Here is a 144,179-nt window from a genome sequence, read left to right as displayed (position 1 = left end):
ACTTTGAACGCTTCCAGGAAAAATCTTGTCTTTTATTCTGAATGCATAGCTTTTACCAGAAGCAACTGACATTATCGTGTTCCAGCATAGGCTGTAGTCAACTCTTGGATGTTTCACATTTCAAATGAGGGCATAAGACAGAGCCAGGTCCAGGACCCTGGACGCTGATGTGCTCTGAGCTCTGTCTGCAGCAACAGGCATTCTTCCACTCTTGACTTTGAGGGGGTGTTGCTACCAAGGAGGTAGTTGTCTGTTCTCCACAGGACTATCCCTTCTGTTCAGGTTAAGACAAAGAAGGGTGCCAGCCTCAATAACGGATGGTGAGCTGTGGACACCTGCTCTCTTGGAAGCAGACCAAAACCACTACTTTCTTCACACCAGCTACCAGACAGCCACCAAATGGCAATGCTATTCAGTCACCACCAACCTGAATTCACAACAATGTCCTAAAGTGAAAAGACTCTACACCTCCACATTAGTCCTCTAAGCCTGTTAGCTACCTCTCCCTCCAGCCAGCTTCTTTTGGATATTGGACTGGAATGATAGAAACAAATGTCCATCACAACCTAGATAAAGGTAGTGTAGATTGTAACAGTGACTATGGCAAATAATTTAATAAGCTATATGTTGGCAAGAGTGTATAGTAACAACACTTTTGGTTATTAAAAGTTGGATACTTCTAACCTCAAAATTTCTAAAGATTTCTTGTAGTTGTTTTCAAATGTTATGCAAAAAGAATTCTTTGCTATGTACTGCAGTCATGCAGACAAGAGTGGCATTTCATTTTTCAATATCACATTAATCTGTACATTACTACCACAGAAAGAGTTCAAAATTAATGTTTGTTGCACTCAGATGCTGCATACAAGACAAAAATATTTCAAAATATACATATAGATATTAAACATTATGAGAATTTCACCTAAGTCTCAGCAAATTGAGTCTGTAAACAAAAAGCAATATAGTTAATACTATATTTTCCTGCCTGTGTTTAATAATATAATGCAATTATAAAATTTTCTCATATTTCTCAGAGGAGTATATGATTGCAAAAGTATCAGCTGTTGCATTTTATTTTGGTTTTAGGACCAAACAAACAGAGATCTTCAAGTCAGTATAATTTTTCCCTAAGGGGTAAGAATGCACTTTAAAAAAATCGCTACGGGTGTAACTCACTGTGCCAAACACTTCATAGATGTCTTCATCCTGAAATCAACTGGAATAATTTTAACTAAATTATAACAAATAATACCAGCTTAAAAGGAAGCTTTTGTCAGATATACCAGAGTATTCTGTCACAGTGGTGAAAATGCAGGTCTAGCTTAGTCTTAGCTTCTGTGAAGAGGCAATGATGTCTCCCCAAAATCAAAATAAATAGAGGAACTCTGTTGGCAGCAATATCAGACTGGCACTGTAAAAGTAAACACAGAGACCCCACTGACAAAACTCACTGTTATTTCCATGCCACAGCAGAGAAGAGCAGGTTTGTCTCCAAAGGTTCTCCTGGCATTGTTTGAGAACTGATATTTATATGTTTGTACCAAGCATTAGGGTATAAACCGCCTGTTTTAATGAAATATATTACACCTCCTGATAAATAAAACACCCCATTATTTTTTTAAATTACCTGCTGTCCCATCCCTTTTTCAGTCTTGAGGAAAGTGTAAAAAAACCAATGAGAAACCAACAACAAAAAACAACAAACAAACAAACAACAAACAAACAAATAAAATTTAAAAAACTCAAACAAACAACAACAAAAAAACCCAAAACCAAACCAAAACAAAAAAAGCACAAACCAAAGGCCCCCAACCATACCTGTTCTCTTGGGCACACCGTATTCTGCAGCCTTCCTTAGGTATCACCAAGCCCAAATGCATCCTCAGCCGACAATTTGTGGGCCCTGTGTGGGGCCAGACATGAGTCCCGGGGTGCATGATAGAATACTTGATCTGCAAGAAGAGAAAGGCAGATTTTCAACACATTCCACTTCACAGTCATGCTGCTGGGAGTTCAGGATTTCGTTTTGTCTCATCCTCGATGATAGGTGAAAAGTGTAATGTAACCTTTTGTTAGAATCTCAGCAACAACTGCTCTTTCTCATGCCCTAAAGGCATTCAATACTACAAAAAACACGTCTTATGGGATGTGTGTGCATCCAGGAGCATGTTTGTATGTAATAGTACATAATTGTATTTTACTTAAAATAACCAGTAGTCATATTTCAAGTTGAAAATAATTATCTTCTATCTACAATCAGAAAGACTTACAGACACTTGTCTTTTAGAAGGACGGACAAAAGGAGACACAAGGCTTGTGTTTATCAAACTGGCCAGCCCCTCTCAGATGATGTCAGTGAAGGTCACTGTCAGCCTAAACTGGAGCAACTGTGAGATGGTGGAGTTCAAGATCACGAGATGATGGAGAAACATACAAAGCGGAATTATTATTTGGAGCTTCATGAAAACAGGGATTACTCAGGGATCTCCTGGGAAAAACCCCATGAGAGAAGAGGGGTCTAGGACAGCTGATAAATAGTACCTTGTCCAAACTCAAGAATCCCCATTTGCAGGGAGCATGGCAACCCAGATAAAATTGAAACACAAAAAGGAGTCATACAAGAGATGGAAGCAGGGTCAGGTCACCCAGGAAGACTGTAGAGACACTCTCTGCACGTGCAGGGATGAGGTTAGGAAAGTCAAAGGTCTCCTGCTGCTGAATCTGGAGATGGAATTGAAGGGTAACAAGAAAGATTTCTACAAATACATCAGCAGTAAAAGGAAGTCTAGAGAAAACACGGGCCAGGTACTAAATGTGGTAGAATAATGACAAAAGACATGGAAAAGGCTGAGGCACTACATGCCTTCTTTGCCTCAATCTTTACTCATCTGGCTGAGTTTCAGGAATACAGGTACCTGAGACCAGTGAAATAGTCTGCAGCACACGACTTATCTTCTGTGGAGAAGGATCAGGTTAAGGAACATTTAAACAAACTCAGCAACTGGTCCATGAGTCCTGATGGGATCCACCCATGAGACCTGAGGGAGATGGACAATTTTGTGAATCCATACGCAATCCACACAATCTTTGAAAGACCATTGCTGCCAGTAGAAGTCCCTGAGGACTAGTAGAAAGCAAACATTGTTCTTATCTTCAAGAAGGGCAAGTAGAATGATCTAAAGAACTACCATCTAGTTAGCCTCACCTCGATCCTTGGAATGTGATGGAGCAAATAATCCTGGAAACAATTTTCAAACACATGAAGGAAAAGAATATGCCTGGGAATAGTCAGCATAGGTTTATGAAGGAGATATTGTACTATACCAGCTTTCTATGGTGAGGTGTCTAGCTTGGTGCATATAGTTTATCTCAACTTCAGTAAGACTTTGAACACTGTCTGCCATAAACATCCTCACTGAAAAACTGATGAAATAGGATCTAGGTAAGTTGTCAGTGAAGTGGATTGAAACCTGGCATTTAAGCCAGGCTCAAATAATTGTGATCAGGGGCACAAAGTCCAGCAGGAGGCCATTCATCAGAGGTGTTCCCCAGGGCTCAATACTGGGTCAAGCACTATTTAATAGCTTCACAACGACTCAGAAGATGGGACAGAGTGCATTCCCCTCAGCAAGTTTGCAGATGATAGAAAATTGGATAGGAATGGCTGATACACTACTTTTATTTTTTTTTTGCTGCCCTTCATAGGGACTTTGGCAGGATGGAGAAAGAAGAAACAGGAATCTTGCAACATTCGACAAAACAAAGTGCAAAGTTCTTCACTGGGGAGGCATAACTCCATGCACCAATACAGGCTGGTGGACAACTGTCTGGAAAGCAACTTTCTAGAAAAAGACTGTGGGGTCCTCATAGCAGGGCCCTCATGGTGTCCAGTCTGAACATGAGCCATAAATGTGCCCTTGCACCAAAGATTCCCAACAGATTCCAGGGGAGCATTATGGAGAGCTCTGGCAGCAGGTTGAGGGAGGTTATCCTTCCCCTCAGAGTTGGTGAGACCTTTGAGTGCTGGATCCAGTTCTGTGCTGTCTAATATGAGAGAGACATGGACACACTGGAGCAAGTCTAGTGAAGGGGTATAAAGGTGATTTAGGAATTGGAGAATCTAACATTCAAGGGGAAGCTGAGGCAGTTGGGACTCCTTGGCCTGGAGAACATAAGATTCAAAGAGGGATCTTATCAATGTATATAAATACCTGATGAGAGGAGTGAAGAAGGCAACGGTATCCAGTGAAAAGCAAAGAGGCAATGGACAGAGATTGAAATACAGGATATGCCATTTAAGCATAAGAAAACACTTTTTTATTGTACACAGGAACAGGTTGTCCAGAGAGGCTGTAGAGTCTCTATCCTCAAAGGCATTCAAAACATGACTCGACACAGTCCTCAGCAATCTGCTCTAGCTCATCATGTTTTGAGCAAGGGGTTGGACTAAATAATCTCCAGATGTCCCTTTTCTCCTCATCTTTTTTGGTACATTCTACAATTCAACGAACAGGAAGTGTGACTAATGCATGGCAGTGGTGAGAAGCATCTTTTCACCTGAGAAATCTGCACATTTAGTTGGGACAGATGAACTTTGATAAATCTTACAGATTAATGTGTTGCTTGCTCTCCAACTGAAACACAGCCATTATTGGTGTGTGTTTAATGCCACAGTTATTCTTGGTGTCTGAGGTTTCATCTTACCAGCAGTTTCTTCTAACAGAAGTGACAAGCTCCAGTGGCCATGGTGAACACAGATCCTTCAATCCAACCTCTGTTACACTGTGATGTGTTAATTGCCCTGTCAGACCCTAATGCAATGTAAAACACTGGCTATGCAGGATAGTTACTAACATCCAAGATAAACAATTTTTAAATGCTAACATACCAGCACTGCAGATTGATTACTGTCACGTACATTATCTGCCCAAGCAAATCAGTCTGAATGTGTCAGTGAATTATATCTGTGTGCTGTACTCAAGTACTATAGATGAACAGTTCTAAACTACCATGGTTGTAATGTAAAACTCTGAAGAGTTAAGAAACACCCAGAATTAAACCTACCTCTGATACTTTTAGTGTACTGCTATTTTTAAGAAGAATTACATAATTTTAAATAATATGATCACTTGCTATTGTTCCACACAGTCTCTCAGCAGCACTGAGTAAGTAGTTGATTATTTTACATTTCTTTTAGCTTTGTCACTACATGAGGTGTCCAGAGCATCCAAATGATCTACCTACGACAGAATTCCTTATTTCCTCATTGTGTCTGTTCCCATTGCTTCCCAGTGTTTCAGTATGTGAATAGAGATCAGCTGATATTTAAAATTTAACTTGCCAGTAAAATCTGAGTCATGGCTAGTATAAGACTAAAATTGGCCTCGTCATTCCCTAATTTTGGATGTAAACCTTCAGATTTATAGAGCATCACTTTTCAGATTATTTTACATTTATATGTTCAAAACACATGACTACAGAAATAGCTGCAAATGCACACTGTTTCTGCAAACCATATCCTAGTGATAACATGTAGGGCACCAAAAATGATTAACAAAATAGTAAGCTCTCAAAGAGAATTTGCTCTCTGGGACAGATCCATTTTGGCTACAGATGCCACAGAGAGAAGTTTTCTTGTTGTTAGCCACACTGACCATGATGACTTCATTCATCAGTTATATTCACTGCAATCAGCCTTTGCTGATAAATCAGTGAAACAATAACCTTGTTCATTCCCACAACAGTGGCCATCCAGTGTAGTTCAGCACATTAAAAGCAGGAGTCTGGTGAAAAAGATGAACATACTCTCAAGGCTCTGAATTAGGATTATGCCAGCACTGTGTTTTCCAACTTTTGCATCCTTAATTTTGGCATGTGAAGGTTATTCTCATAGTCATTATGGGTAAAATATAATAACTTGGTTGTAACAAATGTGGATAGAGCCTTTCCCAAATCTTCGTTCACGAAGCCTAGCCATGATGATAATAACTTGGAAAAAAAATGAAAAATTCTGTCCTATAGAATCTCGTGATAGCTGTGTTGGGCCATTCATTCAGCTGCATGTGTATTGATCCATGCCATACAAATCTACTGCATGATTTAATGAGGTTAACTTATAGCCGAATAGTCAGTGTTGGCACTTAAAACAAACTTTGCTGGCACCCACAGCCACAGCTCATGGATGTAAAATTTCTTTCCTTTACCTTTAGGAAAGATGCATGTGACAGTAGTACTGCTATTTGACTTCCACAAGGTGACTCTCTTTCTGTCTAATGCAGCCAGGCTTGGGTAAACAGGTGAAGTTTGTCACAGTTAGAATCTGGATCACTGAATTAGTCATGTAAAGTTAGGTTCAGATCAGAAAAAAAAATTCAGGTTAGAAAGGACGTAATGCAATCTCCTGCTCAAAGCAGAGTTAAGCTATGAGTCGGATCATGTCACTTCAGGTTGAGGGTTAGTAAGTCATTACTTATTGGTTGACCCATGGAAAATAACTACTTACCTACCAGGAGCTCCCAGGAAACACAAGGTAAAATGGCTCAACTTAAGAGTCTGTAGAAATACTTCAGCTAACATATTTTACCTGGTATTTACTGACAGCTAAAATTTGGCATATTTTTACTGTTAAATTTATCATGTGCTTGAATCGTCATATACCAAAGCTGTGCATCCCTCTATATGTATATCCCTGTACTCCTCAAAATCCCCAGCTCCCAGCATTAAGAATTATCAAATATGAAGAAGTTTGCCAGGTACCTGCCCTCTTCTGCAGCCAGTAGCTTCCGGGAATCTTTCCAATAAAGCACATGTTTTCGGAACACTTTTACAAGCATTCTCATTTTTTCTTCCTAGTTAAAATAATGGATAGAGCATTGGTAAGAGCAATGAATGAACACTTCCCTGTTTTCTGCTTTACAGAAGAACAACAAAGATGTCAAAGAGCTGACGCTGAAAGACAAGTAAATATTATTATTCCCATTTTACAGATTGTGCAACTGAAGTAGCTGCATGTTGTAATACCACAGTAGCATGCACATTTGCTTTTAAATTATTTGTGAACACCAGGCTATCACTTTAAAAATATTATTCTAAAAGTATAAACATTAATGAGGCTGCATAGAAAAAAAAAGATTAAAAATGCCACCAATATCATACCATTTCAATACCAGATTACATTTTAAGTTGCTATTAATATTTTATTTTACAGTACTCTTTCATCTGCAGAGTTTTAGAAGAATTTAAGGTCATTCTCATAGTTGGACCTCCCACTGCACAGCTCAGGGGCAGGGCAGCAGGCTTATCAAAGTCATATTCTTTTGCTCATGCAATTTCTGCATGACAGACCTCACATAGCTGGCAAGACAGTATTAAGGATGTGCTTTCTCCCAAGTCCTCATCTTTCCTCAGGCTGATCTGCACTATGCATTACCATGCAAAATGTTGGCAGCCTTGCCAGGACAAGAATACTCTCATGTAACACTTACAATACTCGAGGGACTCCTAGAAGTGCATGGGGACAACACAAATTAGAATAAAGAACTCCTGTTTATCGTCACAGGGGTCTAGACACTATTTTATTAGTTCCCTTCTTCTGTACATAGCAATGACAAAAACAGTTCTGGAAAAAACTGTGTTGCTACTCCTCATTACACTATGTTAGTTTGAGAAAGTGAAATTGGGGTAAGAGAAGAAATAGAACATGTTTTACCTTGTTGCCATAAGGTAAACTGGCTCCAGTCTCCTTTTTCTCGTAGATTCTCATCTTCAGGTAGGAAGAGGCTGCTTTTTTTATCCATCACAGCAAGACCCTCATCCCGAATGAGCTTCCAGTTTTTCTCTAAGGACTGTTGTGAGAGCCATGTTACTGCACTGAGAATTTACTGCATTTGGCTTTAGTAACATTTTTATTTTCCCTGCCATTATTAACCTTTTTTTAAAAAAAATTTAAACCCACTAAAACTAAATGTTCATCATTATTATCAAGTTGCTTTATATTCTATTCCCTTCTGACATGCAAAGGCAGGAAAATCAACTTTCACAGCATTCTTTGGAGTCAATTACATTGGCATTGTAAAATTTCAACAATCCCCAGCTTCTTTGCAACCTAGGCCTCACTTTGACTTGCTTTTCGATGAGCCTAAGGGTTCTTTCCCTGATTGTTTTGTATTGCAAGCTAAATGTATTGATCTTCCTAAATGCTGCACATGTGACCTGGAATCATTCCTGCAACTGGAAAACCACTCACATAACCTGGAACTCCAGGAGTTGGCAGAATATTACAGTTCAAAGAGGACAAATGTAAACACACCACTTAAGTGGAAATTTATGATTTAAACCTTCAAAAAGGCTCACAGAGATTCACTTGCACATGCTGATACTACTGAAAAAATCATATATTACTTGAAATGCCAGGTGATGATTTATGGACACAACCGTTAAGAACATGTAAGCTGCCTTACACTTCATACGTATCAAACACACAAAATAGCAGAATTTCTGTTCTCTGCTGCCTTAGGACATCATACATGTAGAAAATATTTTATTCTACCAATAATGAGTCGTTTTAATATTATAGCTATATAAATGGAAACCCCACAGTACAACAACGGATCTGGATAAAAGTAACTTCAATTTCCCAGCAGCTTACTTTTCTCACTAAACCTTATTTTGGGTGAACAGTTTTCATTTTTCCTTTGTGGTTTTGAACAAAGCGTTTCTGTAAGACATTTTCAATCCATTTCACACTAAAACAAGCTATGGTATGTTCCCACACTACCTCTTTATATGATGTGTAAAACTGAGTAAAACTCAAAAGTCTGTATAACACAGAGCAGACTAGGTGATATAACTGCCCCCTTTTACTCTTAAAACTCCATACAGTTGTTAGCCTTCCCCATTTAAATTAAACAGTTGCATTTTCCACTTGAGTTTTTTTTACTTAAAAGACAAGTTGACCTGACAAAATAGGTCATACACTGATCGCTCATAAAAGGCTCAACAAAGTAAGCCACGCCGAGAACATGCTGTCTAATATACCTACTTTCTCCCACTAGAACAATTTTAGGTAGGCTAAGACCTATGAAAGTATGGATGTAATTTCTGTTATTACAGTAATCTTTTCTTAGTAACAAATTGTTTTCTCTCCCACCCCTCAGAAGAGGGAGAGCAGCCCTTATTTTTCCCAGTGCATTCACCTTATTTGCCCTTATTGATGGTTCCTATAAGATTCATTTAACAGTTAACATTAAATAAAAATGCAGGTGTCAGGATTTTTTTTGAATATCTTTGGAAAACTGACTTTTTCAAAATGCAGGGCACAAAACAGACTGAAAATTTCCACCTAATCAGAGATGAATATGGCAATCAGAGACGAATATTGCTGCTACTGATTCAGTGTTATGGTATACACAAAAGGAAATACCAGCTTGAGTACCTGGTTTTGCATTGGCTGAAGAAGAGAAAGAAAAAACTAACTTACATCCACACCAGCCTGAATTTAAAGTCATATGGATAACAAAACTGGAAAACTTTTCAAGATATTATGAGAGCTTCTGTGTTTCCTCAACCTCCTCCTACTCACTCAGTAAAGGAAAAAAGGTAAGAAGGAGCATTCACCCAATGCAGACAAGATGATGCATGAAGAGCACTGGTGGTCCAAGGACTTGCATTGTCACTTCCATTCTCTCACAAGTACCACAGGCTGAATGTTAACCTGTAAAGGTGTTTGTCCTTGCATTTAAAGGCTCCTTCCCTAGCATTTTGGATATAAAGTTATTTGGATGTATATCACTGATTTTGAACTAACTCCTCAATGGTTTTAGACAGAAATTGCTCTGAAAGCAATAGGGTTTCTGTACTCCTGAAAACCCGGACCCCATCTGTAAAACACACTGATAGTGCTTTATAATGAACAACAGGCAGCTCCTAGGTAGAAATGAAGTAGGGAGTTCAAACACAGCTCAGCCCTGATCCCCCTGATTTTACAAACTCTTAGGTATACCTTGAATGGTAAGAACACAAAACACGATTAAAGCATAATGACTAAGTCCAGGACTTGGACTTACAGCTCTTGATCCAATAGTTGGTACCTACAGAAAAAAGTTAAACATGCTCACGCATTCATATGTATGAATTCAAGCTCCAGATTAGAGCAAAGAATTCATATTATCTTTGATGCAATATCCTGATTCCAAGTGAAGAATCAGGAGGCAACCAGCATTGGGAGCATATGTACTCAATTGCTAGCAGCTGATTCCCATAAACCTCCATATGGCTTTTTAAATACATCTCCTAACAATAGAAGTTTACGGTTGCTGTACATCTGGCAATAGTGTAGATTTTATTTAAATAGGGATTTCTCAATATTGGTTTATTTTTATGTGAGACTATTTTATTGAAAGAATCCTTAACTCTGTGCTGTCAAACCCTTTCAATGCATGATCATAAATGAAACAGGGAGAGATTAAGAGGTTGCTACCCCTCACATGAGGTGTAACTACTGACTACACATCCATTTTAATCCACTGAACTATAAAATAAAATCATGGTGAAGAGCTTAATGTACTTCACTTTGTTACTAAAAGAGAATAGGAAAGCATTCACAAACAGTTATCACACGTCCACTGGGTAACACTGATGACCTCCAAGCAAGGGGCAGTGTTTTAAATCTTTCAAAGTAGATTCCTTGCACCCATTCACTCACAGTGCTTAAACATCAGCATGAATGCATCATCTTTGCCCTTTTCAACACAAGGCTTCCCTTAAAGAATCCAACCACACTCTGAATGCACATTTCAATTTAATTTCTCCCTTAACTATGGATCTTTAGCTATTATTAGCTAAACCATTAAGGCCTACCTGTCAATCTATGGAAAATGATACAGATATGTGCTGTTGCCAGTACTTTCATTCTCTTTTTGTATATTTTCTGCTGTACTTTAATTAATAAAATCTAAGACATCAGAAAAAAACAACAATACAAGATCTACTTTAATCAATCAGCTATCTACTGCAGTAAATTACTGTCAAGGCATCCTTTGGGTCCTTTCCAAAAGTCAAAGGACACAACATGCAGAAAGGACAAAGTTACTTTAAGTCATTACCTATGTATTAATGTCAGACCAGTGAAAAGTCTCTAGGAACTAACAACAAGGTATCTCCTTTATTATTTTTTAAACAAGCACCAGCATAGAATAATGCTATAACTGAGGTTCTACAAAAGGCACTAGAGAAAGATGGAATGACTCAGTAAGACTGGCAGAGAAAAACTAATTGTCCCAAGGGAAAATGACAGGTTTTCAAAGGTAAAAGTAAGGTTTACTTTTAGCTGAGACTAAAAGAGAAAGTTACTTTCTTGAATCTCCAGATCCAAATGCCTGAAATACTACAGATGAGAAATATTAGCAGAACATTTCTACGTAAATCACTTGCCACACACTTCCTAATATAAAGGCTTACATTTTCTGCTCCCTGAGAAATCAGGTGCCTCTTCCTATTCTTTAGAGGAAATTACAAAAACATTAGGCCTCAATGAACTGCGGCTAGAGAGATGCAAAGATCCACTTCCCTTCAGCACAGTTCCACTAATCAAGATTTAGCACATCCTGATAAGTGTTACTGAGATATTCTCAGTCTTCCTTCCTCTTCCCCCCCAAAAAAAACCCAACCCAAAACTCTCTGGAGCCACCCAGGCAAGTAGGTCATAGTAAACTAAACAGAGCATGAGACTGACTTCTTTGAGTCCCAAGAAACTGTATGACCCTTTATAACAAAATCAAGCCAGGTCTGTGCTAGGAGATGCTACTGACCACAGCTGAGCCGGTTAATGGAAGGAACCAAATTGCTGCCAGAGAGTTCAACTTTAGCACTATCTCAGCCATGAATAAATCCTCAGTTAGCATTATTAAGCTACCAAGATATTGAAAATAGTTCATCACATTTAACATCAAGCAGTGAAACACATGGAAAGAGGCTCAGGACCTCCAGTGCTTTGTACAGCAGCTTTCCATACTGAATTCTATGATTAGGGTTTGGAAGCATTTCCCACATTTCCCACATAGACCTAAGAGGAATGTAATGAGATGAAGCAGTAGGAAATAACTGTTGATTGGTTTTTGCTCTGTGAAAAGGGGAAATAATGTGTTGGGGGTTTTTTAACTAGATTGTGTACATAATTTGGACTCTTTCAGAAATCAATATACCCAACATTATCAACAATTTTTTGCCACTTTCTGGAGAATACTACTTCTATTTTTCCTTGCAGCATTTTATGTTATTAGAATCAAACCTGATTTCTTTCAAAACTTCAAGTACTTTCTGAGTTATGGGAGAAATACAATACAAATATTTGTCCTGATGCATTTAACTTACATTACACGTTCATACTTTAAACTGTGAATGTTATCTTGAAGAATATAAATCTTACTACTCCCAGATTATGATATCTATGTAAGTAAATTCAAAGAAACAATTTAATCCAGATTCAGTGACATATTGTTAATAAAACATATACCACTAAAGGTGGCTAAAACATATACCATTAAATGATTGGATTGAAGATATATTACTGGATTCCAGAGAGGTAGCTGTGCTGTGGAGGTCAGGGGTGAATTTATGTCCTTGTTGGTCTTCCAAGCAGCTCTTCTAGGAGCCATGCAAGATGTTGAACCAAACCAAGACCTTCATATATGTCCTGATTCAACTGAAAAAAAATCCCTTCAAGGTGGAGCTCTGGCCATTTCACAACAGCAACTGAATTCTTTCACCCTTCAAAGCTGACTCATGCCAAGGGTGAAGGGATCACTGTGTTCTGTGGTAATTTGAACAGTTTATATGGAAGAGACTGTTCAACAACACTGCAGGTATCTTTAAAACATCAATCTACTAATATGTATTATTTTCTATTTGTTTGACAGAAGTATGATAAGCCTTTGCCAGTTTCTCTGTATCTTCTATGGCAGGAAGTTTCTATTCCTACATATTCCTCAAAAATTAGTTAAATATGGACACATTTCAGATCTTCCCAAAAGCTAGTCCATAAACCTAATTGCTCTTTTGTGTTGCTGAGATTACATTGGAGAATCATATTTTAATCTAAATTTCCCGGCCTTATTTATGCTGCCATCAAAACCACAACAAAGAGCAATCTTCCTCTTTTGTTTTTTTAAAATAAAGTCACCCTTCCATAGTAGGTTTTTTAACATTCTATGTAACAAAGTATAAAGAAACTACCATTCTGAATGAACTTGTTTTTTGCAAATAAACATTTATAGTTTTAAATAATTTGTGCAGAATAATTTTTCTAAACCACATGCCAATAATTAAAACATATAGGCGAAAAAAAGTTATCTTCTAATTTTTTGGGAATTATTATTAACATTATAATAAATAATAAAAACAGCAATTTTGGGAACACAAACTATTATTAAATAAATAAAAAACCCTTTAAAGAATTTAAATTCTATGTTATTATCTTTTGTAAAATCCATCACTAGAATCTACATTTGTTTCTTTTACACAATTAAAAGCTTCCAAAGTCACTAAATATGACACAAGGGCTGAAAGACATGGCCTTTTCTGACTAATTAAAAATTCACAGTGGGTGTCCCAGGCATTACCAAAGTTGGCTGTCATTTTCCACTTGAGATGTTACAGTTGTCTACCATGCAAATTTTGTATTTATTAATCATTTCAGCCATCCTGTCACCGTTCTCAAATTTGAAAACGCCTGAGTTCATTTTATAGTATCTCAGTTGTACTCAGTCTGACAGTGGTGTCTGAAACTCATAAGCAGTAGTTCAGACCTTACAGATCAGCATTTACTCTGCTTAATAACTTATAGTTTTAATTTTAATAAAAATGAAAGTATAAAGAAGCTTTACCTTCACCAGCTCTGTATAACCAGTTTCCCTTGCTGTCCACCAAGGCTGAGCTTTCAGTCCCTTGACATTGTAGAGAGAGCGCTGCCAAACTGAAGCAAAGTGACCTCTTTGGTATCCAAGTTCATACCACTTGTATGCCTAAAAGATTGTAGTTGTTAACAACCAAATTCACATCAGCCAAGCTCTTACAGGAAGAATATAACACTTTTTGGCAAGGTAACAGACCGTCTCTTTGGATGTAGGGGTTATTCTTTTAATAAAACGTACTAATGAATACTTTAAGGAAAAAACCACAAACAAACAAAACCCCCCACCAAATAACAAAATAGATCAGTTGGCCAAGGCTGTCCAATCCAACATTAACAAAACAGGATAATCTCACAACCATTCACATAAAATATAGGTCAGTAATTCAGGTCCTGTCCTTGGACTTGGGAGATCCAATTGTTTCTCATCTTGGTCAACCCCTTTTTCTCTGTTTCAACTCTCTACCTGTGAATTAAAGATAACTGTCTCCTGCTGCCAATGGAAATGCTGTGATGATGAAAACACTGCTGACTTTACGGATCTAAACTGTTTCTTAATTATCTAATACCTAAATACATGAGTTTCTTCAAATATTTGTTGCCACACCCAAACCAGTCACATGGTAGAAACCTATGGAGGCTAATACTAGACTTTTGCTTGTCTTACTCTCCCTTGACATAACTTGTTTTACCCCTGTATGCAGCAAAACAAGGCCCTGCAAAAAAAGCAAATGGAATGCTTGGAAAGAAAAGATCTAGCATGAGTAGTACTGTGACAAACCATATACAGCGAAGGTTATATATGGCTGCCTCTCCTGCCCAGCAGTACTGCTACAGTTGCAATATTTTAGACAACACAAAAAGCCCCAAACAGACCAGAAAACAGAACAGCTAAATAGGGAGATATGAGGATAAGAAGTCCAGAGCAGAGGGACTGAAGCAGACAGGAATCCCCACCTTGAACAGAAACTGGCCAAAATTCTCTTTGAGAATCTGTAAATTTTCTTCAAGCTTTTAAAAAATGTGGTACTCAGATCTTTATAACTCTCTTGAAGTGTGGAGGAAAGTCTGCAACAATGTTGCCTTATAGTATTTATCAGAAGTACAGAAAAGCATTATGGATTAACAGAATAACAGCAGATCATATGTAAGGTGTCATCTTTTTTCCCTAGGGAAGCTCAGTAAAATTGTGCATGGGTCAAAAAAATATTGTTACCTGTGGGTAACACACAGTGTATCTTTAAATTTTGATGCAATCTTGGTTAAATCTCTGAAATGGAAGCATTAAGATTTATAACATCTGTTCCCCAAGATGTAAATTGTAATAGTGGTGGGATATCAATAAATTGTTCACACTGACTGCCTGCATCCATTTGCAATGTCTGGAGTTAGCCCAAATAATAAGGGGAATGAATTACTTGTTGCGTATGAAAATTGCTGTTCTTCAAGATATATCAGCTATAATCACAATGTATAATACTGTTAATATTTATCTATTAGAAGAATTTTCTATGGAGGCTGCCTTTGGCAGAATGGAGTTGGGTTAGGCTGCCTTGCTCATCTTTTCATTCCTGAGATGCTGTGAGGAACCTTTCTTTTCTCATGCAGGTTTTCACAGTGGAAAGACTAAATAATGACTGCAGTATTATTCAAGAGAGCTACAACAGTGTATCTTCTTCTCCAGGACAGAAATTGTTTGAGATGCACTCGCTTTATATATTCGGTATGAACAGCACTTTGTTCTATAATAACTTCCAGAGTTTTAATTTTTTTTTAAGTCAATTTGGCATTTTAACAAATTTTAGTTGGAAAGGACATACTCAACACTGTTTCCCTAACACTTATCAAGATCATATTCATAATTCCTAATTTAGCTCCAGTAGATGAATATCTACCTTCAACAAACCTTCAGTGATAGCAGTTTCACATGTTCCTTAAATATTGATCTGTTTCCTGGATTAAATCTTGATATCCATCAAGTCTAGCAAGGTCAGTAAGAAAAATTTATCTTAACAATGGACTTTCCACTGATAAACTTAGAAGTCTCCTCTATCCCAAGAAATTCATTTGCCATTAATTAAACTTTCTCTACAGCAGACTTGACCATTAACTCCATAAACATTAACACATTAACACATCTGGGGGTTAGGGATGATGTACATTAATTACATCTGTGTGGTATCTTTAGTCAAACACTACAATGGGATATTCTAGGCTCAACCATTCAACTCAGAGTATCCCAAGGAAAAATACAGGGATTTGAGAAGAGACAGAGTCAGACAGAGAAAGTGTGAAAGCAGACTGTGTGCATGTGTCTCTAGGTGATCATATGCATCTGTTTCTAAGTAAAATGAGGAAAACTAATTCTCACTTGTAAATAAACATTTAGATCAAAAAAACCCAACTCATTGAAAGAGTATTTCAGAGAAGGCAATCTAGCTTAAAATTCAGATATTGTTACATTTCAATGTTTTAGATCAACTACATGCATTAGGTATTGTAAAAAAAGTTCCATGAATTATTAAAAAAACCCCTAACTTGATGAACTGGGCTTGAGAAGGATCACATACATAGGCTTCATCATAGCTCACTTGTCTATAGTTCATACTGGAGAACCACCTATTGACTGGGCCACAATAATCAAGAGGTCAGCATTTTTCACAGTATTTTAGAGATATTAATATTTCAGACATTACTAGACAAGTAATTAAAAAGCAGTGATTTTCATAGCTATTTCTGCTATTCTTTTTAATGCCTATTTAATGCTATTCTTTTTAATGTTTCCCACTTAGGAACCTGAACAGTGGTTTTTTGTTGTTTTTCAATTCATTCCCATAGTAATGTTCATTACTAATAACAGTCTTGAAAAAAGGCCCTTTGCTCCCCTACTATGATGGTAGTGCTAATTCATACATTTAAATTTGGTTTTTAAACAAAATTTGGTTTTCAATAAACAAACTAGAAACTCCTACAGCTTCCAGTGGCATATGTTTGTTTTTCTTGGGCACATAACAGATATGCTGTACAAATTGATGCTTTTCTGATCTATTTGCTAATTTAATTATTGATCAATTCCATAACTCAGTCCACACATTCAGTCCTCTCAATGTCTTCTTTTATCACATACTCATTGGTCCTCAAGGTCATTTTGGAAAAGAAGAGTTTATAAAATACACTTATACCAGAGTATGAGAGTACTTCTATACAGGGTTTTTTTCAACTTTTGTTAAAATCTTTGTTGTAAGTGGCAGGAGGAGAAAACAGACTCTAAAAATGCATTAATTAAAATTTTAAACAAATGTTTAGTCCCTCAGTTCAGGTTGCCCCATGCAAGCTTCAAATCTTCAGGTTAGTTCTAAAGAAAGGGATGATAAGAGATTGTATGTATTGTTATGCCAATGACAGATTTTTTTCTGCTGATCATCTTGACCTCTGCATATTGGACTGTTGTTGCAATAGGACAATAATGTTTTCAACATTAATCCCATCATTAAAGGTTTTTCTGGATACTGCAGACCTGAGAGATTTAGATTTTAAAGCAAGAACGTGCTAAATATGTACCTCTTTGTCTCCCATTCTCTGTAAGGCATCACCCAGATGAAAATAAAAACGTCCATCATCTGTGCCAGGGTCACCCGACTCTAGTCCTTCCTAATAAATAAGTAAAAAAAAAAATTAATAAAAATGAAAGGTATAAGTGAAACTTCAATGGGACTTCTAAAAGAGTTCATTTGATTGCTGTAAACAGGCTGTCAATTCTATGCAAGAGATTGGCTATGAAATTAGTTAGAAAATATACTCACCACGGTAACCTAAGCTAAGCTAAATGAATACAATAAGTCAGTAAGAAGTCATTGGGAAATGTTATCAGTTTTCCAAGTCTCATGGCCTGTCCCCTCAGTCCCTCCAAGACAGAGGTGTATTCAGAGATGGACATTAGCCCCTGACCCTATAAACATATACACAGGCATTTTAGAAAGCTGAATTAAGGTTTTATTTTGTAGTATATATTTTCAAACACTCAGAAGCATATGCAGCAAGCCTTCTCTGGATCTTTCAAGAACCTTAGGTTTGCAACATACTGCCAACCTCAAAACAATTTGAGGTTCAGAGCCACGTACTTTGGGTAAACCATTAATAAAACAAATACTCGATGTTTAAGGATTGAGGAGTCTCAATGTCCAACCTTGTTCCAGTTCACAGGCAGGGATACAGCAATATAACTCCAATAAGTAGCTTAAACTGTGATTCATAATTAGCATGCTTCTACTTTCACACATCTCATACATCCCAATTCTACTTTTTTCTGGTAAAACATTTACTGTGGGTGATAAAGTACCTGTAGATAGGGTATGCTCTCTGCTATCTTGTTTTCTGCCTTCAGGATGAAGCCATAATGTACTTTGGCAAAGCCATCATTTGGAGCCAGACTTAGAACCTGTTTGAGAACAAATGAATAAAATATACCTGTATGGATCTATGCAAATTAACAAACCTGTGCAAGCACTATTATTTAGTGATGCAGTGACATCTGCTTCCATTACTGACTCAGGTTATCTCTTGGCTTGTCTGTGCTTTCTTTCCCCCGTTCACTTTTGTGCTTCTCCAGACAAATCTACTACAATTGAAACTTTGAAGTCTCAGAAGTAAAATTACTCCAACAGGAATAATTAATTTTCAGTTGTCCATTCTTTCCCATCAAGAGAGACTTGAGATACAGCATGATACATTACAGCATTAAACCCATTCATTAACACTTAAGTTACTTATCCCAGGTTTGACTAACCTGAAGGAAAGCAGCTTCTCTTGAAAATATCTGCAGCACAGTTACAGAAAGCGTAGTATAGAAATATACTTGAAATAGTTTAAAATTAGATGGGTTTCTACTGGTGGCAAAGTAGTTTTTGCAAGAGAAAACATACTGTGCTGTGAAGCATAGTGATTACAATTTAGAAAGAAGCTGTAACAAAAAAGGTGTAAAGTAACACCTGCATCACGTGATGGGGACATACAAACCCTGGAACACCAAGGACATTCTCAGCACAATGGCAAACTGAAGCACTCTGGAACAATGTGCACTTCCCTGGCCAAGAGAAAGAAGGTGAGTAGTGACTCAATGTGCTTTCACACTTGGTGTTCATGGATAAATTATTCTTGTAGAGTTGTGTGCTGCGCTCTTTGACCAAGACCAAACATGCTAAATTAAGCTAAAAGACTTTGTACCCTCAACAAGATTCAGATAATATCAGAGTTACAAAACGGCTTAATTTTGCAGAAAAGGAAAACTCATGGGCAAATGTCCAGAGATGGATATTTCATGGGGACTGTGCAAGGGAAAGGTTTGTAAGTACAGGGACAGCTGTTGAAAAGGATCAGTGTATGGGGCAATGTTTCAGGGGAAGGAGGTGTGAAGCTGTCCAGCCTGAGTTCTCAAACATGCACCCCCAACACCAGACCGATGATTTAAGTGCATTTGGTCTGCCTCAGCCAGAGGGGAAAATTAGAGAACGTCTTGATCTACTTTCTAGCTCTGCATTTCTATGATATACACATTCAATATAATTTGTAGCTCTATACGATTATCAATTACACAGTCAAGTTAATCTGTTTTTACACTTCTTCTCTCCTTAAAATAAGGGTGGACAGTTTTATTCGGACAGACCCTCAGTGCAAGGATCATCACAAGAACCCAACAGCCAGTGGAATTACAGAGGCTGATACCCGCTGAATGTCTAGACAGCTGCTAAATACACAACAACGGACAGATGAGCAATTTCTCTTGCCTAAATCCATTTCTTATGTCATGGATAAAATGCCTTCATACATTATAGTTATTTCTCTCTGCCTTTTCCAGTCACTGTCTAACCTCATTTTTCAATCAAAATAATTACAAGCAAAACCGTAACAAGTTCTCTGGACCAACTTCTCTCTTTTCTCAAACCTTATTACATACGAAATACATCCAAGCAAAAAAACCAAAATCACAGCAATGTGGGCATAAAATGTTATGAGTTAAAAATAGCATGATTTCAGTTCTTTTGGCAGAAAAGAGTTACTTACTATGAGGGAACAAACAATCTATCTGAAGTCCATAATATGAGACAATATTAGCAAAAAGTGCCGTAGCAAGGATGAACTTGATCCCTAATATAAGAATACACTACCACCCTACGCATCTTATGCTTTTGTCTTTCAGCATTCTGTGTATAATTATTTTGATTCAAGAATCTGTACCTGCAGGGTGAAATGAAATGACTGACAGAAATATTTATTAGCCATATAATTTTGTTACAGTTTCTTTAACTATAGGATAAAGCTATCTGATTAATTAAGACAGAATAGAATTTTCTGTATTATGGTTCATTTAAACTCTGCCGAGTTGCATTAAGGAATGATCTACATTCAGAGCCCCTAAAGAGAAGCAAAGAGATACAATCAGCAGAAATTACACTGGAAGTATTTAATGTAAATTGTATTACTCTGTTGCTGTTGCTCCATGCAATATTAATTATGTTTAGAAATAAGTTTTACTAAACTGCTCACAGTCCATTAAATATTAATCACGAATATAGATATTAACCTCTGGGGCTATCAGTGGCTAATTAGCCAGGGCAGAGTACTGTGTTAATGTGGATATTCTGGTTTTGGTACCTGAAATAGCTCAGAGCTGGCTTATGCATGTCTGTATAATGCTGCTCTGAGCCATGCACATGTGCCTCAGCATGGCAGGCAGAATAAGTGCTATTAGCAGAGTAACTGGTCCTAAAAAGTTCTTTTCTGCTGTATTTTTTTATAATCTGTATATCTTTGAAAACAAAAATAGCTCTAAATTCTACCAGGACTACTTTTAATGTTGTTTTCTTTGAAAATCAAAATAGCTCTGAATTCTACTAGGCCTACCTTTAACATTATGTTTCCATGTCCCTGAGTGTAATGTTCAAAAGAAAATGCTTTAATATTAGAGGCAAAACTGAAATCCCCTCCAGTTGGACACCATTTTCTATCTGTGGTTCAGCAAAAACTCTGGCAAACATATTCTAGAAAAGCATATTTTGGGTAAGTTACATTACACCACACTACAGCTGGAAGAAAAAAAATCTCTTGATCGTAAGCTCAGTGTTTATCTGCATTGTTTCTGTAGCTAAAAGAAGGAGCATGTATTAAAGACATTTAAAATAAGCTGCTAAGATGTAGCAAATTTGGAAAGAAAAATAAGAATTGCATGGAAAAACGAGTAAACTGGCTATTAAAGGTAAAGCAAAAGCAGAAAACTTTCATCCACTAGGATTCCTTTGGCTTCTATTCAATTCCTTGGAGATGATGCAAGCTAGGGTCTGAAATGTTATGTGCTGTGATCCCACGTAGGGAATGGCGCCTCTGAAGGGTCCAGCTGGTTGCACGTGCTCAGTCCATGCTTAACACAGACAGGTAACATTGAATTAAGATGGAAACGTTACAGCAAGAAGCAAAGGTACCTTTTCCCAACTAGCAGATTCCCAGGAAACTTGGAGTTTAAGTTCTCCTGCAAAGAAGAGTGTTTAACCACTTGGGAATTTCCCTGAGCATCAGAAACAAGTACCACATACACAAGAAGTTAGACAATCATGAAGAAAAGAACAAGACCAGAGGGGAACCAGCAAAGAGCTGAGACTTCAGTTGAAAAAGAGGTTCTCTGGAGGATGTGTCCTTAACTCTGCTCTGTCTTCTTAAGTGCTCATGCTTTCTGCCTTAAAGAACACTTGAATAAAATGTATGAACATTCTTACAGTGGGAAACAGAACTCAGAATTCATAAATATTGGAGGCATCCACTGTGCAGCACTGAGTTCATGCTCTTATCTGTGCTCTTTTACGTTTTTCTATCAAAAGATTAATTTGTCCTACTCTAGTAAGAAGGATTTAGTCACACTACAGAAGTTTCCCACGTTTTTCAAAAAATCATGGGAAGAGCAAGATGTCTCATGGAGGCCCCCAGAACCACTACTCACAGTTTGCCTGTCTCTCTACTGACTGAGCAGAGAATCTGAGCACCTAAGGTAGGAAAGCCATATCCCCATCACCTTCTAAATATGCATTGCAACAGCTGAGTGAAGTACTGCAGAGCAGACCAGGTAGCTCCTAACAAATCTGCCCAAAATCATGTAATAAGCCTTCAGTAGAACCAAGAATGAAAGCAGGTACACAAGCTTCTACCTGTTTTTTGGTTCTGTATTATTTCTTAAAATCCTTAGTATCCTGAGTTACAAGAACAAATTTATATTAATGTGTTGGAATTCAGCCTAAGGAATACACAGAATATGGACAAAACCATATGATTTAAAAAAAAAAAATATTTGCTGTTCTTTTACAAGAGCAGAACACCACCATGAGCTATTCTATTTCAGTGGTTAGTGAACTGCAAAACAGAGTAGTTACACTGGATAAGGTCCATAGAAGAATTGAAAACAATATATTAAAAGCACACCACTTCTTATTTTGCATATCTGTTCTTAATCAGAGCACTATACATCTCTTCTGAAATATATAAAACTCAATATTAAAGTAATTACATAGCAAACTCATTACCTTCTTCCATGTATAAAAATTCCTGTGATTACTGATATCGAGAAATTCTAACAGTTGTTTGCAGCAAAACACTGAATAACTGCAAAGGAAAATCTTGGCCAAAAGGAACATGTCTTTATTTTCTCAAGTTCCTTGCAGCTTGAGTAGCAGGTTTGGTTAATAAATTCTATCTTTAAATGCTGATATTTCCAGTCCTCTGAGAAACTTTGACAGCAAGACAAAAATTATCGAACAGCCATGCTTTATGGAGGGACCTACAAAATAGCGAAAGTAGCAAAGCAAACATTATTCTGGCAACATCTGAGACTACCAGAGGAGCTCGAGGAAAAAAAAATGGTATTACTAGCTTTTGACTCCTGCTTCCAACCACGTGGCTGAACATCATCCTTCTCTCTGAGAAACTACCAGAGACAAGAATCCCCTCAGACTCCCAGATGTGGGGGATGGACAACTGGGCCTTTATTCTCAGGAGGTGATACTAACTATGCTGACTCCTCTCCAGCCTACATAACCAGCCAATTACCATATCAGGCCTGTGCTAAACAAGCCCCGCAATAAGTGTGCCAACACCAACAAGACTCTCTGGTCAGGCACAGACAGCATGTGCTCTACCAGTGATGGCAGACTCCACATCTGTCAGAGAGTTTCCAGATGTTAACAGGGCTTCTAGATCACAGGAGTAGAGTGGCCCTTCCTGGCAGTGAAGTTTCCCCAGCCAAATAACCATAAGTGTAAGGCAAGAATATAAATCCACTGAATCATCCACACTACAAACATTGTGAAAGAAAAACAGAATTTAAGCAGCCTACAAAAATATGACAAAGCAAAGGTTAAAGATGCTGTTCCTGTAAAGAGACTGGCTTCTGCTTTCCTTGTCTTGCAGAATGGATTTTTTTTTGTACTATGCATTACATATTACACATTACATACAACACACCTACATGTGTTGTCAATATATTCCAAACCTGGCTACCAGAATGTGTAAGATTTCAAATATTATTAAGCACATGAAACAAATCTGCATTTCTCTGTCAATGAGGAAAAGCTTAGCATAAGAGTACCAGGAAATCTGAATTAAAATTAGAAGATAATTGCACTAGAAAAAAAAATTGTATCTATGTTAACCCTTCAAAACTTCACATGTGAAATGTTTAACAACTAAAAAAGTTAAAATCAATCAATCTTTAGAAAGAATATATGAATGCAAATATTTATACTTTACTGGAATGGAAACTCACCTCCTCATATACTTTCTTAGCATTGCTGTTATCTCCTATCAAGAGGTAACCAACACCAAGGTCATTCTTGAATGAAGTATCACTGGGAAACAGCTGAACTAATTTCTGTAGAGTAACCAGGGAACCCCTCATGCGACCTGATTTGATTGAACAAGACTTAATACTGCAGATATGAGTAACAGTAGCATGATATTTACACAACATCTAAGAAAACACAAATCAGAGCCAAGTGCTCCACTTTCACTAACGATCAAGAAGGAGAAGTTGAAAAAGCTTGTGCAGGTAGAAGCTCATTCAGCTGCCTGGTTGTCACTGAGGTGTAGCAATAGCAGGAATATTTCAGGGAATCATTGCAAGTACATATGATGCAGTGTTATGGTAGCCTCTTGTGGAGAAGCCTTTACAGTGCAGCAGTAACATTATTTAAGCTTTGGTTGCTTTATTGTAAACAGATATCAAAGCACTCAACAAAATTAAGTAAATATATAATAATAAACTTAATCTTAATTAAGAAATTAAATGCACTTCTAGCATTAAGTAATAGTTCTACTCTATTTCCATTATTTATCACGGAAATTTATCATGCTTTATGTGCTTAAAATTAAGTATGTTCCTCAGCTTCCTAGATGAGGTCTTGCAAAGGAACAGGAAGAACAAAATAAGTTGATATTAAAAATCCAACCCATGAGAACAGAACTCTTTTCTGCAAAGTTGATTGTGCCTCATATTCTAATCAGCACTCCTCATACATCACAGAATTGAGATCTAAACCTACAGTCTAAACCGATTTTATCCCCAAGTTCAATTTCATTCTTCTCTGTTTACTGAAAGTTTATTCTCAATATGTTTACTCTGCTTATGCCATTAATTTCCTCTTGATTTTCTTCAGCTTCAGTAGAAAAAGAAGACTTTCTTCTTTTTTTGTTAATAAAAATTTTTGACCACCTCTCATCATATCTTCTCGTAGCATCTACTGCAGCTTTCTACAGGCACTGTTATCATACAGGCAAATTATAGACACTAGTTCCCTAGAAAAATTTTAAATAATTTTTTTCATTAGCATTTAAGACATTAGAGGGATAAGTCCTACCAAAAATTCAATAGAATTGGCATTTTAAGTCCTTAGTAACCTCTTGAAAGTCTTGTTAACATAACTTCCATAATTTTTACACCACCCTCAAAACTTACCAAGGAACTGCTGCCTGTCTGCTTCTCGTTTCAAGCTCAGCTTTATCAGATCTGAAGGGACATTTGGCAGACTAACCACCTCATCATAGGTGTTGATAGCTTGTTGCAGCATCTCATTGCTTCTCATTTTCTCAGCTAAGTCATCTTCAGACTAGAAAGAATCACAAAACCATAATTAGAACACATAATAATCCGTTAGTCTTAAAAATAACCAGGAAGACATGTTAGAATTACCATTAGTTCTTGTTACCTAAAACCTGTTTGAAAGCAGAATTACGAGAAAACTTGCACCTAAAACATACATTAACACAGATTTTTGATTAATATTTGTGGAATTCATAATTTCCGCTTTCAAAAATAAATGAGGCAATCTGTTTAATATGGAAGAAATGCTAAGTTTTGCCTATGGAGTATCTGTATAAGAAGCCTCACTCTGGCAGCAAACCACAGATCAAAACACACCAACAAACATTTTTTTCATGTATTCTGACAAATTTATTTACACTCTGTCTTAGAAAATGAATTAGGACTTGCCTTTCCTCTAGCATATATTGATAGAATATCTACCCTACAACTCTTTCAAAACTTAAACAGGCTCATCAAATTCAGAAGCAGATCAAAGGATATATGAGCTCTCTACAGTGAAATTACAGCTTCAGTGAACCCAACAGAATCTATGACTGATTTCACCTGTGGTAAGGCATTTTCATAATCTGCTTCAACAGCTGAAAAAGTAAGATTATGTCTCAAATGCAGAATTTTTAAAGGCTTACTTTAAATTGTTTATATAAATGCATGTATTTTCATGTGTTTAATGCATTCTTCCCAAATACATCTATATTTATTGGCTTATGTCCTTTCTTAAGTCAAATTGTAGAGCATGGCAAGCACTACAGGTGCAGAAGATGTTGTTAGTCTATTTAAATTCACATATGTAGCAAAAGAAACTGCTTCAACTGTGTTTTCTGCATATGCTGTAGCAAGTACATGAAATCTCTTTGCACTTCCGTCTTTTAATTTTTTTCCTTGAGTTGCTTTGAAATTGAGTATGTGAAACACCAAACAGTATGGTTACTCAGCCAAACAGTTCATCAGGCAGCTTTCAGACACCTTCAGAAATCAGTTTTAAACAATAATTATTTTTTCTGACGTACATTCACTAGGAAATTTGACTTTCCTTTTTTCAAAGACAAAGATTTGCTTTGCTGTGCATCAAGTGCTTGTGTGACAGTATTTTGGATATTTAGCATGACTATTATTAACCAACTGAAAACCAATTCAAGTGCCTCATTAATTGTCTAACAGCACAATTCCTTCCTACAGCAAGGGCTTCACTTTGTTCATCTTGATTAACATGAGTTCAAGGAGTCATTTTTTACTCCTAGTAGGAGTAAAAAATAGGATTATCCTACTACTTATGAAGATTCAAAGTTTATTCTCTTCTGAGACATCCCAACACAGTTCAAAAGTACTATGAATGCAGAGTTTATTTTATGATGCATTCTGGTTGGTTTTTTTTTAAGGGGAACACCTGAAACACAACTCTCTTCACGAAGAAAAAAGCTAATTAAGCCTCCTTGCCTAAGAATTTGTGTCCTTTATCCTTTAACACTCTCTACATAAAAACTCCAAATCCTCTTCCCTATTCCCATTAAGCAAAAAGCAGCATTTATCCCAGAGCTGACTGACGTGTTGATTTAACAGTTACAGCAAACAGCATGTAACAGCTAAGTTCTGCCTGTTGCTCCTGCACTGGGCCATTAGTTGGGATTTATCTCTTACCATTCACCTGACAGTTCTTATGAGATCTACAGGGCACATCTTATTTTTGTGTTATTTACAATACTTTCCACTAGACTAAAGTTACACAAAAGCTGCCAACGTAATTGGGGAAGGATAATGAACTGAAAGAGATACAATATGACAGATTGCATAGAAAACCTCCATAAATTTACAAATTAATTCTGACTGGGGTTTATAACTCTATTGGTAAAAAAAATGTTTATTTTAGCTTTTTTAACATTTATTGTTTTTTGTTTGCTTTTTATTTTTAAGTACCTGTGCTTTCCCATATCTTGCTCGAGGACTTTGTGGATATCGATTCACTAGTGCTTCAAAGGCCCTTAGAGCTTCTTCAACTTTTCCCTGGAAAGTAGACACATTTATCAGCAATTCTATCTAATAAAAATGCTGGAGAATGAAGGACCTAATAAGACATTAGTTACCACAGTTAAACATAAAATAAGCAATGCACTCTGAATCACAGTCTTCACTCATACTTTCATTAGGATTGCCTTCTTATTTTAGAGAAATGTATTGTCATTATTTATGAAACAATATTACCTAATTTCCAGGGTTGAAATTAAAAGTTTTTTTATTTTACTCACTTTTCCTTTGTTGACTGGACAAAATGCTGAGATGACAATAACCTGTCTATATAAAAAAGTAAAGATTCTACTGCTAATAATGAAGTCCAAAATGAATATAACAGAGAATAGGAAGAAAGCTCTAGGCATACGTGGAAATTTTCTCTCCACACACCTGTCTTGATGAACAATATTGTAACTACAGATCTTCCAGGGGAAACATTGTAGACTCATCCATAGTATATGCCTGTTTCCTCCAAATCTTTTGCTTAACAGTGTCTCCCAGGAGACCTCACACGTGCTCTGTGTCCCTTCCCTGTCTCACATAAAGTCCAAACGTAACTATGGTATTCTCACGATGGATGTTGACCAGCAAGTATGGATGGAAGTCAAGAAGAACCAGCCACACTGCTAAACAGGTGCTAAGCACTGCTTGGCAATATTTGGCAACAGACCTTGCTGCAGCTTCCAGCTCTTACAGCTTTACATATATGAGTGGGCTATTACACACAACTGCCTTGTTATCTTCAAATATTACACGTCTGATTTATTACTAAATTTATCCTGATTCCTACATGACACACATTTCTATCTGTAACTTACCAAGAGACACAGGCATGAAAAGAGAGTCAGCAACCTGACCCTATAGGCTCAGCAAAAATTTCTGCTACGCCTTTTTCTGATTAACCAATTGCTTAAGTAACAAGAAGCATGAAAATTCCTTTTGGTTTTATATTCTAACATGTAAAGAAGGCTTCTAGTGATGAACAGCAGTGGCAGTATGAGGTCAGTACTCTCTAATAGCCCTCCAGTCCAATCATAGACCTACCAGAACTCTAGGGCTGCATAGATGGCAGTATAAAGTCAAAATGGCATAGTATACTGAAAATCAAGAATAATCCTTCATCTGCAGTGACTAAAATGATCTTTATTGTACTGTACTGAAAATAGCATATCTCTTTGCTCATCCATCTCAAAGCCAGGGTACAACAGGGTACAACAAAAACCTGCACTAGGACTGTCAGTGAGGCATATCAGAGTTTTTACAAGATTTACATCCTAAAGACTTAAGGCATCTCATCTCTAACAGCCACAGTCTTGCTTCGCTATCTCATCTCGCTTCTGGAAAAGGGATCTCGCATCTTTGCGAAGGTATTACTTTCTGAAATACTCAAATAAAAGAACAAAATTGGAACCTATAAAAGGTTCTGAAGAGCTTGCTTTCTGTTGGTTTTTTTTTGTTTGTTTGCTTTCCACAGTCACGTTATTAAATTCAGAACTACCTGAACTGACTGACTGATGTTAGAAGTCTTGCTGCCACTGGTGAGAAGCAGGAACATCTACTTTGTCCTCTAAGCAACTGTACGGCAGCAGAGACACACAGAGGACACACGCAGAATCCTAACAGAAACAACACCTACTTCAAAGATCTGCACCTAACACTCCCAGGGCATATGAACACTTACTGAGAGATCCATATTAATATGCACATATTAAGTTCTCTGTTAAGAGTTGACTTCAGAATTCGAATGGGCAACAGTGATAGGACAGAACTAACCCTGTTCCATGTGATCAATTTAAGCAGAAATTTAATAGTTAAGCTAAATATTTTCAAGGTCAACAGTGAGCAAATATACATGAACAGACATACCCTTATGACTTTAAAATTCAAATGAAATATCCAGCAGAAGTTAAATTTGAAGGACAAATACACACTGAATATTTAATTTTAAAAAGTTAATTTCACAATAAATAATCTAAAAGACATTCTCCCTTTTTCTAAGTTTTTATCATTTTGTCCATTGCCTACAGTCCTGAGTAAAACATTCAAACTTACTTTTTTACGTAGTTTTTCTGCAGCATCTAGTTCAGCTTTAATGGTCTTATCAAACTTGTTTAAGAGCTTTGGTTTCTTCTTTTTAGCTAGAAGATTTAAAAAACACACAGTTCATTACTTCTTTTGCATTTTACAGCAATTGTCTGGAGTAACACTTAACTAGGGAATGTGCTGGTAAAGTGCAAGATTTCCAAGTAAGGCAGTTTCAAATTACACTGAAAAGAAACTGATTTCTTACTTATTACAATCAAAAATTCCTATATGGAAAAGTAAACTTCAGTCATTCAAATTGAATGACTTGGCAGCCAAGTTTTAGATAAAGAATTTTTCATCACATAACAGTCAAAGATTTTTTTTTTTCCAAATGGTTCAGTTGATGTGGAAGAACAAAGAGAACTGTTATTTTCCCACATTTATATGGTATTATGAAAAACATGATTACCAGGACATATTGTGACTATATAGGCCTACTTCTTTGCCTAGAGCAATTAGTGAGGCTGCATCTGAAATGCTGTGTCCAGTTCTGGGCTCCTTAGTACAAGAGAGATGTGGAGCTCCCGGAGCAGGCCCAGCGGAGGGCAACAAAGATGATTAAGGGACTGGAGCATCTCTCTTACAAGGAAAGGCTGAGGGAGCTGAGTCTGTTCAGCCTTCAGAAGAGACAACTGAGAGGGGATCTCATCAAACAACGTCTATAAGTATCTGAAGGGAGGGTGCAAAGAAGGATGGAGTCAGGCTCTTCTCAGAGGTGCCTAACAACAGGATAAGAGGTAAATGGCAGAAAGTGGTGCACAGGAAGTTCCACCTCAACATGAGGAAGAACTTCTTTACTGTGTGAGTGACCATGCACTGGAACAGGCTGCCCAGAGAGGCTGTAGAGTGTCCCTCACTGGAGATATTCAAGAACCATCTGGATACAAATCTGTGCAAAGCGCTCTAGGATGACCCTGCTTGAGCAGGGAGGTTGGACCAGATGATCCAGTGTGGTCTCTTCCAACCTCACCCATTCTGTCATTCTGTGATTAGAAGAGTTCACAGAAATCATAGTTACTCAGTAGAGGGGAGTTCTTGTTGAACTCAAGTTCAACACTGAAATGTCAGACCAAGACCTCTAAGTGATCAAGTTTCTACAGCTTAATAAGCTATCACACAGAAGCAGAGCAGCAGCAGCATGTAGCAAACCAGCCTTGAAGTAAATTGTGTAAACTGCATTTAAAGTAAATGGAAGTAAATGGTGTCAATTCAAACAGCTATTTACTTCATAGCACTTCACTCTTAAACAATGTCTATTTGGTTGCATTAAGTATACTTAATGCAATACTTAAACTACTCTTAACTAGTTGTTAAAAAATGCAAATATGTTACTGAAAGGATACAGCAGCAGGTAACTGCTTTTCTCCACATTTGCTACAACTCAACTTTGATTTTGCATTTCATTAGGAAAAAAGGACTCCAACTTTTCTGACACAGGCAGGGGAAATATGTATTGGCTGATACCAGTAACTACTAGTTATACATATATGTAATCAGTAGCACATGTTTTTGCTTTAATGAGGGATTACTGTTTTTCCCCCTCTATGGAGAATAAGTCATTAATAGCATGAAATTATTTCTTTCTTTGTTTAAACAGGGAATGTTGTAACTGGTACACATAAAGCTAAACCCAAACATTCTACAGTTTAACATCACAAGACTGCTGCAATGCTACAGTAAGTATTTTGGATAACAAGTCATTGTAACTAGCTATGTTTTATTCTGCTTCCCAAGTCCTCAGATGCATTGTTCAGGAATTACAAGAGCCATCACATACTACTGGAAGCTGTGCTCGTGATTCCTTAAACGATACTGTCTCTGAGACCCTGATCCTACATACAGTCTTAGGCAGACAAATCATGTCATCTATGTTAAACCTCAGAAAAGACCAATGCCTTAGTTCATGCTAAACCAATACTAAATCCATCCAATCATGAGAGGATCTCCTAAGTCTGAGCTGCTTCTTTATGGGATGAAAAATAAAACATTCTTGACTACTTTTGGGCTTTTTGGTGTGAAACTTTCACTGTCATATTCAATGTCAAACTCGGACAGCTCTGTGCAGAGAGAGTTTTTCTTATACTACCTTTTTAAACCCTTCTGCAGCATTGGTGTGTATGCACAGTTGAATAGATGCTATTGTTTTTCAGAGGCAGGAGGGAAACAGAATTCAAGTTATCCTACCAAATTCCATTTACTTATTCACAAAGGTCGTATGAACCTTTAAATCTAAAAATGTATTAATATTTACAAAGGAAAGGTACTAAAGCAGCAGTGTATTAGGATTATTATATCCCTGTTGATCCTTCTTATAATAGAAGGCACCATAATCTTTAATTGCATTATATACCAAGAAGTTAAGAAGAAAAAAACATCAAAACTATCCGACATATAGGAGTTTACAATTTTTTCAGGATGAACCACCACATAACATACTTTAATATATTGGTTTTGCTCCCCTAAACACTTCAGGTTTCATTGTAACCCATGACTTGAAATCAAGCATTTATACTGAAGCACACAACAATGCATTTAGGGAATGTAGTTATCATGGAACTAAACTGACCAAAGAGGAGCTTTGTTTTGTGTTTTTTCATTATACACACGTTTTTAATGTCGGTTGTTCCTTCCCCAAGGAAGGAAGGAAGTCGGAAAGCAATACTTTCCTATCTGTGGCCTATTCCAGTCTTGCTCTGTCTTACTTTAATATTATGCATTAAATAGGAAAGGAATGTCTTTACCGCATTTTCATGCAGTTAATGATGATAAGGATTAAGGAGCACAGCACTGGCTCTCCTCCAAGTGTTCACATCCTTTGAATCCAGTAAAACTCACAGAACCAGCTCCTATCACAAAAGCAAGGATCTCTCCACCCCAAACCTTCAGTGCACAGTGACTAACAGGTATGGTCAGAAGTTTCTTACACAACATCACTGGGCCTGAGAAGAATAATTCGTAACATGCAAAAGGCTTGTTGGGTTTTGTCTCTGTTTTGTTTTCTTTTTTCTTTTCTAAAAATATGCCAACTCAGTTTTCCAAGCAACCATTGCTATTTCTAAAGCCTAGCTTTCTCAACAGCAGGTGTGGATGAACCCAGAAACATCAGCCCAAGGAACCAATGAAAGCAAATGACGCTAAGGACTTTTTAGGTTCATTGAGCTCTTAGCTGCCATGTGAAACTGTCCATTGTTGTGAGCAAACTGAGGCATGTCAGTTCCTCTGAGTACATGACCTGAGAACCTTCCAGCTGGACATCACCACCAAACACCTGGTTTCATTTCTGTTCTCTAAATAGGAGGCTGTACATAGACACGAGAAATAATGTAACCCCCAACTAAAATGTCAATTCGCAGTTCTTATGGCATGAATGAAAATCTTTATCTAAGGCTGGTGAGTCATATATGAACTGTGTATTCAGTAAGACAGGACAGCTATTTGTCAGCTTTTTAGCTTTCAGCATTCATGGAAAGACAGAGTCACTTGGCCCTTCCCAAACTCAGTACGCATAACAACAGCAAGGTTCCTTTGAGGCAAAGGAAAGCAGCTTTCCCACGCACAGAGAAACTGTTACTGCCTGTGGGACACTGTTTCTGCTGTTCATTTGAATTTACAAGGAGATGAGAAATAGTTCATGAAGAAAGAGTAAATTAAAATCTTAAAAGTCTGTGGCACAAAGATGCAATATCTTTCCCTTCATATCCAACTTGGGTGATGTGTTGGAAGAACCTTTTTGTCACCCTCCATTACAAAGAAGTATTATCTGACTATTTTCAGTACAATTATATACCATCTCTAGACCAGCGGGAGATCAATATAAAAAGCTGGAAAGGAGCTGTTAACATAAATATTATTCATCTGCTAGGCACCAATATAACACAGTAAACATTATATAACGAGCAATCATTTTCATCTCCCGTTCTACTCCTTCCTGTGTTAAAGGATTCACTAGGGAGCTTTCAGTGTAACCATCAAGCATTCCTCTATATTAACCAGATAGCCTGCTATCTCCCTGCAGGGGTATTTTAATAAATTATCCATTTCCTCCTTCTAGTGCAATAATCTTTTAGCAGATGTGACCCAACATATTAAATTCAACATTACAAAGTTAACTCATCTGTTTTCAGAGGAAAAAACATGTAATTTTTCTTCAATGGCAGATTGCACCACGTCACTGAGGTTGTGCATAATCACACAACTCCTAGGATGGTTTGTTGTCCAAATCAGGTTGAGTGTTAAAACGGTAATAATTTTTTAATGTATCATATTATGGTATTTCAAGAAGAATACTGAGGACTTTCAGTAATAGCCTTGGATGTAAGGATAGGCTTTGTATCTAGGACTGCTGTCTTAGTATTCCTTAAGACTCCTTCAGAGAAAAGGGCTTCCACTGTCAAAGCAGCAAGCTAGGAAATATTCCTATAAGAAGCTCTATGCTAGTTCTTGTGTTGGAGAAGAAACAATTACCACTGATGACAGGCAATCTCATATCTCCCTTATTAAGATATAGAAGAAAATAAAAAGAAACAAAAAAAAATAGAAGGAAAATCTTTTGGAGGTGATAATGTATTACATTAAATGTGCAATAAACTTAATAGCCTGCCATGTCATCCAATACGAGATGATGAAATAGCTACTTTATATACCTGTTCTGGCATATGAAAACTAAAATACCAGGCATATTTTGGTTTTATGTTGAAAAACACTTTGACATCACCAAAAGCAGTGACAATCTTTTTTTTCTACAAAAGACAGAGAACTTCCTTTTGAGTAATATTGAATGCACTGCTAGATACTCCTCAGACCACAAGAGCACTGCATAAAAATTAAGGAAAAGTAACCAAATGATTAAACATGATTGAATTACTTACTTTTGATGAACGGTTTAGAAATATTTTGTCTTTCATTGCTGGGGTGGGGAAGAGAGCAACATTTACATCTGAATAAGCAAGAACAAAGAAGACTAAAAAGGCAGTAGTAAAGAGTTTGCCAGTGGAAGAGAGGTACATACTGCTCTGTAAAAAGTAGCTATAGAGATGAAAAGAATAAATTATTTTCTGTATCATCATAGTCAGGATAAGGAATAGAAGGCTTAAAATTGCAACAGCAGGAAATTTGGCTTGAACATCTGGAACTACTATCTCTGAGCAAGCACAGTGGAACAGGTTGCTAAGGGCAGTTGTGGAATCCTAATTACTGAAAAATTGTAAGAACAAGCTGTATAAGCATCTGCCAGGAACAATGCACACAGCTGATAAGGCCTTCAGTCAACCAAATAGGCAAAGTAAGCTTTAGGGTCCCACCTAGTCTTATGTTCTACAATTTCTGTAATTACTTCTATATGTCAATGCACTGTAGTGACAATACTATATTTACACAGGTAACTTCCATTCTCTCATTCAATAATCAGAGAAATCCCCACAGAAGCTTGCTGTGCCAGTCATCACAGTGACCAAAATTTCTCCTAGTCCTACAATCGCAAACTGAAGTCCAAAAACTTTTCCCAATGCAAAACTTCATCTCAGTACTACAATAACAGAGAAGCCATAAGTGATTAAAAACAGTGTTGTGACAGAAAGCAATCTCAATTACCACTGCTGTTATTAGCTTTTTCTGTAAAAAACTCAAGCTAATAACATTTAAAAAATCAAGTTCTGTGTATCTTCATTTGAAGCAGATCTATCTTTTTATCTTAAGGAACAGTCCAGACAAACAGTATTAAAAAAAAAACAAACAAACTTGCAAACTCTATGTTGATTTATTCACAGAATTATATTTCCTGCTACTTGACAGCTTTTAATGTGAGAAGTTGCCTGAAGAAATAATAATAAAGGAATTAAAACTCTTTTAGGATTGCTAGACAAATGCCCTCAAATAATCAAATGTCTGTATAGTTCTGTATAACTGAGCAGAACACGAGCTTTGAAATTGGTACAAAATGCCAAGTAGCCAATTATGTTAATGCAGAAAGTGCATCCGAACCAATTACATGAAGCAACAAGAAAAAAAATGATAACTTGCACATAGCAAAAAAATTGATTACATATCACCCTAAGTCCAAAGCAATACAGAAAAAACTCAAAGAAATAACACAAATAACTACTAATAATACTTCTATAATGGAGTAAATGAATTTTCTCTAGCCTTCAGAGAAGGGGGAAAGGGTGTATGTGTGAAATCTCTCCATTTCACATTTTCATCTGAAATATAACACAATCATCCAGGCTAAGGAAAACCTCATTCTCCTAAAAGAGAAAACACTGATGACCTGCCTGATTAGACACCAGCCTGATTTCTCAAAAGAGTAAATATCATTGGCCAGAAATAGACAAAAACATTGAATACTATCATAATTCTTTCACGATTTTTTTATCCTAAAGAGACATCATGCACTTGGCATTTTAACAGATAGCAAGTTACTTTTAAGTGGGTCAAGATATTTTCTAAACTATTCTTTTTCCTGAAAGGATCACTTAAAAGATGGGGTAGGTTTAGCACAACACATAGCATGAACTGCTCTGTCCTTGCTGATATACTCTGAGCCTCTGATCAAAGAATACATGTACGGTTTTGTTCCTGAGCAAAGTAAGCGGGAGATAATATCATGCTGCTATTAAAAATCCCAGAACAATTAGTGATTATCTCTAAAAACTACTATGCACTTTCATACAGGTAACATAAATCTTCTCTCACTCCTGTGCCTTGTAAAAGTTGGGAGCAGATATTCTACAGTTCTCTGATTTTATTCTGACACAACAGCCATGCTGTGTTGAGAAGAAGGACACTGCAAACAGTGAGCTTGTTAGCTGCTGTCCAGAAAGACATCTCAACTGGAACTAGCTCAGGCATTTTTTCACTCATTTTTGCTGCCCTTTTCTCCTCCTCTCTCTTTTGCTCTGAGTACTAATTATTCCTTTTCCTAAGCCCTCTGCTCCCTTTCTTATGTTCAGAGCCTAGTAAAAGTGGTGAGGTGGGAGGGCAGGCTTACCTCCTGCACTGGAGCTGACACTTTGAACCTGTTCTGTTCACTGATAGCAATGACTGACAGCCTGGACGGTCTAACTTGGAGTTTTGGGAGGAAGATTGCCTTCCACATAGCATAAACAGTCTTGTTTTAATGTTTGGAAAGTAATGTTGCAGGATTTATAGTTAATTGAGAGGGGTAGTAGCCTGCTCTGTGATTATGAGAGTACATCTTAGATATTAGTATAAGTATTTCTTGTTAAAAATGTCTTCTAATGACATTTCTAGTTCCTTGGAAATGGCAAGGTAATATCGTTACAAACTGTCTGTGGACTTGGGGAGAAAATATGAGGATAGAAAGATACTACTCCCTATCCAACAAACCACCTCACGAGAGTGCTTTGGTTCTTGTAATTAGACTTTTTTATTTACTCATTAATTTGTTCATATTGTCATTATCATATTAAGGGAGCATTCCTAGTGGCTTCCTCAATCTTACATCTGCTACTACTGGCATGTAAAACAGGCAGGAGTTAGGACTCTGGCTTTTAGTTAACTCCTTCATAAGGCATAAAGATTCAAAATAAAGCCTGGTCTTTACAGTCACCTTGAGGACACAAGGTACCCCAGGTTTTTAAATTGAAAAGTACTCTGGAACAATCCTACTGCATTGACTATATGTTGTGTTTGCTGCTGCCGGGTAGGTTGCAGGTGTCCCTGCTCATTGCAGGGGTTGGTCTAGATGGCCTTTAAAAGTCCCTTTCAATTCAAACTATTCTATAATTCTATGACTTAAGTCTTAAATACAGTTTTAATAAGAGATATAACTATTTACCTGTAGAGGTTATAACTCTATAGTTATGTCTTCTCATATTATGCCATCTCTAAAAGCTAATCTGAACTAAAAACCTCCTCGTGTGATGCAATCTCAGTCACTCCCAGCAAAGGCTCCTCCTGTCAGTTCTCCATCTTAAACTGTCAAAAACTAAGGAAGAAATTTCCAGGGGGGCCACAGGCTTTGTTTCCTAAACACCCTCCTATTCCTGCTGCGATACAAATTCAGTAATAATGCTCTTGGCAACTTGTGGATGGCAACTTCTGAGTGTGGAACAATGACAAGTAGATACCAATGATCATGGTCTGTAGCTGTTTTCCAAGTAATTTCGTGACCTTCTCTTTTACTAATTCCCCTCACCACTTCACCCCCAACACTCCAACCTCCCCGATCCAAGTTTCAAAGTTTTAGTTATAGGTTGAAAAACATACACAGATATATATATTAGCAGACCAATTACTTTTACCTGGAATTCAAAATTTGCTCAAGTAATTGTCCTCCTTCCTCATACTAGTCCCATATCATTACCCAAATTGGTTTTGGAAATTGTGCTGCCTCTCAGTGGGCGCTTGAATGAGAATTTGATGATGATGAAAAACTCCTGTCATTGTCCTGTTGTTTGGGAAGCTCATTATGTGAGATACAGAGTGTAAGTGATCCACTTGTTTTATGGGTTTCCATAAAGATAACTTAGAAGGTATAAAACCAAGTAACTGCATCTCAACAATTTAAAGCCAGGAGCACTACAATAATTAAAGGACCTTTCTAAACTGTACTGGTAGAACAAGCAAAACACTATAATCAACTTATCTGGGGAAGTAATCAGACAATAAAAACTGAGGTATTTTAGGGACTAATAAAGCTTGAATCTAATGACTATAATAAATCTTTAGCTGCAGCTATTCCAGAACAATTTTCCTCGCAGTAAAAAGTATTCTACAGGGCTTTCTGTATGAAATTATTACTGGTTGGTTGGTTAGATGTTGATCGTAAGAAACAACTGAAGAACCATAATTTTATTTTGGCATGTATTTCCATCATCTACCTCTCTCTTTCACCATTAAGTCCTTGGGCTTCTCAAAGGCTAGACTCAAGCTAGCCTTTACACAAGCTACTATTTTTACGTATAGTGGATGGTTATTGTAAGTCATTTCATTATATTGTTCTAATAGTTCCATAAAACTAGTACATAATGGTAGGGTTTTCTACTATCAAGTATGTACACCTAGTACAGTAAAGTATTTCCTGCTAAATCTATCCTGTTAAAAACAGAAATGTTGATGTAATTGCCTTGCTTTCCAAGTTTTTTTTACTTTTTATATGTAATGCTACCATGTGACATATATAATACTTAAATAAAATGTTTAAAGTTTGCCAGTCCTAGAAACTTACATTTAAAATACTAATATACAAAACCAAGACACCTTACCAGAAGATCATAAAATTATTATTCCTAAGTACTCATATATAAAATAACTGTCACAAAGAAAATGAAAATAGGAATGAAAAAGGAGCAGTAAAGAAAAAGAAAAAAATAGGAAAGACAAAGAGCCAACGAATCCCTTGGCACAGGCCCTGAGGTTTCTGTGCATTGTCAGCTACAAACCAGGATCCTAGTGAAGGAGGCTGTGCAAGCTTCATGCAGTGACAGGGAATGCATAAGGCCAGAACAAATGTCATTGTAGGGAGAACAGATTCACAGTGCTCTCTAGCAAAAACCTGACTTCCTTTTCCATTAATTCTGCCTCTGCATCTTCCTACCCAAACTAAGCTAGACAGAAACCCTTATTTGGTAAACATGGAGTTGACAAGGACTGATTTTAATGTCACCTGTCTCTCCAGCCTTAGCACAGTTGGCAGTGCTGAAGCCAGCTCCTGGGGTCAGGCAGCCCAGGTTGACTCTTGCCCACAGATGCAGGAGGAGCTTGGTGAAACTATGATCTACAGAATCCTAAACTGGGACAACACACATTTTACTCTTGAAACAGTAGGAGTTGTCACAACCACCCCATGACCCAGTGCAACACTATAGGTTTGGAGAAGAGTGGTTGGAAAGCTGCCCACTGGAAAAGCACCTGGGGGTACTAGCCAACGGCCAGGTGAACATGAGCCAGCAGTGTGTCCAGGTAGACAAGAAGGCCTATGGCATCCTGGCTTGGGTCAGAACTGGTGTGTCCAGCAGGATTAGAGCAGTGATTTCCCCCTGTTCTCAGCACTGATGGGGCTGCATCTGAATCCTGTGCTCAGCTTTGGGTCACTACAAGAAAGATATTGAGGTCTGGAGTATGTCCAGAGAAGAGCAACAAAGATGGGTCAGGAGTGCAAGTCTTATAAAGAAGCAGCTGAGGGAGTTGGGATTCCTTAGCCTGAAAAAAAAGGAGGCTCTGGGGAGACCATAAAGATCTCTACAACTACCTGAAAGGAGGTTATAGTGAGATAGGGATCGGTCTCTTTTCCCCAGGTAACAAGCGACAGGACAAGAGGCAATAGCCTCAAGTTGCTCCAGGGGAGGTTTAGATTGGATAGCAGGAAAAATTCCTTCACTGAAAGGTTTGTCAGGCTGCCCTGGTGGTATTTAAAAGATATGTTACTTGGGAACATGGTTCAGTGTTAAGTTAACAGTTGGACTCAATGATCTTAAAGGTCTTTTCCAACCTAAACAATTCTATTGTTCTATTCTGTGATCACGTAAGAGCGGAATACATTGATGCCAGCCTTGGAAACAACTGTGTGTTTACTTTGAAAAGCACATGCTCTCTGGATGTTTATCCAATTTTAGTTTATCTACATCAGATGTACAGCAGCTAAGCACCATTACTATTTAACGTGGCTTAAATCAATCTTCCCAGAAAGCATGGTTTTAAATTTCAGAACAGACTGTTACTTTCAGACTTACCTTTTTCTGTTTTGTCTTGTTCGGTTTCTTTTTCACTTTTCCCTGGAATATTAAAAATATAATTTCATTGGAATAAATTTATGTTTATGATAAAAAAAGAGATACAAGAAAATTAAAACTTATACTCAAAACATAATTGAGCCAACAGGACTTCTTTGTTTCATTTTTATTTTTTAAAGAAACCATAGATAACTTTCTGAACTATATAGTTACCTTTAAGGTCTTGCCCTGCAGATTCTTCAAATATTACATTATCGCTTTGATCACAAAATATTTCCTAGAACTTCCTCTCTAGCTACTTAGTAGATTTTGGTGATACACATTCACAGTATGCAAGAAAGAAAATCTGTTAACTAATTAAAAACTACTGGGAACACTAGCTTAATACATACATTTGATCAAGATATGAAAAACAAAATCGATTGGGAACCAAACTCTCATTTTCAATTGAGCACTTGAAAGCTTTTGTTTTATTAAACTTTTAAAATAATTTAACAGCTGTTCTGTAAACATTTGACTGCACAGGTAAATGTTAAGACAGTCTGTAGCGAAGACAGACTACATCCTGTACCCAAATCACGTATGTGTGTATCATGAAGGTAATAGATACATAAACATCTTTTTCCCTCCTCTAAACACTATTTGATCCTGCCTTACTCTATAACATATAGAGTATCTTGCTTCACAATTACAACACTCTTATTCTGTTTCCAATTTTGTCCCAGTAAGCTTCCAATATTTCATCCTAATAAACTTAGAGAACACTAAACAGGGAGGTCAGTTAGCTTTTTAGTTAGTTATTTTCCTCTCTAATATATACTGTTTAATTTTGAGGTATATATATACATACATATATAAAAAAAAATAATTTTCTTAAATTTCCAAGTCATTTAGAGACACCTTGTCAGAATATTCAGTCTTCACTGTTTTTCAGACTGATTGCTCAGAAGCATTACAGTGTGAATAAAATACACCATTTAAAATGCTGGAAAACATTTCAGTTTTTCATGGAGAAACTGGATTATGCACATACTTGAAATCAAATTATTTAACATTCTAATTTCACCCTTTACTACAGATTGACAACTTCTGCTACTGAGAGTATGGACACTACAACCACTACAACTCTGATTTACATTCAGCACAAGACAGAATGACCATGAACTTGATTATGATATGGTAAATTAAATAAATATCATCACGCTGAAAGTCATTCACCCCTTAAATTACATCATGAAATCTAGATTGTCAATTAAATAGAAAGAAATTACAAAGATGTATAGAGTCAATTACATACTAAGGGATAATTATTACTATAAGAGTATATTAATGGAAGTGTTATGCAGTACTTCCTAAAACACCGACTTTTCTATTTTTTTGTGCATAACACATGATAAAGAAAATGGTCGTGTATATCTGTACATCATCTGAAACACTGCATTTTAAAAAGAGCAGTAATGCAGGTCCAGATGAGATAACAGTTTATATTTATAGTTTTTACACAGAACAGTTTATATACTCATATTTCTATTGTTTTAATCAGCTCACATTACCATGATACAGCATGCTACTTAGCCATCCATTTTCCCTGTATCTTCTCCCTTATCAGCAACACCGATATTCTCACCTCACCTCTTCCCTCTACTTCATTCTCGGTCACTCAGTAACCTGCTTCCACACATCCTGGACATTCATGTTATTTCTGCAACTTCTTTGTCATCGCAGGAAGAATAAGGTATAACCTCATCACTCTAAAGCCTGCTTCTACCTCCTGTTTCTTGTCTGGCTTCACATTTCTTTACTACTGAGACTCATGCAACATACAACCTACAGTTCTCTATACCTATTTATGCACTAGAATCAGTTCTCCAAACTCTCTCTCGGACTTTTTTTCAGTCTGGATTCTGCTAAATTAGCTGCCATTGATTTTACCAAAGCCTCTCCAATGATCTCCAGCTTCTCCTTCTAGGTAGCTGCTTCTGAAATTCATCACAACTTGATCATGTTAGCTCTGAAGATCTTGTTTCTCTCAGCTCTCACCACACTTAACTAAGAATTCACTTCAGCAACATATTCAGCACATATTACTTTTTTCCCTCCACACTGATCCCTAGGATACTTCGATGGTGCAAAAGGTTTTAATTATGCTATTCTGATAAAGGCTTAAAAATGTGCCGTCTCAAAGACAGGGATATGATAATAAATTTTAAGACTATTTTGTCATCAACTAAAATCAATTGTAGCTCAAACAAACAAACAAACAAAATCTTAGCTCTTCAAACCCCTTTCATCTTTCACTCAATTTCTCCATTTCCAGCAAAACAAACCTAGATCAAAATCACAGACAAAACAGCTTTAGCTAAGCTGTACAGGTTAGGACTGCTATCACTGTGTAACAAATGCACCAGGTATTCCCAAGAAGGTTTCTACAATGAAGAATAAATTTATTTTTCATATTACAATACATCTAAATGTTTGTGGCTGCATGTGACAATGACCCAAGTCACGATTAAAAGTGTATTTCAGATGTTGTAGATTTTACATGAATCTCAATCAACACTATAAGTGTACAATACAATTTATTTACATACACACAACTTCTGAAACATGTAAAATTACAAATGATATTCAGTAAAAACATTAAATTTTTCAGTATCTTTCCTATATCAAATCTTAGCTATTTTCTTTATGCCTTAGACAGAAGTGCCATGATATGATATCTTTTCAATTACAGAGAATGTTAAAAAGTCACTTAAATTGTAGTAAATTGTTGGCATTAAAATACAACTTTAGGATCCTACTCTTTGCTAATTGGTATTTCTTCCTTTGATTTCCAAAAAAAGCAACTGAATCCAAGATTTCATAGATTCACTGAAATATAATAAGAGGCAATGTAGTAATGTGAAAATATAAGAAAAATGTAATCTCTTGACATTTTCTTAGACTAACATTCGGAAACATTGGATTATTAAAGCTATGGAGGTCTTTGAAAACTGAAAAGGTTGAAGGAATACTTTTGTTTTCAAACAGAGAACTGTGCAGACCTTACTAGGTTTCTAATCTAACCATGGACCATAACCATAACATTCTGTATGAAAGGTAGATATCACACTTTCCCCGGACGTTTGTGTTTGTTAAAGAATGCTATCGCATCCATTTTAAGTTACAAACAGAAATTATGTTCATGGAAAAAATTCAGGCCAAACTGGTCACGGAATGTTAATGCTCCTAAAGGGCAAACAGAATGCAATTATAGAAGATACAGACCTTAGAGTACTGTCTGTTTCCTTCACATAACAGCAGTTAGAAATAAAATTAATTTTACTTGCTATATTTCCTCCTCCTTGTAAATAATGTTTTCAAATATATTTTTAAATATTCAAATTTATAATTTAAAAAATAATATTAATTAGTGGATGAGTCAATTATCCCTATAGTTAATATCTACCACATTTAGGAATAAATAATGACACTAGAAAGACAAAGATATTCTTCTGTGTTTTATTGCAGTCAAACAATAAAATGGATTAAATATACATTTTTCAATAGTCCACTTGACCTTGCTCAGCTTGGCATATTTTTGTAAACATGAAGCACGTAAAATCACATACCCAGTTACAAAATACTTAAATTTGATCACAGCATAATATACTCTCACAGTCCCATAATTCTACAAATACACTGTCACTGGTATATAAAAAGTCCTCCATTCACCATTCTAAAATTATTACCAAGATTCCTCACAAAATATGGCTTTGTAAAAATTATTGCTCTGCAATTCACAATCACAGGTAATTTTACTACAACATCCCATCCCAAAACACATCACAGTCTAAGAGTATTATTGCTTTCCTGAAAAGTCTAAAGAAATCACTTTGGGACATCTGTATTTGTTGATCAGATGCAACACTCACGTGGAGTCTCACCGAAATCCCAATACCAAAAAAAAGGCAAGCATATATGATGCCCCTTTCACTATGAAGTTAAGCATCTAGAAACCTGACTTCAAAACAGTGTTACAGAACTTGAAAATCTCCCTGTAAACCCAAAGGCAACCACTATTAGGGTTACCAAATTGACTTTTCTTTTTATAAATTTATCTTACTTTATTTCTCCTAAGCTCCTGTATCAGGCTTGGCAACTTCCTAAAATCACAGCAATTATTCCTGAGCCAAAAAGGAACACATGCAAAATACCAAAGAATAAAATATGTCTCCAAAATTGTGGAACAGCAGCACAGAACAGGTAAAAACCACACCTGTTATATTAAAATCCTAAATCACTCACAGTCTAAATTTCAGATGTACCATTTATAAGAGCATTTATAACTGTAGGTCTTAAATTTTGACATCAAACTTTTCCAAAGGTTGAATTTCAGAAGTTTTTTTCCTTTTTTTTAATAAAATTTGCAAATCAAGTATTTATACTCAAGTTTTTAAATAATTTACTGAATGTAAAGCTAACTAAATCTAGCTTTGAGATCATTATATTGGGAGGCAAACTAGAAAAATTTTACTAAATTCAACCTGATTCCAGCAACTCAGTTTTGTTGCAATCTCTACTAACATCCTGACAGACTATCATGTAGTCTCCAGACAGTTTTGCTTTATAAATCAAATGGGCACAAATAAAAAGTTCTAATTCACGCATCAATGGTTTTTGAAAAGTGTAATTTAGTAATCTGTCCTTTTATTGGTATAAATTAAACACACACATTTTGCATCTTGTTAGGCTATTTTAAAAATAACCTGAAATTCATGTAGTGTAACTGTCGACATAACATCAGTGCAAAGAGAGATAAGTCAAACTTCACAGCATAGTGTGTGCCTGATTAGTGTTTTTAATAAAATGCAATTAGTCTGTATGCTATATCAGCAGTTATAAAACATTTAAAAATTCATAATATGTTTCATTTGACCAAACTGCTCTGTACATACTGTACGAATCCACAACAAAAGATATATATTAAAATCTGAAAAAATGTACTTGCTGCTACGTTATAAATAGAATATTAACAATTGCTTAAACAGTACATGAAATGCAGCTCAAAGTTGCAACTCTGTCACAAACACAGAAGAAAAAAATAATGAATTCACTAAACTTGACCAAGGGAAAAAAAATATCAGACAGGAATGTAAACTAAACATCCAAATGTTAAAAATGCTTACTAAAATGACAGTTGGCTAAAACCCAGTTACAACATCTTAGTGTTCATTCCCCAAACCCTGAACTGCTTGGTAATTACATCATAAGATCTATTACAACCATCTGCTCCCCTTTTGTAGCGTATGGTTAGGGCTGGTCCTCCTGATGTAGGGACTTTTCTTTTGAAGCTTTAAGTATCTGAAAAAATAAGGGGAAATCTATATTAAAGGACCAACCAAAACACAACTCACTCTAAAACAACAACAAAAAAAATCTTAAATGGTAAAAAATGCAACTTTGTATCAGACTAGTCAGTTTGAGAAAGCTATAATTTCTAGGAGCTACCTTAAGGAATATACACAAAGTTGCCATATAAGGTGGGAAATATTTATCTACACAGTAAATTTTTTTATTACCATATGGCACTTCATTTACCTTGTAAAGGAAATCTAGGCCATGTCCCAAACACATTAAACCAATTTTTTTTGTTTTGGTGGGTTTTGTTTGGGTTTTTTGTTTATTTGTTTGTTTGGTTTGGTTTTGGGTTTTATTTGTTAAGGTCAAAGACAATTGGAAAAGAGGAGCCAGGGAATAAGGAAGGGTCAAAGTTCTAAAGTGGAAACTTCTCTACACATAAGGGATTTCAGCAGTTGGTAAAATAAATGTAGGGTTATAAAAATGTCAAGGATACAAGGTGAAGGGGAGGAGTGGGACAACCCATAGATATTTTATATCTGAAATCATATAAGATGGATCAAAATCCAAATACAGAGAGCAATGGTATCCCAAAACCTGTGATATGTCTCCCCTAAAATATGCATCCAACAAGAATCACTCTATCACAACCACTGCAATTTATGTGCCAGTGTAAAACAGGATTAGTAAAAAAAAATCTGAAGCTGGTCTATCACATCATTCAAGTGCATTAGTTAGAAAAATGTGGATTATAACTGAAGCTAAAGTAGCCTGGAAAAGAATACCAGTAATAATTTTAGAAATAAACTCAGAGAATTGGAAAACAGTATCTACAGATACCCAAACATGTATTTTAGTAGTATTACTTCTTTTTTCTGATATACCCTGAAGTCAGAAAAAAAACTTTTTACTTGCACTCCAGCATATTCCAATCCCACACCCAATCTCTTCACTGGTGATGTGAGAATGTTCCTCACAGCTAAATTCAGCCTCTGAACTATCTCCTGTTTTCTTTCTAAAAAAACTAAATTCCTATGTTTTACCTTATGATAAAACAGCTGCTCCCAACCTGACAGAAACTGTTGAAATGCAGTTGCATCAATTTATAAAACTGAAGAATAAGGACTCTATAATGATATTCTGAATTTCTTTTACACTGTCTGAAGTTATGTATATTACATAAATAGATGTAAATATACGTAAAGAGTGCATATGTGTATAAAGGGATTCTTCATTCAGAAGAGAGTTCTTGGTTGTCTGTAGTACAATGAACTTCAGTGCTGAGAGAACAGGAAATATTAGACTTTGAATACCTAAACACAAAGACTTCTGACAATAAAATCTCTGTACTGAATCTTCCCTCACAAATAACATATTAAAAAATCCATGGTAAACATGAATGTCATACTCTAAGAGGAATATTTGAGAGTAATGTTGCTTTCTAACTGAAAGATTCATATACAAAAAAGGCAGATAAACATACTGAATAGCAGAAATAAATAATAATTTAATACTTATTTTTATTCATGGTCAACAGTCATTTACATCCTCTGTTTCTTTTCTCAGTTTTCTGAGATGCTACTTGAATTCTACTTTTTGTGCAGAAACAATAAGAGGTAAGGGTAACCTTGTGATTTAAGAAGTGTTGTACTAGTTTTGGAAACAAATACAGGTAAAAAAAAATAGATCTAAAAGATCTTTTGAAAGCATCAGGAATGCATAGTATTTCAAACTAGAACATGCTATTATTCTAACAGTGTTTGAAAACAGTAAAGATTCTTTTAGTATCACAGTACAACAAAAGGAGAGTGGACAACTATGTTCACAACTATGTTCATTTCCACCATCATATTTGAAAATACGTCTGCAATTAAAGGAATGATCGTCCCTCTGTACTCAGCACTGGTGAGGTCACACCTCAAATCCTGTGTTAATTTTGGGCCCCTCACTACAAGAAGGACATTGAGGTACTGAAGCATGTCCAGAGAAGGGCAACAAAGCTGATGAAGGGTCTTGGAGCATAAATCCTATAAGGAGTGGCTCAGGGAGATGGGGTTGTTTAGCCTGGAGAAAAGGAGGGTCAGGGAAGACCTTATCTCTCTCTGCAACTACCTGAAAGAAGGCCATAGCCAGGTGGGGGTCGGTCTCTTCTGCCAAGTAACAAGTGATAGTTAAGAGGAAACAGCATTGAGTTGTGCCAGGGGAAGATTAGATCAGGTATGAGGAAAAATATCTTCCCCAAAAGGGTGTTTAAGCACTGGAAGAGGCTGCTCACAGGGAAGTGGTGCAGTCACTGCCCACGGCAGTGTTTAAAAGACATGTAGATGTGGCACTCAGAGACATTGCTTAGCGGTGCACTTGGCAATGTTAGGCTTACAGCTGGACTTGACCTTAAGGATCTTTTTCAACCTAACTGATTCTATGATTCTATATATTTTGGAAATCATCACTACTGTACAAAACACCTAAGATTATTTTTATTAATTTATTGCTGCAAGACTGAGCCATAAATTACAGCATAGAAGTGACAGAAATGTGGTCCAAAACTTAAAGATTTCAAGTTGGCACTTGCATTCTGACTTTAATTTTAAAATAGTATATGTAAGCCAACAGATCATCCTCAATATCTTCATATCAACACAACTGGCACTGTGCAGTGGAAACTTTCTAACAGTCCAGTAAGGGCCTTTTTGTTATTTTAACTTTAAGCAGAAATATTTTCTGAGAGAAAACATGTTTTCCTCTTCTACCGTTACAACTTAAAGCACAACAAACCAAACCAAGAATACCTTTGCTGAACTTCTTGCCATGCTGTCAAAGCAGCTACTGTTTGTTCTTATACTGATTATAAGCTTTGGTTAAGAATACTCCCTATTCATTATGAAACAAAACATTTTAGATAAGGCGTCTATTAATTGATATCTATGGCTTCAAACATTTCAACACACCATATGGCTGTTATAAACAGATTAGAAAGACCTCACAGACAACACAGTTACATATTGATATGAGCATTTCAAATCACCTCAGTTAAGGTTCAGCAAATAAATTAAAATATTACCTAAACCATGCCTTCAATCTGTACTTGGCAACCACAAAGGTCTCCTATATTTTTTCACTTCTCTGGTTACTTTTGGCACAACCAAGAGCCAAACAGAAGTTTCCTTTACTGCATGGAAAAAAAAAAACCACCCCAGAACCCTCTGGGCACCACACCTCCTAAGAGCTTCTGCACAGTGCAAAGATTAACTAACCCAGAAAGGTGCTCAGGCTAACAAGAACAAAGCAGAAATATAGCCCTCAGTGCTCTTGGATTGCAGCTCAGCTGATCTACTGCCCCGAGATACAACTCTCACTCAACACAATTACTTTGTTACAACTAACAAATTAGTACCTTATAACAATTAACTCCAAAAAGCAGTGAAATGTAACAATATATAGTCTCCAAATTCCGAAGCCACTTAGCTACTCTAAAAATGGTTTTGGTCAACTCTATGTTTACTATTGTCAGGCAATAGATGGAAGAACTGGAAGTGCTCTTGTTCTTGATATCAGTTATGTCAAGAAAAATGCAATGGCACAACAAAAAAAGTCCTGTTTCCAGAGCATTGCTCAAAGAATGTACCACAGCCAAACTCCAATAGCTCTGACTGACACTCAGAGAATTAACAGTATCACTGTCCATGATCAGTTACTCTGGAGAGGAAGTATGCACATATTCTGAGACCTGAAATTGTTCTATTTCCCTTTACAGTAAAACTGTCCAGCTCTATCTGAAATCATTACAAATTAAGTTGTAAATTAAAACCACTAATAGTTTATTTGGAATAATAATTACCGAGTAATTACTGCTACCACTGATCAAGTACACAAAAAAATTATCGCTTCAAAACCAAAAAGCAACTTCGACATTACTGATATCCCTTCATGCCTCTCCACAAAGTAATTTGTTTATAAATTTCCATGTAGCTAGAGCTTCATTTTTTATTTTCTAAAAAATCCCAAGCATTTAAAATTGACTTACCCACTCGAACATCATTTGAATAATCCTCAGCTTGAACAGGTATTTCTGTAAATCAAAAATGTAAAAATAACTCAAGTTGGATTTCTCCCTTAATATTTTTAAAAGCCACTTTTTTCTCTTATGTTCAAAACAGTGACCTATCAAGACCGCTCTGTAATACTGCTTTTGCAGAAGCGGAATGCAAATTTCTTCCTCAGATGAATTTTTCCAAGGGGAAGATTAATATTTAAGGAGGTCAATGAGTAAATTGCAGAATTGCACAGTTTCAAAAATGATACTTCAAAATTCTGAAACTATACTACCCAAAGCACAAATCTCCCAGTTTCACATGCTACTGCATACAGGCTTAGAAAAATTCATATACTTCCCAGCTGCAATTGTGAAATACTTGACCTCAAAATTCAATTATTTTTAATTCCATATGTACGTTTAAATTAGACATGTCACACATCACCAAGTGTTATTACTGCTAACAGACTGAAGGCTGCACACAGTCCCTATTAATGCAGTCAGGCTCACCAGAAAAAACTTCACAATAGCCAGGATGCTGGTTGCAGACAATAAGAGGAATCAAAGAGAGGGAAATACATTCTCTGACTTGGGAAGCCCACAAATAAAGCTCAAAGTTGGGGAAACTTGATTTCTCACATATACTCTCTTTCCCAAGTATGCACTACTGACTGGTTGGTGGAAAACAGAGCAAAGAAAAGAAATCTTCAGTTTTATCATATGGCCTAATATGGTCATTTTTATCAATGTAAGTTTTTCTGAGTTGGTAGCACTCTCAACTTCTAAAACTGAAGAGTGCTTTGAAAGCCATTAAAATATTGTCATTAAAAAACCCAAGGTGACAGATTCCAACAACACAGATATGTTTGTCCTCAAAAGAAAACAGCTGCAGGAAAAGTTATGAATGTATTTTTATTGCAGCATAAAATTCTATTTCACAATATTTATAATTCTCAATTTTCTTTTAAGTGGCAAACCCATGTAAAACATAACATACAAACCTGATTCCTCTGGTTCAACAGCCACATCGTCTTCTGATTGCTTACTTTCTACTGTTACAAAGAAAATAAGTGTTAAAATTCATAAATAGTACATTTACAATTTTGTTCTTATCCCCTAGCACCCACACAATCAAATCAGTATCAAATGAGAAGGAAGAGAAACTGCTGTTTCCCCATTTAATTAGAATGCATTTTTCAAACAGAAAATCTAAATAAATATAGCATCAAATGCTACACACTGTGCTCAAACTAAACTACTTAGATCACTTAGCTCTAGCTGACATGTTTGAAAAAAACTTGCTTAATGACATTTTTAACTTCTAAGAACAAATCTTTAAATCACACAGTAGTAGTAGTTTAAAATTTCCCAATACCAATACAGCAAACAAAAATTTACAACTTAATCTTTTTGAGTGGCAACGTTGAAAATTAACACAGAGCTCCAATTTGAGGAATGGAGTAAGTACTTCATATGAACATCATGAAGTTCAACAAGGCCAAGTGCAAGTTCCTGCACTGGGGTCAGGTGCTGGAGCATCTCTCCTAAGAAGACGGGCTGAGAGAGTTGGATTGTTTAGTCTGGAGAAGAGAAGGCTGCAGAGAGACCTTATCGCAGCCTTTCAACAAGGGATCTCGTGAGAAAGACAGAGACACTTTTTACCAATGCCTGCAGCAACAGGACAAGAAGCAATGGTTTTAAAGTGAAAGAGGGTAAATTGAGATTAGACATACGAATGAAATTTTTTATTCTGAGTGTGGTGAGACACTGGAACAGGTTGTCCAGAGCACTAGAGATGCTCCATCATTGGAAGTGTTCCAAGTCAGACTGGACAGACCTTCGAGCAATCTGACTTAGTGAAAGATGTCACTGGCCATGGTAGAGTTTGAACCACGTGATGTTTAAATGTCTCTTCCAACCCAAACTGTTTGATGATTCTACATACACATTTATCTGCTTTGTTTTTCATCTGCTTGTTTTTTAATTAAATTAATATAATTTTTTTCTTTCACAAACTATAAAAACTCATACCTGAAACATCTTTAGCAACATCAAAATCTTCAGTAACTTTATCTATAATAAAAAGGGAAAAGTATATAATGAACTTGCTTTTTTTTAACATCAGATTTTCAAATGCATATATTTTATCAAAAGACTTTAAGATCACAGTTACAAAATATATACCTGGCTCTGTGGCTTCATTCACCTCCTCTGGAAGGTCATGAATAGCTAAAAAAAACCCATTTGATTCAGAGCAATAATGAAGTCAAGCCCTCAATTTATGGAATTTACACACAGCACAAAATAACACAACTAGCGCACAGACATGTTTACCTGTGAACAGTAAACTGCTATTGACAAACAGGAACTTTGATGAATTTAAGGGGAAAAAAACCACTAGAGAATTCCTTTACTTCATTCTAAACTAAAGAACTGTAGTTTTTTTTCAATCAGCTGTCTGAGATGATTCCAAAGAGCTGCTATTTCAAGACAACAAAGTATACAGGACGCAGAGAGGGTACTGCAGACAATTTTTAATTGCTTCTGCTAATTAGATAAATGTACCCACAAAAGTCTGCATCAAAGTAGAGTTAGTATTTGCAGCCTGTACATTTTGAATGATCTTACACACTGGTTGCAAGGTTCTGAGCAAAGATCACAGCAGGCAGCAGGTTGATTATCTGTGCTGAATTACTGTGTTCCTACTGTCCACTAAAAGCCTCAGATACCCCACTTTGTGTCACTTGAGACCTTAAAGATGAATCCTCAAGGACAGCATCTTAAAAGGTGTCTCAGCTCATAGTCAAAAACGTAACAAACCTTTGCTGTAACTGGCAACTGTCATAACTGAAGGTGACACAGATTATATATCTCAATATATACAAACAGCAAGATTAAGTTGATAATTGTTATGCTAACTTGCTTAAAATATTTCTCTGATTTTGAAAACAATATGTATTCTAATAACACTTATTTAGAGGTATTTCTACTTGACATATGAAACAAAGCTTTTCTAATATGTTTCATAAAGAGAAATATATACAGATGGTGGGATGTGTGTGGGAGTTACACACACCCCACTCACACATATACATACATACATATGCATTAATATATATATGTATATACCTGTATCTTGAGTCTCAGTCTGCTTTTCATGTTTGGGTTCTGAAAGAAAAAATAAAGTTGCTGGGTGGTTTATAGGAAAAAATATCCTAAAAATTTGGTTGTTAAGCATCCAGGTAACTTCTTTAATGATAAAGTCCTTAAAAAACTTTCCCTACTTTGGGGTCTGAATAGATACATGAACCCTCTTGGGAGCTTGTAGTAGAAATTTTACACACACACACAAAAAATATACTTAATGTGAACATATTGCTGAAATTTCAAGCCTTTCTATCTACATAGGTGAAATGCTGAAAACAATGACAACATTAAATCCATACTTCTGTACAGTTGCTATAATTTTTCTATGTTCTTAATATTTGAGTAAAGAGTCAGTCTAATTTTTGTAATTTTGAAGAAATAGATTAAGAATACGAAATATTTAATTTTAGATAATGTCTGAAAATAGAGGAAAATGCTATCCATTGTCTGAATTTTCAATATACACTCACCGTAAATTTTAGAACTAAAGAAGTTCAAAGTTCATTCAGTGTTTTGAATGATTTCATTATCTTAACAGGTACTAACTCTCATCTGAAAAAGGTCAATCGGCCAATTACGTAAGATTTAAAAAAACAACCAACCAACCAAAAACCCCTCACATCTTTATAGCAGTGATTCATCTTATAAGGTACTAATGGTCATATGGTTCTCCCTACATTCCTTAGAAAAAAGTTCTTACAGAATATCCTTAAAAAACCATCCAAAACTCTTTAATTCTAATGAAAATCTCAAACTTGCTTTCCTTCTCCAGTTTCATTGCTACAAGCTGTAGCAAACTCTTCGTAAAACTACTGAAAGTTGTGTACAATAACTGAGTTCTTCTATTCCAAATTATATGATCAATCTATTTACACACTCCACTGTAGGCTATCATACACTTATTTCAACTACAGAATTTTTAGCATTAGCAATAACCTCAGTGATGTGATTACAGGAACCACGATCCTATTAGAGCTGGTCCCTGACTGAATTAAGAACCAAGTCATACAAAGCAAGAGTCACAAAAGAAACTGAACTGCTCTAGCCAACAATCCTCTTGGCACTGCCCTCAGCTTTCTGACAATTCCAGAAAGCACCAGAATTTAAGAAAACATTTCATCAGAGGGTCTTGCCAGAGGAGGGGAAGCATCTGATAGAGATGGGGAAGATACACTGACTCCAGAATAGAGAAGCTTACACTTCTGTTGACTTCACAGACAATTTCATCTCAAGCTTTAAACTGAATCTTCTTGAGGAAGTGAACTGCAGTTTTGGAGCCCATGCCAAAACCACAAGCTTTACATTTGAGAGAAAGAACTTCAGATCTCCACAATGGTCTCCATCCCTTCTTTGACTTTAAAAAAACAGGTGCTAAAACTGCTTTTCTCCAGAAACAGAGCAAATCTGTTTCACTTTCAATCCAACCAAACTAGTGGAAAAAGGTACAAGAAAGATGGGTCCATAGACAAAAGGGATGGAAAAGGGGTGCAACAATGGTGTCTAGCACATGAACGTGAACATGCCCTGAAACTTGACTGACTGAACTCCTAAGGAAAAACTGGTGTGTCACAGGAAGGCAGATCAGTTGACCCGTCTTTTTCTTCCACACTGCTCCAGGCTGGAGCTCTGAAATTCCTCCAAGAAGAACAAACGCATGGTGCTTTCTCTTACAACCAGAACGTCTTCAAGGGAGAACTTGAAAGCAAGGTAAAATTATGCCATGAAAAAGCGAACTTTTATCAAGAGAAAAGCAGTTTGCCACAGATTATGTTGAACTGTGGGAATAATTTATTCCATAAAGAAGCCTGGTAAGCAAAGAACAATAAATTTTTTGACAGTCACCTGCTACCTTAGAATTTCCTTTGGAGAAATATTCCTATTCTTGTTATCATCCTAATCAGAGGATTGGATGCTATTTAGAACTCTCACTGTAGCACACAGAGGCAACTCACATGAAACCACTGCTTGCTGAAGCACATGAATTACTCACAAAATAGAGTGATTCACTGTTATGGTGCCAGGGTGCCAGAAGAGACTGCAGAATATGAAATAGTTTTGCAACTGATTTTATGAAAAGCTGACGTAAATTACTTCAGTTACCTCCCTGATCAAAAAGCTGAGCTTACTCAAAAAGTCGATATAAATAATAGTTCTCGAGGGCATGGAAGCATTTTCTGTCCATGTCACCACTACATATGAAGAAGTATGAAAGTAAAGATTAAGAGTTCCACTTCTTCATATCTAGGTGCGAGAAGCAAGAGGAAGTGATTCCTGTCTGGGAATCGATCGTAAAATAAATATCTCCTGGAAAGGTGGGTAAAAAATAAGCCCCAGGAAAAAATCTAGAGGTCTCTTGGTTTTCCATCCTATTAATGCCAAGACATTTTGTCAGGGGCACCATCACTGAGGCAAATAAGTATTTTCTGCAGACTGCGAAAGACACAGACTATGTGCTAAATACACTTTTGGGCCACTAAAAGTCTTCTGGCATCGAAAGACAGACTTAAAAATGATAAAGCATTATCAGTAGGCTTTCTTATACAGGTCATGAAGCCATCTAAAAACTACCTATAATTCAGAATCAAAATATTCTTAAATCATTTCTATATACAGCTAACTTCTACAGTGCAATTTTGGATCTTGTTATGGTTTGCTTGCTTTTAAAAAAAATTTTAAAGACATTACTTTCTTCTTGACATCACATTAACTTCAACATCTCTGACATATATAAATTCTTTTTTTATCCACAAACACTTCTATATGATTTAAAATACCAATATCCATTCTCCTGAAAATTCAACCCTCAAAATATTATTCAGCCCATTTGGGTGATATTAAAGAGAAGTAGTACTCATATAGCTCTTAGTATTTTTTCAGAATATAAACAAAAACATGTAATAACTGATGTAATAACTCATTAAAGAATGGAAGTTATCTAAGAGCTCCAATGTTTTCAGTGTTGGGTGGTTTTTTTGCATGATTGTTTGGTTTGGGGACAAAATTCAATGAAACTTCAATAAAAAGAAATAAGACTTTGGACTATACCTGTGTAATGTTCCATAGCATCTTCTAGTACTACCTCAGAGTCACCTTAAATAAAAATATTTTACATTTCCATCAATTTTCATGCAACAGCTAAATATCACGAGAACTTAAATAGTCACATATTTAGCACAAGAATAACAGAACTAAACATACTGAGTTAATACTACAATATTTTATTTGAAAGTAACAGCTGAATTGTAAAACACATCCAGGAGATGCACCATAAGACAAAGAGTATAATAAGTTCATGCACATTTGTATTTAGGTTTAAAATTAAGAACATAAGTGGGTCTTGGACAACCAATCCATTGATTAGACTGCAAGACTCCTGACAGAACAAGATTGTAAGTATTTGTGGATTGGATTCATGAAATGTTATGCTCACAAATGGAATGGTAACACAGTGGTAAAAAAATCAGGCTTACTTGAAACAACCTAAAAACTGTTTGAAAATAAAACTGTGATGAAACAGTCAATATGACATATTACTTTGTAGCAGATTTTAAAAATGTGAGATTATATCATCATCTGAAGTAACGAAAATTTACAAACCTGGAGTTTCTGGATCACTTACTCTTCCCTCCATAGATACAACATAATCATCTGAAGCTGTAAATTAAATATGAATAAATATTTTGACATAAAAAATAGGATTTTTTAAAAAATATTTGATTGTTTTAACTTGCACCCATAATGCATCTGTCAATAGCTAAATGTAGCTCCTTAGTTGAAAACTGACAAATTAAAACTTTACAAAGTGATACAACTTGACACATGGCAATCTAATGGAAGGTCTTGGGTCACTCTCTCTTGTAGTCCTCTGTTATACAATCTGTATGAAAAGTAGATCCACGTGAGCCATTACTCTCCAGCATATTTTTTAATATTTTTTTTAATATAAATGAAAAATGTAAACTTCCTCTATCTTCAAATTCTACAGTATCTTCTTAACTGACATGCAGGAGTCTGACTTCATGATGATCCACAGAAGACAAGATATGAGCCAGAAATCAGACCTTGCAAAATATGTACTTCACTTCTGGCATCACAGATTTACAGCAATTTACTTCTTTTCACTACCTAGCTAAATATTTGTATTATTCTCCCCTATGACTACAATTCTTTGCAATGTTGTTGATATACCTGGTATGACACATCTGAAAAAACACGATACTGAAGGTAAGAAACTAATCATCACAGCTTGGATTCTAAACCAGTAACTGGAAAGCAGTAATCTCCTACATAGTTTGGAATAAACAGTGTTAGTTGAGTAAACAATTTTTTTTCTACTTTTCTGTCACATTTGGCATCAAACAGGACTGCAAAGTCCAGAACTAACATTGAGTCAAAAAGAAGAAGCCTAGTCCAAACATAAATGCATATCTAATGTAAATGGAAAAGGCTGTCTGTACTATAAATAAACACTGTTAGAATTCTGAAGAAAATATTTATCAGACAGCAGGTAAACTGTAATATCGACCTAATGCTTCTACATAATGGGAAAGATGAGCTAATGCCATTGTACATGATATCAAGCACAATCGGAAGATGACTATAAGCTAATTGGATTAGTCCAGGCAAAATTTTAAAAAGCTTTCAAGATGTATTAAGGTGAGCAGAAAGATAGCACAAGGATAGTTCAGAATCATGTCCTTGGCGCTGACTCACTCTCTGATAGTAGAGTCAGACACAAAGAAACAAACAATCCTGAAGAAAAAGTTAAAAACTGGATGCTTCTGATGCCAAGAATAACAGTCTAGAAGAACTTTAGTGTTGCAAACTGTAAGAAGGCAGTAATATAAGCAATAAATCTCATTCTCACTTTCTTAGACTGTACAAACCACAGATCTCTTGCCTAGCCAGATCCCAATCATGCACAACAGCCAGAAACACACAGTAAATATAAAGTTTGTGCAGCAATGAAAGCAAAGCTCCCATTCCAGTCATCCACTAATAAAGACTTTCAACAGCAAGTATGATACAGTCATCTCAATGTAAAAATATCCATGACAATACAAGAAGTTATTTAGAGAAAAAAAATTCAAAATTACATATTTCTAAACCAGTCTAACAGTTTCTATTTTTCTTTCTCATATAATTTGTTACACTTAGGCAGAAAACCAGTATTACTTAGTTTAGAAAAATAAAATGATACCTGGAACTTCATAGGGCTCAGACTCCACTGCTTCAAGACCATCTGCCAAAAGATCAGCATCTGAAAAACAAATATGTTTATACAAATTGTAACATTTTTATATTAATACACAATACCACAAACCCTATAACAGACATTATGTAAGAATGGAGTCAAATTTCTAAATAGAAATTCTAAGCAAATTTCTTTTAATGGCAGCAAGACATATACAGACTGAAAAAATAATACAATTTTGTTCTTCTATATAATATTGAGAATGTGTATATATGAATAAACTCTATACACACTTGCCCAAAAAAGATGACTATCCACAGAAAGTTTTGTGTAAATGTGAAGGAATAAGAATATATTTACTTTGCCTTCTTAATTGCAATGATATAAAGTAAGTGGAATTTGAGTATCTCCTCTAGCGTCCTACTTTAAGTTGAATTGTGAATGAATAAAAGAGATACAGAAACAAAGAGGTATAATAGACCCAGATTGAAAAGAATTACTTCTGTTGTGAAGAAAGAATCTCAGTGTACTTCCAGTAATTAAAACTTTCAGATGACATCTGTTACATGAGTTTTTCAAAGAGATGTATTAAGAGACGTGTAAGATTTCCAGTAGGGCAGATAAAAAGCATTCAGAAATCATTTGCCCCAGGTTGGATTAGATCATATGATTCTGCTTAAATATTTTTACTATAATTTTTATCATCCTGTCAAAGCCACAAGGCAGTAAGATATGAGCATCTTTTTTTATATGTCTTCATCTCTGCAGGACTTACAACATAATTGATGCATAACAATCTCTTAGGGAGATACATTTGAATGGAAGAAGAATAAGTCTGTCTAGAAAAGGTTCTTTTAATAAACTCTTAAAATTTAGTTAAATAAACCAGGAATTCCAGAGGTAGACTCTATACAGGTATTACAGTTGGGGAATGGACAGACTGAGAGTAGCCCCGCCAAGGGTTGAGTTGAGGGTGCTGGTAGGTGAGAGGCTGGACATGGAACACCTCTTGTCTGAGAAAAGGCTGAGGGAATTGGGGTTCAGCCTGAAGAACAGAAAGCTCTAGGGTGACCTTATGGGAGCCTTTCAGCCCCATAAGGACAAGAAAGCTGAAGAACTTCTTACAAGGGCACATAGTGATAGGACAAAGGTTGGGCTTTAAACTGAAAGAAGGTAGGTTTAGATTTGATATAAAGAAATTCCTTACTGTAAGGGTGGTGAGGCACCTGGAACATGTTACCCAGAGAAGTTGTGGATGCCCCATTCCTCTAAGTATTCAAGGCCAGGCTGCAAAGGGCTTTTGAGAAACCTGATGTAGTGGAAGGTGTCCCTGCCCATGGTAGGGGGGTTAGAACTAGCTGATCTTTAAGGTCCCTTCCAACCATTCTATATGATTATAGTCATCCCTCTATTGTGGAGAGATATGCATATCTGGAGCACAGACTAATTTGGTTGAAAACCAATACAGCATTAATTAAATAATAATATATAGTTACCTGAATTCCAAAACACAGAGCATTAAAATATACCATTTTGATTTAAAGATATTTATTTGCTAAATAATACTATCTGTGTTTGATACTTGCTACGTCTCTAGTCTAAGCAGAAATTACAAGTCAAGCTTTTCATGAGACGTTTACATTTGTCTGGGTTGTTTGGGGTTTTTTTTGTAAATTTAATTTTAAATGTATTTAATCATTCAGATACCTTTCTGAATTGAGTCTGGTGTCTCATATGCTTCTGGTATTTCGTTCTCTAATTCTCTGTGCATGTCATCTGTTGTAGGAGCTTCAAAAGTTTCTCCATGTATTTCTTCCTTCACTTGCCACTGGTCACTTATACTTTCATCTACATCTTCGTGCCTCTCTCCTAGTCAATAATGCAGATTGTTAGTGAATACATACTCTTTGGTATATTCAATTACCAGCAAATATTCAGTCTTCAGTACACTCTTTGGGTTTTCCAACAATTCTCTAAAGGGTATGAGGAGGGGGACAGATGATTTGTCTGTACCTGCCAGCACGATAAACCCAAACTATCTACACTGACTTGACAGGGTCTTCTCTGCCCACAGTAAAGGCCATCTCTGTTCTATGCATTCTTGTACTCTATGCAGTATATTGAGCAAGTTTTTGTCAACTGACTGATTTGAACTATTGCTGCCAAACACCTCTGGGTAAGAGGCCACAGCATTAGGATTTGGTGACTGAACTTTCCAAATTTTCTTGAAAATGACATATGAGCTTAGAATGTTTTATGCAGGCAAAACTACTTTAAGTGCATACCAAAACCAGACTGAGATACATCTAGCCTATGGCAGTATTTATAAACTCTTCAGTGATTCCTAAGTGTTAATGCATTACCAGGCTGGGAATGGAGAGTTTCATGCAGAACAGACTGACTTTCGTCTTCCAATTCTACGTCAGCAGTCTTGTACTCTAAAAGGATTATAAATTGCAGTGAAAGTAAGTGTAAAAGGTAATGTCTGAACATCAATCACATCAGATTTGTTCTGAATATGAATTCAAAGAATTTATCTACACTGCATTTTCTGCACATATATTTTTCTCAAGGGCAGTAACAACTTCAGATAACTGTTCAAACCAAGAACTCACATTGAAGTAATTATTTTACTAACACTTTAATCCTCTACCTTCTTACAATTTAGGCAGCAGCACTAGCATGTCATATTTGACAACAAAATGTCACTTGTAAAAAATAGGGTCTTGTTGACTTTATAAACAGGGAAAATAGATACTAACATTACAATATCAAGGTCTTATTCTACTAGGAATTGCCAGGAGAAATCACAAACTGGTTTCAGGGACAAGTGACTGGCATCTAATACACCAGACCAGAACATAACAGGAATTTGCATGAAGTGTTGCCTTCATATAAATGTCCTGAAATTAACACTCAGAAATGTTACAGCACAAAAAAACCAGATCACAGCTGCATTTTCAAATAAAGACCTAAAATGGTACCAGTTACAGAAAAAAAAAGTAACACAAGTATCTTATAACAAAATTTATATTCCATTTTACTGGCCACATACTCCATACTTGTGCATTTATGTGTTAGGCTGATATAAATATCGAGTAGGATAAGCCACTCCAAGTAGCAGAAAAAACATGTACTCTCTGAATAACACTAAAATGCAAATTGCGCACATGAAATGTGACATGTAAACACTTTTCCTGAATCCCTCTTTAACCTAACACATTTTACTAATACTATGGGGCTTTTAAAATGTTTGGCTTTTTTTTCAACAGTAAAAGCCCTACTTATGGTACTTATGATATACTATTGGTTTTAGTGGAAAAGGGAATATTTGATTGTGTTATGAAGTTGGTTCTTCAGGGTTTTTTTTTGTTTAAGGTGGAGAATCCGCTGTTATTCTGACTGGATATACAGTTGCAAATGTATCTAAACCACAACTGTACATCACCAGAAAGTTATTCTGATGCAATACAGATACAATGGTAACCATGAGGGCTGACTAGAGCAACTTCTAGACAGTAAAATTTTACACTTCTCATGGTCTGTAATTTACACAAAGTTATCAACAGTGATTCCTGTTAAATAAACTTTAATAGATAAGCAACACAAAATCTATGAAAGTTTGTATGCTAAAGAAAGAGAATTATAATTCAAATGAAGCACCTATGATTTATTAAAGGCCTTACCTGATTCGACATAGGATTTCTCAGCAGCCTGGACAGTCTCCTCAGATTCTGGTGGTGTTGGCTGTGCTGGGACAGATCTTTCTTTAAGGCCTGCATTTTTCAGTTATAAAGTTAACTTCATGCTCCTTTTGATCTGATTCAGTTATAAACTAAGAAAGTTGTTTCAATTAAATTAACTGATGTTACACTCTCCAAAAATGCATTCAAACAATCATAATTGCAGGGCTGTCTGATATACAGTGATATAGACAGAAACTAAAGTGTATTCAGACAGTAAACAAATATGTTTGGAAGACATACAGCGAGGGAGGGGAAAAAGACACAAATTTAAGCACTTTATTTCAAATTAACTAAACAAATGACTACGGTATTCTCAACATCTATTCAGTATCCAGCAGAAAAATAGGAAGCAGATTTTTTTCACTGTTTTCAATTTGGGCAAAAAGCGTTTCATATGATCAATTTTATAGCTTCTATGAACATTTAATTTGAACTTTACAAAAAGCTTCACAGAAAGAGAAGAGGTATTTTAAATTCATGTGTTACATCTTAGATCTTATGAAGAGAACTGTAGTTTCTTCAAAATAAGGTAATCTGAATCTCCAGCTTCTTTTGACAATTAAATGACTACAGAAAAAGTATGACTGATGGAATTTCACCAGTTAAATGCTTACTATTGATACCACAGAGTCTTTCTACATCAAAACACAATGAAAAGAAAGCAATCAATAACTGCAATGATCAACACCTTGGTGAGAGATAAAGGTAACTCTTAGACGTGAAAGATTATGCCACATCTTAAGACAACATAAGCTCAAGAATCTACTGGTATTAGGCTAATTCTCCTCTCCAATCTCCTTTAGCAAGGTTCAAGGAAGACTTATACAAGAGGTTCAGACAGGGCATAAGAAAAAAGTTACACACATGTGCATCCAGCCTGCACCTCCCTCAGACACAAAGGAAGTGAAACCATTGGAAAAGGCTGCACAGAGAGGTTGTGCATTCCCATCCTTGGAAGTTTTAAAGACCACACTGGATAATGGCCAGAGTAACCTGGTCATTCCTCTGAAGTGACCCTGTTTTGAACAGGATGTTGGAATAAGGATCTCCTGAAGCCCCTTCCAAATGGCATTCTTCTATAATCCCACATCCATGGTCAATTATGATAAGACTACCTTAAAGAAACACACACACACACACACACTGCCCAAAGTAAACTAGTTTTTCAAGAGCTGTATACACAGAAATCAATAGAAAAATATTATTTAATAAAGCAGTGGCTACAATATAATGAACACTCCTGTACTGCTAACCATCTTGTAAAAGTAACTTTTAAGTGGAATAACATAAATAATAATAATTACCATGTTTCTAAAGGAGTCAAAAATATCTCAATACAAAAAGGACTAGTATGTCTAAACCCAAATTTGTGTAAAACAGAGATATTATTCTATGCATCATGAGAAAAACACGTATTTATTTCAAGTAGTGGAAACAGAATACCAGAATCAATTCTATCTTGATCTATTATTAAAATTCAAACAACCTGAAGATAAGTTAAGCTGTATCCAAAAGTACTGTAACAGATTAACTCCACTATCGTGAAGTCAAAATCAGAAGCTAGGAAAAAAGCACCAAATTTACCTTTAATTTTTTGCCAATTTTCTTCTGTGTTATTAAAAAAAAACCCATAAAACATTAAAAAATATTATTAAGACATTAATCTCTTGCTGCAGGAATATTAATTGCTACAAAGGTAAGAACTTACTTCCTTCTACAATCACCTTTAGATGAAGACAAAAACAGTTACTTAATATTTGCCACCATCTCACACTTCAGAATCTGCAAACACAGACAAGGCCACACAGACCCTACACATACACCCCTCCATGTAAGTCTTCGCATTCTCCAATAACCCACATCTCCAGTAGCAGACAACCACCTGCTCTGCTTCATGAACAATAAATGGAATCAAAGTATTTCAAAAGATAGTCAGTATTTCACAGCCAACAAGAACTATGGTTACTTAACAGGAAAGAAGGGACTAGCAAGAGTACTTCTTGGTTTTGCTTGTGCATTTCTCAACTTGACTTTCAAGCTTTTTATACACATCTTTCATGTTTATCACTGATTCCTATACAATCCTGTTGAGTACGGAATTCATTAAGCCATCTACTTTTTGCAAGATACTATTTTCTCATTTTTATTAAGTTGCATTCAGTTTTCGCTTGTGTGGTCCATTTTTTTAGCTTATGTGATAAACTGCCACATTAATTTTAATTACAATAACATGTCATAGAGATGTACAACAACACAACAGATCTCTGGGGCAAAAATATCATTTTATTGTGTGGCTACCTGTATAGCCTGGAGTGCTGCTCAAATAAAATGTTCCTTGAAAAGAAAAAACCCCACCCAACTTTTTTAGAACCAGATAAACTTTGGGTCATAGATACAACAATACGTTAATCAGAAAAGCAACTCATTCCAAATTTTACTCCCACACGGTTACAAGTTCTATCACATTATGGGAGAAAATAAAAAGTGATGTGCACTATACCACTGTGCCACCATCCTTGAGAAGTGTGATTTGAATGATCCTCTGGTCAAATATTTATCTTAACACTTATCAGAGCAAAGCTGAATAAATACATCTATCATCACCAAAACCTAAAAGAGAATGCTCATTATGCAAGTGCATTTATTAGATCTTCATTCTGTCATATTTTTTGCTAAACACTATAATGTTCACAACACACATCTCTTCCCTCCCTCTTCATGCATTTATAAATATTTAGAAAACACCTTGGTATATCATCTCTGTTAATTATCACAGCTAGAACCTTAAGCTCCTATACTATTTTCTATAGCTTTAACTCAAACTGTTTTTCATAACTATTTGAACAATGTTTCATCTCCTTTAAAACAAAATAAAATCAGATCATTTTATACCTCTAGGGATCAAGGCATGTTACAGACACATGGCTAAGTGTATTGCCAACTGTTATACACAAAATTTTAGCAAAACCACAAACAGAATTAACCTTCAGGACTTCTTCAATCTGATATTACCATCCATATGCATATACTCATTCTCAATTTTTCTCCTTAGTTTTGTTTCTTTAAACTAATACTGCAGTATTAATAATTATTAATTAATATGTTATTAATTAATAACATGAATAAATCTTAAAATTTCATTACAAATTTTGTTCTGAATCCTATGTAATTATATTGTGCAATTGCTTGCAATATACTTGCTTTCGAGTTTATTTAGAAAATATTAATTTCCAAATAAACTTGAAAGCACCTATAGATTCAATAACATACTGAAATATCTCTAATATCTCTGCAGAATGTTTTGTAACTTTATTTATTCTAATGAGACTGCTGGATAAATCCTTCCTTGATGCTACAAATACAGAACCTGTAAGAGCAAACTAACACAGAACCTTGCTCATAGAAGTACCATGCACTTGAAAAGTGTTGAAGGAAATAATAGTTGCCAATATATATAAGCTGTTCTCTAAACAAGTTCAACCAGAACAGAGTAGTAGTAGCATATCACTTCTTAAGTGTAAATGGAATCCAACAATGCTTATTAATAGTGAAATAGGTGGCCTAATTTTAAGTAGTGTTCATTACCCAAGAACTTGGAAAACTTAGAAAAATCAGGACACAGTTAACTGAAAAGTGACTATGAATCAAGCTTTCCAACCTTTACTGATAGAGCTAAGTAAATAATTAAATAAATAAATAGAGGATTGTAGAAAAGTAAAACATATTTTCAATATGGATCAATAGATAAAAATGTTGCAATGTATTGCTTGAGTATACACTGGAGTCTCATAAACAAGTGCAACACTGAAGTGGATTTGACTGTGTATAAAATAGTTTTCTCAGGGAAAAAACATTTTACCTAGGGAAAAAACATTTAGGAGGGAATAATTTACATTTATTTGATAAGTTCCTATGACAATACAGTCCATTAATGCTCCTCTTCATTGCTTCTGTGAAACAGAAATATTTTGTCTGTGAGTTTCCTCTACATGTGTCCAGATAATTCTCTTAATATTGCTTTTAAACTTGCATTTCAAACACAATATTAAACTTTCATCTCCACATCAAGAAAATAGTACCTAAATACATGGAAACAAGGAAGGCTAAAAAAAAAAATAAAAATCAACCATAAAGCCCCAAACCCATATTTAGTGTAGGCTTGAAGTAACTGACGTGAATTTGACATTCCAATGTTTTCAATACACACTGGGAGCCAGGTACATTAACGTACATACATACTTGAGTTTCACAGCAGGTCTTTCTGCTTTGTGTTTACCATACTAGTACACACTGAACAGTTTTCAAAAAATTATTATATATAGCCTTTTTTCACATTTATTTCCAGAAAACATTATTTTCTTACTGCAATTTTTACCACATTCATATAACTATGCTGAATTTCTCATTCCTGAAGTCTGTTCCTCTTTAGCAGAATGGGAACTGTTTATTTCTTTTCTTTTTTGTCTTCCTTGGATTGGTTTTTGACTATCTTTTTTGTTTCTTTGTCTTTTCCCACATGAGTAGCACCATCCTTTTCACTGGCTGATTTTTTTGTAGTCTCCTTGGATTTTACATTTTTGTCTAGGCCTTTTTCCTTTCCTCTGTCTCTTTTAGCCTTGTCAGAATCTTTCTTTAATTTATTCATATCAACAGCTTTCTTGTCCTTTCGATCAGTAGCATCTTTTCCTTTCCTGGCTTTCTTTTTTTCTTCTTCATCTTTGATTTCCTGCTTCTTGGATTCCTGCTTCTCCCTTAATTTCTTGAGTGATTCTTTAACAGCTTCTTTTACTTTTTAGTTTTTCATTTAAAAAAGAGGAAATGTTCAATAAGAGAACCATTCTTAGGTCATAAAATATCTTATGAACAACTATCTAAAAGTTTTGATCAAATTCTTATTTAATGTTTGTTAGATGCCAATTTAAACTTGTAAAATTAACTTTTAGGCTTTAAGCAATTTAAACAAATTAGTTTTGACTTCTAGCAATATCTCACACCATGCAGCCAGCAAGCAACCTTAGCTTATATTGCAACTGCATCTGAAAGAAGCATTAATTTAGTGAAAACCATGCCTCTATTATCTTACTGCTAACTAACTTCTGCAGAATGCTAAAACCACTTTTGTCTGTGAGCATGAAAATCACAGTAAATTTTGAATCTTTGACAACAGTAAGAAAGTTGCAAGTGTTATAAATAAAGTGTTATAATACAAATATATAATGCAACATTTTACCAATAATACTACCTCATATTAAGCAAAGACTTAAAAAATATATCTGATGTACATATTTTGCAAGAATAAGACATAAGTACACAAAAATTAAGAAGAAATAGCAATGTCCTGGTGAATTAAATCAAATTCAAAAAAGTTAACTGGGTTTGACCATATTCAGTGAAATCAAAGTAATAATTGTAAATTAATTCTTACAACTTTGTTTTTTAGTTATCAGTAACACTTTTTTGTTTGTTTTACTTTTGGACTTGTCTCTCGTGCTTATTTTCTCTATTTTAATTCACATTTGGCCATGACACAGTATCTAGATAATACATCATAAGAAAAGTCAGAACAGAAACCCTGAAATTTAAGTTCAATATGTTTAATATTTAATTTTCAATACTTCCATTTTGCCCACAGTTTTGAAAAAAATTGCAGTACCAGCAGCATTCTCCAAAATAAGGAATTTTTAACTCAATAAAATTTAAGGGTTTTTCCATTAAATCTCCGTATGCAATATTTGCATTTAATTTTAAAATTAATACTCCCACATTATTGAAAAGCAATAATGATTTTTAAATATAAACAGCTCTATTTTTATTCAGGCTTTTGAGAGAAACTGCAGTCTGTTGTGGCAAACAAGCAGGTAAGTGAGATTTCTGTAACCTGCCTCTAACCTCTGTGTATCATTTCTGTGGAGTGAACAATTCAATCACACAGCTTAGTCTAAAAGGAATGACATCGTATTTCCTTCCAAATGTTTTCTGACATAAAACATTTAAAATATGTCACTTCATCATTCTTATATCAAACATTGAAAAATAACCCAAAACCCAGGAATGAATTGAAAAATGACATTTATTACCATTCTAGGAAACACACAATTTGCAACCAACTTATACCAAGCAAATGTGGAACAAATGCTAAAAATTTCAACTTTGCACAAGATGCTAAGAAAAGTCACATTTATATGAGCAGAGAGTTTCCTTCAGTAAATACACTTTCTTTCTCACATTTGTATGATGAGCAAGCATGCATTTTTCACATACTGCTAGAAAAAACAACTTAAAGTCTAAGCGATTTAACAAAGAAACTGCATTGTTTACACAGTCCCATGCTATGATAGAGCATAACTGAGCAGATCTAAAGAGTGAAGCACCTGAAGTACATCTGGTACCTTCGTGTTTTGCTGAGGCTAATTAGCTTTTTTTGTCTCTCAACACATCTAAGACCATTATGGCCTGTTCATACAGCAGTGTAATTATAAATAAATATATGGCATAAATTGGTTGCAAGCTATCCTACTTTAAGTTTTTAGAAAATGTATAAGTATCATTACTGCAATCAATTCTGCAATTAATATTAAAGTTGAAGTTATTGAACTTTGCCTAAATTTCTCCTACCTCTAAGAAAGAAACAGATGAAACTATTTAAGTACAGACTTAAGCAGAATTAAGGCGCTCTAGTCCAACTGCAATATAGTAATAGTATCATGAATTCATGAAAGACAACTAAAAGAGGATTTCACACAGAGCAAAATCTTACTTAAAAACATGCAGAATATGAAATTATCATAAACTACTTACACTCCAAACAAGACAACTGTTGTAAAAAAATATGCACAAACAAAATATAATCTCTAGTTAGGAAAGCACTCGCATTGCCATTAAATTACAATCAGTAATAAAAAAAACTTACTGAAAAACTGCAAGGATAATAGTTTGCTGCACCATTAGACAACACTTAGACACCATAGCTGGTATTAGTAACCATTATTATAACCTGTAATTGGTATTTGCAATGCACATGCATTTCATACATCATTATCTGCAAAAAGAACATTAAAAATACCTTTGAGTTTAGTTTTTTTCTTGGCTACCCCTCCTGGTTCCTCACCTAATTTGTTGCAAAATGGAAATAGGTTATGAACATATCCATGATGTTCAAAAAACTTGACATAAAATTTCCCAACTTGCCATGCTATGTAAAAAGCTAACTTTACGTAGCACCCTGCAATGCTATGGAGAGAGACCAAATGTTAACTCATAAGGAATAAAGCACCTTCAGTTGTAAGACCACCACAAGTACAGATATGAAAGACTAATTAATCAAAGAAAAGTACCACATTACTAGATGCATGCTACTTATGATGCTTCTTAACTCCTTGGAGCTCAGTTCTCTCCAGACAGCTGCCACGTCATTATGACCAACATGCCAGCTGATTTCTCTCTGAGGTATTTGTCAGTTCTCTCTCAAACCCATTAACTTGTTTCTATAAAATTTTATAAACATATTAACTCTAAAGATCTTCAAGCACATAGGTATTCTAGATTACATAAATTGACTATTTTCTTACAATGAATTACAACCTATGTTTCTTTATCCAACTAAAAATAAGTGTTTTAGCAAAGGTATTGCTCAGATTCCAAAAAGCAGTTGCCATTTCATTACAGTTAAAATATTTATTGCATTACTTCAGACTTTTTAAGACTGTTAAGACTTTTATTAAAAAAATAAATCCTATTCTCCAAAGTCAGGTGCTGCCCTCTTTCCCCATTGTAGCTAACAGAAACTGAGGGCATTCAGCATCTTGATTGTGCCTTATACCTAGTTCCACAAGAAGCATGAAGGCAAAAGCCTTTCCACAAATATAAAAACATCATTAGTTTAATCTTTTTAATACCATAAAAAGAGACTGGATTATCATTATCATGACGCTGTGGATTAAGACCTAAATCCCACAAATGCAACAATTTTAACCACAAAAATCATGCACATTGCTACCCAAAAGCCAACTAGAAAGTAAAGTTGGAAAGTCAGTGTAAATGTGTATTTTTAAACACATACATAATCTTATTAAACTAGAAGAGATATTCCCATGTCTCAACATTAGGTTTCTTTTTCAGACATATAAAGCCCCTACACTGGATACAGTTTGCACCTTGAAGTTCAGTTTCTAGAAAACAATAAATACCCAAACTGTGTCACTATATGTCAACATTTATTCTGAAAAAAAATCAAAACAAACACCACCCCCTAAAGACTCCCCAAAAAAACAAAAACAAAACTCTGATATCCTACACTAAAAACAAAACAAACAAAAACACAAAAAAAACCAGACAAAAAACCCACATAAATTTTAAAAAAGTAGTAAATAAAGTCATTGTAGTCAATTTGCATATAATTTCTCTATTAAATGTTTTCAAAATATCAGGCATTGACATTATGGTCAAAATTGCTTTAAAAATGGGTTAGACAAGTAAAAATACAATTTTTTTAATTATTTCCTTACAAACTCACACCAGGAAATGAAAATCTTTTTAAGCTTTTTCCTCACAGATTACCACATTGCTGGTGCACAGAGCTCTAAAATCATTATTCAATCTTACTACTTCTAAGCACTGCATGGAAGAAGAAGTTCATATAAAAGGAAGAATAGACTTCAACTGTTATACTACAGCATCAATGAAAATATAAACAATAAAAGCTACTCAACAAAGTTGCACAGAGTCATATTTAAATTTCCAGCTCCTCCTTTCTTTTCATACTAAAATTAAACATTCCTGGATAATTTAAGATACACTTTTAAAAGCATGTATTGACAAGGAAAACTGTAAAATTTTACAAAGATCAGAATAGACAAAAAATATCATAAAGATATTTCAAATTCTTTGAAAATAAAAGTACATGCACTACGTTGAAAGATTACAAAACACCTTGTTCACTGAGTACTGATATTTCACTTGTTAAATATTCAGACAAGTAGTAATTTCCTTCAATCTGCTTTTATACAAGGAATAGCAGTAAGGTTCTCATCAAATTATCAATTCATAATTACATAAATCATGTATAGGTGAACATCTTATTAATAGACCTATTTACAGGAAAAGTACATAAAATAATATATTTCAAAATCTTACTACGTAATAATCACAAGAAAGAAATCCTGATGCATCTTGATTTCCACCTGGACTGGGTCCCTACAAGGCACTACAGAACACAAAAGTCAGCCCCAATTAGCCTGAAGCACGGGTGCAAAAGCTTTTCAAGATAGGAATGTCCTGGACCTATGACAAAATCTGGCACCTAAGTAAACTTGTGGCAAAGACTTAGGCTCTTACAGCCTTGGGGCACACCAAGCAATGTTCAGTATTTTATAAATCATGTAGTTGAACCTGTAGACCCTTATTCTAAGGTCCAATTCAAGTGTCTTTACACTTGTTTTGCACTAGTTTTAAAGTTCCTTCTTTTTTCCACTCAATGCCACATTATAAATGTCCAGTGCTGGCAATACAAGATAAAAATATAGAATTTACAACTACAAATGTGTTTATAATGGAATGTCAGAAATTGCTACTATTGGAGTCAGTGAATTAAAAAGTAGACTTCAGAGTTAACATAGCTGGATAGTTTTCCAATATTTTCCAAATAACTACTTAAACAGTCATTCTAAAAAATCAAATACTCTGGTGAGAGTGGTTATTTTCACATAATGCTTAACAGTAGACAACTTGGTATCTTAACTGATTCTTTGAAGCTTAGGAATATTAAAAAGCATTCTTATGCTTTTTAATTAAAAAGTTTAATTAAAAAGCATTCTTATTCTGCAACAAACCCAGTAATTTCCTCTATTTTTCCCCATAAAAATCTTCGAGGACATTCTCCACAAATCAGCATCAAAAGACAAATATAAAAGTACTATTTTTATTCAGAAAGATACGGATTGCAAAACAAAAATAGATAGAAGCACTTTCTTTTTGAGCAGTTTCACAGATGTTAACAGATAACATTCTCACATTTAACAGTATATTGAGAAGCCTAACACATGCAAATTCTATTTTATTCATTTAATAATCCTGAAAACTTTAATAGTCTTGCTAGGCAAAAGGCTTTGCCATATAAAAAAAAATCCTATAAATGAATTTCACCACATCTACCTGCATAAACCCTTTTAACCTGCAGCACCATGCAAAAAAAATCTAAGCTAATTAAGGTGGTTTATCCACTTACACGTGAAAAGGAAGAGGCTACTTTGCAAATACCATAGAAAGCATACGGTCCAGGTTAGCACTAAGCAGCTGACAGACAGAACTTGCTACCCTTCCACAATTTGTGCAATGCCTGGATAACAGGGTATAAAGTGTCAAGCTCTAAACATTAGGGCTTGTGTTCAGACTCTTGCCTTAATTCATGATGTCCCATCAAAACCTCCTTAATCACACAAAAAATTAGCAAAAGATATTAAAATTGTAGCATTAAAAAAAAGGAAATACAAATCTGTAAACCAAAACTATTATTAACATTTTTTTCCTCTCCTTTTTATTTTCCTTCTCCAAGAACTGCAAGTCAGAAAAAGCAATCCTTGTTTGCATATGCACCTGCACAAAATTATTACTATGATTCTGCATTTACAATGTGCTACATTGGAAATACAAGGTCATCTACTAAATAAAATAGCTTACTGACAGAAAGCTAGCAGCCACTTACCTTAAACTGAACTCATTCCCTGTTTGCAGAGTGCTGGGCTTAGCAAAGCCTGTACCTCTCACAAATGCAAGAGAGCTTTTTTAATTCATACAACTAGCACAAAAAAAATCCCCAACACCAAACTTCAATACATTCTCAGTACATTGCTTCAATACCTCTTGTTTATTTAACTGCCTAATTTTAGAAGAAAAATCCAGATCAGACACACGTGGCAGAAAGCATTTTTCTCTTCTGTAGTCACAGATGCTTGTATCGCATCCTATGTGAGAGATGTAAGAAACCAACGAGCAAGTTTTGCCTTTATTAGCCTCATCTTGGGAAATCCATCCTAAATGACCATTAGAAAGACACTTTTTAATGTATTTCATGTTGCTGTGCCATCATTATGATAGTTGCTTATCTTGTGAAAATCTAACAGACAATATAGTACACTTCTGTCCAAAATGACTGATCTGTACACAACAGCTTTTCCCACCTCTCAAATACTAATTAAATCACATTTACAATACAGTTGGGGGTTTCTCTCTCCCATCTGACCATGAAATGGTCTTCTACATCTCCATCCAACTGTAACCTACACAAAAACTGTTATAAAAATTTGATTTCTTCTGTAGCCAGTCAATTCAGACTAATAATGCAAATTTTTGAAAGGCAGTGGTGGGGGGGAAGTATTGGCAAAAAAAGTTGTTGCAATAAGAATTTCAACAGATACGCAAACAATTTACTGTTCACTTTCTTCAATTCTAAGTTATTCTACAGTAATTCTATAGTAATTCAGTTACTCTCTTCAATAAGTCATTCTATACATTATGAGTGCTGTGATGTGATATAAAGCACTCTTTTACTTTCAAATCAAATACTGTTGAAGGTGGTCACAGAAATCTGGGGTTCGAAACTTCCACAAGTTCTCAGCCATTTTAGAACTATGGGTATGTTTTTTTCCCCCATAAAGTTCTTTACATTAGTATCACAAGAAAGCAAGTAAAAGCTTATGCTACAAAGGTTAATGCAGTATTATGTTTGAAGACTGGCAGTTAAAATAGCAAACATTTACCAACACAAGAAAACGGCACAACAAATCAAACTAAAAATTTAGGTTTCAACTTCCTCAACTGATTAGAAACAATTTGTGTGGACTTACAAGCAAGAGTTGAGATACAGTTCTATTTTCCTCACTTATTTGCACATCATACTCAGATTAACCTTCTTGCTCTTAAAATCCTTCTTTAAAAAAAAAAAATTAAAAAAAAACCAAAAAACAAACACCAACACCCAAACAAAAAACTGCCATGCTGATATAACTGAAGGCTCATCCTAATCTTATTACCACCATTACTAGCCAAGTTCTGCTTGCAATGACAACAGTTAATACATGCAAAGCAAACTCTTCTATCCCAAACTTGCAGAGAGCTTTGACAGCTCCATTCACCGCTGGTAAGGGTTCAGTTGTTAACTCAAGAGGAACAGCACCAGGCAAGAATGAATGCTTCTGGAAAAAAACCCTATATTTACCCTATTTTTCACCCTAGGTTTTTCACCCACCCCCATCCCTTCTTCTTCTCATACAAATTCTCTATTTTCCCACTATAATTGTTTTTGAGCAGACTTCTACAGACTTAATAAAATCAAAAGGAACATGCACAACATGAAATCATGGCCTGCATTTCATCTCCGTATCCCTAGTTAAATTAATTTACTGTTTACTGATCACCTATCTCAGTGCCTGAAGTTTTCTCATGGTTCAAGCAATTTATCTCTATTTCACTTGAAGCTTTACCAGTTTAGCAATATTTATTTTAACTATTTGGTATAAACTTCATTATATAGAGTTCTTACAGTAAATGTTTCCTTCCTCTTTTTGGTTATCTAGTTCCATTACTGAAGCATCTACAATAGAATTCAATGTTCCATCACAATGTTTTTAATTCACAATGAAAGGTATCAGTGATGAAATTCTTATTTCTAATTCAAATCTGCTTCTAAAGTTAAGAGCTCAAAAAAAACCCCAAACCAAACAAAACGACCCAAGTTTACTTATTTCCTACATCTCAGATACTTTGCAAGTTTGTTCCACTTGCTAAGAAACTTTCACAGAACTACTAGCATTCATTTTTATAATGTATGGGAGATTTTAATTTTCTTTGCCTTAAACTTCATATATCTCATTCTAAAAACCGTTAAATTTACATGTTGTTAACTTTTTTACATCCTAATCCTCAAATATTTTGGAAGAAAATGGGATTAATAATCTTGTGTCTCTATTTAATAAACCTTGAGCAGCAGTATTAACAAATCACAATGCTTTGCTTGCTTAACACTAGAACTTTTTTATTACTTTTAAAAGATTCAACAGAACTCTGAGTTAGATGATTTAATGGAAGTTTTTTGAAACGGGCATGTCAAATTGTTTTAAAACTGTCATGCCAAAGTAAGTGAAAATTCATTTATTTTAAGAACAGATTAAAATTTTAGCCTGCAATCACTAGTGTTAAAACTTGAGTATCAACTTCCTATAGGAAACCAATAAAAACTTAAGCAAAGCAGGCATAATAATAGACAATTTCATATAATTTTAATAGTAATCTGTTTGAGTACATAATTAATATACTAAAAGGACAGCTCAATTTCAGCTTTTGATATCTGATACAAACTGCAGAACACAATTATAAACTGCCCTTTCTACATCTGTAACTTCATGAGAGCAGACAGAATTCACATACATGGAAAATATTTTTGGAACAACTGTCATAAAACAGTTTCACAAGAAAAAGATTCACATTTGTAAAACTGCATTAAATACTTCAATTTAGCAAGGAATGGAAGACATTAAGTTCTAATTTCCAATTAGTCTTTAATATATTCCATATTACATTAGAAATACATAATCACAGCTTCCCACCTCCATAAAAGGCCCACCTTAAAAACTAAAACAGATTTAGAACAGCCCTTGTGATTGACTATTATATTAAAGAAATTACTGAAGACTTAGTTTGAAAACAGACAAATCAATGGGAATAAACCACATGACAGAATATCTTCTGAATACAACAGATGTTAGCTGACTTAGAAATAAATGTTTCTGTAGAATTTTCAAGCACTTTTACATTAAGTGCTTTTCTTCGAACAAGTAAAAAGAACCTATCTGAGAAATCAGTGAATCACAAAAAAAGTATTTATTAAAATTATATTTCACAAGAGAATTATCATTGTCATGTCTATATTAAAGGATTAACATAAATATGTATTTACAGAATGCAGTCATGCTAGCATACTTTACAATCAAAGCTGTTACAAAATGCTTCAGTTAACGTTTGCTAGAAAGACAAATGTTACAGTGTTAACAGTAGAGGTTATTACACTTAAGCTTTGTAAGTTTTGTGCATAAAATGCACAAATTGAAGCACATACAGAAACCAACTACACAGCCACAGATACATGTTTTATTCTAAATATTTACACAACCACATAATATGTGTCATCCTGTCACAAAAATGGAAAAATCATTGAAAGGCTTTCAACTATTGAAACTGCATAGCATGGATGACTTTAGTTCAATCTTTATAGCATCCATTTGGGAGGTTCCCCTCAATGTCATAAATTCTTGTTATATTAAGACTGATGATTTCATGGACATTTTCAAAAGCCAATCAAATTAGTCTCTCAGTCTCACTGGTTCTGTAAATCCAAAATAACACAAGTCTTTTTTCCCTGAACCCCTTCATTCTGTGACGTACCATCAACATCATCTGCAGCTTCGCTTTCTTCTTCTTCTAGTATTTCAAAAGGAGTCAATACATCATAGAGAAATGAGAGAAAGCCATAAAACCAATCAGAGCTTTCCTCTGCTAAAATATTAAGGACTTCCTCAAGGGAATCAATATTTTCATTACTGCCATCTTTGGTCAGGCCTACACAAGAATAGAGGAAAGAGAGAGAGAGGGAAGGGGAAAAAAGAGACAGCAGTTAGGTGGAAAGAGGAAACTGTAAAAGGAGGATCTGTGAAAGATATCTGATGTCACAGACATCAGTCTTTACAGGAATGCTAATTAGGAAACAGAAAGATGTTAAGAAAGTTGAATCTTTCCAAGTACAGACTACAATTTGGGCAATAAACATGCAAAACATTATGCCAGAATCTTATTTAAAAAAAAAAGTGGAAGCTTTGCTTTGCCTTCTTCCTAGTCCTAAAACCAAACCCATTTATATTCAGTTTTCTTGCCACAGCATTTACTTTTAGCCAATTTCTGTAACAGTAATCTTCCACTACTTTAAAATCATCCAATTTGTCTTTTTTTATTTTTTAAACCATCATGTTCAAATTTGAGAGCTTGCAACTCATAGCTGAGGTAACATTTTAAAGCAAAGAGTATATAACCAAACTTGTCACAAACGTGCTGTTAAGGATAACAATCTACCATGCAGAATTTTTCATTTTGCATAGAAGTGAGGATTCTAATTGCTGGGGTGGAGGAGGAGTTGTTTTGCAGTTTGTTTGCTTGTTTGGGTTCTTTGACACGTTTCTCAATCATTTTTGTCAGCGACACATACTCTACATGATACACTTGGTCCTCAGGAATTATTTCCAAATCTGAGGATATAGAGAACACCAGATAGAAATGAAAAGGTAGCCAGTAGAAAGGGCATATGTTTTGTTATACAGAAAATCTAAAGCAGGGTAAAGAGTTTAAGTAGAGATGGTCAGAACAGCAAAGAAAGAGCTTGTCACTGCTAAACTCCTTAATACTAGAAGTTGCTATTTTAGGTTAGAAGACCCACTGATCTAACTGGCATTTGTAAAATACAAATAAGCCATGAATAATGCTTTTTTCCACTCCCTTTTTTTGGTTGTTGAGTTTTTGTTTTTTGTTTTAGGGGTTTTTTTGGTAGGTTGGGTTTTGGCTTTTTTTTTTCCTTGCTGGGGTTTTTTTGGGTTTTGGGTTTTTTGTGGGGGGTGGTGTTTGTTTCTTTTTTATTATAATCCACTGGTTTATAGTTATTATTAAATAACATTTCAACTTTTCCATTCTGGGAAAAGCACAACAGAACGACCAGGCAATGACAAACAGTCAATTACTGGTATGCTTTAAAGCTGAAGAGGGAGGAATTTCCCACACTTCTAACCAGCACAACCCTTCTCTTGTGTTAAAAGGACAAGAAGAAAAGTGAGCTAAGGGTGAAGACAGATTGTTGAAACAAAGTTAAGTGACCATGTTGCACATGCAGACTACAAAGCAATATTAGATGCAGGTTAATGACACACTCAAGATAGAGAAGTTCACGGCAGAGACATTAAACACTTTTTAAAACATTTTTCTTACAGCACATAGTGAAAGTATCAATGATAATTCTGAGGAAACTTCCAAGTCCATGATATTCCACATCCTTGTAACTGGATGCCCAGAACCTCTGCTTGAGTGACCAGCCATTCTCTTTAACTTTTCACTGGATAGCCCAAAGGTTTAAAAATGACTGAATCCAGGAAGCAATCAAGGTATTATAAATATCCCTCTCCAACTTCTTCCATGGTTTAGTTCTATAAAAGTTAAATTTTATAAACAACTTTATGCACAGTAGTCAGTCATCATTCTAACTTGTTTTCAAAATTTGGATCAAGCAGGACATAAAGACATAAACAAAAGTAAGAATATTTACTGAAGAATGAAATCTCAATTTAAGAATGGAAACCTGAACCAAAAAACAAAATTAAGAAAAAATAAAATCTAAGTTACAAACACAGAATTATAAATATTTGTGTTATTCTATTCTGTCAGAATCTGGCATAAAAACCAAAAACACAAAAAACTCCATATTACTCCCAAAAGATCTCATGCTAAAGATATCATTTCTGTAAGCACATACAGAATTACAGAGATGCCCCTGTTCTTGCACTAAGTCAAGAATAAGACTCTTGGGCAGTTACCTTACTGTAGCATATTTTCTTTGACAAGATTAGGACACCAAAGGGGACCACAGAAACTGGGAGAATGTGTCTTAACAGCCTTTGTAATTAATAATCAAACTATTTTTCATCTTCGCTTGCACCCATAATCAAGAACTGCTTTTCAAAGTAAAAACTCACATACTAATAAGCTCACATAAGCATCCTAACAAGTGTCTGGAAATGGTGACAAAACCAGAACCGTTCAACTAAGTAGCCCCACTATGAGTCACTAGCAGTGACTCACAGGGAATAAATACTTTATTTCAAGAGAAGTTTTCACATCACAATTTCAATTAAAGTGATCAAAGGTGTCAAAATCTTTCTCACTTCAATAGTGTTACCACGAGCAATGGGGCAGAGGGCTTGCCTACATGCATTTAACGAGACAAAGCCTTCCTTCTCCTTCAAACATCTTTTATGAGAATGAGCACAAGCAAGCCTTTAATATTTGAAGGTGCTACAGTAGAACATGAGAAAAGTGGAGAAAAGAATGAAACTTATCCTAAATAGCTGAACTGCACAAAAATAATTCTTTTTAACTCCAATCACCTTATCACAGATTTTTTGAATGTGCCATCTAGGTGCGACTGCCTGCAAACGTACTTTTCTATTAGAGATGAACCAGGGGAAAAGAAGTTAGTTTACCTCGATTATACTGCTTACTACCTACTCTCTGTTTGCTGATACACTAAGGTAGGGTTTTTCCATTTTCTGCGTAGTTGGACTACTCTGAACTAAATGTGCAGGAACAATATAGCGATGGCTTTCTGTAGCTGCAGTTCCAAAACTGTGCTAACCGCTGGACCCATTTAAGCAGAATTTCTCAGGGTATTTATTGTTGCTTGTTAAAAGGGGCTGAAGTATAAAAAAAAAAGTAGTCTTGGCTCCAAAAATACTAATACAACAGAGTTTGGTACTCCCCATACATGCCGGTTTTTGGTAATATTACTAAAGACATTGTTTCTCTGTACTGAGTTAAAGCAAGTACATAAGTATAACACTCCTCTGAAGACTAATACCCTTCAAAGAACAATCAGAGTGAAAAGACAAATTGGGAAGAGAAGTACTGAAAACAGCAGCCTTCAAAGAAGCAGAGTATGAAGCCTCTCTTCCCATTACCAAAGGAATTCAGTAAAAAGAACCTCACAAATACCTATGAAAAAGACAGAATCTGCAAGACATTGTCAGAATAGCTTCAATACATTTGAATTTTCACCGTGGATATTTTTTTATAAATGCTACAATACTAACTACACAAATACCTGGGGTTGGTTGACTGCTAGGGTTTTAGGTGGTTTGTTTTTTGGAGTTTTTTTCACTTCTCTTACCTGGGGGAGTGGGGGAAGTGGGGAGGAACACACTTCTTGCACACTCTTTTTAAAATTACACAAATACCTGAAGAGAACTTAATCATCAAACCTCCTTTGATTACAACAAATAAAAAGTAAAGACCCTATCATATCTTATACAAACAAACAAAATAATGAATTTTAATTCTTCTATTTAGGTATGCTCAAGTAGTACAGAAAACTATTAAGTTATCAGCTACTAAACCATCTTTTAAAATATAAAATAAACTCATGCTAGGAGAAGCATTTCTCAAAATTAAATTAACTTAAAAGGTATTTACCATTAACGTGAAATTAAATCTTGAAATTTGTAGTGAAAACTGAACAGTTATGGAAGCAGACAACATTAAACCATTGTGCATGCCACAATTTCCATATACACCACTAGTGCCGTAATGGTAAAAGAACAAAAAAGAAAAAAGCATATGAATTCCTATCATTAAACATCAAACTGCAGTAACTCCTGTTTTAGCAGAGAAACCATTTGCTGTTACGGCAAGTCTGACTCAGAGAAAAATCCCAGAAAGTAATAAGCCTTCAAACACAGCACATGTACTAATAAAATCCCCACAAACAGAAGGAGCTATGCATTTAATACTTAGATAATTACCCTAATATAGCATATAGTTTACTATATGGTTTTCTTTACTACAAAGACTTAAGTCTATAAAGCAAATTCCTTAAGAGGGAATCCAGTTTTCTAGTTTCTGCATCAATGAAATAATTTCAGTCTGCATAGTGGTGTTCATTTTTTAGTTCATATTAAATTTTAAATACAAACAGGCACAGTAACTTATAGAAAACTTACATACTAGTTATTAGGAAAAATATCTTTTACATTTATAACTTTATTAGTGTCACAAAACTTCAAAGTTTATAATTTCTTTTGTACTGTAGAAATCATCATCCAATTTAAGTGAGATTAAATAATATTTCTAAGCAATTATTCAAAAGTAATAAAAATAAATTTTATCTGTGACCTTTTAATGTCACGTTTGAAGTATAAGGTTTAAACGCATGATAAGACAAGCTTATAATAGAAACACTTCCACGTACTGGCAGAATTCCCAGCTATATCAAGCTGCATAAAACAGAGATGTAACAAAGCTGCAGAATGTTCCTGGCTACCACCCTGGCAATCTGAATCCAACCAATAGGACCCACAAGAAATGGACACCTCCCTTCTATACACTACATAACAGATAAAGACTAGGATGATAACTGTATGAAATGTTACCTTATTCACCCCTAATAATTAACACTTAATCTGTGGCTCTGAAGCCATTCAGGGCACTGGAGATTCTTTGGAGTGCCTCTCACATTCACACCACTGCAAAGTGGTTTCGAAATTTTGATTACATGGGTTTTATTTAAACCATGACGGAATTAAACAAATGAACACACACCCTCCAAAGACTTGCTTATTCCTCCAGATATAAGTAGGAAAAAATAATCTGATGATAAACTGATTTTTATGGAGTACAAATTTCAAATACCAAACCATAACATCCTAATATACTACTAATAACTTCTATTAGTTTGATACATTCCACTTTGTTCTCTACTCTAGCTATTATTTACTCTGATGGGTTTTTTGTTGTTTTATTTATTTGTTTAATTTGTCAGGTTTGCGTGCTCAGAATAGGTGTACATTTGAACAAACCAGTGAAAGAAAACTACACTTTCTAACTTCAGGTATCCAAGAACTATCTATCCAATGCTTCATTGTGAAGCAGAAGATGGCAGTGTTTTAAAAGATGTAGGTAGAAGAGTAGCATCATGAAGTATGTCTAGTGACTGAAATTTCCCTTTGAAGATACACAGTGAGCAGAAAGACATTCTCACAAATTAAAAGGAACAGAAGCTTAAACTCAGTGTTGCAATGTCAAAGAAGAAAAATTCATGTCATGTACTATTTCCGAAGGGCAAAGAAAACGAACAGACTTCTGCAGAATTCAGAATAGAGGAAAGACAGTACAAAAATACACTACACAAACAGTCATCTAAGAAGTACAAAGGCATGTTCAAAGTCATTGTAAAGTGGGCCTGGCTTAAAATGTTAACATAAACAATGTTTTAACTCTTGAAACATCCTAGGTCCTATATCTGATAAATTTATTAATAATCACCACCATCTTTCAACAGCCAATACAGCAGCAAACACCTAATTTCAAAATCATCCTGTAAGTAATTAAATGCTTTCCACTTACATTGACATATTAGGAGAAAAAGAACAAAAATTGCTATAAGTTGCACACCCAATCCTACAACTTGCATTAAGAAAAAACCTATCACAATTAAATCAATTTAAGTTCTCCAATTAGAAAAACAAAAACCAGAAATACTGTTTTTATATCAAAAAAAAGCCAAACTTGAACATGCCAACTGAATTATATAGATTATTCCATCTGTATTAGTACTTGCCTAGCAATACTTTAGCATCTTCCACATCAAAATCTCCATCTCCATCAGCATCATAAATCCCAAGCTTGCCTAGGAGTGCAAAGAGAGGAGAAAAAGACAATTCAGCCATTTGTTTCCAACACAGTGTTTTCAATGTGCAGTGACTAACTGTCAATGCTAGATTGTTACCATATATTTTTTAACAATTTATGTGAACTCATAACCACATTTTAAATTTCCTGGAAAATACTACAGATATTTCAAGTTCCATTCTGTATCTCCTATATTTGAGACTGAACATGAGTTTGTTTTTTTTCTGCATGTTCTGTAATTACGTACTTGACATGAACATGCTTTGCTTAGAATAAAATTTAGGCTCACAAGGAATGTTCAACATGTTTGAGGAAAAATAAATAATAAACCAAAAATCAATCAAATAATCTGAATTTGTTTTCTGATTACATGCTTCCTGAAATTCTAAATTCTTAGAAAACAGATACATATACCTATATATAAGTACAAAATTTTTAGTGCCAAGTTAATAGAAAGTAAGCAGTCCACCTTCCAGACAAGGGAAAACATTCACAAACTTTATCAACACTTGTCTAACCTTCCATGCAGACAAAAAAAGTTGTTTGTTTTTCAGACATGACTAATAAATCAGATTTCTCACTTTTATTTTTGAAACTGCAGCTCTACCAGCCCTAGGTATGTGCAATAGGAGAACTCAGTTTCTACTAAAAGAGAATTTTCAGCACAGAATTGTGGTATCCAGGATCTGAAGCGTCCTGGGATCATCAAGTGAGTAGAGATGTATCTAATTATAGGTTTGATAAAATTCAGACATAACTTTTAACAGGATTAAAACTCTGCACAGTTTTCAGAAGAACTCTGTGTCCTAGTAGGTTGACAATATATTACACTTGTCATTCTCTAAATGGAGACAGAATTTTATTGCTAACAAAATAAATGAAATATGGTTAATATGGTACTTAGAAAACAGTTTTGTGGAATCAAAAATTCAGACTTGGGTCTAGAATAGTCAAAAATACATCCATCGGCATTGTATGGAAGCAATCCACTAGAAAGTATCTTTATCAGTTTATGGTTAAACACAGTAGACTGGTACAAAAATGTAATTCTCTAGAAATAAGAATAATACCATCTTCAAAATCATGAAGAATGAGACAGATGAGAAATGATTGAGTTTCATGTGACAACAGAAGAATAGTAATTCTCAAAAAAATTAAAACCATAACAAAATAAATCAAAACTTTCAGCCAAGGGACTGTAAAGCAAGCTTATTTCTCCAATATCCTACCTTGTAGGACCTCTGACAAGTTATAACGGAAATCCTTTGCTTTGGCTGCATGCGTAGTAAAAATATGAAAACCATTATTTGCATCACTAGACCCAATTATGTTGCAAACCAGAAGCTTCTCTTAAAAAATTGGTCCAGATCAAAAAAACTATGTTCTTTCAGATTTCTTAATTTTGTAAAACTACCAGTTGCAAAAGTGCATGTTAAATCCTACAACATCAAATATAACAGCCGTACCTGTGGACATACATCTTGAAATTGGAGACACTAATTTGCACCCTTAAATATTATATTAACAGTATTGTCTTAAAATTGTCATACTGAGATACCATTATCACCATTATAAGCTTAAAACTGAGGTCATTGAACAGCTCACTCATGAGAGGATAACTGATTCATTATTCTGACCCTACAGGCATCACAGTCCATCAGAGGAGGAATATCATTAGCTGCCCACTTTCAACCACTGCTGCAAGTTTCTGAGAGCTTATATTCAAACAATGCATATTTAGGTCACCTCTCAAGTGAACTACAGTATACATGTTACAAAGAGATCCTGAAGGATGATGCCTTTTCAGTTTTATGAGAATCCCGTTTTAACATCATAACAGCGTTCGGCATTAAAACATAGTTTTTGAAATACTTTGCTTATTCTTATCATGTAGATCATTTGCAAGCACTGCAGTAGTCAAATCATCTATCTAATCATTTAAAATGGCCTTCATTAAATGAATATCGTAATCTTATTAGAAGAATCTTAAGATTTAAAATTCTTACCTAGAACTTCTTCATAATCTACAAGTTCAAACCAGACAACTGCTACTGATGTCCAAACTCCCAGCAAAGCAATTACCATAAACCAGGTGAAAAATGAGCTTCCAGAGAGGCCTTCTTTCTTTCCATTCTTGCTTCCTCCATGCTTAGTCTCTGTTAAAATAAGACAAACAAGTAGGAAAAATGGATTTGTGTAAGAGTTAAAAAATTATTATTGAGGATATAATTATAAAACTTGTTTCTTATGACTATACAGAATACAAGACATTTGAGTAACAGTTTTTTAGTGGTTTTTGTTGTTGTGGTGGGGTTTGTTTGAGTTTTGTTCAGTTTTTATTTTTAAATTTTACCACTATTACTTGCTTTTCATATCACTGGGAATTACCGTGGGAAGCTTGATAATTATCTAACCAAAAGCCTCATAAGCAACCGAACACCAAATGCCCCCATCTAATTTGTCTTACAACTTAGCCAGAAATCCCGCCTAACTCTCCCTCCCCCCTTCCTTGTGTATTTACACAGAGCTTAACATTTTTGAGATGCTTTGCATTTGTACCCGCAGTTCCCAGGCTGCCACCAGAGGACACTATGGCCAGCAGAAAAGCTTCACAAGAGAACTGTTTCTCCTGAATCAAGTTTCAATAGTACTTGAAATAGCTCAAAGACCAACGTGACAATTCAAACAGCCTAAGAAAGCTCTAAAATCTGAACCATATTAAGGGTAAGACTCCAAGTTCAGACAGACACTTAAGCAACTAAAAACATCTTCCCTATAGCTTAGAATCAAACTGAGATTCACTCCATGCTAAATAACTTTAGACTTCCAGTCCTATGGAATATACAAGTAAAAGGATGACACAGAGATATAACGCAAATCACCATTTCATTAATAACTGCGAATATGGAAAGTAAATGTATATAAAAACCCCCAAAACAAACCACTAGAAAAAGACAGACCTTGACCTAGATGTGTGTAGCAGGTTTCAAATGGGCTTTGCCACTAGCAATGATATAAATTGCTTGATCTGTGTTTTTAGGATCATTTTGGCAAAAGAGGGATACATATAGTAAATAAATACGTAACCAAAAAGATGCCTGTGGCCTTTCTCCAAAGCTCAAGGTCTGCTCTGCTGCCTCCTGATATTACTGCTACAAAGCTGGCACTTCGCTGCAGTTTCATGTCCATCAGTCTATTCCACTTCATTCTGTTCTAAGAACCAACTTTTGCCAGTTCAGCCACACGCACTTCCAGTCATTCAAGCAAAATTATTTCTTATATATTTTGAAGGACTCGAGGAACTTTGTCATGAATATTGTGATAATACAATAAGGTAAGGAGTTAACTTTATCATACTAAATGCAAGTAATGTTTGATGCATTTATCAGCACTGATCATAGAAAAAGACAAAAAATACTCTCAATAGCTAAATATCAATGTAATTGTTTTTTACAATAAAATGGAGTAACTCTGAAAGATAAGTAATGAGAGATTGGTAACAGACTTATTTCTATAACAGATACTATATATAAGTACTTTCAGACCCTGCTTGCCATCAGGTCTACAGCTGTAATAAACTGCCCTTTTATTATATTCATTGCGCTATATATCAGGTTCAGACCAATAAAATCTCCACTGATCCACGTCAACTCTTACTTAGCTCAACATTTTATTGAAGAAAAAAAAAGTCTTTTATTGAGACTACTCCCTTCAAAGATCAAATTTCGTTTCTTTTCTACATTAAACACAAATGTCCAATAATATTTAGAGAGAAATTGAGATAACTCAGGCATGTATCGCTTGCTACTGCAGAGTCCCCTAATTAAATATATGCAATGTCCATATACTCAGCTCATTTTAACATCTCTCTTGTGGGAAATGCACAGGTAGCCTGGAAATAGAGGGAAAGACAAGCACTGTGCACCAGTACATTCAGAAATATGCTCAACTGTATATGAATTTACTTGAAGTATTCTTGAGCTGGAAATGTTAATATTCAGAAATAAACAGTTATAGTATGTAACGGCAGGGCTTCACTACACCTGTGTTCCAAGGCAGTCAATGAAAGTTTCGTATGTACTTAAAATTAAACCCCAAGGCTAAAAGCATTTTAAAGGATTCCATGTTACAACTTTGTTCTATAGCAAATAGGAAAGAGGATCTTACTGCATTTCACACTCATTTATCTCACTGTTTTCTACTGTTTACTGCTAGTTGCCTCTGAGGGAAGAAGCTTTACTTGTTAGAAGAACGGGAAAATGAAAGAAAAGACAGCTTATTTAAGTAACTGAGCATAGCTGTTCATATTTTTTTCAGTATAAAAGACTATTTCATGTTAAATCCTCAAATCAGATTCTGCTATAAAAATATAATTCACAACAGTCACAAAGGTACATTTTCATGCTGTGGCTTCCTACCTTATAGCAAAATTATTTTCAAAACTCTTGAAAAAAAACAACTCAACCATGGCAGCATGATCACGCAACACTTTTATATAAATGGAAGTTACATAACATAGAATGCACCTATGGCCTGCACAAATAACGCTACATACAGGGTCAGAACAAAACACTGCATGCACTGAAGCTGGCTCAGAGCTCATTCCAAACAGTTAATTCTCAACTCAAGCCCTTTCCCTGCACATGCTGCCAGCTATGTCAAAAGTAGGTCACTTGCCATATCTGGTAAGCCTGTGCTTACACCACCAGATGTCTTTATGCAGACATCAGAAAGTCTTAAAGCACGCTCCATCCCTCAACGGCAAATCTATACAATCCTGTACCTCACCCACTCCCTCATCAAGTCACTCCTAGACAAAAATGTATGAAACCCCTTTTTCTTTAGCTTACCTTCGCAACACCTAGCAATTTTACATACTCCAAAAATAACTCTGAAGTCAGACATTTGAAGACAAAACGATGTCTCATGTTAACATATGCTCTACTCAAGCAAAAAATGCTGCAATCCTTGTAACAAATGTTACAAACCTGCCTTAAACTCATGAAATACCCCTAGTCCAGAGAACATATAATCAAAGAGAACAGATGCAGGCTGTAAAGCACACTAGAACAGCAAACTGACAAGCAAACACCAACAAATGACAGTAAGCCAGTTACTGTGCCGATTACAAAATCAGACATAACTGGTATGAAAGTACACATTTTCCATTTGCTCACAAAAAAGGTTAGGATTATACCTGTGTCGTCAGCCATAACATTAGTGCTCGATTTCCACAGACAGAGCGAGTGTGTATCTCCAAAAATTAATGTTGAAGGTAGAATAAGAAACGATTTATCCTCACTCCAGCCTTGCAACAGGAGCAAACAAGTTTTTTAAAGCCAGCTCAGCTGGAACCCGAAACTGGACCCAAGAGAAACCTCTCCTCCAAATCTATTTTTAGAGCAGTTATCCTGAGGAGCCAAACGCTTTTCAGAACTCATATGGCAATCTAGGTCTGACGACAATCAAATTCACTTACTCCTCCAAACAGAGCATCCTGGGTAGTTGATCCTTTCCCCTCCCCTTAATCCTCCAACATAAAAACAAGAGCAAATGAAACCGAGCACATTGTACTGTAGTATTTTTGCTGCAAAGCACGCCACAGTGCCTGAGCTCTAACGACACTAAATCCATGCGCATAAGCTGAAACACAAGTCCGGACACAAAGCTTGCCTGCTTGCATTTGTCAAGTTGGCCCTCATCCAAGAAACTTTCTCCATGTTTGCACTCCTCTACCAGGTTTCCCGAGTAGAGACTGTTCATTTGGAACTTGCTAACTACTTAAAGAGAAAAGAGACAACTAACTTCTATAACTTAATTTTGAGTCATTGAAAGAATTACTTGAAACCAATCGCACACATTCTTGACAAAAAATTTTTGGATCCGAACTGTTTCCTGGTGCACATCGTATATGCTTCTAGCAGACCCAAAGAAAGGTTACTGACAGTTTTGCCAAAGGAAATATTGTTTTCCTAGCGTGCAATATACCACAAGCCATAAAGTGAAACCAGGCAAAATTTCCATTGCTTATTCGTTTTGGGTGGAAGTCAGAAACTAACTCATTTCTCATTCACAGCAACCCTAATAAAAACTTTACGATCTAGCACTCTGTCCTTCTTCCTCCACGCTTCTTTGAATAACACAGCCATAAGGTAGATGGAGTGAACAGAAGAATGTAACAGCTACTTTGAAAAACAACACACAACTCCTGTGGTTTCAACATCCAGCGATTAATTGCCAAATGCAATTCCCAATAGCTCAAGGGAGAAAAAAGTGAGAAAAAGCACCAGTTTAAGACTTTTCAAATTAATGAAAAGCAACTACAGGCAGTTGATTCTATAACTAATGTATCTGTTAACTACTTTCAAAGCCACTTGAACACATTAAACAGACCAAATGCTTTAAGAAAGACATCCTGACTACTACATTTCTGTGATTTAGCTGATGCATAAGCAATTCAGAGCAAAACAGAAAGAAAACTTGAAGAGTAGAAGTTACCAAACATATGGAGAAATCAACGGTTTATTAAGGAAAATAATTTTACATGCAGTGATATGTAGTCTATTGCATGTAAACCATACAGTGTTTTGACAGGCATCAGATTAGGCAATTTGTTGCAACTTCACTTCAGCTGCACCTGCATTTGCAGACACCAGATCTTAGTACAAGTGGATTCATAAAGCACTCAACCGATGCTGAGAACCTCAAGTCCATATAATACATGGGGGGACTGGTCTGAAGTAGAACTTACCTGGCTGAATGCCCATAAATGCATAAGTTTTTGCTTCATTTCACTCAGACCTAAGTGAGCACATTCCATCCAGGTACAACAGCAGATTGCATAACAGCAAGTGAAGACAGTCAAGAAACTGAGTCCAGATGTACACTCCAAATCTGAACTAAGACATGTATGTTGACATTTAACCAAGTACCCACAGCTTTAATCTTGTGCCCTTTAAAAACCAACTGATTGCAAGAATATGTCTTCCCAAGAAGTGACAAACATCTTTCTGATTTCTAAAGCTAAAATGGGGAAACTCTTCAAACTCATCAAAAGGAAAATGGCCAAGAGAAAGATGGACCAACTGGGGGTGCACACAACTGATTATACACCCCATGAAAAACACACATTAACACACACCTTGAAAAATACAGGTTATATGTGTATCTCCTGGAGTGTTATAGTTCAAAATACCAAATAATATAATTTTCATTCATTTTATGAAAGACAAAGGTTAAATTTAATTTATATCTCTTTACAATACAATTTGAGATTGGGATAGCTAAGTCAGCAGTCAAAACTTCTTATAAGGTCTTGTTCTGCTGCGTTCAAATGCTGTCACTGTTTGCTGACTCTTTTTGAAGCAAGTCAAATTGCTTCACTAACACTCAAAATTATTACTCTTCTCCTCATTTGCATAACTATTCCAAAATTTTAAAACTATTTTCAAGTTGGTTTTGCTACAATTATGCAGTCCACATATATTTACGTCATTTTACAAAAGCATAATTTACAATCAAGACTAGCAGCATTAGTTCCATCTCTACATCACAATTAAAGTGCAAGTAAAAAAGTTTAGAGGAAAAAGAGTCAATTACAAACACAAACAGTCAGGCTTCAAAGCATCCATTCAAAGTTTTTGTAATTTGTATAATTATTTCCCACAAAGATGCATTAAGAAGTAATATGGAAGCACTTATGGATTATCTCCTGAAGAGAAGGGTGCACACAAGCAGGCAGTTAATAGAAATTAGAAATATATTAAAAATACTATTTTCCCCTTTTCTATTAAAATACAAGCTTTCCCCCCTGCAGTACTGTGAGATCATATATCTGTATATAGACACACATCCTTTTTGTGATATTCATCTTAAAATCTAGACTTGATAAGCACTTGTGTTGAACTGTTCCATTCTGAGAAGTTCCCACACCATAATAACTGATCTACTATCCTGAGGTAAAACATGTTTTCATCTTCAATTTTCATTCAGTGTTATTCTATGCCAAGGGTAGAATAATACACTTTCAATGGACAAATCTGTGCTTTTACAAACTCTATTTCATTTTTTTAAGAGACTGTTTTCTCTCTGTTTACTCTACAGACGGAACATGAATTTTTACTGAAATACTTACGGTATCATTCATGAAATATTCTAACCTTAAATTTTCACAAATATCCATACTCAGAAATTTTTGTTGTTTTACAATCATGGCAGCAGGGTCTTTAGAGATAAGATCAAAATTTTAAGCTAAAGATTTACTTTTAATAAATTCTATATAAATTCTTTGTGATAGAAAATTGATTCTTCCTTTTAGTTTCTAAGAAATTTTCTTTGCCACAACTTCAATGGAAATTATGGGAGGAAAGAGTGGCTTTTTAAATTATTATTATTTGTATTAAAAACTAGATCTCTGGTCTGAACTTTACATATCCTAGTCTACATGGTTATAAAGGTACCTGCGCATGTTATTAAAGGACTTCAATAACCTAAATCAGAAACTTACTCATTAGGAACAGGGAAATAGATGGAACAGAAATGTTCAAAGAAAACACAAAGACCAAAAAAAATTTGAAATAAAAATTAACCAAGTGAAATGCAATTTGGGCTCTCATGCTCCCACTTCACAGATTTTAACATCAGTATTTGAGGAACTTTTCCTTATTCCACGTATAATCAATCCACACATAAATCTCTAAGGTCCTTAATTTTTAATCGCTACAAGATTTCTCACAGTAAAATGTCCTACTATACAATCGAACATAAATACTGAAAACCAGAGCAAAGTCATAAATTCAGGATTAGACAACAAAGCAGGCTGATCGTGGAGATGCGAGGGTGGCGATCTGGAGGTGGAAAAAAAACAAATGGAAAATAAAAGATGCATCACAAAATATGTAAAAGAACTGTAGGATCATATGCACCCTGTTGAACTTCCCCAGTGAAAGGAAGCCCCTCCCTTCAAGAGATTAAGTGATTCCATTGAACCATCTCCTCGAATTCCACACTTAATCAGGATGTGAAAGATCAGAGACTCAGTTCTCTCCTCTAGAGAACAGTGTTTGAATTTCAGAGGTCTAAAATACATTTTTAAGTATACCCAAAGGTATAAGAACAAAGCCATTTTAGTCCCTCAAAATGAAAATACTTATTTGGCCACAACAGTAATTTGTAAGAGAGGAGCTCTGCAGAACAGAGACTAAAACCCAGTTTTCTCCCTCCTTTCTAAGTAAGAAAGGCAACTCCAGATATACCCGACCTATGCTCACATTCACTCTCAGTAGGTTGAACTTTTGTTTCACATTGAATTGGAACAGTTTCAACAACAAGAATCTAAAATATACACTCTAACTTCTATTCAAATATATCCTATAAACAGCAGCTGCAACTCTGGAAATAAACCAAACTTATTCTTCCTCGAGAAAACAGAGGTAAATATTTTTTCCTCCTCTGTCCTGGGTGAGAGCTCCAGTTACCAAAGTATTGCATAGAACTACGAAACAACTCTTTAAAGCCCTTCTTGTAACCATAACACCTGTTTACACAGAATCAGGTCTGTGATCTTATCTGAAAACATGCTTCAAGTAAAATAGACACATATAGGCTTTTTCCTTTTTTATATTCAGTTTATAAAGAGATGGTCAATACCTGAGATGGTCAAAAGGCCCGTTTCTGAATATAAGCTGCTATTTCAAAGTACTTTTAAGCCTAGATATACCTTTCTGACTCATAGGAAGTACCACAATATTGAGAGGAGTTTTTCAGTTGCAAACTAAGGTGATTTATTACTAAGTTAGAATTAATTATTCTTCAGAAAAAAAAATCCAAAACAAGAATAAGATTATCATCTGGCTGGCTGATGTCAAGTATCATTCCCAGGGTGGGGTTTTTTTACTTATTTATTATTCTTCAGTAGTTACATTTTTCTGGTTATAAACAAAATCCTGATTGCTTTCCATTTACACAATTCTTCTAAGACACACATACACAACAAAAATAATAAAATTTTTTCACAAGAAATCTACTCATAAAAGAAACATCACAATAATGATTAGCTTCAGGGTTGTTGTTTTGTTTTGTTTTAAAAACCTAAGGTTTCCTCTCTAAGATAAAAACAGTCACAAAGAAAAGATAAAGAGAAACTTAATGAGAAATTTTGTTCTAGGAGTTTGCACAGTTTCATAAGACTTGTCAAAGGCACTTGATCTAAATACAGCACAACAGGGGGCTCTACTTGCAGTGCTAGTTCCACACTTTTCAGTGAAGTTTGGAGAGACCAGCTGTTTGTCCCCTTAAGAGCTGCTGCTGTTAACAACTTTCTTCTAGAGTCTTATTTATCTAAGTATAACTGCTGAAGTCAGAGGAGGAAAAAATTAATACAGAGATATATATTCATAAGAGAACATCCTGAATCTGCACCTGCTAACTTATTCAAATTTTGTCCAAGCCATGGTTTGGCTTTTTCTTTTAATTTTTGGATATTCAGATGAATATTTCTGAGTAGTTCTTCAAGTAGGATTCTTCAAGGAAAAAACATACAGATGCACAATGTGCACACAGCTTAAATGACTAATGACACCACTTACAACTTGAAAGAGTTTTATAATGAACACTGAGTATCAACAGGAATATGCTTAAAGTAGTATTTAATGCATCTATCACTATCTGAATACTTTGGATTACTTTTTTTTCTAACCTTTTCTCCACAAACTTAAAGATAGTACAATAACAGGCTTAGAGAGTTACCACTTCAGGAAAAAAAAAAACAGGAGTCCTGTGAAGACAACAAAAATATTTTGTTATATATTTACCTAATCAAAATAGATTTGCATGGAAAAGTACCTCCCTACATTCTTCCCAAACACTTAAGACATTTTTCTCCAGTTTTGTTTTCACGTGTATACAAGCACAAAATAGAATTTAAGTCCAAAACTGAATGTAGAACTTGCATCTTATAAACTTACTTGACTTACACATCAAGCCAAGAGGCTCAAAGTTAAGACTACGTGCTTAAAAAGAAATTTTATTTTGCCTCCTGCTAGAGGAATAACACTTTTGTATCAGCTGTAGTACCAATGAGTAGGCAAAATTAATACTGATTTGAACTGTACAGATGACTTAAAGATTTTTATTAGCTGCTATTTTGATTAACCAGCTCTCTTCCACGGAACATTTGGAAATAAGATCTAAAATTATACAATCTACCTATCTTGCACCTGAATGATTTAAGGTAGCCAACAGTCCTACATAATTACTAGGTTAATTAAATATTTGGTTGTATTTAGGACAGAGCGGAGTTTGGGGAAGGTAAATGTGGAGAGGAAATACAAGAAATACTTGGGCCTGGAACATGCAAATTTTGCTGGTGGTGACCTTTAAAAAAGATTCTATTACATAAGGTTGAAAATCCTCATCTCTCTCTATAGCACTCTGGCATTAATTTAAGGGTATTTTTTCCTTGTTCCATTTTCCTATCCTGTAAAGTGGGTCACATCAATTTGTTTTAGCAACAAGTCCTAATTAAGCCACAAAATAAAGAAAACAGATTATGTCATTTCAGTTCTTCCAATTTTTCTCATAGTTTGAGGGAGTTCAAATAGAAAAAGTCTTGTTGCCATGCAAGTATCTACAACTCTGCTTTTCCCAGGTTTCTGCTAATGGAAAAAAAAGAACATTTTAAAATGTTTAAAATGCCTAAAACTTATTGAAGTTTCAAGTCTGATACTAAGCCAATTTAATTAGGTCTTAATCCATACGGGTACTATGCAACTGCAACTCTTACAGAGTACAAAAGAGCTTTTAGGTGTCTCATACCTCAATTGTATAAGTAGTTATTAAAATATGTTGTTAGGAGGTCTCAGTTGCAGAAGAACTGCTGTTTTCACAACTTTCTGGTTCCAAAAGATACATCTGTGTCTTCTAGTTACTACTATGTGTCCTCTAGCTAGTATGGAAAGAAATAGCACTACAGTTACACACTGCTATACGAAGTTTCTTTAAGAATACTAAAGAAAATTTAAAAAATTTAAAAAACACTAGGGTGAGGAGTTACATATGTTGCATTAGTAATAAATTGCTGATTATCAAACAACCTCAGGAAATAAAATTGCACAACCAGAAAACCACTACTGAATAGTTACAACCCCCCTAGGTATTAAATGCTTTGAAAAGAAAGTCTTCAAACAACTTAATAGCATTCGCTACACCAGGTTAAGTACATGCATAATCATAGTGAAACTCCATATGAAGGAGACTAAAATTTGTTTAAGTTCTAACAAAGCTGAACCACACATACTACAGGATGTTCAAACTCAGTATAAATGTATCTGCACACTTAATTTCCAGTATGTTTAAAGACACATAATATTATGATTTCCACTTCAAAGCATAGCTCAAAACTTTCCCATGCAAAGAGCTAGTTTGTAGATGCGGTTAGGAAAAAGATTGCTGCAGGCTGTCACACAGATTACCAGATTGTGATCTTCATCAGGAAAGAACCGCTTGAGGTAAATCAGAACTTCATTGCTCAAGTTCTCTACAATGAAGAATTCAACACAAGAATTAGGATAGAAACTCTTACTACATGTTTCAAAGTGATTCCAGCTGAAAACAAACACTTTCTCTCCATACAGGTGATCAGTTACAAGGTTTTTAGTTTAAAGAGACAGTAATATTGAAATCTCACCTCTTTATGCACCCTGTAATTAGAAATAATCTTAACACACAGGCCTTCTTACTGCTAGTAAATTTTGTTGTCTTTACTGAAGCATTTATATATCCAGCTCTGTAACAAACGTGGATAGAGCCTTCCTAAATCTTCGTTCTTGAAGTCTAGCCATGAGATGAGATATATCCAGCTATTGCACTAGCATAACCAACAGAACCATTCACCTTTCTATGTTCACACCATGGCTCCATGATGACATGAACAAATGTAAAACTTCGGATTCAACCTCACCCTCCCTTGATGCCCACCCACTCATTGTCATCTCTTCCCTTCTCCACTGACCTTCCCTGAAGCTGTGCACTGAGGCACTCTGAGGGGAAAAAATGGAAGAGAATCAGCTTTCCACTTATCAGTTCCCTGTGTGGTTCACCTCACACCTGCACAGCCAATAATTCAGGTACAGGGAAGGGGAATTGAAAAGAGGAAGACTGCAGAGCAATCTCAAACCAGATGAAGCTGACTGCAGACCTATAGCATTGAATTACATATAAAAAAAGAAAGGAATTCTTAATTCCCCAATATAACATACGTCCTTGGGGTCTGAACCTACATTAGCTATGACTTCTGATCAGGAAACTTCATGTGCATTCTCAAAGGAAATGCCAAAATCTGAGAAAACAAACTCTCCCTAATACTAGTGATACTTTAGGTTCTCCACTTAACGTTTTAAACAAGCCTTATCCTCAAAAGGCTATTGAAAAGGTTACCTCATGGACCATTTATACACTTAGCAAAATGCTTAAAAAGTATGTTAAAGTAAACATCCTTGCAGATGTGAAGTGCAAGTTTCTTCCACATTTGAAGCACCATGAATAACATCTTTCAGGTAATATACATTAGGAAACACAGAGCGGGCCCGAGATTTCAGCCCACGCTGGATCAAAAGGGACATGAGAACTTTCCTTGATGTCTTTATCAAGTAGCAGTATCTCTGGAAGTATGGAGAGGAATCTCCCAGTGCTCCAAACTTCTTCAGGAGAAAAAGTACTGATAGAGAGGAAAGTATCAGGCTTTCTTTGTATTTATGCCAACCATACTACACTTAACTATCAATCTTAAAACCCAAAATAATACATCCTTGAGAAAAAGCAAAGAAATCCAAATATCAGGCAAGATGGAAAAATAGGTCATAAAAGCATATACTGTGTTCAAATTGATTGTTTTTCATTGCATAGTGACCTTGGCACTCAGTTACTGTACCTTCCAATAGCTAACAGTGTAGAGAAAGTTTCATTCAGATAAACCTAAGGGATGACAGAGTTGTCTTTCTAGAGCTCACCTGACTCAAGTTCTAGACAAATGAATCACTGGCTATATCAAGGATTCACTATTCCAATGCAAATCTGCTCATGTATGCAGAGGAATACCAGTGTTAACCATTTTAAGAATATTATTTATATCACACTCATTTAATCAGAGATAAGAGAACTGACTTGTTTGAAGAGATACTGCCTGAAGTTTTGTACAGGACATCTAAAAAAGGGGGGAAAAAAAGAAAAAAGAGAGGAGCAGAGAGGAGGGAAACTAGCAAATCCTGTCATTTCACTGGTGGCTCTCCTGCAACACACCATGCAAATTACAGATGTTTGGATCCTTACTGTTGCTACCAATTTTTAATTTGGCAGATTATTTTACAATATATTAGAATGCTTTCCAGAAAGGTCATGCTGAACAAGACACACAGCAGACATAGGAATCAGAAAGAGATAGCTGTCTACATTTTCAGAGTTTTGCTAATTGTATTAATATGGTTTACGGTTTCCTGAAGATTTAGAAAGGAAGTATGCACACATAGTTGTTATTTAGGTAGTTTGTCCCTGACATGAGCAACTCATACTTTGAAAGCTATAGTTAGCTTTAAGATAACAGGTACACATATGCCATTAAAATTCAAATATCTAGGATTAGTCTCACAAGCCACAATCAACTTTCCTGGTAAAATCCATTTTGTTCTAAATACAGAGACATGTTTTTACCAGTCTGTCTCAAATTGTTTAAAAATAGAATCTGGCATGAATGCTAAAAATTCAAGATCTTCAAGCAGTTGTAAGCAACTAAACTAGGAAATAGGATAAGCTTGCTGAAGAAATCACTGGAGCTTTTCTAAAAGAGTATACAAAGTTTCCATCAATGAGACACAAAGTATTTCTCATTTGTCTGCAACAGAACTATAGTAACTCTAAGAATTAATAACAATCCACTGTACACTCCTGAAGACCAAAAATGTTACAAGAAAACATTTTAACCTTGGGTTAAAACAACCAAATCAAAGCACTGAGCAGGACACTAACAGAATTCATAAGAATTCACTTTAGTTCAGCAAACACTTGGACTTCAGTCATCTTTGGTCAGCAAACACTTTGACAAGTCGAAACATTTGTTAAGCCCCACAAAGCATCCCAAATTTACATCTCACTTATGACCTCCACTACCTTAGTATCCTTCTTCCTAATGATAACAATTAACATGAAGAAGGAAATAAAGGATGAATTGTAACACAAGAAATCAGATTATACACTACACAACTGTAAAGTCGAGAGCATAAGCAAGCACAGTGGACAGTAGTTCAGGTTATAAATTAGAGAGACAGAATTTTTAGACAGATAGAAGCATCATATTTAAACAGCATCAATAGTGTAACTAGATGTTATACTACAGCACAGCTGGGTAGCTCTGAGAGACCAGAGAATGCACAGGCAATCCCACTTCAAGCATTGGAAGCACTGATGTAAAGTTCAAGATTCCCAAGAGCCAGTGTAAAAACTTCAGCAGGAAAAAAGTGACCTTTTTACATGATGAACTTTCTCTGCTCTTATCATAAATAAAAAGGTAACGGACAGACTCACCCAGAGAAAGTACACTACAAAGTAGTCTTTACAACAGAGATGAAACAAAAAGTGAAAGTTCTTGCAAATTAACAGGTAAAACTTCTTTCTAGAAGTGATACTGTTAAATAAAGAAGTAGTAATGTTAGCATAAAATTGCATTTCAAGAAATCTGAAAAAAGCTGAAAAGCCAAAAATTAGCCAGAGAATTACATTAAAGGATCTTAGAGGGTCCAAAAAATGAGTAAAAGGAGTTAAAACCTTGGCAATACATTTGCACATATAAGGAAACCACAGGGTTAAAACAGCAAAAAGTGAAAACATCTTTTGGGATCTTGCAGAGAAAAGCAGGTGATGTCAGAAGATTCTTAATCCTTAATGTGGAGATTAAAGAAAATTTATCAAAGCAAAAGTAAAATTATTTATCATCATAGAGACTGAAGTCAACACAGCCTCAGAACTAGCAGAGATACGATTATGTTTATTTTAATATAAAATACAGTTGTTTGTAGATAGAGGTGATGCCTTGTGTTGGAAATGTGGGGTTTCCATATTCCCTAGCTTAATGGAGAACTCCTCTCCCACTTGGCTTTAGAAATGCAATGAAAACAAACAACAATTATTGCACAACTATATGATCAGTAAGAATTATGTTTAAGTAAGTCCTTACTTATGTACTATAAGACAAAAGACACACACACAGCAACATAATGATAAATGTCTTAACAGTACTCTTACTTCTACAAGCAAGCATAGCTTACAAAGTAATCCATATTTTTTCAGCCATCTGTATTTCAAAAGTAGCTTGGCTGCTGATCCTCACTCTCACTCCTGTGGCTTCTCCACAGGCACCTGCTAATGCCCATGATATTTCCAAATTTCACATCTCATGAAATCTGAGGGAGATAATTCATGACCAGGTGACACACATTTGTTCCTGCACCAAAACTGTCCCTCACCTAACTAAGCTTCAGATAATATTGCAGCAAGTATCTATTACTTCATCTAGCTGTTTAAAACTGATATTCTTCATTTAGAGAGGCCACATCTTGACAATGGATTCTGTCGACTAATGACAAGAAGCCAAACTTTCCAGTAAAGATAATAACAAACACGCTTCCCTCTCTAAGTATCCCCAAACTGTCAAATTTTTCCCTGATTTTCACTTCAGTATAAATAAAATCACTGGCACAGTCATACAATTCTGTACATGTCATTTTCAAAGAAGCATCCATGAGTAGCAGTACAAATAGTAGCTTAAATACAAAGATATTTTTTACTTAGGACTGATTTGACAGTGTCTTTTATATGACTTCTGAGAGTAAAAAGTAGAGTTCTATTTCTAAAAAAATATTTAATTCCATTTCTGGTATTTCAGTATATTTGAAGACACCTATATAAACTACAGCTAGAACTATTTCGGACTTAATCTATTTGTAAGAGTACTGTAAATATTTTGTGATGCAGAAACCTAAAAGCAGATTACTACATTCAAATGCAGGCATTGTCTTGAGTGCACAGATTTTGAGACAAGCTGTTAGCCTCAGTGGTTTCAGAGCTGTGAGCAAGGCCTTGGCAAGAAGCCACATCCTCTCCCAAGAACTGCTGTAAAAGTGAATACTTCCACCAAGTAAGAACTGCCTCAAACTTGAGGTTTTCAGACTTCACAGTCTCGCCATCTCAAAATTATTTCCTCATCTCATTTTCACATCCCTTGTCTGCTGTGAAGACTCTGTTCCTCCAGCTGTTCCTTTATTCACACAGGAGTAATCATCCCTTACCTCTTTCTGCAGCTGCTACAGTGACAACAGCACCAGCTTCATGCTGTAATTGCTATGGTTGTCCAAGGGATTTTAACTAGGAGTGTCTGAAACTAACAAAACACTTGTCCAAATTTAAGAGCTTACATCTTAAGAGTGCCAAACGTGTTACCAAGACTGCTTCATCCCATCAAAGATATGTTTTAATACAAAGAGATAACATTTTACTCAGACTGCAAACAAAAATCTATGGAATACTTTTTTTATTCAGAGATTCAGCTTACTGATAAATTTATTTTTCTGCTGTTGACAAAACTTTAGAGTGATATTTAAAATATTAACAGTACCATGTTCAGTATTCAAAATTATATCAGGGATGCATGTTTTTAATGCATTATAATTGAAAATCTGTATTCAGCATGCTTAACACTGGGTGATAATCAGAACACCTCAAGTCCAAGCAATAAGTGTAATTAATACATACTCTACAGCATAAGTCAGCCATTGAAAAATGATTTAGAAATAAAATAAAAACAATACCTCTTCTATGAACATCGCAATATCATCTCTAAACTCTCTGAAGCTTAAGTATATTTGAAATCTTTCCCTCTTAATTCATCATGTGATAGGTAAACTAATCCTATATGGTTCCTCCTTTAATTAGCACTGTTCTCCCTACTATTGCTGTATTCAAAGAGGGACAAGATATAATTTCTGAATCACTGCATTTCACCACTGGAGCTCTGTCCACAATAAGCTCGAAATCTAAGAAGCTAAAACACGTAAACATCAATGTCTGATAAGAACACCTCCTCTCACTAGAGCGGCGTGTGTGGTTGCATAGTGACTCCAGAAGTACATACACCTTCTCCTCTTTCAAGCATGTCCTGCTATGCTAAGAAATGCTACTTTCCCTACTTAAATTGTCCACACGCAGCAGTTTATGAATACTCAGATTTGTTAAGGGTTTCTTTACTGGTAGGGTGGGGTGTGTGGAGATCGCTGCCTCATAAAATCTTCTGCTCGCGTTTTCCCGAGATTATTCCCCCTTGCCTCTGTATTTACAGAAAACACCAGCTCAGATGCTCCATCTACAGCAGATAACATAACTTAGATCTAATGACCTGCGTTGCTAATTAGGTCAACCTGAGGAGATACTCCACATCCAAGTTTGGACACAAGAATAAAAGCGACTTGAAATTAGAGCATCCCGGTTCTACCCCCACCTCCCGGAGGAGCGCTCTGAGGGACGGATACCCATGGATGCCGCGGCCTGCCCGGCGCTCACCCCAACCCCTCTGCGGAGCCTCCGAGGGGCGTCCCCGCCGCCCAGGCCCGGCGAGTTTTCCCTCCACGTGAACGCCCTGGACAGGGAGCGGGGGGAATGCATGGGGCAAAACTCGGCCATCGGCCCCTGTGTCCCCCTCCCCAGCTCCCGCAGCGCCGGAGAAGGGGAGGGGAGGGCGGGGGAGGTGGGAGAAGGCGCAGAACCCCAGCGGTCTGCCTGGGGCTCGGGTCCCGCCCTGGAGCCCCCGCCCCCGCAGAGCTTACGGCCTCGCTCCCGCGCGCAAGCCGGCCGGCCGCTCACCTCTCTTTGGAGCCGGGGCTGGGCGCCGCCAGCGGCTCTGGAAGCTTTGCGCGGAAGCCATCGCACCTCCGTTCGGGCCGCGCAGGGGGCCGGAGCCGGTGAGGCGGGAGCGGAGAGCGGCGTTAGGGACCCGCGGCCGCCGCCACCCGATCGCCCGGGCGCGCAGAGCCGCCCTGCAGCCCCCGCAGCGCGGCGCCCGAAGCGGGCCTTGACCCGCCCCCCGCCCGCCAGACAGCCCAATCGCGGCCAGCAGGCGCGGCCGGGACGGCTTACGCCCTTCGATTGGGCCGTGCGCCCCTGGGGGGCGGGGCGATGGCCGCTCCGCGGCGCGCGCGCCCTGCGCGCTTCCCGCCGCCACCGCCGGCGCCTCAATTGAACCGTGCAAACGGCGGGCGCGAGCCGGCGGCTGCGGCTCCTCCGCGAGGGTTCGGGCGCGCGCGCCGCGAGGGGGAGGGGCCGTCCTCGCGGGAGGGGATGGAAAAGGTTGGAAGGTAGAGTTGGATGAGCTGGATGGGATGGTCCTTCCTACGGAGACTCCACTCAAAGCATCTCGTAGCGTGTTTTAAACCGCCCTTGGCATCCAGTTAAATGCCCAAATTGTGAGAAACATCATCAATGTGCATAAATATCTAAAGGGGGCGTGGGGGAGTGCCAAGGGAATGGAGCTAGGCTCTTGTCAGAGGTGCCAAGCAACACAGGCAGAAACTGATGCACAGGAAGTTCCACCTGGACACAAGGCAGAACTTCTTTGTTGAGCACTGGAACAGATTGCCCAGAGAGGTTGTGGAGTCTCCCTCACTGGAGATATTCCAGAACCGTTTGGTTTCGATCCTGTGCCACGTGCCCTGAGATGACCCTGCTTGAGCAAGGAGGTTGGATCAGATTACCTGCTGTGGTCCCTTTCAACCTGACCCATCCTGTGACTGATCTGTGGAACAGCTTGTCAAGCCTTCCAGGGAGCTCCTTTGCAATCAGTGTAGTGAAAGGGTTTGAAGTACTTTACATCAGACTTTGAATTCCCCAAAAGGCTTTTTGAGGATTTAAAAATACTTATAATCACCTGTGACAAAATAAGCCTCTTTTTTGCTGGAGTTCAGGGTGCCTCCTGGTACTCGATTCTCATTGAGACTGGATTAAGTAGCAGTTTGGCAGAACAGTAAACGCCTGAAACATAAAAGCAAAACCCAGCCTTGAGTCCTGACCATAAATACAATGTTTGCGGTAAAAATAAACATTTCGCAAGTTGATGCCTTTGCAGGTGGATATGCAGAGAGGGATCCCTTTTTTCCCCAGAACAAAAGTCGGCGCTGTGTTTTGGACAGAGTAATGCTATGAAACTAACCAGGGACAGTAATTTACTGAAGAGCATAAGTCACTATTTTTAAGTGAGATTTGCGTTTACGTGCTTAGTCAAGTAACAGGATGGCAGTGTAGGTACTTTAGCCAGTAGAAGTAAAAGCAACTAGTTTTGGGAACATCAAAAATAGTGAAGTCTACTTCCTGGTATCACTCGTGACTTAATTGGTATCTAGTACTGTTGAATATCTGAACTTTTTGCTTGGTTATGGCACTCTACCAAAGTTTTACTTTCACTCTACCAAAGTTGTACTTTCACGTGATGTGTAAGTACTTAATATCTTTTAGATGCTCCGTATTTGTTTTGTGAGCCTGAAACTACTGAACAAGCTCGAAAGCTGCTAGGGAGGAGTAGATGTACTCATGACCATGTACAGTTTATCATGGAAAAGCTAACAGGATGAATTATTAACATTTTAGCAAATCGGAAAGTACAATGTGAGGAATGAAAGCAAAAAAAAATTATAGTCTGTAACTGGGATTACTGGAAATACAATAATTAGTAGAAAATAGCTGTGTGACTATATTCTTGCAAGTAGTAATTACTATCAATTGAGACAGCAGCTGTTTGTAGTAATGTGGGGTACAGTTTCCTTAAGTTATACTATGGGAAGTGGCAGTTTGGTAAGAAAACAGATACTGATAACATTGGAGCCATGGGGTGAACAGTTACACTTAGACAGGTATTGCTAATGTTTTACTCTGAACAAAGTTTTTGTTTGTAAATGGACTGTAAAATTCCTTACTTTTGCTTACTTGGGCACACAGGTCCAGTATTCTGTAACTCGTGTATTCAGTAGCTGTTTGTACACTCTTCTGTCTAAGTTTCTCTTGCAGAATTAAAATACACACACAGAGGTGCAAATGCTCATACACTATTGTATCTTTAAGCTGATCACTAGCCTTCTGCATGATTTTGTTATTTGGAGATGTCTGTTGATCTCCTATGGCATTAGGAAGACTTTTTCCTCCCAATTCGCGGATAATGTAAACTGAAGAAGAATGTTAGATAAGAGAGACTATTGTCTTCTACTGATTGGAGAATCTTTTTCTTATATTTTTGCCTGATATGTCTGATCATTCACTTAAAATCTGGCCATCATGTGTGGTTTTGGACTAAGAAGCCTTTCAGATAAACTAAGCAGAAAGCAAAAGGCCTGATTTTCCTACTGTAATCACCTGAGGACAATTCAGGTACAGAGTATGTGATCCACATTGTGTCATTGAAGAAGCTTGGGACAGCTTGCTATTAGTTATTTTAGAGACAGTAACACCTAATTTGATTTAAATTTGCCAGAGTGACTGTTGCAGCAAATGATATGACAATCCCTTCTGATCTGAAATACAATGAAAATTGAAGCAAGTATTTAAAATGGTTTTTTTGGGAAAGGTGTCAAAGAGAAAATCCCACAGTGTGGGGAGGTTAATGTGCATAGCAATGACTTGTCATTTTTTAATCTGCTCAATTGTTTTAGAACTATATGTTTGGTACATTGTAAGGGTATGCAGGAAACCACAAAAAGATAAATATTGTCTTTGTTTGTAGGAGGAAAAGAAACAGGGCAGAAGAAGAATGTAACAATGAGAAGGAGCAAGTTTGTAAAGCAAGGATAAAAAAAATGAAAGCCAGAGGAAAAAAAAAGTAATAAAACCGGAAAATAAGTAATACGTAAAGGCAAGGTATACGAGACAGACCACACAGTGGTCACTTGGAGTCTTTCCACTTGTATCAGGCTTTTTAAAACAGAAAAAAAATTCTTTCTCTTGGCAAGAATCACATTTACCCTCACTCTAAACTGTCCTAACTGACTGTTTGTTGAGACTATAGCAATTTAAATTATGCTGCATATCATAAATCACTGTATTACAAGAATGCCACCGATTAATGAGCCGTGTTTGGAAACTAAATGCATGTTTTTACTGAGAATTTCATTTCCATAAATACCTTTTCATTAATGTACTCACAGCTGTTTTGCTGTCCTGACTCAGTCATGCACAGTGACTCTGCTATTTGAAAGAAAGAAATACATCCAAGGTGATAAGCAGAAGCAGCAATGAAATAATTACACAAAAAGAGGATTCCATCTCTAGTCTCCAAATTTCTAAAAGAATTGCACATTATAAGAAGGCTTAAAGAGTTCGGTCTTATTCTGTTCATGTTCCTAAGCAATGTTATTCATATGTTGATCATTCTGACTTACAGCTGTCCATTCAATTGCATACATTTCTCATAAATAATTGAGTTTCAATTAATTACTAGGAGAAAGCACATTCTCCAACTAGAGAGGAAAAATAATTTATTACTTAGTACATTGAATTGAAAAGAGGTAGGGAATTCCCAGGATATAATTAAAATAATATGTCAAAACCTCTAAGATAATATAAAACTTTCTATTGAAAACTTTGGCATTTACAGTTTTAAGGTTTTTGATTGCCCAGATACTATTTTTTTCATGAATGGTGAGTGAACTATGCACCTTGCTAGCTAGTTGGAAAAGGTGTTCCCACCAGCAGGCTGTGTTCAAAAATGTGCCTTGGGTAAATATAGAACAAAGAGAGTGATGAACAGGTTTTGCTGTTAGTTTTCCGGATTATCAAGTTGACACTTGAACTGCTGGTCAGCTTTCGGGTTTCTAACGGGCTTACAGGCAGTACAGAGAATCAACATCCAGCCATTTGCATTTGTCAGCCAAGATTCACCAACCACAGATCAAAAGTTTTGGGAAGAGGGGAAGAAAAGAGAAGGCAAAGAGTGTCTCAGTTATCCAAGCCTAAACAACTGCACTTTCTGTGTTGGTGTTGCACTTACAGCTAGTTGAATCTACAACAAAGTAAGGTATAGTTGAGTTTGTTGTTCACAAGGAGAAATTTTCTCTTTATTTATTTATTTATTTATTTTAACAGTACTTTTATGTCAATAGACATCAGTTTTAGATTTGTGCATTCTTATATAAACACCGGAACATTTTCTAAACAGCTGGTGATACTGACAAATAGAAAGCAGTCATTTGCTGGAGGAGCATTGAGAAGGATGTAATTATCCTGAATATAAGATGCACAGAGAAGTTGAGCCAGGTGAAACATGTAAAGTTCAGACAAAGCTAATGTTGAAGTGAAGTTTGATTTAAAATTGCTAAGGTAAATTGTAGGCTATTATTAAGTCTAGGTCAAAAGCTTGTTCTCGTTGCTCTCAGCTGATTTTTGTCAACCTCCCCAGTGAGTAACTCAAATAACAATTGGCCTTTGGACTGGTTGTATGACCTAGTAGTCTGGAATTTGTTTCAGTGTTGCTTGAATTCTGCAGGTCTTACTGCAGATTGTGCCACATCTGATTCAGGTAAACTGATCCCTGTGAGTGTAATTACAGCTGAGAATGAAGCAAACTTCTCGGAACAAGATTTTTTCTTCTGATGATTAGATTTTGCGTAAACTGTGAAGATTATTTGGAATTTTAGTGGGGCCTTTTGTCACATCCCTATGCAGCAGCAGAGGAAGGTGTGGATTTGTTTCCTAAAGCATGAGATGCTCAGAAAAAAAAAACAAACATTTATTTGTGCACCTGTAACAATTACTTGTAATCTGAATTCTTAGAAGGACCATCAGAGATAAGCCTTGAAAGATATTTAAACTAGAAGTCACCTTCCAGATGGATTGAGAGCAACTGGTGGAGTTCAAATACTGCAAAACACTGGTTGACTACAGATAAAGATTATAACAAACCAGAAACAGTATTATTTCAATTACCTTGGGTGAAAATAAAATCCCCATTAGTGGCAACAAGAGAATGAGGCTTAGTCAGTCATTTCCAGCACATGACATCATACATCTTAATGAAATTAGCAAGAAAAATAAGAAGGAGAAGGTACTTTTCTGCCAACTTTCCAGTCTGCTGCTTTCCAGAGACTTAAATTGTTTAGCAAAAGGCATCAATAAGATCTCCAGCCTACCACTACATTGGTAAAGCTGCTGGGCAAAGTAGTGATACAAAATGAGCTATCTGAATTGCAGAAATGAGGACGTTCTGGAGTTTTGTTTGTTTGTTTAAAAAAGCAAAACCTTCTATTCGTCATAAATTAGGATGTTCTTAATCTTGGAGAATATGAATATATGAACAGAAATAGCAATCCACTTAGTAAGTTGTCCTGATGGATGGTCCATTACCGTGAGTGATTTAGCAGCTTCCAGAATCAATCCGGAGTATTCTTATCAAATCAGCCACCACCAACAGCTGCTTGCCCCAGATGCCATGTCTGAACTAGTCTTGCTTTACCTTCACACTGTCTAATAAAATAATTTTGTGAATTTTCCACATTAGAAAAGAATGCAAATTCTCCAAGGAGCAGCAGAATACACAATGCCTAAATTTCTAGAGATTTGTTTCCTTTGTCTCCAAAAACTCTCTCCTACCTCTGCTTCATTAGCCTCCCATCTTCCACTGAGAATTGTGATCAACCCTGTGGGATACTCAGATAATATGTACATCTGGTTAGTACAGACCTGAATGGCTGGCATATTCTGGCCAGCACATTAGTCATCCTATTGGCTGATTAGTCATCCTATTGGCAAATTAAAAAACTGAGTCCTCTCTAGTGAACTTTGTATCTTCAGTTATAAACAAATATCACTCAAGTTTATTTAACATATGAAATGTTCTACAGCCTTGAGAAGCTTTTATATACTCAGTCATTCCAGATATAAAATGGAAGAGATTCACTCAGCTGCATTTAGAAGAATTTAAAAACTGAAAGCACCTGCAAAAAATACATAAAAAATAGCTAGTATTGTTTAAAAAAAAATAGCTGTAACTGATAGAGTTTTCCCTGTAGGAGGCCTTTTCAGCCCAGAGCACTTGCTTAGGGATTCCCTGTGGCTAGTTTTAGCCCAGCTGTAGTAAAGGGGGACGGCAGCAAATAAGATGAGTAGTATTCTCTTCAAAATGGCATGTTTCAGTAAACTAGAACTGTTCAAAAGCTAGAACTCTGTCATGCTGTTTAGATGCAAGTAATTCACACCTCCTGAGAGTTTTTCCCAGCCTCTGGAGACTACTTTTGCCTAAGGTGAGCACATCCACGTACCCCCCCCTCCCCACACACACACGAGAGATGGGACTTCGTAGTATAGAGACAAATATATCAGGTAGTGCTACCATTTCTGGACCCTCACCTGCCCCTTATTTTGCAAGGTGAAAAAATATAACTTAAGGTTGCTGTTTTCATGAAGCAAACTATTTCTATTTGTCTCTATGCCTATTTCACTTTTCAGTGATAAGTGGGCAGTTGAAGAAATGTAACTTAATCATAGAATCTCCATGCACTCACTACCTATATTCATTAGACAAGTGACTTTCAGTGTTAAAATATTCTGTGTTTTATTCATTAATCTTTAGAGTTTGATGATATGAGTAGGATGTGAACAGATTTGAGAGGAGTTAGTCTAAAACTCACTGTATTTCTTGACTCCCTTGATATCGATAATGGACATTCTCCTGCATGCTTTCTGTCCAGTTAGCTTTTCAGGCATGGCTGTAAATAGTGTACTTGAATACTTCTTTTTTTTTAAACTGTGTATTTTTATTTGTGTATTCTGAAACAAGCATTTTTTGCCAGCTGTATGATTACATTAGCTCTGCTTTGATTTTCCACAGGTATGTCTTTCCCTTTTGTCGGAGCAGAACACATTCAAGGGTAGTTCATTTTACTATTTGTTTAAATAAACCTCAGGAGTTTTGTTGTTTTGGTTTTTTGGGTTTGTTTGTTTGGTTTTTTTTTTCCGTGCATTTCACTATAATAGTTTCAAAAAATTCTATTAAAAATTTTACTGGACCGGTAAGATTTATGCCTGGTCGCACTTAATGACAACTAAAAGCCAATTTTTCCTAACCTTTTCAAATTGAAAGAGCAATTGCTTCATTTATTTGAAGTAGTTAGGCATGTTAACTCTCATTTATGTGCAGCCTAACTTAAGAAAACACTTGGCTGTACTGAAGATTCAGGACAGCCATATACTTGCTGTACTATTAATCTCGTCCCCCCTCAGCAAGAGGATGAAGATACATATTTGGTAATCAAAAGAATAAAGTCTGTGACATAGAAATGTGAGATTTCCTTGAGATGATACAGCCAAAGCACTTCTGTTTGCAAGCAAACTGGAAGCAATGTCTGATTAAATACATGTATTAATATTTTCTGTGATAAAGTATGAAGATAATAAAAATATTAAAGGGGTGTGCATTAAGCAGTCTGAACTGAGCAGGAACAAAGGCTAAATTCAAGAGCCAGCTGAGGTGGGGAGAGGGAGCCAGAGGTGTTTGATTTAAATGTACTGACAACAGGAAACCAGAATAGATGTTTGTTAAGAGCCTGTTTGCAAAGGCCTTTGTGGGGCATTGACTTGCCAGCTGTCAGTTCCATCTGGCAAGTATCTTCCTCTGGGGAGCAGGTAGTAATAATTCACCTTACAATTTGAGTATCTTGTAGGTGTGGTGGCCATCACAGTGTATCCTGTAGGTTATGAGGAGAAACTTTGCTTTGTAGTGGAAGTGTGCCATCATCCCAATGAAAGGTTTTCTGGTTTGTGGCTATGAAAAATTAGTTGTGTTGAAGGGTTGTCATTCACTCTTAGTAATTCATATGACTGAACTTCAAGACTGCTCCTATTTTCCTTCAATTGGTTAAGCTGAAGACTAAATCCAGGAAAACTGACATTCAAAATAACAAATTTAAAAAAAAATTTAAAAGTGTTCAGGGAGAATCTTCTAATATTACACACACTAAAGTTACTCCATTTTTGAGGACCTTCAGCTTTCATTCCTTTGCTTCTTGTTGAATGGAGGCAGGGTGCCAAGTTCTGTATATTATACAGTCAAGAATAGCAGACTGGTATTCGGAGCATGAGTGGGCCCCAGCTCTACAAGCTGACAGATGTCTGTCATTTGGCTGACATCTGACTTTCCATTATCAGGATTAAAGTTATTGTTTCTCATCAGTTAAGATGCCGACTTCATTTGCCCATATGTAACAATTTATAGTAAGCACTAGTGTACTTTCTTCCATATTCTCCTTTCTTCTTCACATTCCACCTTAAAACTCTTGGCTGCAAAAAAGAATTAGCCCATGGGGAGGACTGGTGCACTGTAATTAATAGGATGGTGCTGTTTCCTGGTTCTCCTTGGTCGTCCATATGTGACCCTCTATGCCTACTTACAGGATGTCTTTCTTTGCTGGGAGGAGGAACCCATCTTTAGTTGTGATAGTCGAGTTACTATTGTTCTTAGCTGCTGCAGCAATATGAATGAGAAACAGCTGAATGGAGTAATGCCACTGACAGAATATGGCCTGAGTTGTTGATTCGTTGTTTCCTGTGTGAAATTCAGAAGCATAGCTCCTGCACTGGCTCCAAGATAGAATCAAGTGACACATAGAGCTGGATCATACCTACTGTAACTCTGTTGGTTTCAGTAAACTTATTTACCTCTGTAAAGTCTCTACCCATGGGTTTGTAGCCTTCAAATTATATTACCTGTTTTGGAATGTACTCGCCTGTGAAATCTAAGATCAAACTATCATTAAATCTTCCTCTAGGGTAAGGACTTGAAATTCTGATGCTTTTTCCTCAGAGTTCTTGTTGTGTGTTTATCTAATGCAAATTCAAATTCATTTTTATTGGAAAAATTTCCACTGACTTCCATTTACAAAGTAATTATTTATATTTCTGATACTATCAAGCTACTTCTTTCTTTGTAGCTGTTTTACAAACTGTGCCATTATCCGTTGCCAGTGGGTGGAAGGTGATGTTGTGAAAGTCCGGTTACACTGCAGTGTGAGACTTAACTGCAGATGTACAGGAAGATAGTAATATGAACCTACAACACCTATCACAACACATTAACTGAACTAGTGAAGTGTTGAGCCCAATGTTGTAAAAAGATATCTTATTTCAAGAACTTGTTTGCTTTACTCATGACTGGCAACTAAAATGGCATTAATGTTAATTTAGAAAAACAGCCTGTGAACTTTTTGCATGCTGGTACATTTGGAACAAAATGTTTTATTAATGGAAAGGTATTTGGACTTTGGGATGGAGCAGAGAAGGGTGGGGATGCAGGGAATGGACAAGCAAGGAGAGGTGGCAAGAACAGTTAGGGAGTTTTATGTGCTCAGGTGTGATCCAAATGAAATTTTAATTGCTTAAACCCAAATATACTTTAGTAAATGGATTTAACTGTCCCTAATTACAGTTTTATCAAATCTAAGGATAAGTCAGAATGTAGGCATTGTGTGGACAGAGAGTTCCTGACACTGAGAGCTTGCTCTGCATGGGGAGGACATGCAAGAACCAGGAAAAGAAGTAGAACACACCCACACCCAAGATCAATGTAGTGCTAGAAAACACAGTGTGTCCAACACGATCTTGGGGAAGAGATGGTTGTTATTTGAAAGAGGAAAATACTGAGATGTTAAAGGGAATGTGGAAGCCCAAGAAATGGCATCTGACAAGTTCACTGCAGTAAAGCTGAGAAGAAATGTAGATTGATGGCACTAGGCTTAGTTAATCCAAAGAAAAGTATTAATAAGCAGTTGATTACTCTAAGAAGTTGGACTCTGATGATCCTTATGGGTCCCTTACAACTCAGGATATTCTATGATTCTATGAATTAAATTTCCATTAGACAAATAGACCCATATGCTACCACCAGTGACCTTGCTGGAGGGTATTGCTCCTGCAAAAACAGGAGTCACCTGTGACTACCTGACAGGTAGTCACCTGCCTACTGCAGAAGTCCATAATGTTTCTCAGCATAATTTCATGTCACAAATTAGAGTAGCCTACAGGTGGTGTGCTAGCCCCACAAGCAGAGCTGAGTGCATTTTGAATCCCTATTGTGTAGGTCCTCCGCTGGTAGTATCCAGGCATGGACAGGCTAAGTCTGTTTTTCTTCTTTATAGTAGGCTGCCACTTCCACTGGGATTAATGAAGAACAGAAGAAGATAATAGAGCAGCACAACTGTAATGCAGTGACAGAAATGGCCTGAGGGATCCCATCAAGGAATGTGTAGGATCTTAGTCTCTGTGAAAGCAGATATTTCTGTGAGAGGGGAAATTATGTTTGCGTCTCTACTGGAAGACCATTCCATTCTTGCCCCATAGGGAAAACCTGCGCAGAGAACAAGCCAAATAAAAAACCTCCTTTGCATGCTTGGAGTGTCATTCTTCAGATGGGTCTGCCCACTTTTATTTTACTTCATCCCAGGATCCTGTGGTGAAGGAGGGATATCTTAAGACATAACAAACTTTGCCTTCACTGATCAAATGCTTAAATGATTTCTAGCATTTTGAAAGCAAGCGTCTTTGCTGCCACCTTCACATCTACTTTCAGTGTAGCCCACTCCAAGCTCTCTCTTTAGTCCTTCCTTGCTCACTTGCCTGAGTTTTATTAATATTTTCTGTTATTACAAAACGCAGTAACTCTTCTGCTAAATAAAGGCAAAAGCTGGCTGATACAGTTTAAATGCATGAGCCTACTTGACTGGCTGACACTGAGCTGACACTGGTTAATTGTCAAAAAAGCTGACACACTAAAACTGTATCAAGCACCTTTATTTCTCTGTTCAGTGAATGAGATCTTGTCTTTGGAGAACTATTGCTACTGATTAGAAACAATGCATTTCCAGTGGTCCTTAGTCCTGTTATATGAGTAGCACTGTAGCTGTTGGGAGGAATCTGGGAGCGTTCCTTTTCAGGTCTGCTCCTTCCTATTTTAATGTTTTTTTGGCTTCAATTATAATCTTCTTTCACTACCAAAATTTCTTCACCTGTCAGCTGAGGTCACTTTCTTTTTCCAAAACATTGTGAGTTTTTGTTTATTTTGGGTCCTCTTTGTAAATTGATTTAAATGCCCTATTGAGGAAATAGGAGAAGGACGGAAAACTTGTCACTGCAAATACATCTGCTTTGTTGTCGGTATTGTTCAGAGCATGGCCTTAGAATTATTGTCCTTCCTTTCTCTAGCTATCCATAGCTATTTGTTCATATCATTCCAAAGGCAGTGTGTAAATACCATCTTTGAGTTTGTACAGTATATAACAGCCCAGGTTCAAACACAGTTTGCATGCAATCCTAACGTATGAGTTTGTATGTGGTGGTTTTGTGTGTGAGTTTATATATATGTATGCATATTTGTGTATTAAAGTCCTTTGTATTAGACGCTAATGCGAAAACTTTTCTCATAGACCTTCACAAGCTTTTAAAATAATGCTAAAGCATTTGTTTTGACCTACAGATAAATAAATACATATCTCAAGGTGTGTCTGAGAATGTTTTCCATCCCATGCTAGCATATACTGCTAAAGTATATGGAGGAGTAAGAGAAAGTGGCAGCTGAAGTATTTTCCTTTTTTTTTTTTTGCCCTTCTCTTCTAAGGTCTGTAAAATATCTGAGCTTCCTGGACTGATTGCAAAGCTGGCCCTTCTGCTCCCCTTCATGATTGTGAGTAGCCGGATTTTCACTGGGGGTTGCCAGTGACAATATGGAAGCTCCAAGGAGAAGAAGGGTCTGTTTACATTGTTACTGAATTATCTGATTTGGTCTGAGGAGTATTTATTATCTTGTTTGTTTATAATTGAAACCTTTAAAATATTATCAATGATGCCTACAGCATCTAAAGGTGGCTTTTAAATCATATTATCTATTAAGCATAATCCAACTAAATTGTGTAAAGATACATGCACACAAGTTATAAGCAAGAAAGTCTTTCATGTTGTTTATATATTTGAATAACATTATTATGCTGATCTTATTTGCCTGAGTGTAAATCTATGCATTTTTATTTTGTATAGCATTCTCATTTACATTGTCTCATGGACCATTAAAATAAATTGGAAATGCAATGTAAATTAAATGACCTTGGAAGTCATCAGCATATTGCAGTATTGCAATTTGTAATAAAACTGTTTTCTTTTTCACCAAAGAAGATAAGAGAACAAGATTTAGTATACAGAATCAGTTCTGTTGTGATTCTGTAACATAGAATGGTGATAAGCTTCTACTCAAGGAAAAGGTTAAAAAGCAAGCGTCAAGATCTGTCATACACAGTGCCAACTACTTCAGGACTACACATGTGAGGAACATTCCTTTCTAATCTTTGTAGGTGATCAGGTTATGCCCTGACATGGGACACTAGAGTCCTCACATTACCTTAAGCTGCCTCAGCAAGTGACTGTTCTTGAGTAGCTGACTAATCATCCAGCCCCTTAAAAAAATCTTGCAGTCTGCATGTGCTATATTCGTGTTGTAGGGAATGTAATATTACTAATATAAATCACCTTTATGTTAAATTGCATGTCCTTTAGTTAGAAAGGTGATTCATTACTTCTAATTCCCCAAAACAGAAGTTTGTTTTCATTAGGAATTTCGTAATTTTCTGGAAATATAACTTCTCTTTCCCTAACAGAGAGATTCTACTAGTCATTATTTTTTGCTGAAGGACAATCCTGATATTCCACTGTCTTTATTTTTGGTATTTGCTCCTGTTGAGCATTTACTTACTTTAAACTGAAATAGCCAAAAGAACTCTAAATGAGAGGTTTGTAAATTAATATGCTTAATCCTTCTGTACAGAAACATCAGAGCTAGGAGCTGTTTGGCACCCAAGGCAAAGGAGAACAACCTACTGTGTCTAACATAATTTACATAAATCATTGTGTTATTTATTCCTAGTTCCACATAGTACTGGTTTTCTTCCCGCTTTAAATGTTTCTGCTAAGTTAATATTTTATAATAATGATAGGACAAATACAAGTTTTATGCTTTCTTTCAGGGTTATGGAGTCATCCTGACTTAACAGGCAGGGAATTGTGAATTAAGAATGGTGTTTAAGTTTGACAAGATAACATCCAAAGTTCCCTTACAGACAAAGTTTTTCTGTCAGTTGGAGGGAAGGGTATATGGTTCTGCCCAAGAAACTGTGAAAGCCTCTCTGAATAAACAAGAACAATGGTAGACTTTACATTCTTTTTCCAAATCCTTCATCTTGAGGACAGAAGATGTGAACCATGGGTCTAGAGGATCTTTTCCAGTCCATGGGATCCTTCAGTCTTGGACTGGCATGGGTCCAGGCTGAAATAGTTGCAGTTACTGCTGCAGAAAAGGGACTTTCCTTGTCAGGCTCAGGAAGAGGAGTTGTATTTGCCCGATGGTAATACTGAGCTGATTTGCAGGGAGAGTATTCTGAAGCGTACTTGTGCTGCAGGACAGAGAGTTTATGCTTTCTCTTACCCAGTGAGGCAGCACAAACCTGAACACTACAAACCAGGCAGCAATGGCAAAATTGTGTCACAGAAATCAATCATGCCAAAGCACACTAAAGCAGAACTCTGTGATACGTATGTTGCTGGACTGAAACAGATGTGAAAAAAAAAGCCAGCCTGAGACTCAGTGGACCCATGGGTACAATTCTTTTGTGCCTAAATTGTAGCTCAGTAAACCTGATAGCATTAGGAATGATGTTATGACCATACTTTTGTTACACAGTAGATTTTGGTCCTTTTATTTGAGTGTATGGCTCATAAATGTGCACATTTAATAGAAATATTATTATGTGCCTTCTTTCCTCATTCCTCTTTTCCTAAAGTACTACCAGCTCTCAATTTTCCAGAGGCTGGATAAGGCAAAAACATAGTAAATATGATTAATGAACAAGTTAACCTAGCAAACTGTAATGAAAGATGTGACTGGGAAAGGGAGAAAGCATGCAATGCAGAGAACCTTTAGCTAAGCCAAACTGGTAGATGTGGATAGTGAAGGTGTGATTGTCCTGCTGTTAGAATATAGCAGGCCAGCTCAAAACAATTCAGATGACTCTGCCTCCAAAAATGTGGTTGACCCACAATCTAGATAAAGTCACCAGAGATGTTCTGAACAGCTGGCTCAAGCATATATATGGGTCCATGCTCTCAAAGCCTCTAAGGATTTCTCAATAAAGAAAAGGTGAGCAGGGAGATGGTTTAGCTTCTCAAATCCAGAAGCACAGGTCAGATCACCTGGTTTACCTGTATGTGCTTGGAGGTACAAAGCAGATCATTGTGTAAGATTTGACACTGTAGTGTTATAGAGAAGATGCAATCTCAATAGAATTGGAATAGGATAGACTTTCTGAAGTGTTATTTAACCATGGCACCCGTATTAACAAAGAACAACTCTGGGAAGACAGTTGTTGCAGCAGCCTGGAGATCTGGGGCTGCTCAGACCCGTAAAAGTGGCCTGTAGGCAATACTCAGAAGGCTGTTGTAAATGAGAACAGTTCCCAGCTGACTGCAGGTGTAGCTAAGCACCAAAGAGCGATCTCTGGTTTTGTCCAAAATAGAGCAGATATGGATTCAGATTGCTCAGGGGAATGTGAGAAGATCTATAAAAGACACTCATCACAGATAATCCGTATGGTAATACCTGCACATATGTTTGCTGACTCAGCCATTGTATTTAAAATGTCTCATCTCCTTTGAGAGACTATACTTTAGACTGAGTCTTTTTTGAGAGACTGTTTTGAGTACCCATACTGACAGAAAAAATGATTAGTTGTGGTCACATATTTTGTATTAGTAGAAAGGTTTTAAGTGAGACTGTTGTACGTATGGGGATAAAAGGTAAGGTCCTTTTCTGAGATGTAGCTATCTATGTGATGCTTAGACTGGAGAGTCATTTTGCACTGCCTCAGACCACGGTTGAGATCAGAGGGGAATCTGCCTGCTGAGAAGTGGCACAAAGTGCAGTCTGACATAGTACGTTCACAAATACAGTTCGACATTTCACAGACTTAGCAGCTCAGTTCTGAAGACACTGCGTGTATAAATGAGCTTAGCACAGTTCCTGAGCTAATGAGCTCTGACTCTTGCTACTGCACAATAACTGGGGCACAGAGCTGCACTAATGCAGCTTTGTTGCTCTGGGGGCTGAAGCTGGCTCATCATACTTAGATTTCTATGCTGAGTGCTGGGCCCACACCATGCTCAGAGGCGTGGGCAGAGCCTGTTGATGAGGTCTGTCTGCACCCATCAGTGCAGAGTGATTTGAGAGGTTGTTTTCAGTGCCCTTTGAACAAGTCCCAGATGAGTCTGGTTGGTCTGCTCTTTAGAACTCCTCTGGTAACTTTTTGGATACTAAGTGGCTTGTGTTTTGCCAGCATTTAATAAAGAAAATTGCTTTTTTCTAGAAAAAGTTTGAGTTAAAGACACCTTATATAAACAGCTGGGGATAGTTTTGGGGTTGGCTTGGGTTTTGGTTTTGGGTGGGTGCTTTTTCTGGTGGGCTTTTTTGTGGTTTTTTTTTGGTCTTTCAACTCTGTTATCAGATGTATGAAAGTGCCATTTTGGCAAGGTGTCATTTTCCAGTTCATTGCTTTGGAATGTCATGTGAGAAATGTGCATTCGCATTACAAGCCACTTTAATGGGTAATTGGATAAATGCAATTTAATGAGAGAAATGAATTTTTTTAATCAATGTTTATATAATTCATCTGTCAAGAAATTACCCTTATGCTATAACATAACATTAAGAGGGACAAAATAAAATAATAAGATTAATAAATTATCATGTACGGAACACTTGTGTTAGATATGCTCTTTCCTATTTTCAGTTGTCACCGTTAGTAAAGCTTTTGCAAGAAAAGAAAATCATGATGGGGCAAATAAAGGTTTCATAGATATTTCAATTTTACTTCAGTCCAGATTTAAATAGTGGCTTCCTTGCTAGGAGTGTCCAAGTTGTCTCCTCTCTGGGACTCAGACCCCTGATGCAGATACCCAGGTCCTGGTGTACACAACTTGCCTGACAGCAGAGAGTCCTGAGGACTTCTGTTGTTGCTAAAGACGTTATGTTGGTACATTCAGATGTCTGCTTGAGAATGATTTCTGTAGTTCTCTTAAGAACCATGGAAAATATTTTTGAACTACCTTGGGGTTAGACAAAGGAGCAGGCTTGGATTCATTTTGCCTAATGTTGGTCTGCTTACATTCAAAGATCAGAAAAAGACTTATTGGAAAGCAGAAGGTTTTATCTGAGATGAAGATGAGTGAAGCTCCGTCTCCAAGGATTGGCAATGGGGATGCTTTGGTAAAGGAAGGTGTTTGTCAGTCTTTATGATCACTTTTGGCTCTCAAAGTGAAAGAATGTCTTACATTTTTGTTTGATCCTAAGAATGTTCTGTCACCACTGTTAATTAAACATTAACTCACCTCTTTCCCTGATGCAATGTTTCAAGATTTATTTCTGTTATGTATAATGGCAGTCCTTTTGGCCAGTGTTTTGGGATTTGTAGTAGGGACTACTAAATGGAAGTGTAAACTGAAAAGCCAGTTTTCATACCTTGGAAATGGAAATAGACTTGTATCTATCACAGGCTGAGAGAAGAGTGGGTTTTGCAACAGCCTCTCTCTGATATGCTACCCCACTATATAGGAGACTGCTGACAGTGCCCAGGTTGCACCCTATAACTCTGTCCTGCAGTGAAATTCTCTTTTATGTGATTACTGGTTGTGATTCCCAAATCTAGTAACATGAGTTGGTTTGAACTTGGATCTGATAAAAGCAACGAAGAGCTTTAACAGACCTATGTGTTCTTCATGGGGCAGGCACTGAAATCTCTAAGTTGTGTTTGCATTCACAGGTACATTCTCTGTTCTTTTTTCATCTGTATATAATATAAGAGAGTGTTTAATCTATTGCTTGTTTGGATTTTTTTCCCTCCAAGGAATTTTAACATCTCATCTACGTTCAAGCATCTTCTGAGACCTGAGTCACTACCCAGTGAATTAGTCTTTTGGCTCTATGGCAACAAACAAGTCCAATTTATCTAGCTGAGCATGTGGCTACATTTCAAGACACCTACACAGTGCTGCTTACTTTTTTAGCAAGACCACAGTTGAAAATTTATTTATTTTAGAAAATTATCTTGCTCAAGACTATTGATCAAGAGCTTTTTTTGATATATTAATTAGGATTGGTTAATATTTTTTATTCACCTTTTACTCCTGACAAAATGTGAAGCTTTGGAGAAATACATAAAAACATTATATTGCTATTAAAGAGTCTCTAAAAACAAAAGGAGAATTAGCTGTTTTGGTTTTCATGGTCTATTTAGAAAAATGGCAAAACACTAATGCAGGTTTTATCTTTCTCCATGGACAGCTGTTATTTGTAGTATGGACAGAACTAATTTTTTCTGTTATTTACAAAAATATGATAGAAGTTATTATCCTCTTTGTATCCTATTTATAAGATATATTGAATATATCCAACACTTCTTTTGTGTTAATTTTTCTGTTTATATTTGTCACTTGATTCTGAAGTTTTTGAAAGTAATTATAACCATGCTGGTATTCTACTGTGAATATGTGTTTTGTTTGTAGGGAAGAGAAACAAATAATTCAAAATTTAAAATTGCACATTTGCAATTATAATTCCATAAAACCACTCATTCGTTTTCTAACCAAACTAATCCAAAGCAGGGGTTAGAAAACTTCCTGAAGTTTCTCTGAACAGATTTTTACCCAATAGCAATACTCAATTTCAGGTTGAGGAAAACTGTGATTCTCTCTTTGCCATTTTAAGCTCCTGTTGAGTGCCACAAGGTTGCAGACTTGGTAGCTCCTGAAGCTGTCTCCGGAAGCATGACTGTGACTCAGTTCCAGCTCAGGTTCAGTGGATAGGTAAAAGCCTACCACCACCTTGGGGTGAAGCAAACACTGAACGAAATATTGGTGATGCCTTGCTGTTGAAGCACAGAGCCTGTAACACCATGACCATAACAGCAGAGTAGTGCTTTGGTCGTGTAGCACAACGCTGCAGCATTAATTGGAAATCATTACTTTCGGTGATGGTTCTGACAAAAATCCCTGTCCAGGCATTTTTGCCCCTCCTAAACAGGCAGCATCAAGGGAGAAGAGGGCTCCTGGTTCCTACTGAGTGATTCAGTGCTTTTCAGTGTCTGTCTCAGTGCTATGTAGGCAGAAAGCTCATTAACGTGTCATTTTGTAGTGTTGTTTGTCCTTTTCCCAGTGGAAAAGTAACATGCTGCTGTTCCCATGACTTTTACCAATTCTCAGTCTATGCATAAGATTAAAATTGCCTGTGGCCTCCTCAGTAGAGGGAAGCAATTATGTTGGGACATAGTGAAGATAAAACCCAATAGCACTTCTGAAATAATACCCTGTTAGGCCTGCTTACTCCAGAATACAAGGGCATGCAGAGCTGTTCTGTCCTAGCTGTTGTGAAATGGCTTTTAATGCAGCATCTGGTTTTGGTCAAGGTTGCTGCGTGTTGCTGGTCCAAAGGGACTGTGGCCACAGCTCTCTTCGTGGGAGTACAGCTTTACCTTGATTTTACAATATTTTCTTTGAAAGTTCATAGCACCCAACTGACCCTGTCATTTACTTGTTCTGGTATTCCCCTGTCCCTTCGTAAAAACAGCTTCTTGTTCTACTAATTATCACCAGTCTATTTTGGGAAATATAATGTCCTCCTTTGATTTTTTTTTTTTATGGCAGTTGAGACTGTTAAAACTTCATTTTTTCTTTTTTGTTTTTAATCCTGTGAATATCTTATTGTCAGCAATCTAGGAAATACCTTGTAACAATTTTCAGGTATACTGTATTCTTCCTGGAAGATTGAATTACTCAGTCACTAGAAATCAAAATTTTGTATTAGATGGACCACAAAAGACTACAGCTAGTGAAATGCTCCTGGCACCTTGCACCCTGGATGAAAGGATGTGGGAGTCCTGGATAAATGCCCACAATTAAATGACATTGTCTGTCCCTGGACACTTGAAGTTGCTTGGGACATGTAAACATTTCTGTTTTATTTTTACCCTTCGATGGAGGTTCTTTAAGTATCATGTAAAGATAATTCTAAAGTGCAAAAATATGATAACCTTAATAGACTCTTTGAAGATGAAAGGATTGTAAATGTAAGAGCTGTTAAGACAGATATTTTTACAAGACCGTCAAATTATATAATATCAACTATGTTGTGAACTAGGATGAGGGGTAAATGATTGACATGCATTTAAATAAATACTAAAATGAAAATACATTAACCATCTGAAGTTTACGAAATACTTTCAAAGTGTAATATGGTTTTCAATGTTGCGTGCTTGACGCAGTATACAGTATTCCTCAGGAGCAAAATTCCTGATCAGTCAAGCACATGCCAAAGGAGAGATGTGTGAGACTATTTCAGTGGTGCACTATTTTTACAATATACTACAAAGCTACTTCTCAGAAATACTCAAGTTTCGCTGTGTTCTTATGAGGTTTGCAAACCTGATTCTGGGAACACTCCAGCCTTTGAGTGTCATGCCCCATGTTTGAGGATTTGGCTTTAGTCTTCTAGAATCTTTGAAGTTTTACTAGTTTACAGTGGTTAAAAAATACCATTTCCCAGTTTTCTTAGACGTCCCTCTGGAAAGCAACTTCTTATGAAGAATAACGCAGAAACCTAACCCAACAACTCTTGCAAGCATTCCTACTTTGAGAGGAAAAACCTTTATTAGGGAGAACTTGTGTTATCACATTTCATCTCTGTGAAAGACTACGAATTTCAGGCAATTTCCTTACTGCTCATTAGAGGTCAGTAGCAAAGCATGACAGAAAGAAGAAACGAGCAGTCATTTAAGGAACTCTGTTCTCTTCTGTTTAGGATTTGTGACAGGAAATAAAATCTGGTTTCCAGATGTGAAATTTGATTATATTCTCTTAAAACAGATTTCAAGTTAAAATGCATGAGCATATAGTTTCTGAATATTGAATAAAACAGAAAAGTATTCCTCAGTAATGTTTATTTTGTGTTGTAGTAGAATATCCAGCAACTGAATGTGTGCTAGGTGATTTTGTAGGTAAACCCAGCAGATTTAAATTAACAACTAAAGGTGTAATAATTGTCTCAGTAGGCCTCCAAACAGAGATACGCTTCATGAGAGAAAGTCACATTACTGCCTTAAGGACAGTGACTGTCATCTTCAGTTCTGACAAATCAGCGCTACAGAGATATGATGAGTACCATCCGAAAGTTTCAGATTTTATGACGCCAGTTGTATTTTAATGTTGATGTCAAATGAACAAATGTGTGTAATATGACACTCAAGTGGTCATCAATGTCCTGAACGCACATCTGATCTTCCAGTTTCAGTATGCGACATTAAGACTTGTCTCCTCTCTCCTCTAAAGCCCATTATGGCCCCAATCCAAGTCTCTACTGCTAAGACTCTACTGCCTCCTACTGGCTTTTTGTCGGCACCCTGAAATAGTAGTCCCCAAGCAGTTTGTATCAGTGAAAATAGTGAAGCAGTTTAACAGTTTAAAGACAGTGCTTTTTAACAATTCTTGAATAATTTAAATGATCTGGAAAAATTAATTCCTCTGCAGTTGTCTAATTCCAGAGTGAAGAATCGCTATGATTTTCATTTTGGTCTTAAGACAGAATTATTAACATACTAAATCAAGTAAATTAGATATCATGTAAAGGTAGGTTATTTTTCTGGCTTTAATAATGCAAAATCAATAGAAGCATTTAGTACAATCTGGTGCTTTGTGAACATGGTCCAAGACAGTTTTTCAAAATACAGTTTTTCAGCACTCGGTCCACTGTGAGCTGCTGCCAAGGCAGTTTCTCGCAAACTGCTCCCAGAGGTCTCTGCAGTTAACATCCTTCTTCCTGACACCCTCTTTGGGTTTTGCCCAAAACTTCAAGTGAATGTTTCAGCCTTTATGTATAAGAATAAAAATCACAGTCAATCAGAACATTGCCAAGGTTGTGTGTTCAATCCCTTTGTTCAATTCACTTAAGAGCTGAACCTGATGACCCCTGTGGGTCCCTTCCAACTCAGAGTATTCTGATATTCCTCCCTCTTGTGAAAGTTATGGGCCTTATTTTATATTTTGAAAAACTTCTACGAGTTTTGAGGTAAAGATATAAAGGGTGTCCTTAAGAATCCAAAAATTGAGTCCTGTCGTCTTCATCCCATTCTCTCAGCTTGGTAAGGAGCTGGGCTCTTTCCTATTGAAATCAAACAAATCCCTTTTGATGTCTTTTTCTTGCAGTTACAATTACTTCTAAAAGGGGACTATTCCCTCAATCGATATGAGACATATACTTGTCTCCATCCACTGCCCTTTCCAAGCTATCTGGCTACCATCACATCCCAAGAGTAAAATTACTGGAATATCTTAGTATCTTTTTTGTTTTTCATAAAAGTGTGGCCTGTGTTAAACATGGTACATAAAATAACTAAAGAAATCAGACACTCAAAACTGAATCTTGCTCTAATGGGCAGAACAGAGTTAGCAGTTTATATTCAAGTACCAGGAAATGCATTAACATATTCTGTTTACTATTCTCATAGAAGATGCTTAGTCCCCAGGAATATAAACATTTTTCAAGTGAGGTGGTAAATGTCAATGGGATGAGTGAAGATCAACTGCATTATTGCAAGAATCTCAGAGACTGTATGTATATTTGAGTGCTGGAGGTGGTCCTATTCAGTGGAAGGTTGTTCAAGATGAAGGTTTACCTATGGAAGCTTCCTAGCAGGGAGCTAGCTAAATAAAACAAGAGTATCTGGAATTTGACTCAATAGATGGGCCTCAAAGGTGGGAAGTAACTGTACATGTTTCTAGGGAAGCAGAGACCCTCTCCCCCCAACCTCCACTTCACCTCCCTAAGAAAAATATAATTCAGTTCTTTCATTTTCTACTGCATGTAGGGCAATTACATCATGTATTCTGAGGAAATGAGAAATCTTTTCAGTTATCATGTGATTCTGTCTTTCCTGACCTCCATCTGTTTTCCTTTCAGGTGGGTAATGGCATAGCTCTGAGACTTCATGCTTTGCCTAGCTAGTAATTTCTGCACTGCATGACATATATGAAGGGCTCTTAGATATTGAAAGGGCTTAATCTGTGCTCTCCTCATCAGCCTTTCAGTACATTTGGGCACAATGTTGTATAGGTATCTAAATACTTGAGCTACGCAGTGTTACTGTTTCTGGGTTAATTCAGCAAATGCAAGGCCAGGTTTTCTGCTACATAAGATGTGACCTGCATAGTCAGCTAGATTAAAATTGATTTAAATTGGCATTTGGATGGCTGTGAGGAAGGGAACAGCAGGAGCAGAAGAGGAAGTGGTTTTGTGTGGTCATCAATCTCTCTCAATGAGTGTTTTTCTTATTTTTTCTTCTCATTGGAACTTAGAAAAAAGAGCAGATATGTACGAATATAGTTTGATATTGTTCCCCAGTCTTTATCATGCACATGCAAGACAAGTGACTAGAGTGTAGTGTAGACATTTCCAATATTGCTTTAATCTAGCTAACAAGGACAGTCCTAGCACTTGGCTGTGGCAGCATGGAGCTGCATTTCTTCAAATTGCGGAGGACGTATATTCTGTATTGATTCTTATTTCCTAGTTTGAAGCATAGGGAAAAATTTTTCTATGCTAGATTTCAACTTTCAGCATATTATAATGTATTTTGGTCTTCTATCCTTATTTCTCTTTCAGTGAAACAGTAGGAAGGACATGCTGGTCTGCTAGAGAATTTTAACTTTCAGGTACTGCTGCAGGTCACACCAAAAACCATTCTGGCTTCATAGGCAGTCTGTGCTTGGTTCAGTGCAGTTGTGCTGATGTTTTCTCCAGGTAAAATTCCAAGGCAGCAGTCTAGCACAGAAGAGTGGTGTGGAACTAATTCATCCTTACGTTGTATGTTAGTCACTTTCATCTATCTAAAATGATGTTAAATGTACCAAAGTGTTGAAAATTCTGATCTGAAAGCATTCTGCACCAACAACAGGCTAGTTTTTCCTGAGTGATTTCATGATTTGAGACCCAACCCAGAGGCAAAACAAACCTCATGCAGAACAGGAATGGAAGAAAACCAGAAAGTCTCTTTGTGTATGTTCCTATTTGCATTATTGTGTAACTGTCTGTGGTGAGATAAGGTGTCTGAACAAAAGACCACTGAACATTTTTACATTTTACATTCTGGCATGATTTTTTTTTTTTAATATTTTCAGCACTTATGGGAAAACTGGAAACCTCAACACTTTACGTTTTCTAATACACTACAGGTTTATCATATATTGTTTCTGTCTCTAGTTATATTTCTAAAAACCTGTTCGGGTGTGTCCTAACTCCATTGCCACTTTTTCATCCGTTATCAGGAAGGGAGTCAGTATATAACACAAATGAATATTTCCAGATAGATGATAAAATGGTCATTATGTACACTCTTTTCTTTCAAAACTACTCTACTGAACAAGAAGGTAGCATTTCCCTTGTATGTGTAACCAGATTATACTCAGGCTTAAGCTCAGTAAGAGCATGTTGGGAATAAGATATTTTTTCCAAACTACAGTGGAATTTGTTCTACTAATTATTTCAGTAATTAAAAAAAACCAGTATTTTTATTTCAAAATATAATGACTTCACACTATTACTCAACATTCACCTATACAGTAGCCCTGAAAAATTTTGTTTAGACATCTGTTATGTTACCTGTGAAGCAAAGTATTTATCCTGCTCATCTGTACCCATCAGCATGTTGCACCATAGTGATTGCTGAACAATTGTACCTTAAGCTTAGATCAAATTTCATTGTTCCCTGAATCTCCGAAAAGAAGTTCTACTCCTGGAGTCTTTGCTCAAGCGTTTGGGAGCAAAGACTTTTTGAAAATGAAACTTTGGGGTACTGAGGACCCACATACTGGCCAGAAATATGGGGCAGTAAGAAGTAATAGGCAGTTTTGTTTCAAAAACCTTTGTTAGAAAATTATCAAGAGCATACTAGAAATACAATATAATGACTTTGTAATTGAATAGTGTTGCAGGTTTTATTTGCAACATTTACATTGCTAAGTAATTGCAAAGGGGTTTGAGGCATAGTTATTTTGTGTAACAAGTTCATGACACAACTTGTATCAGTGTTGTTCCAGTGGCCTTTTGGTGAATGAGGATTGCCATATCAGACCCTTGTTTCAGGCGACTGCAACCTTAAGAGTAAGACCTGGGAAGCTGGTAAGTGATTATTTGAATTCTGAATAGCCAAGAAGATTGTAGGTGTCCTTTAATGTCTAACACAGACACAGTAATACCCTCCCCCACCCCATCCCTGGCCTCCCACTTTCAGAACTGCTCATAATTTTAATTTGTTATTTCATTCAACTGAGGTTAATTGAAGAAAGACCAGAAAAGTGAGTCTCAGCCATCTGACTGGTTTCTGCAAAGCCAAAGCAGCTGGAGCGGTATTACCACGTAACTCATCCAGAGGGGCCACTACCATTAGTCACATTAATGTCCCGTCGCACCATTAGCTTAAGTGAACTCTCAATCAACATCCATTTAATTTTTCTTTCATGAATAATTGCTTCTGTGAAGGACAGGTAGCTGGCTCTAGCTAAAAATCTGAAGGGGATGCTCCTTCTCCACTTAAGCTTCTGGTGTAGAATTAAATATGTTTTGCATATTCTGGTTGTACAAAAGTGGGCCAAAATTAAGTAATAGCTTAAAAATCTCAAAAATCAATAGTAAGTTATTGTGGACTAAACTCTGGATCATCCTTTCATAAGCCTGTACCATGCAGACAGTGTCTGTTTTTATAGCTGTTGCATGATCTTCTCTGAAAGCTCAAAAGTTACATTCTTGCCTCAAAGAAAGAAGCTGTAGAAAAGATGGAAAGGACAAAGTAATGCACAGCATTCATTGACAAGTCATGCAGCAAAAGTCATGTGGTATTTTGGTGAGCAGAACCTATAGAGTAATTCATATGCATCAGGCACATTTTTCTGGGACTAGATCTGGGGCAGGACAATTCTGTCCGAATCCTTCCCCAGATCGAAAATTGACGTCTACATCCCAAGCGGATTTTTATCAGTATCTCATTCTGGGATGTACAATCGAAGTGTAAACCAGCAAGCCAGATGGACAGTTTCTGATCTGTCCTGGAAGAACGTAATTGTTAGTGATTTGTTGCCAAAGGCTGCAGCTGGAACAGGACAACCCTGGTTGTGTGAACAGACAGGAGAGAGAGCCTGGCGAGCAGTACCGCAGAAAGGAACCTGAGGGTCCTGGTCAACGGCAAGCAGAATATGAGTCAGCAGTGCCCTGGCAGCCAGGAGGGTCAACCATGTCCTGGGGGCATCGGGTAAAGCATCACCAGCCAGTTGAGGGAGGGGCTTGTCCCACTCTGCTCTGATCTGGTGCAACCTCACCTTGAATATTGTGTGCAGTTTTGGCCACCACAGTATAAGAAAGATATTAAGCTATTAGAGAGTGTCCGAAGGAGGGCTACAAAGATGGTGACGGGTTTGGAGGGGAAACAGTATGAGGAGCAGCTGAGGTCACTTGGTCTGTTCAGCCTGGAGAAGAGGAAACTGAGGGGAGATCTCATTGCAGTCTACAACATCCTCACAAGGGGAAGTGGAGGGGCAGGTACTGGTCTCTTCAACTCTTGTCACCAGTGATAGAATTTGAGGAAACAGCATGAAGCTGAGTCAGAGGAGGTTTAGGTTAGATATCAGGAAAAGGTTTTTCTCCCAGAGGGTGGTTGGACACTGGAACAGGCTCCCCAGAGAAGCGGTCACAGCACCAAGCCTGACAGAGTTCAAGAAACACTTGGACAATGCTCTCAGGCCCATAGTGTGATTCTTGGGATGTCCTGTGCAGGTCCAGAAGTTGGACTCAATGATCCTGATGAGTTCCTTCCAACTCAGCACATTTTATGATTCCACAGGGTTATGATTTCATAGTTTTGACAGTGCAAAAAGAAACAGCATCTGACTCATTGAGCAGGGATAGACTGAAATCATATTACTACCAAACTATGATGATGTCACCCCAGATGTACAGGAACACCCAGGAACAAGGACCCATATCTGAAACGCAACAGTTGGAAGTCCTTTGAAGTTTTCCTCTTGAACTACTGCTTGATTATATGTGGGATAGTGGTAGGCAACATAATTTCATGCATTTGAGAGAGTAAAAAATTAAAGAATGCTAATATCCATGCCCATTTCCATTTAAGCTGACCCTTTTAGTCCTGGGGCTTCATGGAGTTTCAAGGTTTTTTCTGGGATTGAGGAGAAAGATAGCGGTGCTCACAGAGGAACATTTCACAAATGCAAAATTCCACCCTTCAGAGGGAAATTATGTTGGATTGAGGATAGTAACAGTGTCCTAGGATCATAAGTAAGACATACAATCACATCACAGCAGTGTTAAATTAACTAATACTATCAAATCAACAAGTTCTTTTAGTTAGGACATTAGTCACCCTTATGTAGAATTTCCTTCAGTGTCCTGGACAAAGTTTTAGTTCTTAGGTCTGCTTTATAGTTTTCTGCTCTTGACAATTGTACTTTAAACTTTTTTGAAATCAATCTCTGTATTTTGAAGAGTCAAACAGTTGCCTGTTTAAAACACTAGTAGAACAAGATAACTCTTTTAATTTAAAAGTAAATTAACTGAAAAATGCAGTTTGAGAAGGGACAAAATGGTTCATGATGCGTGTCTGGTTTGTGGAAGAGGAATATCTGAAAAGAATAATGAAAATATTTGAAGAAGTTAAAAAGTTTAATTTTGAAAAATATAGAAATTTTAGGTTGTTTCTCAACCATGTGTTTTTGTGTTTTTGTATAAACAATTTTCTTAAATTCCTACATGAAAAAGTGAAATACATATTCTGTTCTTCCTGGCAATATTTGTGTCAGAAAGAACATCAGGAGTATTTGTTTATATTTCAGTCGCTGAGCTGAACTATCTACCCACATTGTGGATTTTAAAGAACACTTAATTAGATTTACACATACTCTTACTGCTAAGTATATGTTTTAGGGGCATGATGGGGTATCTTTACTCAGTTAGAGCTTTGACATTGATTGTAATGAGTGAGTCTAAAAAATTAAGAAAATATTTCAGCCTATGCTAGACTGAGTTAATGAATAAGGGCTTCAATGTGTGTCATCATACCTACTAAGCAGGTATGTGGTTATTCACTAACATTGTGTGTATGATTTCTAAATAACCTCTTCCATCACATCTGGTATTTCTGTGACTGAACCTTTTTTTTGGGAATCATCTTCTTTTCACCAGGAAGAAGACCCCTCAAAAGAAATGTTCTGTGTTAAAATACTATCTGTTTGCTGTGAAGTAGATGTTGAAGTGAAATTTGAGCTGCTTCTTTTTTTGGGCTCTACGTTTGCATCCAAACATTCAAAACCTACATTGGCTGTGCTTTCTGTTAGAAGCCACCTATAGAAATAGTTAAGAGAGAGACAGCTTTCAAGTCGGCATTACCTTTCACAATCTTTATAACAAACTTATGGAGAAAATACAAACCATTTTTGATCTTATTTTTCTGCTCTGTGACTTCATTACCAGCCATAGAAATATTTCAATTTCATGAAGGTAACAGATGACTGATTACTCAATGATGCAGCAGAATAAATCTGTTGTAACCACAATTAAAGAGCAAATGTGTTCCACACTGCCCATGCAGTGGGTATTAAATGTGTTACAAGGAGGAAGCAGACACCTTATTGACTACCAGCAGTTCTCTAATAAATGAGATAATTAATTTCTTTTCAGCATCTTGCATACAGATGTAAGTTTAAACCTACCAAAAATATTTTCAGAGTTCTTTCTTTTTCAAAATCACTTCCAATTAAAATAGCCTTGGGAAAAAAAATATAAATTTTCACAACTGAATATGCATATTTCTTTTACAGCTAAATAAGAAGTTTTGGCTTACTTCACAGTCTCGTGAATTAAGACCCATCGGGAGCAACCAGTAAAAAATAAATCTCTTTGTGCCCCTGCTTTACAGGTTTCCTGATCTGTTTAACACTTAGGTGATGAGTACACCAAAGGAGGCAAAAGTTCTCACATCCACACCTTGACATAGCGATGGAAAGCTCTGTCAATACTGGGGGATCAGCCATATGTGCAAGGACACCCAGCACGCTTCCCAGCACCTGGTGGGCTCTCCAGGCCTTAGAAATAAGAGTCCTGCAACCACCATGTCTTACCTAACCCACAGAAGAAAAGCACAATTTTATCTAAGGCATACTGAAAAAGCATAGATTCTGGGGACAGTTTATGATTTTGGTAGACTCCTCATAGGCTGGCAGCAATAGTTGGTGTGGTTATTTTTAGTCCTGATTTTGGTTTGCTTTTCTTAGCTGTAGGAAACCAGATCCCTGAGGTGGATCTGCGTGTTGTTTGGAAAAAGGACTCTGGTGAGAAGGGAATGATGACTACATAGTATCTGTTTCTCTGAGCACAAGAGAGATGAGCGATTCAGGATATGAGATTTTTTGAGATTTTATTTTGCTCTCATCATTTTAAATATTGTCATCATCAAATATTGTGCAGATAGATTTTGTGTCCATAGAATCCTTTGCACTGTTACATTTAATAACAGCCTTGATGTTCTTTATTAGAACAGCTTCCTTGAAGTTATCCCTCACAGCCTTTTAAAATCATGACCCCTACAGGAAGTTAACCAGCTAATCAGGAAAAAATGGCCTGACAATGAGGCAGCTAAAAATAATTATCCACTTTTGTATAAATATATATATATTTAATGTATGTACCTTACAAATTCGACATATTTTACTTCTTTCCTTTTATACAGTGCTTGTAGGGGTTGCTGCTTTTGCTGCATTCTAGCTACATTTTGTAAATGAAATGGCCAGATCAGTATAACCATGGCAGTGAGTTTGTGTACAGTGCCTTTATTGATAGAACTTTTTAAAATGGGTTTAAGTTTGCTGTCATAAAAGTTTTCTGTATAGTTGTTCAGCAATGATACATGTAAGTACACAGGGATTTGTCATTGCAGTCATCTTTTTTTGGAAAGTTTATTCTATAAAAATTAAAAGTTTGTTTACAAAAATTTCTACTTTGGGAGGAAGTTTTGGTTCTGAAAGAGAGCTTACATCAAATCAATGGTTTTGCTAAGTCCTTGACAGTGCTCTGAATGGTTCTAGCATGAGTACTTCAGGGGCACTTCCAGGAGATGGCAGTGAATGTCACTGTGCCTGCTCAAAACAAAATTCTTCTTTGCTAAATCAAGAAATCCAGCCTTCAGTCAGTTTGCAGAAGCTTGATTGCCAGATTAACCTCCAGATTGCAAAAATTTGACACCAAACTTATCCTTCCCTTTGTATTTGGACTACATTTACAAAAAAATTTGTCATGAGACACCAGCATTATGAAGTCCTCTTTCCAACTTTTACACTCTGAGTTTAAGCATCGGTAAAGCCGTGGAACTTAAAACAGAGACAGCAAGGTAAAACTGTAACCTGTCAGTGTAATTACGGTAGCAAATCATATTTATAGTAAATCTAGGCCTAAAGGTTCCAGATCTTGATTATTAATCAATTGTAATTGCTGTTTAGAATTAACAGCTTTACTGAAATGTCGACTTGAAAAATTATGCAGAGACATTTGCTCACACCTTTCTTGAGGTGATATTAACTAGATTTTGAAGAGAATTTAACATTTTGAACATCATTTCCTAATCCTTGTATTATCTTTACTTTTTGAATTTGTTTCATGAGGACCTAAAAATGAACCAATAGTTCAAGTCAGTGTGTTGACCTCAGAGGTCAACTTCACCATAGTTTCTTTTTGTGCCCTTTGAAGTCATCAGGAATGGTTTGCATCCCACAATGACACCTGAAATACTCCATAAAACTGGACTGTCATGTGGTAGTTGCTGTATAAGAAGAGTCTAGAAAACAAGAAACGCTGAGGTGACCAAAGAAATGATAAGGTCAGAGTTGGGTTTGAGTAGAGATGAAGTCCGGTATGTATTTTAACGGATTTATTTATAGAAACAAATCCCTCCCCCTCCGAACTTTATGCATTTTAGATGTTATTTCATGTTTTAAAAGTTTTGTTGTAATTTTTGTTACTTGAGTTTCCAGTTCTGTTGACTTAGTTATTTCCTTGGTCTGTTGCATCTGAGTCTGTAAGGCATTTGTTCCTGACGCTAGATGTCACACTAAGAATGTTTCTGTTAGGAAGCAAAATCCTTTCCTAGTAAGCGAGAAAACACACTTCCCAGAATGTCCTTCTCTCAGTCCAAACGCTCAAGGTCAATAGGAGTTTTTTGCATTGATTTTGGTGCAGCAGACTTTGTGTCCTTGTTGCTTATCTCGATTCATTCCTTGTAGAACTGGAGGATTTAGACACAAATTGCCAATTTGGCAGTCACTTGGATTTAGTGTCCCCATTCAGTATACAAAGTGCTAAGAGAAATGTCATTTGGCCTCAAATGTTGTCCAGTCTTTTCCAAGATTTGGATATGGAGTTAGTTAGAATTTCCAATAAAGAACTCTAGCTCCATAAATAAAAGTACAAATGAGCAGTTCTCAAAACATTCACCAGGATTAATGAACTGATGAATGAAGTCAATGAACTGGTTCCTGGACTTTGGCTGGAGAATATGCATTACTCCATACTTCATGCTGAACCTTCAATTCACCTGTGAACCTACAGTCACTGGCTCTTTCCTTTGCAATGAGTTCCATGGGAACACTTCTATGGTACACATATGCATTAGGGGGGCAGTGAGAGGGGGGGAAGAAGTAGCCTGATGGTAGCAGAAAGGATTTTTGTGCAATAATTGTGCTAAGTTTAGAGTCAAAGCTTCAAAATATTTTGCTGGGAGGTTTTCTGTACATAGTTATTTATATCTGGTCTAATTTAAAGCTTGTTGAAGTACAGAAGCTTGTGCATCCATAGTGGTGTACTTTGTATCAGGCACTTAGTGCAGATGTGAAAAGATGGATCTGTGCCTGAAGTGTTCCCAGTTATGAACAGAGAATGTAGGTGGAAAGATGAATGCAACAGAGAACTTTAAAATTCTATATTTATTTTTCATTTGTGCTTTTATTATTTGAGTGAGCAATTTGTTCACCAGATGTCTCATGCCAGTTCATACTGATAGAAGCAAGAACTTTGTTCTGGAAGGTTCTGAAAGCTTCTAGAGATAAAATTTTTATTTGTTCTTCCAGCCTGATGTTCTGAGAAAAGGGTTTAAATCCTAAACACTTGCAATTCTCCAGCAACACACAATAGAGTCAAGTTGAAAGCACTATAAAACTTGTTTACAAGGACTCAGAGAGTGAAAAATTGTTTCATTTAAAATGCTGCAGAGGAAGTAGGTTCTGACAGCTTAAGAGCCTGAATTTTTCCTGCTTCACAGCAGGGATAATGCACCAGTGTGGACATTCCTGTCACCTCAACCCACACTAGCTGGGCATGTGCTGGCCAGATAACATGAGAAGGATATAAGGCGGTGGACAATACCATTTCCATTCCATTCACCTATTTCTTCATGAGTTTTGTGGTTTTCAGTACCACAAAGGAAGGTCTACTTTAATTTTTCTCCCATCACTATCTTGATGGGAAGAATAATGGTGGGACAGACAGAGATATGTCACATGTTTTTTGTTCTAAGGTGAGACAAGTACCAAAGAGGGATGCAGATCTCATAGGTCTGTTAATATTGTAGGGCTCTGATACCTATGGAAGAAACTGAAAGAGCTGTTGATGGTGAAAAATTTTCAATGTCAGAATAAAAACATTTGAAATTCTTGATGCCTGTCTCACCCCACTGCTGGTTGACATGATTTTGGTCTGTGAATTGTGTTTGCACTAGCACAGTTTAGATAGATACGTTCTAAGGAGCAAAGCCTTCCTGGTAACAAGTGGCAGGTCTTGTGTTCTGGGATCAAGGCTCACTGTTATGCCCATTAGACAAAAGTCTGGTTGTATGTATAATAAAAAGATAATGTTGTGCAGAAATGGTCAGGATAGTGTTCTGGATCTCAGGTCTGCTCACAGGTATTAGCTGTTCTGCCAGTTGCTTACACCAACTCAGACCTAGACAGAACACTGGTTTGCAGTGCTCTGCATCCCAAACATTGCAAGATTAATACCTAAGAGTGAGAGTCACTGTCTTGCAAATATGAAAGCAAAAATAAAACTTTCACTGTCCAGTTTCATCCTTCTCCATGCAAGATACATAATGAACATATCCAACAGGCTTATTTGCATGTTTGCAGATAGTGTGAACAGTAGCATGTTCAACATATTCTGCTCCAGATCATGTAGGAGAAATGCAGAAAGCCACATAAAACAACTACCTGAAGTGAGGAAGGAGAAGGAGAGCCTGAGGGCAGCATTAGAACTGATGCTGTAGCTTTTAGTGGCCATTGGTGCCAAAAGTAGGCTTCTCAGTGCCTTTGGGTTGGGGTTGAGGTTGCTTTTTTTTTTCCCCTGGTGCAGACCCATCAGCCACAAGGTAAGAAACAGAAAAATCATATGTTTTTTTTTTCCTCAGCAGACCATGCTACCTTTGCTAGGTGAAGACAACAATTCTGCAAGCCATCTGTCTGTCTGAGACCACGGTTCAGCTGCAGGAAATTGTGACAGAGTTGCCAGGGCAGGGTATGAAGTGGGATATCTGGTAGCTGCTAGTTCTCCTTCTTATGCTATTTTCTAATCTCAGTGAAGAACAAAAAAAATCAATGCACGCAGCAGAATTGTGTATTTAAGTGTTTCAGTCCTAGCTCTGTAGTTTCAATAACTGTACAGACCATAATGAGCTTTAGATATGTCAGAGATGTTCTCATCTCACAGAATCACCATGGTTGGAAGAGACCTTCAAGATGATCTAGCCCAACCATCAATGTGGTGGTGGTGACTCCACCACTTCCCTGAGCAAGTTATTCCAATTCCAAGTTATTCCAATCAGTGAAATTTTTTTTCTAATACCTAATCTGAACCTCTCCTGGTGCAATTTAAGACCATTTCCTTTATCCTTTCACTTGAGACTTAGCAGAAACCAGCTGCCACTTCACTACAGCCTCCTTTCAGGCAGTTACAGAGAGCAATGAGGTCTCCCCAGGGCTTCTCTTCTCCAGGCTAAACACCCTCAGCTCCCTCAGCCACTCCTCCTAAGACTTGTGCTCTAGATCCTTCACTAGGTTCATTGTCCTTCTCTGGACACACTCCAGTACCTCAATGTTCTTTTTGAAGTGAGGGGCCCAGAACTGAACATGAGATTCAAAGTGCAGCCTCACCAGTACTGAATACAGAGGACAATCACTTCCCTAGTCCTGCTGGCCACACTATTTCTAATCCAAGCCAGAATGCCATTGGCCTTCTTGGCTACTTGGCCACAGTGCTGGCTCATGTTCATCCAGCTGTCAACCAGCACCCCCAAGTCCCTTTCCAATAAGCAGGTCTCAAACCACTTGTCCCCAAGCCTGTAGTGCTGCATGGGGTTATTTTGACCCAAGGGCAGGACCTGGCGCTTCACCTTGTTGAACCTTATGTATTTTACCTCAGTCCATTGATCTAGCCTGCCCATATCTCTCTGCAGAGCCTTCTTACCCTCCAGCAGATTAACACTCCCACCCAACTTGGTGTCGTCTGTGAACTTACTGAGGGTACACTCAATCCCCTTGTCCAGATCATCAACAAAAATGGTAAACAGGACCAGCCCCAATACTGAGCCCTGGGGAACACCACTAGTGACTGGACACCAGCCTCTGCTATGCCTGTCATGCCCTACAAGGATTTTACTGACTGTCACAATTATTCTTATCATCCCAGATTTCCAATCCTCTGAAATCCACTGAAGCTCCCTTGTGACAACGTGGAGCACTACTATTATACACCCCCTCTTACACATTTGGAAAAAGAAGAGACCCAATAAAGAAAATGATGTTTCCTGTGTGTCCAAGATCTGGCTGCCTTGTTCAGTCTGTTTCTTTCACCTGTGTAAGCACTATCTACCCACAGGCAGCTGCACAAAATTTATCACAGAGTAGTTTCTTTCTGATGATTTGGTTTCCTTCTAGTAGCTGTCTAGGGGCAAGTGCTTCTCAAACCGCTGAGTCTGAACAAAAACCCTACGACATTTGGAACAAAAACCCTACAACATTTGGAGCAATTTGGATTAAAAATGTTTGGCTTGGATCCATTTCTGTATTTCACTCTAGAGCCCTTTCTGTTCGTTACTAGTGCATTATCTGTAGTATTTTCCTTGTGCTGCTTCTGCTACTTACTCTCATCTGTACAGAAGCTCTAAGAAATAGCATGATACTCTGAGCATCATTGCTGCAACCAGTGCTGAGTGGAAACCCAAATGGAGTGGATCAACTTCTTTCTGCTCATCCATTCTGACCACTTTTAGACTGTTTTCTGAGGTGTTAAATTCTCTTTATAATAGTAATACAGCAAAATTAAATGTTATCTAAGGAGTAGTGTCTGGGACTAGCTCTGATTTCTGAAAACAATGTTTACCAACAATTTAAATCAGCAGTGCAGCACACAATGAGACCTAAACATGGTATGCTCTCATGTGGCTCTCAGCAGAGCTGACTCTCAACTCTGTTTCTCTCTATTTCTTGATCTATCAGTTCCAGTGTCAGTTATGCTTTTGGTGGCTGACAATACTACTTTGCTCATTTTGGAACTCAACATTTGCATTGTGAAAACATTTAAACTCATGAATTAAAGTGTCTCTGAAGAACAATCAGGGCCAACAAATCTGTTTGCATGGCTCTCATGCAGGAGACTGAGTCAACTGGGTTTCTGTCTTCTGTCACACTTCCAGACTATTTCCATGATAAGAAGAAAAGAGAGTAATCTGATAATGAATACAGTTCTGTCATGTCTGTTTCCTTGGATAGGTGAATAGGTCAGATCTTTAAGTATTGACATAATGCTGGACTATTTCACTACAGGCTGATCTGTACTAGTAAGTGCAGGACTGTCAGGTAGAGTTAGCATATGTGAATTGTTCTACCTGTCTCATATTCTCTAAAATGTCTCTGAAGTCCTGAAGAGTGTGTGGTGGCTTTGCATGCTGACACCCTTATTCCAGGAAGTGGAGGACTCCAAAAGGACATCTGTGTGTATAGGACGCTGGATACCACTGTGGGAACACAACTTACAGCTTTACAATGGAAATGAGAGTTAGAGAAAGGAGAGGTAAGGAAACCTTCTCAGAGCATATTACATTTTAATTCACTGCTAACTATTAGGCTGTTGTCTCCCTGAGAAAACGTTTGGGTGAGATTCCCCTCAATGCAGAGCATAGCAAGCAGCATGTGAAAGACCGACTAGGCACAGTACTCCAAATACATGCAAATTTGATAGTTAGCAGGTTTGCAACCTTGGATGAAAACTAAATCTTCAGATTCATCTGGGGCACAATTTTTATTCAAAGGAATTTGGGAGTTCAATTTTGCAAGAGCGAAAAGCAGGGCAAACCATCCTTATGTAATCTATTTCCAAAGATCATTTCAGTATCATTCCGTCTGCAGATACCTGGCAATGCCTTGAGTTTAAGACAACAACAAAATTTGGGTTTTAAGCTATATAGCTCTGTTTCTTACTATAACTCATATCTTTTAGCAGGATTCCCTTTCCACTTCTTATAGTACTAATAATTTCCCCACCTAATATTTCCTTCTGTTCTTTGCCCCACAGAGAACCCTCTTTGCCTCTCATTTAGCTGTAAAGTTAATGCTTCAGTTTGATCAATCGGGTCTGTGGTCCCTAACCTACTGGCTGTTATAATGTAAGCAGTAGCATCTTAGAAATATGTTTGTTTTGATCACCTGTGAAATGTTCAGAACTACGTATGCTCAGTTTTTAGAAACACTTTGATGTGGCTGCATGAGTATTTTCCCTTCTGGCTTGAAAGGTTTCCAAGCTGCTAATTTTTAAAGTACTCAACAAACCAGTTGGAAGAAACAAGTGTTCTTTTTTGCCATTAACTTTCTCCTGTGATTTGGCAGTCACCATCAATGAAAAGGAAGTGTAGAAACAGGAGGACAGATTGTATTCATTTTAAAGTCTGAGGATTGTGGTTTAAGAAAACATCAATTGTAATCTCCTTTTCTTTTTTTTTTTTTTTTTTTTTTTTTTATTGTTTCTTCTTCCCTACTCAAGCGTTCCTAGAAGAGTGTTCCCATTTTGGTGTCTTTCACAGTCTTCTTTAATGAGGCACATATGTGCTTATAAAAACCTTGTAGAAAACCGAGAGCACAGAGCAGCACTTATCCTACTGCTGGATAACTGCTGGATAACAAACTGCCACCTCCTGCTCTTCACTCATCTCCTCTGACTGATCATTTTGGCACTGCCTTACTTCTACACAAGACTTATTTACTTGAAAGACATCATTCTGATTTTTGGATTTAATTTTTCTCTCTTTATAATTTTTCCACAGATACTTCTACTGACTCTGCTTAGGATGTTTGCTGATCATGTCTGTACCTGTTATTTATTGGTTGTTTCTTTGCTGACACTGTATGTTGTGTGTATTTGTTCTGTTGCTTTGACTTTGAAGTCTGGCATTTCAGAGGCTCCAAGATGTCATTTGTCCACTCAGTCATAGGAGAGAGAATATGTGAGACAAACAACTCTACAGACTCCACAGGGCCAGTGAAGAAGGAGGAGGTGCTCCAGGCACTACAACAGAGATTCCCCTGCAGCCCATGATGCAGCCCATGGTGAGGCAAGCTGTCTCCCTGCAGTCCATCATCATCTGTGGTGGAGCAGATATCCACCTGCAACCCGTTGAGGAGACCCACACTGGAGCAGGTGGGTGTCTGAAGGAGACTGTGACCCCATGGGAAACTCATGCTGGAGCAGGCTCCTGGCAGGACCTGTGGGGAGAGGAATCCACGCTGGAGCAGCTTTGCTGGCAGGACTTGTGACCCCATGAGGGACTCACACTGAAGAAATCTGTTCCTGAAGGACTACACTTCTTGGAAGGGACCCATGCTGGAGCAGTTCCAGAAGAACTGTAGCCCATGGGAAGGACTCACATTGAAGAAGTTTGTGGAGCACTGTCTCCTGTGAGAGGTACCCCATGCTGGAGCAAGGAAAGAAGTCTTACTCCTGAGGACGAAGCAGTGGCTGAAACAAAGTGTGATGAACTGACTACAGCCCCTATTCCCTGTCTCTTGTGTCACTGGCGGGGAGGAGGTAGAGAACCAGGAATAAAGTTAAGCACAGGAAGAAGGCAGGGTGAGTTTAAGGTGTTTTTAAGGTTTAGTGTTACTTTTCCTCATCCTACTCTAATTTGACTGGTAGTAAATTCTATTAATTTTCCCAGGCCAAGTGTGTTATTGCCCATGATGATAAGTGATCTCTCCCTGCCTTTGTCTCAACCCATGAGTCTTTGGTTATATTTTTTCTCCCTTGCCCACCTTTGGCAGGGAGTGATGTAGCAGCTTGGGTGGACACCTGGCACCCAGCCAGTGTCAACCCATCACAAAGGTCAGATGAAAAACAGAGAACAACCTGGTCTTCACAGAACCCTCTGCTGTGTTCTTTCAGGCCCTATGGATAATCCTCCTTTGGGAGTAGTCAGAACCTCCTTGGAAGGAAGCATGGCAAAGGCAGCTCCAGTGCACCTTGTCTTCCATGATACGAGTCAGAGTGCATAGCTTTCTTCCATGTTATGTTGACTGCACAGCCACACAGAAACAGTGTGCCAGGAAGGAGAACTTTTCTGTGCCCCGTAGAACAATCTTACCTCAAACTCTTGCTGAAGAGCCTGTTTCATTTCCTTTGTGGACGAGTACCAAACCAATGCTTCTCCAGAACCTTGGCTTTCTAAAACAATGAAAGCTACTTTCTCCATCATTTCCTATAACTTTGTTCCCATCTATACTTTCAAAGTCATTCAATGATAATCCATTTCTGAGCCCGAGTATACTTATGTAGGAGTTTAGTTATTGGCAGACATGACGATTGAAATTCAGTGTTTATTTGGCTAATGGGTGGAACATGAAATTGTATTCTTATAGTGGTTGAAATCTTCTACAGCTGGAGGGACCACAGACTTGATAGAGTAGTTTACTCTCAGTGTCTTTACAAGTGCCTGATAACAGGTTGGCGCAATGCAGTTTTCTTTTTTCAGCTGCTTAATCAGGTATAGTTCTGTGACTGGTGCAGGAGCAATGGACGTTGGCATGGGTGAAGCAAAACTGAATGCACACCCAGCTGTTAGGCAGTTGTTCGAGCATGTGTGTTTATATGCAGTACACCAATGACAGCCTTACTTTTTTATACTTTGGTTGATCCTGGATAGTTAAGTTTCCAATGAAAGCAGTTTTTCCCACTTACACTGAAATTGTGGGCCTAGTGCAATCAGAGAATGACTGTGACTGATTCTAGTTTTCATACTTTTAAATACTCAAATATCTGGCTTTTTCTTCAATTAGTTGTGTTGGTTCAAGTCTATAATTTTGCTCTAACACAGAACAATGTTAGAAGTAACTTCAAAACTAAGATTGTCTAGTGAAATTACGTTTTTTCAATGGGGGATTTCAACCAGTAGATTCCTAGTACTATGAGTTTATAGCCATGAGTGAATACAGTAAATTTATATATTGTTTGAGCTAATGGTAAATAAAGTTTGCATTTTCTTTTGAATTCTCCCATTTATGAACCTGATGAATGTTGTATTCATTGGTTTTATGCTGCTAATTGGTAAAGCATTTGTTGTGGACTTGATCTTCCAGTCTTCAAAATGGATCATGGGCATTTTCTAATTCAGAGGTGTATCTTTATTTCACGTATTTGTCTTCCACAAACTAATCTTTTCGGACCATGGAAACTTTTGATATCCATGGTGTCCTACAAAAAGAATTTCAACTATATAATGTCCAAAAGTCTCTCCTCTCAGTTTGGGTAGGTGATTTGCACCTTCTCTATACCTCTTATGATTCTGTAGATCCCTGTCATAGTCCTCTCAGTTACCTTCTTTCCAGTTAAAGGAATCCGAGTTAACTTAATTCTTCCTTGACTGACAACTACTGCCTAATTTTCATCATCGCTGTTGCCAACGATGCTACTTTTCCATTTCCATCATGTTGTGTTTTGTTCTGGGATTACTGCCTACTATATTAGTGCATCACTACGTCTTATTGTTTTCTTTCCTATTTCCTCCCAAACTATTGGTCATTTTTGCCTGTTTTTGTTTTTACCTCTGTGAGGCACTGAGTTGACATTTTTATAGAACTATTTACTATAACCTTGAGATTCCATTTCTGAGGGGTAATAGCTAGCTGAGAGCCTTACATTCACTTTATAAAGCTAGAATTGTTCATTTTTTTCCTGACATTACTTCACATTTGTCTTTATTGAATTTCATTTGGTATTTTATTGCACAGTATTGTGAAGTCCTCCTGCAACTCCTCTTAGTCAGCCTTCATTTTTACTTCTGTGAATGATTTAAACTTTGTCACTTTGATATTCATGATCATTTATGAGTCATATAAGCTTGACTATATGTCCTCCATGGAGACTCTGCTGGTGACTTCTTTTGTGAAAATTAACCCTTTCCTGTTCCCTTTCACCAGCCAGTTAGCTATATGAAAACTTTTCCCCTTATCCCAAGGCAGCTTTTTTTTTCTCTTGGAGTTATTCAAGGGGTCCTTACGACTCTCTTCTGGAGCTCTAAGTAGTTATATCCACAAGATTCACCTACATCTCCTTGACTCCTTCACAGAACTGGCACAGATATGTGAAACATTACTTTACTTCATGAAAATCATATCAACTCTTCTCAAATATGTTGTAGTATTGACTCCCAATCATATGATGTAAACCAGGTCCCAAGTATTCAAAAAAAGAAGTGTTGAAAATAATGTAATGGAAATATCATGATACTATAAAAATAATGTAATGTTTTTCTTGCCAATGCCTGTCTCCTTAGATTCTTCTTCTCTTGGCATTTCTTTTTTTTGCCTATGTTAAACACTTAACTTACAAGTCATAATACAAACATTCAGAAATCCAACTGAAAGGTCTACAGAAGTCTATCTGTGTTACTGTATCTCCTTTAGCAGTCTTTGTGTTTTTTTTACTGCTTGTTGTTTGGGCTAGAAGCAATCCATTCTGTGCTTTCATAGCACTTGGCAGAATGGGACCATGGTCTTTGAACAGAGTTTCTAGGTACCACTGAAAGTTTATTAGGGTTTATCCAGTTGCCCACTGATTCTATTCACTGTTACAATGTTTTGTGCAGCACCATATTATTTCTCTGATGTTTCCTGGATACTTCCTGGAAGCACATAATATTTGCTGACACTGAGGCAATTTCAATTGAGATGTTACACCCTCCAATCCTTATTTCAGCTGTTTCACAATTAATTTCCTTTATCACTGGTCCTAGAGTTTTTTTACTATCCATTATATCAGTCTGACCCAAAATGTTTTCTACTCACACTTTAGTTAGAGACAGGACAGTGGTGCATCTGTTATCATGTTTCAGTGTGGGACTCTGCCTGAGTTCCTGATTGAAGAGTTCTGCAAGCTAAAGAGAGGCATGAAATATTAACTTTTCTACTGTGATCTTGTGTGCTCCATTATTCCTTCATCACCTACTAGCCTTACAGACTATCTGGTCATCTTCCTTTTCCTTTTGTATTTGAAAAAGATTTAGTTTCAAAACTTTTTGAGAAATATTCCTCAGACTTTTATTGGCCTGCCTTATAGAATTTTTACATTTAACTTGTCAGATTTTGTTATTTTCTATTTTCCTTGTTTGGAAATAACTCTTCTAAAGAAAGCCATCTTAATCCAATAAGCTTACTTGGTGAAGTGTTTAATCCTACTAGCCTTTGCTGGGTATTTCAGGGGTCAGAACAGGAGGAAGGAAGGTTTTAGTAAATGCTGAAGGGCTTTATGTTTCATATCTACTGCTTTAAGAACGCAGAATTAATTTTGTGGCATCATTAACCAATGTTTGGAATATAGATTATGGTCAAATAGAAAAAAAGTAATACTGGACTTTCTGAGCATATGTTAGGGCTTTAGCCCTCATCCCTATGAGTGAATATTTTGTAGGTAGTGCCATTTAAAATTTTCTTTTTAGGATCCAGTGGACTAGAAGACAGCCCAGAAAGTCCTCAGGACTACTTCTGGGTATGAAAGGAAAAGACAAACAGACCCTTTCAGACAGCCAGTGCAATATTTTGCTTTCTCTATAGTAGCTCTGTCCTGTAGTGTTGTGACAATCTGCCAAGCTGTACCAGATGTCCAAGCTGCTTCTTCAGTTTCCCAGTAAAGACTGGATCCATGATGCCAATGTGCAGTTATTTACGTGCCCCCTTCACACCTGAAAGCTGGCCAAATGAGACAAAAGCCAATTCCTCTTTCTAGACACTGCTCAAAATGTGTATCTGCTTCGCAGGAAGCAACTTGGCAACAAGCACTTGCTCTTTTACCTCAGGTGCAAAGAGGCTGGGACAGGGCTTTACTTTTACCGTAGGTGTATACAGCAGCTAGCATAGTAGGGTCCTGATTTATGGCTGATATTGTTGTAGGCTGAATAATGAGATAAATAATTTATTATAGCAGGAACTATTGCAGAGGGCGTTCACAGTTGCTTGTATAATTTCCTGCACTTGTAACTATGCATAACTACAAAGACCAGTAAGAGTGAAGGCTGGAAGTTAAGAATAATAAGTGACAGTACTCTATACCCTCTTATAACAGCTGTTCTGCCTCTGACTGTTACATTTCTCCCCTCTCCATTCTCTTCATTCCTCTTTCAATTCACCTTGAAAAGCCCCATGGATTATGTATGGCAAACGCTACTAGCTCTCTAAATTGGCAGTGGTGATACTAATAAATGAGCACCGCTAAAGCTGCTGCTACTAGCAACAAAAATCCATGTTCTGGTCTCTTGAAGACTTCTACATTCCCACTATACTACTGCACACTAAAGTGTAGCCTGATTTGATTTTTCTTCCCTGTACCTGCTTATTTTTCTGATGGGTAGCAGGGACAGGAGTGAGAAATGATCCTCCTTACTACTGGAGAACAAAGTCCCCCATCAACAAAATATTTTGCTAGTTAAATGCTGGGTACATTTACCTAAATGGAAAGAATGAGTTTGTATGTACTGAAATTCTACCGTCAAACATGGAGCAATAACTATAATACATTTACTGCAGCTTGTCATGATTTTCATTGCTCCCATAATCTATAGAAGGATTTTGTTACCTGCTCAAGAGAAAATGGCAAGTCATTACTCAAGATACTGCATGTGCAAAAGGTAAAGGAAATTGAATAAGTAAATAACTGGCTTTAAAGGAAGTTGCTGAAAACAGGAAAGTAAAGAATTTAGAATGTTTGTGTGAGAAATCATTTTCCTGAAACTAAAAATGGTTTGCAACGGGGAGAAGATAAGAAACTAATTATGCAAAGATTAAATCAGTTAATCTGCAAATAAACTGTATAAACATGATTTTTCAGATATTGTACAGAACTGTTTTGAATTCTTAAATTCATGTGACTTAGTTCACTGCATTAATTAAATAAACAGAGTTGGGGTTTTGGGGGGTTTTTTTTGTGTGGTTTTGGTGGTTTGTGGGTTTTTTTTGTTGTTCGTTTCTTTTGTTTGTTTTTCTATTTCAACTTGAGGGACCACTTATTTTTGTTAGGAAATAATTTTTGGTTCTCAGTTGTTCGCTCACGCTGACTTAGTTTCTGTCGGAATGTGGTTCTGCAAATTTCAACAGCTGTGAGTGTAAGAATTCCCCCTTGTTTGTCCATACAAGTCTTGACAACTTTTAATTAAATGTGTTTGTGTATCAGCTCTCATAATGGACCTCTGATACATGATTAGGGCCCCTTGGTACTCCCATAATAAACTCAGGAATATTTGAAAGGGTTTAATGATTTCAGGAGATACAGTGTAACAATTGCCAGAGCACACTATGGTCTGTCCCATGCCATGCCCCTTCTTAGCATTTCTAGGCTTGAAAATTTAGGCTATATTTCTGTCTCCTTCTGACAAGACTCGGGCACAGCAGTGGGATTTTTTACTGGCTCCCAGTGCAATCTGCAGAGGTTTAGGATGCTGCAACAAGGACCAGTTAAGACAAACCTTTAGAAAGCAATGCAACCATTAAAGCGGAAGGTATGCCTACCTTTTCCTGGTGGAATTAGGTAGGTAGGTTTCTCCAGAGATTGTTTCACATAAAACATCCCTCAGCTGTCCTTGTACAATGAATTGTGATCAGTCTGGGGCACTTACAGATTGTCTATGGCTCTGCAAG

The 144,179-nt window shown here is 36.6% G+C and overlaps 2 protein-coding genes and 1 long non-coding RNA gene across 4 annotated transcripts; all 3 read right to left on the bottom strand.

Moving 5' to 3' along the window:
* Positions 1-29,107: 29,107 nt before the first annotated feature.
* On the bottom strand, positions 29,108-56,003 carry LOC103755464. Its single transcript, XM_029959463.1, has 8 exons — positions 55,941-56,003; positions 55,389-55,433; positions 52,326-52,364; positions 51,228-51,269; positions 50,198-50,245; positions 49,188-49,232; positions 39,824-39,865; positions 29,108-29,185 (listed from the first exon to the last, which is right to left on the bottom strand). Exons 2-8 carry the CDS (start codon positions 55,407-55,409, stop codon positions 29,159-29,161), a joined length of 264 nt encoding a protein of 87 aa, XP_029815323.1. The 5' UTR covers positions 55,410-55,433; positions 55,941-56,003; the 3' UTR covers positions 29,108-29,158.
* Positions 56,004-65,156: 9,153 nt separating this feature from the next.
* Positions 65,157-87,253, bottom strand: ASPH (aspartate beta-hydroxylase). Of its 2 annotated transcripts, none has more exons than XM_029959461.1 (5): positions 86,965-87,253; positions 83,774-83,923; positions 81,697-81,765; positions 68,347-68,391; positions 65,157-66,071 (listed from the first exon to the last, which is right to left on the bottom strand). In XM_029959461.1, exons 1-5 carry the CDS (start codon positions 86,978-86,980, stop codon positions 65,728-65,730), a joined length of 624 nt encoding a protein of 207 aa, XP_029815321.1. In that variant the 5' UTR covers positions 86,981-87,253; the 3' UTR covers positions 65,157-65,727. The 2 variants fall into 2 exon arrangements, with proteins under 2 accessions (XP_029815321.1, XP_029815322.1); XM_029959462.1 differs by lacking the exons at positions 65,157-66,071; positions 68,347-68,391 and adding exons at positions 74,814-75,890; positions 82,997-83,041 and having other exon boundaries at positions 86,965-87,218.
* Positions 87,254-90,538: 3,285 nt separating this feature from the next.
* LOC108640941 lies at positions 90,539-94,295 on the bottom strand. Its single transcript, XR_001921611.1, has 3 exons — positions 94,238-94,295; positions 93,582-93,711; positions 90,539-90,613 (listed from the first exon to the last, which is right to left on the bottom strand). It is a non-coding gene; the product is annotated as an uncharacterized LOC108640941 (long non-coding RNA).
* Between the last annotated feature and the right edge of the window lie 49,884 nt (positions 94,296-144,179).

The sequence above is a fragment of the Manacus vitellinus genome, unplaced genomic scaffold, assembly GCF_001715985.3.
Source record: "Manacus vitellinus isolate BGI_N305 unplaced genomic scaffold, ASM171598v3 scaffold_1_pilon, whole genome shotgun sequence".
Lineage (NCBI taxonomy): Eukaryota > Metazoa > Chordata > Aves > Passeriformes > Pipridae > Manacus > Manacus vitellinus.
Note: the sequence above shows the minus strand (reverse complement) of the source record. Positions and strands in the feature narration are given on the sequence as shown.

Bases quoted from the DNA above. Each gene is read 5' to 3' on its own strand.
- LOC103755464 (XM_029959463.1), bottom strand. From the start codon at position 55,409: ATGCTATGGAACATTACACAG. The intron at 49,233-50,197 runs GTTTGTATGTTA...TTTGATTTACAG, and splicing joins TGTTGAACCAGAGGAATCAG to AAATACCTGTTCAAGCTGAG. The intron at 39,866-49,187 runs GTAAGTCAATTT...TTAATATTCCAG, and splicing joins TTCAAATGATGTTCGAGTGG to GGAAAAGTGAAAAAGAAACC.
- ASPH (XM_029959461.1), bottom strand. The intron at 68,392-81,696 runs GCAAGTACTAAT...GCAACAAATTAG, and splicing joins AGATGCTAAAGTATTGCTAG to GTGAGGAACCAGGAGGGGTA. The intron at 66,072-68,346 runs GTATTTTTAATG...AAAACTAAAAAG, and splicing joins GAAAAAAACTAAACTCAAAG to TAAAAGAAGCTGTTAAAGAA.